The following is a 135,539-nucleotide window of genomic DNA, read 5'->3' on the forward strand; positions in this document are numbered from 1 at the left end:
CTGTGCTATCTCCACACTAGAGAGGACTTGGGGAAACAGCTTAGCAGAGGCTCTGAACTTGATCCCCAGCAATGCAGGGCGGGTAGGGGGCAGAAGGGAAGCTCAAAGGACTTGGAGCAAGCACATGTCTGCATGTGTCTGGACCCCTAGTTTCATCTTGGTACCACATGCTCTCCCATCCAATCTGCTCTGCCTGATGTAGCCCTGGTGGTCCCTATTGTGGGACTTTATCAGCCCCACACTTTCTGTGCAGCACTAGCTGGGGAGTTCCCCTCCACCCACCCCCAAAACAAAGGCTGGAAAGATAATACATGGGTTAAGATGAATTAAGGCACTTGCCTTGCATGTATATGGCCAACCCCAGTGTGACTCCTGGCTGAAATGGTTCTATTCCAATATTGCTGTGATGCAGAACAGGCCACAATCCTAGTATAGAGCAATGCCTGTGGAGTAGCTATTCATTCAACGACCAAACGTCCTATCTGCTTATCTGCTGCCCAACAGAAACAAGTCAATGACAGGGCTAGAGTGATAGTACAGTGAGGAGGGTGTTGGCCTTGCGTACAACTGCTCTGAGCTCTTGTACTCCGTGCAGTCCCTGAGCCCACCAGGACTAATCCATGAGTACAGAGACAGGAATTAAGTTCTGAGCACAGCCAATTGTGCCCCCCACCAAAAAAAAAAAAAAAAACAGGTTATAGCTCAGTTGCTCCAGAGTTAGGCTTGCCAACCCATTAAGTAATCAACATACGCATATTTGGTCAAAATTAGTAAACTTTATTTGAACTTCAAAAAATAAAATAACAGACAAAAGGCAGCATTAGCTTTGTTCTTCTCAAGGACCAGATGAAACAAACCAAAGCAGGATGCTACCTTAAGAAGTTAAAACATCCTTTACCCCCCAAATCAAGACACAGACAAAGGAGAGACTCAATTTGGGGCCAGATCTGGGGTGAGAGGGGCAGGAAGGAGACCCCAAAGTCACTTTCTGACACAGCACAACGGGAAAACAAGGAAAGAGTCTTAATGGAAATGGGACCAGGACTTCAACGGGGAGCTTTGTCACAAAGAACTATGTACAAGGGGGCTGGGCTGGGCGACTGTACCCCTAGAAGGCAGTGAGAGGGGAGGCGTGAGGACTGCAGTACCACTGAAGCTGCCCATCACCCTAGCCAGCTGCTGCTGCCCCCTGCTCAGCCTCAGTTCTCCTCATCACTGTCATCCGGGCTGATGGCCGGGCTGGTGAGACTGTACGTGGGGCTGGTGGGCGAGTAGCCAGGCGAAGTAGGTGAGTAAGTGGAACCTTTGGGGGAGGTGGGAGAATAGGTGGGGCTAGTAGGCGAGTACTTGGGCGAGGTGGGTGAGTAAGTGGGGCTAGTAGGTGAGTATTTGGGGGATGTTGGGGTGTAAACTGGAGAGGTTGGTGAGTATGTAGGAGAGGTTGGTGAGTATTTTGGGGTGGTGGGTGAGTAAGTGGGGCTGGTAGGGGAGTACTTGGGAGAAGTGGGAGAGTACTTTGGGCTGGTCGGTGAGTATTTGGGAGAAGTTGGGGTATACTCTGGTGAGCTGGGACTGTAGGAAGGACTTGTTGGAGTATATTTCGGTGAGGTAGGACTGTAGCTGGGAGAGCTGGGGCTGTAGCTGGGAGAGCTCGGGGTATAGGTTGGAGACTGAGGTGTGTATCGTGGGCTTGAAGGGGAGTAGCTTGGTGAAGTGGGCGAGTAGCTTGGTGAGGTGGGCGAGTAGCTTGGAGAAGTTGGGCTGTAGTTCGGACTTGTCGGTGTATAGTTGGGGCTTGTGGGCGAGTAGCTAGGTGATGTTGGACTATAGCTGGGAGATGTTGGGGTGTAATTGGGACTGGTCGGTGAATAGTTAGGACTCGTGGGTGAGTAACTTGGAGAAGTTGGTGAGTAGCTCGGAGACGTTGGTGAATAGCTCGGAGATGTTGGAGAGTAGCTCGGTGATGTTGGGGAATAGCTTGGAGAGGTTGGGGAGTAGCTGGGAGAAGTTGGGGAGTAACTTGGAGAAGTCGGGGAGTAGCTGGGAGAAGTTGGAGAGTAGCTGGGTGATGTGGGGGAGTAGCTCGGGGAAGTTGGAGAGTAGCTGGGAGAGGTAGGAGAGTAACTTGGAGAAGTCGGGGAGTAGCTGGGAGAGGTCGGCGAGTAGCTGGGAGAGGTCGGCGAGTAGCTCGGAGATGTGGGGCTGTAGTTGGGGCTGGTTGGAGAATAGGATGGAGATGTAGGGGAATAAGAAGGTGAAGTAGGGGAGTACGAGGGACTCTGGGGTGTATAGCCCCCAGGCGAACGAGGTTCGTAGGCAGGTGATGTTGGTGAGTAGCTGGGAGACATCGCACCACCTGTGGGAAAGAATCAAAAGGAGTTAAGTGATGGAGAGACTCATGTACAAGGAATGACTCTGGTCCAGAGAAAGGGAGCTCACCTGGTGATGGGATGTAGGGGCTGGAGGGCCCTGGGGAGCCTGGGGAGCCTGGGGTAGGAGACCAGGCAGGAGAATAGCCTGGACTGAAACCACTGGCATCGGAAGCAGCGCTGGGGGAGAAGCCAGCTGCACCTGGGGTCATTCCGCTTCCTGCAGAGAGCAACATGTGTTCAAGTAAGTGCCGGAACCCAATCTAACACCTTGTCCGGAGCCCCAGTGACTCCAGTTCCAATGACTCTCCTTCCTGAGCCCTGCTCACAAACCTCACTCACTCACCTACACTGGGCGACCAGGAACAATAGGCTGGAGTTGCACCCTGGTTCCAGGGTGTCATGGCTGGAGAAATTCCTCCCATGGGACTGGGTGCTGAGCCAAAGAACATGCCAGTGGCTGCAAAGGGAACAATAACACATAAGGACCAGCACTTAAGGACGGAGCCTCCTCCCACCCACAGGCTAAGTCCCTGCAAAGCCAGCTGAGGCCCCTCATACTTACGTCCAGCAGCCCCCAAGCCAGGGATATTGGTGGGGATTTCCATGCCATATTTGCACTTCTCGGCATCAAGCAGGAGGTCAAAACAGCCAGTGCCAGCTGGAGCTAGCTGGCCCAGCATGATATTCTCAGACACTCCCTTCATGGGGTCACTCTCCCCGTGTGCAGCTGCTTCCATAAGCACATCCACCTGAAGAACCAGAGAGCAAGATAGGTGCTCTAAACACAGTGCTCCGGCACGGTTTCCCTCATATCACTCACCCCACAGAGGGAAGCACCAAACCAATGTCCCAAAGCATTCACTCTGGCAATGCCTCTGCTTCTTTTCTCTTCTTCCACCCAAGTGATGCTATTACCGTTTCCTCAAAGGAGCATTTCATGAGAGGGCCAGTGTCCTGGCGGTTAACTCCATGTCTGGTGATAGCCATCAAGTGGCCGCGACAGGTCATGGTATCACACAAGAGTGCCAAATGTCGGTAATTGACATAGGAACCATCAAAGGAGATGACATGGTACAGCTCCCGCTCCAATGCCTTTCGCACAGCTTCAATGCCCAGCACCTGGCAGGGGAAGAAGGGATAAAGGGTCACTCCCAGTTTCCGCTACCACCATCCAGATCCACAGAGGACGGCTAGGTGCCACTGAAGCCCAGTATTAAAAGCAGATTCAGGCATAAAAAAATCTGGCAGAAAGCAAGTTCAGGGGATAAGGTGCTTGCCATGCATGCAGCCAAGCACAGTTCAATCCCTGGCACCATACACAGTCCCTCAGGTCCTCCAAACACCGCCAGGAGGAACCCATGGGCAGAGACAGGAGCAGCACTGGGTATGGCCCAAAAGTCAAAATTAACATCTGGCCAATGAATACCTGAGTGGACAGTTCAGAATGCACCCATGGATCAGAGTGCTCAGGGATCAGGGTGCTGGGCTCAAGCTAGAAGGATGCAGGGAAGAGGACAGTGGGGGATCTGGGTACACACCGTAAATATCTCCACAATGTCATTGGACGTGGTTCGAACGGGGTCCACGTCCTTCTCACTCAGCACCCGCATCAAGCTCACACCATCCGTCTCCAGGATCCACTCCTGCAGGGCCTTGAACTCCCCATCCTCTGTGATGATGATCTTCTTCTTGTTGTCTGTTTGTGGCAAGTGCATGTACACCTGAGAGGGAACAGAGATATGCATAAGTGGGCTCCAGGGGGAGGAGAAGAAGGGCAACTAGTGTGGGTGTGGAAGGGAAAGGGTGGCTGACCTTACTGATCTGCTCGATGCCCTGCAGGGTCATATCTGTCAGCATGTTGGACTCAATGCAGCGCAAGAAAACATCATCATCCATCTTGTCCACCACTTCTTCCTCCTGCCAACAAGAGTAAAGTGAGCATCTTGAAGTCATTCTAATGACTTTTGTTTTGTTCTTTTTTTTTTTGGCTTTTCTAGAGGCTGAGGGGCTATACCCAGACTCAGAGCTCCTTGAGCTAGCCCTGGACCCCAGAATCTGCCTTTTCCCTGGTTCTCATTTAGGTGCCCAGACTCTACCCTTTTGAGTTCTATCTAGTGTGATTTACTTTTGGTAGGGGGGGAGGGGGAAGAGGAGGCAGAGAGAGAGGGAGGAAGAGAGTGAGTGTATATGGTATTTGGGAGACTCCAAATGTCCTCACGGATGAATCTGGCTCTGTGCTCAAGGACCATTCCTGCTGGTACTCAGGGGAATATATGAAGTGCTAGGGATCAAACTGGGGCCAGCCACGTACAAGTCAAGTACTTAACCACAGTACTCTCTCTCCAGCCCCCTAAACAACTTAATTTTTAGAAACCAAGCTCAGCAATGGATAATTGGGACAGTATTTTGTTCAATTGTGTACCCACTGTCACCTACGTTCCTTAGGACATAAGAACTCCTACTAAATAATCTCCCCCAATTCTGCCCCTTGCAGGGGGATGAGAGAACCAAGTGACAAAGCTATGAGAATACACCTGAATTTTAGTCTGTTGTATCTATTACATAATAGCTATTACTTCAGATTTTGAAAGATTTCTGCTGTTTAACTGTCTTGAAAACCAATGTATGGTAAGATTGGCACCTCAACACTGCTTTTATTTTAACTCTTTTGGTCATGAACAGAATTTTGTTTCTGGACCACCCCAGGGGTTGCTTGGCATTTAAGAATTATTCCTGGCAGTGCTTGGGGGACCATATGGGATGCTGGAGATTGAACCCAGGTCAGCTATGTGTAAGGCAAACACGCTACCCAATGTACTATCGCTCTGGCCCCTCATGAATTTAATCATTTAATGATTTTCTATATCTGACTTAATTTCTCTCCGGGTCCCCTTTACCTCTTGCATCTTGTTTTCATCACTATTCATGATGCGGATTCGGAGCACCAATTTCTCTGCATTGTCGTCGTTAAAGATACAATTCAAATCATCACCAAAACCTGGTAGGGAGGAGGCATGAGAAAGTTTACACCTATGATAATGGTTCTTTAGCCACTGGTCCAAGGACTGGTGTTCAAAGAGGTACCACCAGTCCTCAGATAAGAAAAGATTTTAAAAACTGATCTTTAACTCCCATCAATATTCCCTGCAATTCTTCCCTTTTATAGGGTGCTCTTTTGGATTCTCATGAAATTCTTTCTATGAGTGGGAAAGGAAACACAGAAGAAAAAACAACAGGAGGAGAACTAGAGAGATGCTCTGAAGGAGAACTAGAACAAGGATGATGGCGAGGGGTGGGCCGCCCACAGGACACTAGGTACAGTGCAGACAGGGGCCCCAGGGCTTCTAAGCTAAGTCTGCCATCCCCAGCCTCACCAGCATTGATCTTTTCAGCAATCTGCTCCATGGTCAACTTCCGGTCAGTCATGTGCTTCCGGTCCAGCTCCACCCGCAAAAGCCAGGGCGAGATTCGAGCCACATCAAAGTCAGGCATCTCATAGTAGACATTCACCCATTCCTGATCCTCTGCGACCACTGTGCTCTGAGGGTTGGGGTCATAGTAGATGGCTGTGTTGGCAGTCACCTTCCTCAATGTCGTATGTTCCAGGCGGCAGAGAATGTCCTATGAAGAAAGGAATCTTTTAACACAAGTAAGGGGGTGGGCTTTAAAGATCTCTTGGAATTCCTGTACAAGGATCACTGTCACTGTCACTGTCAATTATTCCATTGCTCATCAATTTGTTCGAGTGGCGACCAGTACTGTCTCTCAGTGTGAGACTTATTGTTACTGTTTTTGGCTTATCGATTACACCACAGGTAGCTGCTTGCCAGGCTCTGCCGTGCGGGCACGATACTCTTAGTAGCTTGCCAGAGTCTCCAAGAGGGGTGGAAGAGTACAAGGTTCCTAATTTAATTTTTGTTTTGGGCTCTTCCTAATGCTAACTGGGAACTACAACTGGCTTGGTGCTTCGAAGTAGTTCTGGGCATTGCTTGAGAGACTATGTCATGAATACGACCCACTAAGCAATCACTGGCCTGGAATATTTTCAAGTTCTTACTCAAAGGAAAAGTTTCCTTTCCTTTTCCTTCCCCTCCTAATACCCCAATAACCCAATCACCCCAATCTGTACCTTAGCTCTCTCAGCATCTCGAGCAGACTGGCCCAGCAGAAAGACGGTAAGGGAGGGGGTCTTCGGTTTCTTAGAAATATTAATGAGCTCCTTAAGCCGGGGTACTCCCAGTGTCACATTCTTGGCAGATACACCAGCATAGTGGAAGGTGTTCAAGGTCATCTGGGTGGCAGGTTCTCCAAGGGACTGTGCAGCCAGAGCTCCCACCATTTCCCCAGGATGGGCCTATGGAATAAAAGTCAGCATCAGAAAAAGCCAAGCTGGGGCCAGAGATAGCACAGCAGTAACACTCTTGCGTTGCACGTGGCTAACCTGGATTTGATCCCCTGCATCCCCTCTGATCCTCCAGGAGTAAATCCTGAGTACAGACCCAGCAGGAACAACTAAGCATAGCCAGGTGTGGCCCCAAACCCCAAAAATAAATGTATCTAAGTTATAGGTTAATAATTTATTTCATAACAGTTTAACAAAAGGTATCTTTCCAAAGCATTATTTCTTGTTGCTGCGTGGGTTTTGGAACCACACCCTGTGATGCCAAGAGACTATTCCTAACTCTGTGCTCTGTTCATTTCTGGTGGTGCTAGGAACCACTGGGTGCCAGAGAACCTAACCAGGGTTGGTGAGATGCATGGAAAACACCTTAGTACCTATATATCTTCCCAGCCCTGTAACTTATACATACTGAAGTGTACTATCTTTCCGGCTCTCAAAGCATTATTTCGACACACAGCCCCATAGCATAAAACTTAACTTTTTATTTGGAATCATATTGTATGTGGCCTTTCAAACTGGTTCCTTTGACTTAAACTATATTAAGATTCATAACTGTCTTTTGCTTTGTTGTCACTTCCCTTCTTTGTACAGACTGATGGTTCATTACTTTTTTTGGGGGGAGGGGCCACACCCAGCAATGTACATGGGTTACTCCTGGCTCTGCATTCAGGAATCACTCCTGGCAGTGCTTAGTGGACCATATGGGATGATGGAAATCAAACCCGAGTCAGCCGCATGCAAAGCAAACGCCCTACCCTCTGTGCTATCGCTCCAGCCCCACTTTTTTTTTTTTTTGCTTTTTTTTGGGTCACACCCAGCAATGCACAGGGGTCACTCCTGGCTCATGCACTCAGGAATCACCAATGGCGGTGCTCAGGGGACCATATGGGATGCCGGGATTTGAACCCGGGTCGGCCGTGTTAAAGGCAAACGCCCTACCCGCTGTGCTATCACTCCAGCCCCCCAGCCCCCACTTTTACTCATTGAATAGACCCTTGTATGCATAACTGGCTGTTTATTCATCCATCAATAAATGGACACTTAGATAATTTTCACTGCTTAGCTATCGTAAATAATGCTGCTGTGAACAAGTGTGCAGAATTTCTGTGCAGTGTGAGGTGCTCAGGCAACTATCTGGTACCAAGGAAAGCACGCAGGGGCTTGGGCACACAAGATATGCACTCCACTCCCCACTTAGAGCTCTCTCCCAAGCCCCAGAAATATCTAATTTTGATATAACATGATTCATTTTTTGTGCCATATCTAAGAGTCCACTCCCTAATTCAATGTTATGAAGATTTACCTTGTGTTTTCTTTTTTTTTTTTTCTTCGGTTTTTGGGTCACACCCGGCGATGCACAGGGGTTACTCCTGGCTCTTTCACTCAGGAATTACCCCTGGCGGTGCTCAGGGGACCATATGGGATACTGGGATTAGAACCTGGGTCGGCCGCGTGCAAGGCAAACGCCCTACCCGCTGTGCTATCGCTCCAGCCCCTGTTTTCTTTTGTTTTACAATTTTATAATTTTGGTTTGGTTTTTGGTGGTGGAGGGGCACCTCTGGAGGTGCTCATGTGGAGAAGTAATCAAACTGGGGCTGGCCCCATGCCAGGTGAGCAACTTAACCTCTGGACTAGCTCTCCAGCCCCATAACTATAGGCATTTTAAGGAAATAGAGAACAAAAAAAGAAAGGAGGAAGGAAGGAATTATATGCGGATGGACACTCCAATTTCATACCCCAGCCAGCCACTAATTTCCTGTGTCACTGTCATAGAACAGTCATAGCATTTCCTGAAGGCCACTTTTGTTTGTTTTTTTTTTTTGCTTTTTGGGTCACACCCAGCGATGCTCAGGGGTTACTCCTGGCTTTGCACTCAGGAATTACTCCTGGCGGTGCTTGGGGGACCATATAGGATGCCGGGGATCGAACCCGGGTCGGCCGCGTGCAAGGCAAACGCCCTACCCGCTGTGCTATCGCTCCGGCCCCTGAAGGCCACTTTTTTAATGTGTAACGTAGATTAACAATTCATCTGCAGTTGGTCCTAAGAAAACCCCCAAACACAGAAGTTGGTACACAGCCTCTGACTCTGGTAAGAGCTACTACTGCAAGACAACTGTAGACAGAGGTGGGCTGTTGTCAGTACTAGAGAAGTGACAGGAAACAAATTGAGGTGAATAATACTCACAATGGCTTGGTTGAACTTGGACTCGATCTCACCAAGCAACCAGTCGAAGGCCTCTCCACTGAGCCGAAACTCCTCAGCCATACGGCGGGAGCAGAGTGTGGACCGCAGGTGGATGTTGAAGAGCAGTGTGGCATTCTCCTGGGCCTGCCGGCTCAGCGGATCATCCCCATTCACAATCACCAGTTTCTTGCTCAGTTCTTTGACTCCTACAAGCCAGAGGAGTGAAGAAATTGAAACACCATGGCCCAACAAACTCCTATCCCCAGCCTGGTCCCGAGGCCTCAAAGCAAGCACTCACCTTCTACCACCTTGATGGGGTGTAGGTCAGAGGGGAGTCGAGGGTTGATGTGAAAGATTTTCTGAGCGTTCCAGATCATGCGCAGCAGGTTACAGGGGAGGACGACCTAGGAAAGAGGAAGGCAGGATCACCAGCCTGGCGACAGCAGCAGCAGCAGCCTTCTCCAGCCCAGCCACCCCATCTGCACACACCTTGCTGTCACCAGTTGGGAAGATGACCCTGAGCACCTCCCGATCCTCGCGCATCCGTTCAAATTCTCTTTCCAGCTCATTCTGAATGTGTGCATTGCTTAGCACATCCTTGACCAGATCCTCCTGCAGAGTGCGGCGGAGAGCTCTCTCATTGGTGTAATCAAAGCGGAACCTGCAGATGAAAGGGATGGAATCACAAGGCAAGTTATGGGACCTGATTCCCACAAGAATGGATCTTGACACAGCCCAAGGCATGAAGCCCACAGGAATGGGGCTGTGGAGGCAAGAATTCTAGGTAGGGAAGTGTAACAGGGAGGTTCAGTGAGGTTCAGTAAGCTTGCACCAGCTGGGCTGCTTTATGCCACCACCAGGAACAAAGTAGGGGTGGATGTCCAATCTTTCTCTTCATGCAGAGGCTTCAGTCATGGAGAAAGATATGGTTCATTGCAAGACAACATCCCAAATTGTCTTGGGTGAAAGGGTAGAGGACAGGGGTAGGACTCAATTATTTGGGCCCTGACCCCAGGCATGAGAACCTTCCACTTGCCACCTACTCACTTTTTCTCAAAAGCCTTATTGGAAGGCTTCAGGGTAGCCAGATTCTGGAACTCAACACTCTCGCCTGCCAGGCCATCCTCGCCATAGCGTAGCTGCACCACCTGGTTGATGGAGTTGCGCACTGTTGCATCATACTTCACCATCACGGACTCCATAGATTTGATCAACCGCCGCTGGATATAACCTGGGGAAGGTAATGAGCAGTTGGGACCCACGGCCAGAAGAGGAGACAATGCTGCAATAATCCTCCATCTTAGGATAAGCCCCTCGGGCCGCTCAGGAGCCCTATCTACTTGGTCCTCAGCAGAATCAGCAACTAGCTTCTTCATCCTCATCAAGGCCTTTCCATGAGGGCCATGTTCATCTCCAGATAAACTACGGCCCAGCAAAGTCTCAGAACAAGATCACTTGCCTAACTCTTAAATTATCAATCTCCTACTTTCCACCAAAGTCAAAATTACAGCCCTCAACCCCAGGATGTGTCTCAGCAGATCACAGTCCTCACACCTATAAGGTCCTGTTTTAATCCTGAATTCACGAACACAAAATTACGTCCTTAGAAATCTTAAGTACGAGAGCCCTCCTGCTTCCCCCCCTCATTGCCTCCCAGGGCTTCTCAGGCTGAATAACTCCCCAGTACCAGTCTTTATGGTCACTTTATAATGACCTTGAATTTGAAGCCTCACCAGTCTCAGCAGTCTTGACAGCCGTGTCAATGAGCCCCTCACGACCCCCCATGGCATGGAAGAAGAACTCGGTGGGTGTGAGGCCAGCCAAGTAAGAGTTTTCCACAAAGCCACGGCTCTCAGGCCCATAATCATCTTTAATGAAATGAGGCAGAGTCCTGTGCTTGAATCCAAATGGGATCCGCTTGCCCTCTACATTCTGCTGCCCGACAACAGCAATGACCTGGGAAAGTGAAAAATGTGGTATACTCTTAACACTCTGTATTAAGATTAAGAGTTCCTATATTTTTCTCTCTGGAGAATCCCACATTCTCCTCAAAATTAATATTTTCTCTCAATGAAACTACTCTACTTAGAACCAAGGGATAGTTCAATAGGCAAGACCATATATTTTGATGTAGACTGCCTAAGTTCTGTCGCTGGCACTGTGTGCTTCTCAGGGCATTGCTAAGAGTTACACTAAGCACGGAGTCCTCAAGCACCTCCAGGCATGGCCCCCAAACAAAATAAAAAACAAGATTTTACTTCAAAAGGGAAAAGAAAAAGTTGCCAGTATTTTATGCCCAATTGCCACCCAGCTCTGTACCCTGCCACAACCTCTACCTCCTCCCTTCCTTCCCAACCTTCAGTGAGGCCCTACATCTGAAAAGACAAGGCTTCACACCTGAGAGATGTTGATCTTGGATCCTTTGGCACCAGATACCACCATAGATTTAAAGTTGTTGTATTCAGACAGGGATTTCTGAGCAGAGGAACCAGTCTTGTCTCGAGCATCGTTGAGAATGCGATTCACCTGATTCTCAAAAGTCTGCCGTAGAGTGTTCCCTGGAGTAGGCTCCAGCTCATTGTTATGTGCCTTCTCGATGACCTAGGTACAAAGGAGACAGCAGCATTTCAATAAAACATCACTCCTTATTCTATTGTCCTTCCTTCTATATTCCCTTTGCTTTTACGAAGTCTCAGAGATTAACTCAGGATCCAAGTTAGTAATAAACTGCATGAGACCTGGGGAGGAGGGCAGGAGAGAGAGGGTGAGGGTGAGGAAGCTAGAGGAGGAGAGAGGAGAGAGGAAAAAGGGGGAGAGGGGAGGGGAAGAAGGAGAAGGAGACACCCCATTCAGAATAGCACAGCAGATGGCCTGCACTAGGTTCTATCCTCAGCAGCCCATGTGGTCCACCAAGTCCCACTAGGAATGATCTCCGAGCAGAGCCAGGAGTCAGCCCTGAGCTCTGCTGGGTGTGCTACCCACCCCCTCTTAAAAAAAAAAAGAAGGAGAGAGGAAGAAACAAAGGTGGTGGGGAGAGAAAAGGAGAAAAAGAAGACAAGTCCTAGAAAAATCTTTCAATTTTTCCCATTTCCCTTCTCACCTCTATTACATCTTGTTTGGCCTTCTTAATCGTGTTCTGAATGTCCTGGTAAGTCTTAGAATCAGCAATAGAGTCCCCAATACCAATGGTATGACCTAGAGATAAAGAAAAGTGAATTTATCTCTTTGAACATCCAAGAAACAAAGGATAAAAATCACAACCAAGTGAGCTGATAAGGCCCAACACATAGTACAGCTGCTAAAGCCCTTGTCTTGCATGCAGCTTATGTGAATTCATACCTGGCACCCCTGATCATTCCCCAAGCCTGCCAGGAGTGATCCCTAAGAGCAGAGCTAGGTGTAAGCCTTGAGCGCTGCTAGTTGTAGACCAAAAACTAAACCAAAAACAAACAAACAAAAAAGAACACAGAATTGAAAAAGGAACGGAAGAGCAAGAAGTGGGATTTAGAAAGGATATGGCAGAACTATACTTACCTTCAATGAGGAGCCAGTTGTTAATGACAGTTTGAATGTTAGAGTAGAAGAGGCGAGTGATGTCATGACCCATCTCTAGGTAAGAGATGTGGACCAGGGAGCCAGCTGATGTGCCCAGAGACTTTTTACACAGGATGCCCATGATCAACTCCCCATTCTCCACTACTACCTGCAGACAAAGTTAAGGCCCAGTTAAGGCTCCTGGCAGTTCAGGTTCCTCTATTCAAATGCTATCCCCACAGTTCCAAAACCCGAGACCTACTTTGGTGTCCCCAGGAGATATGTGTTTGTAAGGGCCACTGTCCTCATCATCAGGATGGGTGCTGTGGGTGCGGATACAGTTGATGTGGCCCGGTATGATGAGGGAGAAGATCTGTTTGCCGGTCCATAGGGGTCGAGGTTTCAGGATGGCTGGTTGTGGGACCTTCCCATCCCACGTGGACAGGAACATTAGGAGGTTCATGACTTCACCCTGTTGAGAATTAGAATCTGCAAATCTCACCTCCTAGGAAGAGGAGGCTGACCTACAAAATGATGCCAGGAAAAGCACCTACCAATCTGTTGGGAGTGGGGGGGTGACAGGCCACACCCAGTGGTGCTCATGGGTTGCTCCTAGCTCTGCACTCAGGAATTACTCCTGGCGGAGCTTAGGGGACCATATGGGATGCCGGGGTTCAAATCTGAGTTGACCATTTGCAAGGCAGGCAGCCCACCCGCTGTACTATTGCTCCGGCCCTGCCTGCACCTATCTATCAACTTATAAATTTTTCAAAAAGTCACGGTGCAGAGGCTAGAGCAGTAATACAGAGGCTAGGGCACTTGCCTTGTATGTGGTTCGATCCCAGGCACCACCTATAGGTTCCCCACCACCAGCCCTGAGCACTGTCAGGTGTGACCCCGACAAAAACAAACGATAATGAAGTTAAGCTGCAGCCAGATAGCTCAGAAAGCTGGAGTGTGTGCTCTGCATGCAGGAAGTTCAGGTTGATCTCAACACTGCAGGGCTCCCTGAGCACCACCAGATGGGGCCAACTGGAAAAACCACAAACCAAAACCAAACCAAAATTCATTGCCATAGTTAAGAGAACTGAGTTTTGGGGGTGGAGCGATAATATAGCGGGTAGGCCATTTGCCTTGCACGCGGCTAACCCGGGTTCGATCCCCAGCATCCCATATGGTCCTGAGTGCAGAGCCAGGAGTAACCCCTGAGCATCGTTAGGTATGACCCAAAAAGGAAAAAAAAAAGAGAACTGAGTTTTCACCCAAAATATAAGAGATTTTTGACTTTTGTAACTATCTTCAAATTATGCTCACTCTTCAAGCTCACGCTCTCCCTTGAACACATCTCACTGGCTTATCTCAATGCTTCTTTGCTGGGCTTTTCCACTCTAGAAAAGCCCATGTTCTCTCTTGAACAGTATTCCTCTTTTACTCTAAACATCCCTAAGTGAATTCCATTCACTAAAAACTACCTTTCATCATAGACAACCACCACCACCACCAAGGAAATCTTCCAAATTACTTTTATCTAAATTACTTTTAAGAATTAGGAAATAACATGCAGGTATAAAATGAGACAAAACTGTGACAGGTCACTCCCTGTTCCCTGCTTCCTGTCTAGGACTACGCACCCGCTCCAGGAAGACGTCTCTCTTAGTGAATTTGCGCACAGCGGTGAGTGTGTCCTGCACAATGCCCATGACGGGGCGGTTGCTCTGGGGAGTGACGATCATGCGCGGGACCATGGCAAGTTCCTGGATCTCTGCCCGAGTCTCCAGAGACTGAGGCAGGTGCAAATTCATTTCATCCCCATCAAAATCAGCATTGTATGGAGTCGTCACACTGTAGTGAGAGCGAAAGCAGTTGGGAGAATGCCTTTTATGAAAGCTCTGGGAACTGCTAGTCCCAGCACCTTCTTCCCTTGATCCAGACTGACCTCAGGTTCAAACGAAAAGTAGACCACGGTAAGATGCGAACCCGATGGCCCATCATGGACATTTTGTGCAAAGTTGGCTGGCGATTAAAGATAACAATGTCCCCGTCGCACATATGTCGTTCCACCTAAGGGAGTGAGGTATGTAAAGTCTCAGTGGTGGGGCAAAGGAATGAGTACGTACAAAATACCTCATAGATGAAAAAAGATGACCTTATAAGGCTATTTTATTTGTAATGTTCACTAATCATCCCCTCTCTTGAGCCAGTCCCAAGACTAAATACCAAGTTATGATTAAAACACAGCACCCACAAACCTCAGATCTCAGTCATGGAGAAAATCAAGAGGTTGAATATGAAATGCTGTTCTCTGCTCACCCCTGGATCCCTCTTCCTGGCTTTGTCCCTTCATGCCCCTGGGTTAGTAACTGTGCCCCAAATGCCAATGTCTGTCCAGCAAAAGCACTTCTAGGGCACTAAGGGGAGGTAATTCACAGGGGTCACTGGCACACACCTTCAATCCTCAGCACCACTGAGCCCAAACATCAAACCAAGGATCACTCAAATGGCACTAGGACGCCTCAAGCACTGGCTGGGAATCCCCCTTTATTCCCCCCAAGAAAACAGTCTCTTAAGTACCAATAAGCATGGGAAGAGATAGCATATGTGCTAACTGAATGAGGTCTGGCTTTGATCGCCAGTACCACACGGTTTCCCAACGTTGGGCATGGGGCAGCTCTGAGCTCCACAAGGCATGGCCCAAAACTTCCCTGCCCCTCCAGGAAGTCAACAAATCTGAATCCCGACCACAGGGCAGTCTCAGATGACTCACTCCTGAGGGCCATAACCCTCCGCCTGTCCCAATTCCACAGAGTGCTGCTCTGGTGAGTCAGAGAGGCCCTGGCTTTGTTACGTGCCTTGTAGCCAGTCTGCAGGTGAAGGTCACTGGGCTTGGGATGGAAACGCAGGTCAATGCGATCACCATTGTCTCGAATGATGTACTTGGCCCCTGGGTACTGGCTGTTACCCCTGCGCACTAGTTCCTGAAGTCTACGAATGAAAGAGATGCAATGAATAAAACACATCCCAAAGAGCCTCCGTCACCAACACCCCGAAGTCCCAAGTGGAAGCCCAAACTTCCACGATTCAATGTTCTTTCCTCACTAATTCCCCTCAAGTTTTTCCCTACCACTCCAGGCAGGACTTTTGAAGCAAAGCACACCTGTCAATGTTGAAGGGGGTGACAATCTCCGCAAAGGTCATGTTGGCGGCAATGGAGCGAGGCACGCCAACCTGGTCAATGGAGAGGTTGGGGTCGGGGGTGATGACGGTGCGGGCAGAAAAATCCACTCGCTTGCCCATCAGGTTCCCTCGCACTCGGCCCTCTTTGCCTTTCAATCGCTGCTTCAGGGACTTGAGGGGACGGCCAGACTTTTGCATGGCCTGTGAGGAAACAGGGAGGCAAACACCCCAGCAGTCAGCACTGGCTTCTCCTCCAGAGACTAAAGCCACAGGCTGTCCTCTCCCCAGGGTCTAGGCAGTGTGCTAACTCACACGGGGGAGGCCAGGCAGTTCATTGTCCACCATGGTGGCCACATGGAACTGGAGGAGCTTCACATCCTCAGCAATGACATGGGCCGCTGCACCATTCTGCTCATTGCGCCGAAGCTGATTGTTGATCTTTACGATGTCAGCCAGTTTGTGAGTCAAGTCATCCTGAGGCACAAAACGGGCAGTCAGTACCCAGCCACACTGAATATGCATATGCCAACATGGCAATCTCTCACCTTCACACTACCCACGCACACTGCACATTATGCCCCACCCCACCTAAAGACTTCCTTCCCTGCAGACACACTGCCACCTAGCTGACAGGCAAGGTACTGCAAAGGGATGTAGCTCAGTATGTCCCGCCAACCCCCAAAGTAATGAAGCCACTACTGACCTGGTTGCGAGCAGAGCCCTGCATCACCACAGCAGGCCGCACAGACAGTGGGGGCACAGGTAGCACTGTGACGATCATCCACTCAGGCCGGGCAAAGCGAGGCTCCATACCCAGTACAAAACACTCCTCATCTGAGATGCGTTTGAAGATTTCATGTACTCGCTCAGGGCTCAGCAAGATCTTCTTCTCTTGAGAGTCCTCGTTGACATGCTTCCACTCTGCATACAGTTCCAGACCAGAGCGCCGGATCCGGGGCTGATAGCGCCCACAGCCACCATGGCCCTTCCAAAGAGAGAGGGGTTCTCAGAGCATAGACACAGTCATCTCTCCCCACACAGGGTTAGCCACAATGGTGTCCTTCAGTTCTGGTTCTTCCTCTTATTCTTCCCTCCCAGTACTCCCTCCCTCCCTCCCTCCCTCCTTCCCTCCCTCTCTCCCAGTCTGACAGCACCAGCTACCTTTTCTTTGGTTAAATCCTCATCGCCTTCAGGCTGCTCCACACCAAACTTGTTATCCATTTCCTCCCCGCCCTCACAGATGTTTTTGCCCTTGCAAAGGTCGTAGACATGTGTAAGTCGCTTCTTGGGCTGTCCCTTAGACTTGGCCAAAATGTCTTTGATCTTCGGGTTATTCTGGGGATAGAGCAGAACAGAATCAGGCTTCTCTGTCCCCTAAGTAGCAGCCCTTCCCACATGGCCATGCTTATCCCCACTTACAGAGTCCACGAGCAATTTAGAGCAGAAGAAGCAGACACAGCGTAAAACTTTCATTGTCTTCACCAAGAAGCCCACATGGAATACAGGTTTGGCCAGCTCAATGTGGCCGAAGTGACCAGGACACTCTGTCATGTTTCCTGTGGGAACACACACACTTGATATTCTTCCCTCAGCTCTTTGAAGTCTACTTCTCTAGGTGTCCACCCTTGGGCCCAGTTTTCTTACCTGGGGAGTTAAGGGGGCGCCATACCCAGGGGTAGCTAGGAACTCTACTCCTGACTCTGTGCCCAGGGATCACCTCCTAGCACTCAGGCAGGCAGGGCTGTCGAACTGGGTTCAGTCACATGCAAGGTAAATGGTTTAACCCAGGCCTCCCTCTGGCCTTTCAGGATCCCACACCAGTACCCACAGCACTCACCTGCACATGTCTGGCAGCGACCAGTTCGCTCAATCACCCCTTGCCTTGGATCCATCAGACCCCCAAGCTTGGGGCGGCCTCCCTCGGTAGTCTCTGGGTATTTGATACCACCCTCTGTCACGGACATTCGCTTCTGCACAAAAGAAAAGATAATACAATTAAATAGAATTTCCAGTTTCCAATCTTCAGGGGAATTCTGTACTGAGGCCTCAAAGAATCCCAAACTACATTCAGAAAAACTAATTAGGATAATTTAGGTTAACAAGGGTGAATGTCAGTATAGCAAACATACTTCTGGAGATGCTAACAATGGGGATAATGTGTCAGAAGCTTGTTCCAGCCCATAAGCAGTCTAGAGGAATACTCTAGAAGGGATATTTTAGAAGAGAGTACAGCAGTGTTGAGGCTCAAGTTCCAGGCATTCTTTTAGGTTGAACTAGTTACAAACCTAGACATAGGTCACTAAAATTTAAGCAGAAAAAAGCTGTTTCTCAAAGATTATTCCTTCTCAAAGTGGAAATCAAGTCTAAAGTCTGAGTCCCCAGCAGGAATCTCTCTGTCACATTATGACAGCTGGAGGTCCTGTCCTAAGACATGCTCTGCCAGTTCTAACTTCAGCTACAAGTCAGGTACTTCCTGCCCCTATCCTTGTCACCTACCTCCTCCTCTCTCCAAATGTTTGGTTAGCCGAACCCTACCATGTTCAGATGGAATGTATGAAAGAGCCATGGTCTACAGAGAGAGCTCAAAAGAACACATATGTCCAGTAATAGTTTCCCAGCGCTGCATGGACCCCTAATTCCAGCACCAAGCTGGAATAGCTACTCAGCATTTCTCTCTGTGGTCCAAAACTTAGAAAACGGGAGTAATCGGGGAGTGAAGGGGAACAGAGTGGAGAGAAGGAAGGGACGAAGCAAGATGGGAGAAATAACCAGATGCTAGAGTGGCCTAGAGTACATTATTTGGAAAAGTAGTGAGTCCTAATAACTCCTAAGGTAAAAGCAGAATCAAGGGTCAGATTTCTGAGAAAGGTAGAACCTGAACTCAACAGGAACAATTCAGTGAAGGAATGGGGGAAAGAGCTCAGAAGCAGGTATGAGTCAGGACAGAGATTTCTGCCTACAGGTTGCCACAGACAATCTTTATTACTTTTTTTTTTTTTTTTTTTTTTTGCTTTTTTGGGTCACACCCAGCGATGCACAGGGGTCACTCCTGGCTCATGCACTCAGGAATTACTCCTGGCGGTGCTCGGGGGACCATATGGGATGCTGGGATTTGAACCCGGGTCGGCCGCGTGCAAGGCAAACGCCCTACCCGCTGTGCTATCACTCCAGCCCCCTCTTTATTACTTTTTAATGCACTAAAAATCAAGAACTTTTAGATTGGACTGGTGAAACAGTACAGTGAGTAGGTGCTTATCTTGTGGTTGACTCAAGTTCAAACCCTGACATATGGTTTCCAAGCACTGCCCCTGAGCACAGAGCCAGGAACAGCCTCTGAGCAGCACAAGGTGTGACCTCCCCAGGTTACAAACGGAGAAGCCCAAGACCAAACAACTAGAAATTACAAAATGAAGAGGTCCAAGATCATACAACTAGAAAGAGAAAGACAGGCCTTGGATTTGTTTGAATTTGCCTGAGCCCCATCTTAACTACACTGTGTTGAAAAAGAGACAGAAGAGCTCAAACCAGCAAAACTCCTTAGCTATACCACATTCCTAAAATCACTGGTAGACCAATGAGTTCGCTCCCCGGCATTCCATATGGTCCCCCGAATACAGCATGGAGTATATTCCTGAGTACAGAACCAGAGTCAGCCTTCAGCACTGCTGAATGTGGTCCAAAAACAAATTAATACATACTAAAATAAAAATATAGGGGCTAGAGCGATAGGCACTCAGGGATCACTCTCGGTGAAGTTTGGGGGACCATATGAGGTGCCAGGGATCTAACCCAGGTGCACCACTGGCAAATGCCTTATCTACTCTAATTCCAGCCCTGAAAATCTGAATTCCAGCAAATCCTCCTGGTGACCCTGGGATGAGGCTGTGGTGGTGTATCCTGCTAGGAAATATAGGTCTGGCAGACTGCAATTAAGTCGGTGACTATTTACAAACAAACTTCATTAGACACATAAGTCCTGTGAGAAACAAAGAGGTCTGCTCATCTTAAAATGAAAGCAGAAGCATAAATTGGGACAAAAGATAAGTCACTATAAACCTAAGGAAAATTAACTCAGAATTTTTCAATTCTATCTACTCAAAAGTTCATCAAAAAGAGCAGAAAAAGCTCACCCAACCACCTTCAGGTAACTCTGCTGTCAGGCATTGAGACAGTGCCAGGGGTTGCCCTGAAATATGCCAGGTGTGAACCAAAAACAACCTGCCCCTAGCTCCCCAAAAGAATTTTCAACTACTAGGAGCCTAAGAGATCATATAGTGGGTAAGGTGCTTGCCATGCATGTGACTGACCTGTGTTCAAGCATTGGCAACCCTGTGGTCATCCCCAGTACTGCTAAGGGGTATCCCAGAGCAAAGCCAGGAGTAAGCCCTGAGTATTGCCATGCCACATGTGGCCCCAACACAAAAAACAATTTAGATTTCCAGTGTGGGAATGAGGGATTTCCTGCCACCCCTCCACTCAAAAGGAGGCAGGAGGGCAAAACAGTTTGGAACCTCTGTGGCTAAATGATCTCTAGTCATTAAGTTCATAAATTGTCATTTTCACCCCCAACTCCTCCAATTCAAACACTAGTTCTTTTTTTTTGGGGGGGGGGAATGCTTTTTGAATCACACCCAGCCATTAGGTGTGATTTACTCAGGAATTACTCCTGCTCAGGACCCATATGTGATGCCGGGGATCGAACCCAGGTGGGCTGTGTGCAAGGCAAATGCCCTACCCGTTCGTTGTACTATCGCTCCAGCCCCCGAACAATGTTCTGTGCTATATGACAAAGCATAGATTCTGAGGGCAGCTAATCCCAGGGGGCACCCCAAAACAAAAACAAAACAAAGGCAACAGAAGCTGAGAACTACTGAGGGGGTGAGGAGGCAGAGTGACCTTCAGAAGGACCCTTATCATGGAATGGGGGTGTGTGGCATGGGGAAGACAGGATTTCGGGAGGACATTGGGACAATGATGGAGGGAAGTGGGCATTCTGATGGAGTGTGGTGATGGAACATTTTATGCATGAAATTCTACCATTAACAGTACTGTAGTCACAGTACCTTAAATTGTACAACAGCAAGTATCATTTGCCTTGCATGTGGTTGACCCAGGTTCAATCTCAAGCATCCCCTATGGTTCCCGAGCACCACCAGAAGTAACTACTGAGTTCAGAGCCAGGAATAACCTCTGAGTATCACTGGGTGTGGTTTATTTTAAATAAAACTGTACAAAGCATATAACTGCTCTAAGTCTTTCTCAAGTAAGTTGAGATATAAGCAAATTAATACTTTCCATAGTAGGCAGATGCTTTTAATGAAGTGGGGTCAACTCTTTCAAAGGTAATCAAGTTGGAAGCTGAAGAAATCATAAAGTGGGTAGGGTGCTTGCCTTGAACGTGGCCTACCTGGGTTCGTTCCCTGGCACCCCATGTTTTCCCCAAACCCCACTAGGAGTAAGCCCTGACCACCAGTGGATGACACAAAAACAGAACAGAACAAAACAAAAACCAGATAATCAGACTAGAAGGATAGCACAGTGGGTAGAGTGCTTGCCTTGCACTCAGACCAGGGTTTGATCCCTGGCACCCACATGGTCCTCCAAGCAATGTTCCCTGAGCAGAGCCAGGAGTTGAATTGAACTGGGTGTGGCCCCCAAAACCAACCAACAAAAAAGTAATCGAGTACCCACTTTCCCCAAGCCTTACATAAAGCTCTAACACCACCCTTTCTTCTTTCCCCCAAATTGCTTTCCTCTATTTCAAATCTCTTATTTCGGGGGAAGGGAGCCCAGCAGTGCTCAGGGCTGACTACGGCTCTCTGGTCAGAGATCACTCCTCGCAAGGCTCAGGAAAGCACAAGAAGAGTTAGGGACTGAACCCAGGTCAGCCACGTGAAGGCAAGTACTAAGCGCCATACCCACTGTACTGTGGCTCTGGCCCCTACAGCTCTATCTTGACTCTTGTTTTATTTGTTTTGCTTTATTTTGGGTGGTGCTCAGTGGTTACTCCTAGCTCTGCAGTCAGAAATCACTCCTGGAGGGCTCAGGAAACTATATGGGACACCAGGGATCAAACCCAGGTTGGCTGCGTGCTAGGCAAGCACTATACCAGCTTCACTATCTCTCCAGCCCCCCTGAGCATTTTCTATACCCGGATACATTCTTTCCTATAAGATGTCTGGAAAATATTTTACCCTTACATACTACCGGATCTACAAGCCCCTTTCCCATTTTCTTCCTATCCAAATTGAACTACCTGCCATTTACTCAAAGTACAAACACACTATGAACTTTTTTTTGCTTTCTGGGTCACACCTGTCGATGCTCAGGAGTCACTCCTGGCGGTGCTCGGGGACCATATGGGATGCTGGGAATCAAACCCAGGTCAGCTGCATGCAAGGCAAATGCCCTACCCAGTGTGCTATCGCTCCAGCCCCAATGAACTTATTTTATAGTGAAAAAGATAAAAAGTTTCTTATAAATGACTGGAGCTTGTTTTGCATGCTGCTAACCCAGGTCTGATCCTCAGTCTCACATGATCCCCTGAGCACCACCAGGAGTGACCCCTAATCAGAGAGCTGCTAGTAGTCCCTGAGTATCGCCAGATGTAGTGCCCTCCCCACTAAAAATGCTTGTTTCACATAATCTATAATCCTTACAAAGACAACCTCTATTGTGAGACCCAAAAGCAGGCTCCTCAGCAGCCATGACAAGCTGTAGCTAACATTAAGTCTCAATTAGGCCTCAGTTTCTGTTTCCCCAGAGCAGGACTTGCAGTTTCTGGTAAACTCCCAGTTGAGTAATTTGCCGAGATAAAGAATTGGGCAGTTGGGTCTGACTGGTCATGAAGGATCACAGTGCCCTCCTTAGAAACTGTTACTAACAACTGCCTAACTGCTGACCACCATTGTAATAGAGCCAATGCTAAAAATAGACCAGTACATAAACTGCTTCTTAATTCTGAACCCTATATATATATATACTGCTTGTGATTTGGAGTCGGGGTCCTCAAGACTCCACTGTGTTGGATGAGACTTGGACCCTAGCTCCAGCTAGCGATGGCTTGGGCTAGTAATAAAAGTTCCTTCGCTTTTGCATTGTTGTGTGTGGACTTGGTCTCTCTGCAACTGGGGATCTGAAACTTGGCACAACACTATAAAGTGTTGTAAAGTCTTATATACTTTGCTAAAAATGCAAATATAATGGAGGACGGAGCAGGTAAGGTTCTTACCTTGTATGCAGCCAACTCAGGTTCAATCCCTGGCACTCCGTATCCTCCACCCCCACCCCCCGAATCCTGCCAGAAGCCTGAGCACTGTAAGCTATGTCTCAAAAACCAAACTAACAAGTAAATATGACACAGGGTAGCTGGCTCAAAGAATTGGTGAGCAAGCTTTGCATGCTGGAGACCTGGGTCCATTTCCATTTTTCTAAATTTATTTATTTATTTATTTATTTATTTATTTTTACCAGTGAGAGAACCATTTGCTGAATTTTTTTTCTTTTTTAATTTTATTGAATCACTGTAAGATAATTACATGCTTTCATGTTTGGGTTACAATCACACAATAATCAAACACCCATCCCTCCACCAGTGCACATTCCCCACCACCAATATCCCTGGTATACCCCCCCTTTTCCCACCCTCCACCTGCCTCCATGGCAGACAACATTCCCCATACTCTCTCTCTATTTTGGGCATTATGGCTTGCAACACAGACACTGAGAGGTCATCATGTTTGGTCCATTATCTACTTTCAGCACACATCTCCCATTCTGATTGATTCCTCTAGCCATCATTTTCTTAGTGATTCCTTCTCTATTCCATCTGCCTTCTCCCCTCTGCTCATGAAGCAGGCTTCCAGCTATGGGGCAATCCTCCTGGCCCTTGTATCTACTGTCCTTGGGTGTCAGGGAGGCCTGGGTTTAATCCTTGGCATCATAATGGCATAAAAGGTGTGACCCAGACCGCACCCCGACACCCACAAATGCAAGTATGTTCCCTTCTTTTACACAGGAAGAGCTTTGTTCTACATAACTGTCCATTAACTTATTTATCCATATTTCTAAATTTAATCCGTTCACAGTGCCCACAGTATCTAAGTAACGTTCACAGCACTTCCTAGGTCAAAAGAGCATTTACTTAGCACTTAGATGAACAAGCATTTGTGTCCTCGCAATATGAGGGGGCAGAGTGATAGTACAGTGGGTAGCATGTTTGCCTACACACAACAAACCTGAGTTAGCTCCCTGGTATTGCCTATGGTAGCGTCCTGCCAGGATTGATCCTTGAACACAGCCAGATGTGGCAGCCTCCCTCCCTCCAAAAAAGCCATATGGAGGCTGGAGCAATAGGACAGCGGATAGGGTGTTTGCCTTGTATGTGGCCAACCCAGGTTCAATTCCCAGCATCCCGTATGGTCCCCTGAGCACTGCCAGGAGTAATTCCTGCGTGCAGAGCCAGGGGTGGCCCCTGAGCATCGCAGGGTGTGACCCAAAAAGTCCCCTCCCTCCTGCCAAAAAAAAGAAAAAGACTCCCGAGTACCGAGATGGGATTGACTCCAAGGACCACCAGAACAAACAAAATACTAAGTTTTTGGTATGTTATGTGGTGTATCAAACCCTGTTCTCTTATAAGACTGCTATGTACACACACATACATGCACACACACACGTGCGCACACATATGAGCATGCAACGCTCAACACATAAAAACGTATTAGTAATCTCTTATAGAAGGGCTTAACGGCCCCTGGCTGAAACACAACAATCTTCACACTCTAAGGAAAGTTTTTTGGAGAATTTTCATGCAAACAACACAGAATAAATTATTTCAGTTCTGCTTTGGGGCAGGGGTTCGGGATGGAAATATCCAAAATATGGTGGTGGAAAGGCTGTAATGGTGGTGGGGTTGGTTTTCAAATATTAAATGTAATCAAATATTGTGAACTACTTTAAAAAATTAAATAATTTAAAAAATAAAGGGGCTGGAGCAATAGCACAGTGGGTAGGGCGTTTGTCTTGCACGCAGCCAAACTGGGTTCAATTCCCAGCATCCCATATGGTTCCCTGAGCACCACCGGGGGTAATTCCTAAGTACAGAGCCAGGAGTGACACCTGTGCATCACCGGGTGTGACCCAAAAAGCAAAAAAATAATAATAATAATGATAATTTAAAAAATAAATAAAAATAAACATAAAAACTGCTACATAAGGCATGTTAGCTACATCCCTTGGTTTGCACAACGATTTTGGTTTTTTTGGGGGGTGAGGGGGGACAATAGATTTATTGGAAAGGAGTGGGTAAAAGGAAAAAACAATTTTTTTTCTTTTTTGCCATACCCAGTAGTGTTGGGAATCAAACCTAGGACTCCCACATGCCAAGCATGAGTTTAGCCTAAAATTTTTACCTAATTTTTATCTAGAATTTAGCAACTGCTAAAAACCCCAATTTCATAAAGACATTATGTCACTGAATGGGATTTGGTGCCATCTACTGTTGAAAGGAAATTACCTAGAATTCAGTTACTGCTAGATCAACAAGCTGTGCTTCCGGTCTTTTAAGAGATTTCCCTCCCTCCCCTCCCCCCCCCCACCCCCCACTTTTTGGGTCACACCCGGCAATGCTCAGGGGCTACCCCTGGCTCTGCACTCAGGAATTACCCCCGATGGTGCTTGGGGGACCATATGGGATGCCGGGTAATGAACCCAGGTCAGTCGCGTGCCAGGAAAATGCTCTCCCCCCTGGACTATTTCACTCTGGCCCTGGAAAACGTGAAACATCTCGATGGGTTTCCTTACCACAGTGCTTCAACACAAATTGGGAATAGGGAACTAAGAAAGCCTTGTTTAACTGTAAGAACAGGGCCTACTGGAGGCACAAACAGATCAACTCAGCTTATGAGCAAAGGTGGGAGGAGCAGAGATAACACAGGGGTTAAGGCACAAGTTTGGTCCCCAGTTCCACAGATCATCCCCTGAGCTCTGCCAAGAGTGATCCCTGTACAAGGAAGGAGCCAAGACTAAGCCGAGTACCACCAGGTGTGGTTCAAAACCCAAAATTAAATTTTTTAAAAAGGAGAAAGGAAGAGTCTGATTGTAAGATTAAGGTAAATAGGAGCCAGATAACACAGAAACTATGTAGGTCAAAGGAGAGTGGAGAGAATTGCATGTAGTGAGACATGATTAAAAAAATCTAACTGCTCTGCAAACTGTAGAACAACTCAGGATTCAGGATAGTTAAGTGGAACATGATCGAGATGAAAACAGACATACACTATAAATGGCTGAATTTCAAATGTTTGTTCGGGGGACACTCACAGTGGTGCCTGGATCAAACCCAAGCTCTTGCAAAACATGTTCACCAGTCTTTTGAACCATTTTCCCAGTCCCTACATTGGAAAGTAGAACCAACTAGTAGACAGTGCAAGTTGTGAGAAAGAAAATAATCAAAGATGGGTGCTTCCCCCCTTCTGCCGTGCCGGGATATGACTTAGTGGTACAATACATGCTTCCCATTTATGAATCCATGGGCTCAACAGCCAGCACAATAGTACAGTGGGTAGGGCATTTGTCTTGCACATGGCCTACCCTGGTTTGATCTCTGGCACCCCTTATGACCAGAGTGATCCCTAAGGGCAGAGCTTCGAGTAACCAAGAATAGCGCGAGGTGTGGCCAAAAATAAAATAAATTTTGTAACTTATAAAAGTGAGAGACACAGAGAGAGATCAAAGATGGGACTGGGGAGATAGTTCAGTGTGCTAGAGCACATGCCTGGCATGTGCATAACCCTAAATCAGATCACTTGGCACTGCAAGCCCCTACCCTACACCACCTGGTATAGCCTGGTGGCCCCCCAGCACCATTAGTCCTAAGTAGTGAACCAGTTGGCAACTATTAACAGGACCAAACCCTACGTCCCATGAGCACTGCTTGGGAAGTCCAAAACCAAAAGATGGCTTTTAGGAATATGGATCTGATGAGTAAACAGCTGAATGATGGAATCATGGCCTGCTTCCTGAACTGGGCAAGACTCATCCAATTTGTTATCCAATGTTGTTAACTTTGAACTCACAGGTCATATTCATTAATTTTCCTACACAATTATATAAACATGCCTAATTTTCAATACTTTTACCAGCAGGTAAAAAACTAGGGGGAAAACATTTTTCTGCAAATTTACTAAGTTGAAATTTGCATGGGAATGGCTTTTTAAGTCACACCTGGTGGTGCTGAGGCAGTATGCTGAGAATCAAACCTAGATCCCCTTGCATGAAAAACATATTCTCAATCCATTCAGCTCTCTGGTCCCTAAGTTGAACATTTTATATTGGTTATTTGTATTACTTCTGTAAAATGTTTATATCATTATGCATTTGTCTATTAGATGTGTGTTTTCCTTGTACTATTCTATGTACATTAAGAAATCTACAGGGGTTGGAGCTATAGTACAGTGGGTAAGGCGTTTGCCTTACATGCAGCTGCCCTTGGCTTGATCCCCAGTATCCCATATGGTCCCCCAAGCACCACCAGGAATAATTCCTGAGTGTAGAGCTTGAAGTAATCCCTGTGCATTGCCGGGTGTGACCCAAAAAGAAAAAAAAAGGAGAAATCTATGGAGTCTTAGTGACAGGGGCTAAGACACTTGCCTTGGAAACTGAAACTGACAGTGGTTCACAACCTGGGACCACATAAGTAATGTCCCCCAAGTAATGCCAGGAGTGATCCTGAGCACAGCACAGAGCCAGGAGTAATCTCTGAGCACCACTGAATATTTGTCCCCTCCTCCCCCCCCAAAAAAAAAAACAAAACCAAAAATGAGATACAGCACAGGGGTGCTTGTCTTGAATCCTGCTGACCCCAACACCTCATATTGTCAAGTGACCTCTGGGCACTCTCGGGTGTGACCCCAACCCTCCAAGGGACTGAAATTTAAAAAAAAAATTTTTCTTTTCAGGAAACATCACCTCAGACTGGCCTTCTCAGATCCTACCACCACCCCATCTAAAGTAACCTGACCTCAATGATTCTCTGTCAAATCACCCCCAACCTGTTGGTAACACTATCTTGTTCATTCCTTTTTTTGTACCCTCACGATGTCTCCCTTGGTCTTCCCAGAGAAAGGGGTCGAGAAAGCAAAATCCTGTTTTATTTTGGTTGCCTTTGACAGGGCAAAACCTGGGGGAGATGTAGTGCCGGAATGGAGCTCGTGCTCCCAAACTGGTCATGTGCTCTACCACTTGAGATTCCTGGCCCGTCCATTTCCATCTTCAACTCCACATCTCCGGATTCAGTTGTTTACCCCGTAGTAGGCGCTCAGTTAATACTTGTGTAAGAGGGAGCTGGGGAGTACAGGAGGTAGCCAAGACCCAGCAGCAAGAATAGTCATGAGCACTGACCGTTGCGGTCCGGGTAACTCCCATCCCACAAAAAAAAAAAAAAAGTTTTAAATAAAAATTGTCTATGAGTGAGTAGGTAAACAACTGGAGGGCCCTGTTTCCTCGTCCAAATTTACAGCGTTCCCTAGGATTCATTCGTGTGATGTCGATCAGTGTTAATTCTGTGATCTGGAACCAGCAGCCCTTTCCGTCCTGTTTCTCTCCAGCCTTAGGTCCCCATCCAAACACAGCACTACGCTAGTGAAACTGAACTTGGGGCCGCTCCCCGCACCACCCGCTCCCCAGGCCCGACACTGGAACGAGCCGAGCAGCACCACATTTCCGCAGACCCGGTCGAGCCCCGCCCCGGGCGGCGGGCGGAGCCGAGCGCTCGAGCGGCTTACCAGTTCGTCCGGACTGAGCACTCCAAACTGCACTCTCTTGATGGTGCGCAGCGGGCATGCGCTGTCCCCGGAGGGGGGGCCTCCTCCGTGCATCGCGGAGGCCGACGCGCTGCGCAGGCGCAAACCTCACTACAAAAAGCCTGCGCCGCCTCCACCTAGGCGCTCAGACCCCGTTGGGGCGGCCACCGGGAAAGACCTCCCAGAGAAGGGAGGAAAAAACCCCGGAGGAGGGAAGGGTGGGGGAGGGAAAGAGGCGGGGAAACGAAAAAGAGCGAAAGGCGCTCTCCTCTCCGGTTCCGGAGATTTTTTTCGCCCCCCAAAAGGAAAAAAAAAAGGGGGAGGGAAAGGAAAGGGTTCTGGGGGAAGGAAGAAGAAAAGGGGTAACGAATAAATAAATAACCGGGTCCTGAACGGCAGAGGTTAAGCAGTTTGTCTCTCCCCCTTCCGGGAGCAGCCTCCTTCTCCAACCGTCCCGGCCGCGCTCTCGGCGCTTCTGAGGAGCGAACCGACCGAATGACGACCTTTATAGACTCGCCCCGGCTTCCCCGCCCCTTCCTTTCCCGCCCTCCCTTGCGCTACGGGGCCGCCTGCCCTGGCCTGCACGGGGCGCGCGCCGGAGTGGTTGGTCCTCCCCAGTTCTCTGGTTGGGCGACCTTTTGAAATGACAGGGGGGGAGGAGAACTTTTCAATACCTCGTCGCCTCCCTTCGCTGCTCCCTCCCGCACTAAAGCTTAAGGCTTGAAGATTCGAGGGTAAATACAGGCCGCTTTTATTCTAGTTTGGAATGTGGTTTCATCTTCAACAAGTCTCTCGGTATTTTTGTTTCCCCCCTCTGGAAAATAGTCTGTTCTGAGAATCCGTAATGGAGAGGCGGGGCCGATCGGGTCATCCCAAGTAGGTTCCGGGAGGGGGGAAGTGCAGGGGCCGTCCTTCATCATGAATATGCAGTAATTCGCTGAATATGCATGAACAGATCAAAATGGCTTGATATTTGTTGAGCGGCCTCCGGGGACAGGTAGGCATCTCCGGGCCTCTAATGGAGCGCTGTACGGAGCTCTGGTCCTGGATCCCCGGTTCTCAGCACTCGCAGAAGCGTCGGCTCGAGACCCTGCTCCGGAAGGAGGCTGGCTACAGTCCGGGAGAGATCACGGGACCGCGACGAACCGGGAAAAGGAGATTAGCCTTGGGGCGGGACATAGGTCCTGAGGGATTCATGGTCGAGGCATTTGAAGATTAAGAAATCCTCCCCCTTCTGGAATATTTCAGAAATAAGATGAGGGTGTGGACGGGGATCCCTAGGGATTCTCCAATAAGAGTGGTGCAGGACTTCCACTCTCCTTCCAAAGCAGAGCTGACTGCACAGGCACTTTCAGAGCTATCCCTGTTTGATGTCAATGTCACGTCACCATCCGAGAGGGGGAGGGGAAGTACAACCACGAGGAAGGGAGGAAAGGAAACCGCTGGTGGGAGGGGAAAAAAAAAAAAAGGCATATTCCCTTCCCCCAGTGCAGCTGCTTGATCTCTGCCTGAAAGTCCCAGTGCTCTCCCTACTGCTTAGGGAAAATCCTTCCCCTGGATCTTAACTGCCCTGCCCGCCTCAGCCCCATATATCTGCTCCTTACCCCTTCTCATTTGCCCTCATCCCCAAACCCGGCCCAGACTTCACATCTCTTGGTTCCCAGGCTTGTTCCAGGTCTTCCAGGCACTCCTCTCCCCACCAGTTCTTTTCTGGTCACTTGTTCTCATGTTTTTATTTCAGACTCTTCCTGTTTTACCCCTGCCCCCCCAACCCCCAGGCTCGCAGATACAGTCTCTCACTCCTCCACCTGCCCTTCCCTCTCACAGCTGAGGTTCTGGGCTGTGATGATGGCAATGCTGCCCAGTACAACCCCTGCGCCCATGATGTCAGAAGGTGCCACGGTCTCATAGAGCACATAATACTGCAGCATCAGAGCTACCACCACTTCCGAGTGCAAGACAGCACACACCAGGGCAGGGTGGGCCTTGGTCACCGCATAGCTTACGCACACAAAGGAGACCAGAGCAAGTATTCCCACAGCCCCGACACAGCTCCAAGTCAGAGGGTCATAGGGCAACACGGGGGTCTGCAACAGAAATAGGCCTGGCACCGAGCCCGCCAGTCCTACCAAGCCAAACAGGAAGGCCACTGTTGGCAGGCAAGAGGGAAAGTTCAGCGAGCGATATACCAAAAGTCCTAGGGACAGTGCCAGGCCACCCAGAAAAGCGAGCACGTAACCCAGGGCAGTGTAGAGGCCCGTGGTCCCCTCCTGTAGTGTCCCTAGTCCAGGTCCCACAATGATGATTAATCCCAGAGTGCTGCCCAATAGGCCACACCAGTCATAGCCGCTGAGCCCCTGGCTCTCCAGGCAGAGAGCAAGAAGAGCAGAGCAGACCGTGGAAGAACCTTTGCGGACGGTGGCAGCGTTGCCAGCAGGTACCACCTGCACCGCGCTGTAGGCACATCCAATGCTGAGGACGTTGAGCAGGGCGTGGACGAAGGCCCGGCCCCGGACTTCGGGAGGTCCCAACAGTGGATCACCACGTAGTTGAAGTATCAGGGCAATGGGAAGGTGGAAGAGGCATCGGCAGATGAGCAGCTCCAGCGAGGGTAAGTGAGAGGCCTGGTAAGCCATACGGGAGAAGGGGCCCACAAAGCCAGCAGGCAGACCCCCACCCAGCAGTGCCACTAGCAGGCCCTTGGTGGCATCAGAGGGCCAGCAGCGCTGGTTCGAGGGCAGGCTGGACGGAGTGGAGGGCGGTGATGGTTGGGTGAAGTCAGGCAGGTTGAAGTAGGGATGGCTGCTAGCCTGTTCGGGAGAAAAGAGCTCAGACATTAGGGCAGCCGTGGCCCGGGGAACCTGGGGTAGAACAAATGCCAGGCTGGGATCTGGAACCGTGTGGAAGAGGGAGGGGGGCAGGTTCTCATTCCCCCCACTCCTCACCCCAGAGACAGACTCTCTTGCTGAGGAAGTACTGGGAATTAGAAAGGGCGTGAAAGCTGATAGCATAGGCCCTAAGCCCCTGAGTCAGGAACAGAGCACAGTCAGGGTTGTGCTGTTCCTGCCAGGAGGTGAAAAGAGGACCCAAGGATGCTATGTTGGTTTGAGCAAAGGGGAGGCAGCCTTAGGTGTTTGTGCGATGTCACAGGTCCCAGGGACATCTGGATACACCAGTATGAATTTCATTGGTGGGTGTCTCAAGGACAGCTGGGAAGTTTCAGGGAAGTAGGGGAAGAGGAGCAGCCACAGGGACAGGGGCCAAAACAATTTGGCCCCACACTCACCATCTCTCCTTGGACTTTCTCCTCTCCTCCTGGCTCAGGGGGCCTGGGCCCTCAGAGCTCCAGCCATTGTGACCTGGCTGGAGGGGAGGAGCGGGTTCTTTTCCTGGAACCTTCCCGGGGCGGGGGTGGGGAGGGCAGCTTTATATATGTCTCCATGACTCCCAAGTTTGCTAATTCTTTTTCTCTTTTCAGGAACATCTCTGTGATGAGACTGCTTGGGCTTTTAACTTGTTTAAGTGTCCTGCCTTATTTCAGAGATCTTTAAAGTGACCACTGAGGGTTGTTACCTTCAAAACTAGTTTTGAATTTTTCAACACCAGGGACTGTCCCTCTGGAGTTTCAGGGTGATCTTCCACCGGTTTTTTGTTGGTAGTGGCACGGCCTAGGTACCCACCGCAGCTTCTGCATTTACATACACGTATATATAGATGTAGATGTTTTTGCCGGTGGGGACCAAAATACCAGGCCCTGTTCATAGGTGCTGGTAGTCATTTGAGTGTGCCTATCTGAAGGGCCAAAACCTTCCTGGCCCATGCCCTAGCTGGGGGTCGCTTTGCATTTCTAAGTAAAGTGCAGGCGCTTGTCCAGGGTGCCCCTGTGAGCACCAGTGTCAAGCGCGAGGCTTTGGGGGCCCCACTGGGCCTGAGTGGGGGGAGCCTGCCATATTGTGTGTGCCGTGAGCGTGCGTGCTCAGCGGCTTGTGTGCACCGCCAAGTGAAGGGCATGCAGGGGGCGGGGAAGGGGGGGTGTTGTCCCTTCCTAGGAAATGGGTGGTCGTACGGTCCTACAGGGGTACTGCACTCAAACCCGCGCCCGGCTCGGTGTCCAAACGGCCGGCGCAGCGCCCCTGGGTTCCCGGGATCCGTCCGCGCGACTGGCTTGGGTCGCGCCTGCCCGAAGCCCGCGCCGGGAGCCCGGTCGGTGGCGGCTGCGCGGCGCCGGCCTCGTCTCGGCGGCGGCGGCGCTGGGGGGGGACTGTTTCCGGGGGTGGGGGTGGGGGTAGGACCGGGGCGGGGGGAGCCGATGATGTCAGCGGCGGCGGCGGCGGCGGCGGGGCCGGGCCGGGGCCGGGCGCTGGGGGGGCCGGGGCCGGAGCCGGAGCCGGAGCTGGAGGCGGGCGAAATCCGAGCGGCCGGGGGCGGCCACAGTGATGAGCCGGGCCTGGCGGACGCGGCGCCATCGCAGTCAGGTGGGCCCCAGGGCGAACCGGGCAGGGCTAGGGCGGACCGGAGCAAACAGCCGGGCCCCCTCCCTGCTGCCCGGCGCCGCGGGGGCCCGGGCCGCGCCCCGCGCCGGGGCCTCTCCACTTTGGAGTTGACCTGGGGGCTCCGGGGTCGAGAATTCAGCCTGGCCCCGCCCCCGGCGCGCTGGGCGCTGGGGGCGACTAAGTGGGCCGGGGTAGCGCGTCCAACTGAGCGGCGGCGCGGGGCTGGGGGGGGCCGGTGAGGGGGGGCGATCGCCTGGGGCCGTGAAGGGGCGGCGCGCACTTTCCCTCGGGTGGGTTAATTCTGCAGCCTAATGACCCCCTCCCCCCCGGGGGGCAGGTTGGGGCTGGGGTGGGGCGGTGTGAGCCCGGGACGGCCGTGCGAAGCTGCTCTGAGGGCGATGGCGTAGGAACCAGACAGAGGGGGGAGGGGCGGGCCGCCGAGTGCCCCAGAGTTGGGGTGTGCAGGGTGCGCAGGGCTAGCCGGGACCCTGGAGCTGCGCGCCGTCGGGGTTGGGTTGTGGCCGAGTTCTGGAGCCTCTGTGTCGCCTGCTGTTAGGGGCAAGGTAAACCTCTCCCGGGCACCCTGTTGGCTGCTCTGGCAGCCAGAGGTACTAGTAGGGCTTTCCCTGGCCTTGGGGATAGAAAACCAGATGGAGGGGTGCTGAGCGCCGTGGGCAGAATAACGAGATACGACCCTGTGACAGGTCCTAGTTCAAAGCAAGGAATATACTCGGAGTTTGTGAGATGAGAGGGTTTACGTGTTTTTATTCCAGCATGTGTACATGTATGTGTCTTGGGTTGCACGCATGAACTATTTAGGAACTTGTTTTCTGCGTAGCTGGTCTGCTTGTTGTGTTGTGGAGGCACCAGAATGCAGGGGCCCAGTTGTGTCCCCGTATGAGTCAAAAAGGGCTGTGTTTGAGTCCCATTTCTGTAGCCCAGCTGAGGTGTGGTTTACTCCTGGGGTGGATAGGCGACCGGATGGATTTGAGTGTGAGAAGCGAGTCACCCAGCGGGGGTGGGGTTGCGTGTCTAGAACTCAGGTCTGCGGATCATGTGGGAACCGGAAGGAAACCCCAAGGGGTCGCAGGCACTTGAGGGGCAGCCAGGGGCTTCCGGTGGAATGCACAGCAACCTGTACATTCATGGGATCCTGGGCAGCGGACAGAGGGGGAAGGTTATGTGTTTGTAACATTCTCCACCGGATTCTTCGGTGGCGTTGTTTGTGGGAGCCTGTTCGCACGGCTGGGCTGGGAGGCAAGCCGGGCAGAAAGCACTTGTAGGGCGGGAGGTGGCATGACAAGGGCAATGTGGGCCTCAGACTCCACAGATCAGCCACAAGCTGCGTGTGCATGCCTGCCTCCTGTGTTTGAGTGGCCCTGTGGGGCTGTGGGGGAGGAGAGGACGTGCTACGAAGAAGGCAGGGAAGAGAAAAATGGGGCAGAGCAAGCGAGGGTTGTACCCACTGGGTGCTGTCGTGCTGCCCAGTTCATGTTTGTGCAGGGGCTCTGTGCTCGCCCCTGTTGGCCCTCCCAGCATGTCAGGGTCACTGGGAAGAGAGGCCTGGCAGCTGGAAGGGAACTAAGCTGGGACAGAGTGACTCCATGGCCATGTTTACGTAAAGGACGGGTGAGATTCTTGTCGCTGCAATGAAAAAAAGAAACGAAGTTTTTAGTCTCCTCTTGCTGCTTCACCCTCTTTAGCCCCCTTGTGCGTGACTCTGCTCTCCTGCCTCTTCTGTGACGCTCGCACACTGGGCCACCCCCACACTGAGAAGGGTCTAGAAAGGGAAAGGAATTCGCTCATAAGGCAGATTCCTCAGAACAGGTTTTCCTCACCTCTGGGGCCTGGTGTGTGTGTCTGCGTGTCATTGTGTGTGTGTGTGTGTGTGTGTGTGTGTGTGGTGTTTTCCAGGTGTAGCTGAGACTGTGGGGGAACTGTGCATATGCATGTGTGCGTTCAGGTGTGCACATAGCTGAGACAGGGTGGATATGCATGGGGGTCAAGGGTGAGGGTGCTGGCTGCTGTGTGAGGCCCAACAGGTGCACCACATGGCTTAGTAGAAAGTAAAAAGTTCTAGGCTAGAACTGAGCAATTATGGCTCACTTCCTTCTGGCATTTTCCCTACTAAGCCTTAGTTTTCATTTGTAAGATGGGGCCAGTTTCCTGCCAGGCCTACCTACTAGCAGGGTTGTAAATAAGTGAAAGTATGTAAATAAGTAAATAAGTAGGCGGGGCGATAGCACAGCGGGTAGGGCGTTTGCCTTGCATGCAGCCGACCTGGGTTCGATTCCTCCATTCCTCTCAGAGAGCCCGGCAAGCTACTGAGAGTATTCTGCAGGGCAGAGCCTGGCAAGCTACCCGTGGCGTAGTTGATATGCCAAAAACAGTAACAAGTCTCACAATGGAGACGTTACTGGTGCCGGCTTGAGCAAATCAATGAACAACTGGATGACAGTGCTACAGTAAATAAGTAGCTTATGGGAAATGTACCAGGAAAGTAGCAGTAGGTCTGGTTTGTTTTGATTTGGCTTTGGGGGGTTACTCTTTCTTTGTGTTTGTTTTGTTTTGGGCAATATCCAGCAATGTTTAAGGGTTACTCCTGGCTCTGTACTCAGGAGTCATTCACTCCTGGTGGTACTCATATAGACCATATAGAATGTTGGGGATCAAACCCGTGTCAGCCATGTGTAAGGCAAGAGCCCTGCCTGCTGTAATATTGTTTTGGCGCTTTAGGATTACTCTTGGCTATATGCTAAGGGATCAACCCTGGCAGTGCTCTGTGTTATATGCAGTGCTAGGGATTGAAATGAGGTTGACTATGTGCAAGGCACGTGTTGTAACCTCTGTACTCTCCTTCCAGCACTGCAGTTTGGAGGTTATGCCTGTGTCTGCCACTGTCAGCCTTCTGCCACTGAGCCTCTTACTGGGATTTGGCTAATAATAATAGCAGTAAACAATTTAGCACTTACTGTGTATCAGGCACTATTGTATACATGGTCAGTCATTCAGCCTTTGCAAGACCTCATGGAAGTGAATGTTCCTATTCCGTCTCTTTTTCAATGAGATAACTAAGGCTCATAGGAGAATTCGCCCAAAGTCACTTAGCTAGTTAGAAGTAAAACCTAATTTGAACCCCAGAAGTCAGATCCCAATTCCGTGCTCCTTAAACTATATTTTGATGCTTTCTGTGGACCTCTGTGCTACACACACACACACACACACACACACACACACACACACACACACACACACCACTTTTCCCCAGTTTCTGCATAATTTAGAACCTGTAGAAATCCATTTTAGAAAACTAGTGTGGTTGGACAGTGACTCAGAGCTTCCCAGCCTAGGGACAGAGAACTTAATATCTTTCTCTAGATACTGGCTGAACGGTTGCAGAATGTTAATGAGCCAGGGAAAGGAGAGCTTGTCCTTGTCCTTTAGATCAGGGAGGGCCAAGAAGAAGGTAGCATGTGTATTAGATTGGAGTAGGAGAATAAGCATGCATATGTTGCAATTGGAGGACACAATGGCTGCTTGGACAAAAACTAAACACAGACAAGATTAGAGAGGAAGGCTGTACTAGGCCAAAGCCCTTGAATGCCAGTCTGAGGAATCTGAACTTTATTCTGGAATAAGTGAGGACCTGTGAAGGTTTTATAGCCCAGGAATGATCCTACTAAGGAAGGTAAACCAAAGACAGGGGAATAAGCTGGGAGGTCATTGTCAGGAGCCATGAAAGTGTTAACCGTGGCCTGAGCTAATTTGGAGGCCAGAGGCAGGTCCAAGCCAGACCTCTTAAGGGCCAGATTTGTGACCACTGGATGTTGGGAGTGAAACATAGACAAGACACAGCATTCAGCACATGAGACTTGTGTCATCATTTCTGTAACATGCGGGATGGCCATAGACCCCTTCAGAACAGTATATATGGGGAAAAAAATAACATATATTCTTTGTTATTAATAATAACATAATTCTGGCTTCACATTTGATTTTTTTTGTGGGGGGGGGAGATGGGGTGGGCTACTCCCTGCAGTGATAAGGGCTTACTCCCTGCTCTGTGCTCAGGGAACACTCCTTGTAGTGCTCAGGAGACAATATTGTGGTACCAGGGATCAAATTGGGTCAGCCACACGCAAGGTAATTGTGTTAACCCTGCACTTTCTCTTCAGTTCCCGCATTTGAATTTTGAGGAAGGGTGGGCCAGGGGCAGGTACAGTGCACTCCAGGCAGTGCTCAGGAGACCATATTTAGTGGGGGATGGAACTCAGGTTGGCCACTTGCAGGGCAAGTCGGCAAGTCTCTTACCCATTGCCCATTGTACTGTCTCTTTAGTCCCTGTATTTGAATTTTTTTTTTTTTTTTTTTTTTTTTTTTTTTTTGCTTTTTGGGTCACACCCGGCGATGCACAGGGGTTACTCCTAGCTCTGCACTCAGGAATTACCCCTTGCGGTGCTCAGAGGACCATATGAGATGCTGGGAATCGAACCCGGGTTGACCACGTGCAAGGCAAATGCCCTACCCACTGTGCTATTGCTCCAACCCCTGTATTTGAATTTTGACTGCGCTGTTCATAAGCTTTGTGACCATGAGCAAAGGATATCCCTCTGTGAGCCTCAGTTTCATCAACTATATAATTGTGCTAATAGAAGTACTTTGGGTGGCTACTTTCAGGAAATTTTTAAGTGAGGTAGTGTACATAAAGCCTTTGAAAGTGTTCAGATAATATATGGGTATCCCAGAAGTGGCTGTTATCCCCAAATATATATTTGCAGTTCCTAACCAGCTCAGTACAACACCCAAGATGATTTCCTTCCTGAGCTGGGACAGTTTTCAGGTAGGTTGGTTTAGTTTTGTTTGTGTGGTGGACTGGAGTGATAGCACAGTGGGTAAGGCATTTGCCTTGCATGCGGCCGACCCGGGTTCGATTCCTCCATCCCTCTCAGAGAGCACAGCAAGCTACCAAGAGTATCCTGCCCACACAGCAGAGCCTGGCAAGCTACCCGTGATGTATTCGATATGCCAAAAACAGTAACAAAAAGTCTCACAATGGAGATGTTACTGGTGCCCGCTCGAGCAAATCGATGAACAACAGGACTACAGTGCTATAGTGTGTGATGCCAGGAATTGAATCCAGGGCCTTATACATACCAGGTGGGTACTCTACCACTGACCTACCCTTCTGGCCCCAAACTGATCCTGAGAAACCCAACAGGCCTTTCCAAGAGTTACGGTTGTCCACACACAGCCACAAGTCCCTAGGTTGTGCGGGTGAGTAAACCTGCCAAGGGGGTGAGTGGCACTGGATTCAAACTTGCTTTGTTCACCTATGAGGGCTGCCACTTTCTCAAGGAGGGGAGGGCGGGTTGTAGTTACTCTTTTTTTTTTTTTTTTTTTAACCAGACCCAGTGGTACTCAGGATCTGCTCATGACTCTGTGCTTGGGATAAAGCCAGGTCGTACGATGACTTCTGCTGGTGCTTTGTGGCAGTGGGGGGTGGGGGGGGCAGAGAGGGAGGAAGACCACATGCAGAGGTAGCTCAGCCCAATAGCTCAACCTATTGAGCTGTCTGTCTCTCTGACCCTCTCTTTATTTTTACCAAAGTTCCAGATGGTCTAGTGCAGGCCATAATGAATACTATTGTAAGAAAATGACTTTTCTCTGCACTACTCTCAACATTTTGGCATCAAATATATAGTTTCTTCACATGAATTCTCTGACACTACCTGAGTATCATACAATTTGACTCAATCCTGTTACAGTCTCCCTGGATATAGAGTCACATCTATCTCAGTCCCACAGACTTCCCTCAGGCACAGTCACCTGTCCAGCTATAAACTGGGGAATCCTAGGGAATCCTACCATCTCCTCCTCAGATTCAAAAATTTTGCTTGGCTGACTTAAGGATTCTGGAAAACACCTAGGTTTACTGAGTTAAATATAATAAGGATATGACTGTTTTAAAAATACAAGTGGCCTACAGGGGATAAGGCTCCTTGCATGCAGCTGACCCATTTTATTTTTTGGTTTTTGGTTTTTGAGCCACACCCAGTGGTGGTCAGGAGTTACTCCTGGCTCTGCGCTCAGGGATCATTCCTGGCTTCTGTTGGAACTCAGGGGACCTGTAGGGTCCTGAGAACTGAATCTGGTTGGCGACATACAAGGCAAGTGCCTTAGCTCCTCTAGCCCCCCTCACCCCAGTTTGATCCCTGACATCATATATGATCCCCAAGCAGGACAGAGTGACCCCTGAGCACAGACAAGGAAAGTAAGTAAGGACCCAAAACAAAATAACATAAGTGAACCGGGACAGAGCTATTATTATACAGGAGGTAATGTTGCCTCGTATGCAGCCGACCCCAGTTTAAATCCCTGGCAGCACATATGGTCCCCTGAGCACTGGTAGGAGTCAGGTAGTGCCCAAGCACTGCCTAAGCACAGAACAAAGAGTAGCCCCTGACCAATGCCCCACCAGAATATACAAGTGAATAATAACCCAGATGAAGAGGTGTGTAAGGTGAACTATGAAGGACCCTGAGCACAAGAGCTTCTGTCCCTTGAATTGGGGTGCACCACCCTTTTGACATGGATGTGTCACAAACCCGGAATCTCTCTAAACCTTTAGTATAAGAAATTTTTGTTTTGTTTTATTTTTTGTTTTCTTATTTTTGGGTCATACCCGAGGATGCACAAGGGTTACTCCTGGCTCGTGCACTCAGGAATTACTCCTGGCGGTGCTCGGGGGACCTTATGGGATGCTGGGAATCAAACCCAGGTCGGCCGCATACAAGGCAAACACCCTACCCACTGTGTTGTCACTCCAGCCTCTATAGGAATTTTTAATTGTTTTGTTGGGGTTGGAAAGATAATACAGCAAGTAGGGCACTTTCCTTGCATAGGGCCGACCTGGGTTCGACCATAAGGTCCTTCAAACATTTCCAGGAGTAATCCCTGAGCATTACCGAGTGTTACCCAAAACCCTTCCCCCCGAAATAAAAGATAATTTGTTCTTTTTTGTTTTGGGACCACACTCAGCAGTGCGCAGGAGCTTTTTCCACCTCAGTGCTTAGGGGATACTCCCAGCAGTGCTTGGGAACACGCAGTGCCAGGGATTGAAACTGCAAAGCATATATTTAGCCTGCCCAATTGTGCTTGCCCCAAAATAAACAATTTTTATTTTGTAAGCATAATTTTTTGGGGGGCCACACTCAGCAATGTCCAGGGGTTATTCCTGGCTCTGCACTCAGGAATCACTCCTGGCAGTGCTTGGGGGACCACACAGGGTGCTAGGGATTGAACCTGGGCTGGCCACATGCAAGGTAAGTAAGCACCCTACCTTCTATATTGTTGCTTTGGCCCCCGGGCATAATCAATTATTAACTCGATCTCTAGTCCCTATGCCCCCACTGAAGCTGAAAAATTTCAAGCTTCTAGTCATGGCTCAGTTTTCTGTTGACAAGCCCCCCTCCTAAAGCTATTTGAGAACCCTCTGGAACAAAAGACATACCTAACATCCATGAATCCCAAAGTTTGTAGGAATGCTGTATCAGAACAGAGGTAAAAGACAAACTAATAGAATGAAGATGCTTCTTGAACCACTATTATTTGAGATCTTAAAATTTTAGGAACTTTGTCATGATTGGGACAAATATACAGATTTATGATGTAAAATCACCAGGAGCTTGGGCTTTGGAGCCAAAATTCCCAGACTCAAATCTTGCTAACTTGTCGTATACTCTTGGAAAAGCAGTTTAGCATCAAATCCTTGGTTCATTGTTTTATTTTATTTGGGTGGGAGAGAGTCTAGGGTCACAAACAGTGGCTTTTCCTACCTCTGCTCAAGAATGACCTCAGTGATACTTGGGAGACCATATGCAGTGCTGGACATCGAACCAAGGCTAGCAGCGTGCAGAGCAAACACCTTATACTGATTCTTGTACTGATTCTTTGGCTCCCTCATTCTTTTTGTTTGGTTTGTATTTGTTTGGGGCCACACCCACCTGTGTTCAGGGCTTACTCCTGGATCTGCGCTCAGGCATCACTTCTGGGAGGCTCAGAAGACCATATGTTGTGCCAAGGATCCAACCTAGGTCTTCCACATGCAAGGGCAAGTGCCCTACCTGCTGTATGCCTGTCCGTTGTACTATCTCTCTGCCACCCCTATTGTTCTTTTTTAAATATTATTATTATTTGGTCACATCTGGTGGTACTCAGACGAGATTGGGGGCGTTCAGGGTGGTATGGCCATAGACACATCTGATGGTACTCAGGAGTCTCTCTTGGCAGTGTTTGGGGCACCCATTGGTGGAACCAGACCTCCTGCCTGCAAAGTACATGATCCAGTCTGTTGTGCTTTTGTGCTGTCTCCCTGGACCTTAGTCTCTGATTTTGTTTTGGGTTTTTAAGAATGGGGGGACCACACCTGAGGATGTGCAGGGGTTAGTCCTGGCTCTGTGTTCAAGGATCACTTCTGGCAGGCTCAGGGGACCACATTGGATGCTGAGGATTGAACCCAGGTTGTCCATGCGCAAGGCAAGCACCCTACCCACTGTACTATCTCTCCAGCCCCTAGTCTTGTTTTAAATGGGGAAGTTACCTTTTAGAGTAGTGGGGAGCAGGTGAGGTAATGCAAGTAAAGAACAGGCTTTCAGGGCCCAGGGGACCAATCGAACTCATGCCAGGGACTAAGAAGCCTACCTTGGGGGCTGGAGTGATAGCACAGCAGGTAGGGCATTTGCCTTGCACTCAGCCAACCTGGGTTCGATTCCCAGCATCCCATATGGTCCCCTGAGCACTGCCAGGGGTAATTCCTGAGTGCAGAGCCAGGAGTGACACCTGTGCATCGCCGGGTGTGACCTAAAAAGCAAAAAAAAAAAAAAGCCTGCCTTGCTGTGTTTCTTCCGTTTACAACATTTAATCAACACCAGCCCCTCTGCCAGGGTTTCTAACCCATCCAGCAACTTATGGGATTATATTTCTGGTTTGTGTTGGGTAGTTGAAAATGATTAAACATTTTCTCCCACTGCCAGAGATTAAATCCAGGGCCTCACACATGTGAAGCATGTACTCTACTACCTCAGTATATTCTGAGCCATGTTTGAACTTTTGAGTATTATCCATGTATATGCCTTTCTTTGTCCTCCAGGAGGACCCAGAGCAGTCTTCTAGGAAAATGAAATGGACTATGGAGGAGAGGCCTTTTTAGGCCATAGTAACAACTAGGAAAAGTGTTTTTGGTGGGGTGCAAACTGTGAGAAGAACTGATGGACATGACTGACCCTAGGCACTTGGAAGGAGAGCACTCTCAGGCTCAGAGCGTGAATGTGAGGCCCTGGTGGCCTTCATTTGTCTCTCAGACCTCGCTCTGTGAACTGGCTGCACCTGTTGTTCACAGCTTCCTAACCTGTCCTATACCCTTGGAAAAGCAGTTTAGCATCAAAGCCTTGGTTCATTGTTTTATTTTATTTGGGTGGGAGAGGGTCTTGAATCACAAACAGTGCTCAGGGGCTCTTCCTGCCTCTGCTCAGGAATGACCTCGGTGATACTTGGGAGACCATATGCAGTGCTGCTTGACTTAGTCACAGAATAATCTCAGAACTTAAATCTTCAACTGCAAAATGGGGATTCTTTAGCTTTCCTTGTGTCTTTTGGAGAGGCAGCTGTGAAGTGTTTTTAGTGGAATAACCATCACAGCTTGATTTGGGGTTGCCTGCTTTAACTTATGGATAAGACTTGATGCAGAAGTTGAGGTTGGGTTGCATTTCTCCTTCACTCACCCCCTTTTTTAAAATTTTGTTGGGGGGTGGTAGAGAAGGGGTTTAGGCCACACCCAGGAGTATTCAGGGTCTATTCCTGCCTTGAGATCATATGTAGTCAGCCACATGCAAGGCAAGTGCCTTGTACTTGCTTTAGCTATCAACTTCCCTTTTTATTCTTTTTGTATTGTTTTTGTTTTTTGGGCCATACACAGTGGTGCGGTGGTGTTCTGGGCTTACTTCTAGCTCTGCTCTCAGGGATCACTCCTGATGGTGCTTGGGGACTGTATGTTTTGCTGAGGATCAAACCCAGGACAGTGCCTTACCCACTGTGCTATCTCTAAGGCTCATAGTTCACTTTTTTAAAATTTTTGTTTGGTTTGTTTTGGGGGCCATATTCAGCGATGCTCAGGGGTTACTCTTGGCTCTGCATTCAGGTATTATTCCTGGTGGAGCTCGGGGGACCTGGGGTTGCTGGGGATTAAAAACCTACAAGCCTTACTCTAATATCTCTGCAGCTCCCTTTAAATTTTTTTTTTGTTTGGGGGCCACACCCCATGGTGCTAGCTCTTCACTCAGGGACCACTCTGACGGACTTGGTAGAGTGGATCACATGGGCTGCCAGGGATTGAACCCCGGCCAGCCATATGCAAGACACTGTACCACCTACTGTACTATCTCTCTGGCTCCATAATTCCCTTTTTAAAATCCAAGCCCCAAAGCAACCAGCTCTCAGAGTAAAGAGTGGAACTCACTCCTGGGATGTCCATCTTTTCGGTGACTGGGACCCGTCTTTAATGGTGGTCTGGCGCCTTGGCTACAAGCTATTCCTGCCTAAGATATGGGGCTGGGGTGGGTGTGTGTGAGGAGGGCACCTCTGAATATGATGTATTATCTCCTCATATCTCAGAACTTGCCCAATAAAAAAGGTTCAGCAATCTATTTTGATATGTAATAAAGATACCAAATCTTTGGCTTCCTTTGAGCTGAGAAGATTGGGACTTGGGGGTGGTGGGGGACCACACCCTGTGGTGCTCAGGGATCACTTCTGGTGGTGCTTGGAGAACATTGTGTGGTGCTGGGGATCAAACCCTGGTTGACCTTGTGCAAGAAAACCACCCTGGGGCTGGAGCGATAGCACAGCGGGTAGGGAGTTTGCCTTCCACGCAGCCGACCCAGGTTCAATTCCCAGCATTCCACATGGTCCCCCGAGCCAGGAGTTATTCCTGAGTGCAGAGTCAGGAGTTGACCCCTGTGCATCACCGGGTGTGGCCCAAAAAAAAAAAAAAACAAAGAAAACCACTTTACCCTCTATACTATCTTTCCAGCCCTCAGAGGGACTTTGAGGGTGATTCAACAGGCTTCCCAGAACCAGGAATTGGCATACATTGCCAGATTGTTTGGAGGTGAATTAGAGATATGCAAATTACTTTGTTCCCATACATCTGGGACCAGCAGACCTAGCTTTGCCATAATTTTTGTGACCTTCTAGGTCTAAGTGTATGTGGCCTACAGGATCAGTCGTGCTATCCTCTTTGACACCCCTACCCCCTGGAACTCTTTCCTTCCCTGTTCCCTCCCTGAGGACATGCTTTCTTTTTCTCCACAGAACGAAGAGGTCCAGCAGAAGGGACTTGCTGAGCCACCCCCACCCCGCTCCATGTTGACTGTATTCTCAGGTGAGAGAGGGTACGACAGGTTTGCAGCTAGGAAAAGTTGGGCCTGAGGCAGCAGGCCAGCCAAGCCAGCCATTTGGTCTAGCCTAGGGAGTTCTGTGAAACAGTCAGCAGTGCTTGTGGGAGCTTCTTCCCCCCGAGTCTGTGATTTGGGAGGGTGTGACCCCTAACATTCACCATGACCTGAGGTATCCCTGGCTTCTTTCAGCCTAAGGTTTGACAGACGAGTGTTGGATGCTGGCTAGAGGTGGGTGGCTGAATAGGGTTAAACCCTTGACTCCTGTGACCGGAACTTGGCTGGCTTCCCACAACCTCTAATTCCCTCCTAGTTCACCCCTGACTTTAGAGACTTCTACCTTCTGCTCAGTCTCTGAGACCCTCCCCTGGCCTCTTCTTTTCCCTCTAGGCTGGCACCATGCCCCCCCCTGCAGAGGTGACGGACCCATCCCATGCCCCAGCCGTCCTGCGCCAGCTCAATGAGCAGCGGCTCCGTGGCCTCTTCTGTGATGTCACCCTCATAGCTGGAGACACCAAGTTCCCTGCTCATCGAAGTGTCCTAGCTGCTTCTAGTCCCTTCTTCAGAGAGGCCCTGCTTGCTTCAGCCCCATTGTCCCTCCCACCAGTCACAGGGGTCACGACCTCCAACCCTGCCACCACCACAACTGCCTCCTCCTCCACCTCCACTTCCACCTCCACTTCCTCCTCCTCCTCCCCGCCTCCAGCTTCACCCCCCACTTCATCCCCACCCCGGGTCCTGGAACTGCCAGGGGTCCCGGCAGCTGCCTTCTCTGATGTCCTCAACTTCATCTATAGTGCCCGGCTTGCCCTCCCCGATGGAGGAGGTGACGGGGCAGCTGTGGCTGAGATCGGAGCACTGGGGCGCCGTCTGGGCATATCTCGCCTGCAGGGCCTGGGGGAGGGAGGTGATGCCTGGGTGCCTCCTGTTCCAAACCCCATGGCCACCTCGCAGCCTGAAGATGACAGCTTTGGGCCCAGGCCGGCTGGGGAGTGGGAAGATAATAGGGCTGAGGCCCAAGCCCCTGATTCACAGCCCCTGCTACCCCGGCGACCCCTCCCCTGCCCTCGATGTGGGAAAAGCTTCATTCATCCCAAGCGACTGCAGACTCATGAGGCACAGTGCCGGCGGGGAGTGAGCACACGGGGCTCTGCAGGGCTGGGAGGAGGGGGCTCTGGCCCGAGTGGTCCTGCAGGAGTGGATGCTTCGGCCCTGCCTCCAGTGGCCTTCCGAGGTGGCCCTGAGCACGTGGTGAAGGTGGTGGGCGGCCACGTGCTGTATGTGTGCGCGGCCTGTGAGCGATCCTACGTGACCCTGTCCAGCCTGAAGAGGCACAGCAATGTGCACTCATGGCGGAGAAAGTACCCCTGCCGCTACTGTGAGAAGGTGTTCGCCCTGGCCGAGTACCGCACTAAGCATGAGGTGTGGCACACCGGGGAGCGCAGGTGAGTGGCCTGGACGGCTGGGGGCTGGGGTTCCAACCAAGCCAGGCAGCAGGGTCAAAGGTCAGCACTCAGAAACTACATGCACCAGGGAAGGAATGGCAGAGTGATGGGTGGGGCCCTTGTGGAGGTGCCTGACTCCACTTCCTCCTGATGACACACATACCTGTAGGTGCCACATCCTGGCTTGGGACTGTGAGGAAGACTTGAGAAGGAAAGAGGAAGTTCCCCTCAGGAAGGACTGTGGGAGCACAGGCATACCCAACACTTAAAAAGGTCTTTCTGTATGTGTCCTTGTTCATGAGACATTCTCCTGTTCTTCTGGGTTTTAAAGGAAAGCTTTGTGAAGAAATTGGGGTGCGTGATTATTCCTAGTTCACAGATGGACTAGCTGAAGCCTAGTCGTGTCTCACAGTCAGCATGGGCCACTGAGCTTAGACTTGTGTCCCGCCGAAGGCTGGTAGAGCGAGAGAAGCAACATAAGAAGGGGGCGAGCCAATGGCTGGGGGGTTGAGGTCCAAGTGGAAGACAGCGGAGGATATGGGAGGCCCTGGTCTTTTAGCTCCTGACTCAAATGGCTCTGTCCCTGTCCTGTTCCCTGCTGTCCGGCCCAGGTACCAGTGCATCTTCTGCTGGGAGACCTTTGTCACTTACTATAATCTGAAGACCCACCAGCGAGCCTTCCATGGCATTAGCCCCGGCCTGCTGGCCAGTGAGAAGACACCCAATGGCGGCTACAAGCCCAAGCTCAATACTCTCAAGCTCTATCGCCTGCTCCCCATGCGGGCAGCCAAGCGACCCTACAAGACCTACAGCCAGGGAGCCCCCGAGGCCCCGCTTTCTCCAAGCCTCACCACACCAGCCCCTGCAGCAATGCCAGCCACCCCACCGCCTGGACCCCCACCTGCCCCTGAGCCTGGCCCCCCACCCTCTGTCATCACTTTTGCCCGCCCAGCCCCTTCTGTTATTGTACACGGGGGCAGCGGAAGTAGCGGAGTAATGGGTAGGCCGGCCAGCACAGGGGGAGCCCAAGCTGCCTCAGTCATCACTTACACAGCTCCCCCAAGACCCCCCAAAAAACGTGAATACCCCCCGCCTCCTCCCGAGCCTGCAGCCATACCAGCCAGTCCAGCCAGCATGGGCAGCCCGGCAGCTGCAGCAGTGCCCACCACTGGCACAGAAGAGGGCAAGGGCCGAAACCCACGGGCTGGAAGGACTCTGACTTACACAGCCAAGCCAGTCGGTGGGCTCAGCGGGGCTGGGGGTCCCTCTGCAGGCTCTGGCCGGGGCCCCTCTCAGCTCCAGGCTCCACCTCCCCTATGTCAGATCACTGTGCGCATAGGCGAGGAAGCCATTGTCAAGCGCCGCATCTCAGAAACTGACTTGCGTCCTGGGGAGCTGAGCGGAGAGGAGGAAGAGGAGGAGGAGGACGAAGAGAACGAAGAGGAGGAGGAGGAGGAGGAAGAGGAGGAGGAATCAAAGGCGGGTGGGGAGGACCAGCTCTGGCGGCCCTACTACTCCTACAAGCCCAAGCGCAAGGCTGGAGCGGCAGGCACGGGTAGCAGCGGGGGCGGGGGGATGCCCAGGGGCCGCCGGCCACCCCGCTGGAGACAGAAGCTGGAGCGAAAGAGCTGGGAAGAGACCCCAGGAGCTGAAGGCCCTTCAGCACGTGCCCGCAGCGAGCGGAGACACCGCTGCGCCATCTGTGCCCAGACGTTCGCCACCCTGAGGAAGCTGCACAAGCACCAGGAGGCTCACAGCGGGGGCTCCCATGGCTCCCGGGCCGGTCGGAGGCCTTCCACCCGCTTCGCCTGCCCTCACTGCGCCAAAGTGTGTAAGACGGCAGCTGCCCTGAGCCGCCATGGGCAGAGACATGCTGCTGAGCGGCCCGGGGGTACCCCCACGCCCGTCATAGCGTACTCCAAGGGCAGTACCACCAACACCAGCCCTGGAGATGTCAAGGAGGAGGCCCCCCAAGAGATGCAAGTGTCCTCATCCAGTGGGGAGGCAGGTGGTGGGAATGCTGCTGCCGAAGCTTCTGAGACTTCCTCACTACAGGACCCTATCATCTCAGGGGGTGAGGAGCCCCCTGCACTGCCAGGCGGGGGGGCCTATGTATACCCACCCGTGCAGGAATTTCCACTGGCTCTGATTGGGAGTGGCCGGGAAGCTGGAGGTGGCCGGGGAAAACCTGGGAGTGAGGGGCCTGTGGGGGCTGGTGAGGGGGACCGGATGGAGGGGATGGAGACTGCCAAAGTCACCTTCTACCCTGAGCCCTACCCGCTTGTCTATGGGCCCCAGCTCCTCGCCGCCTACCCTTACAATTTCAGCAACCTGGCTGCTCTCCCAGTTGCTCTTAACATGGTCCTACCTGATGAGAAGGGCGGGGGGGCCCTTCCCTTCCTACCAGGGGTCTTTGGCTATGCGGTCAATCCTCAAGCTGCACCGCCTACTCCCCCAACTCCACCCCCTCCATCTCTTCCTCCAGCAGTGCCCCCTAAAGCGGAAGGGGAAAGGGAAGGGGTTGAGAGAACCCAGAAGGGAGATGTGGGGTGAACTCTCAGCCTAGGTCTTCCCCTTCTACCAGATTCTACCCTCCCTGAACCCCCTCGTCACTACTAGCTCCCTGGCTTCCCTGTCCCTCGGGAGCACCTCCCCCCCTCCACACTCTTGTGCAGGGATTTGGAGCCCCTGTAACTCAGGGGTCAGGCTGCTTTGTGTGAGATTGTAGTTTTCCCATCTCCTGGGAAGGGATCTTGGTAGTTCCCCTCTCAGCTCTCCTCCAGGGAATGGCCTCCATGAGGGGCAGGGCCACTCCCATTCCTTCTCTAGCCCTTGGGGCAACAGCAATATACTTAGATGAATCTCTACTCACAGCCCCCACCAGCTCTGAATGTCTAACACCCCCCCGCCATCCATAAACCTAGGGGGAAACCATCTCTCTCACCTAATGACCTTCCTTATTCTGAAGCTTTCTCTAAGCTCTTCCCCAGATGCTTTCTAGCACATTCCAGTCTTCATGGCCCAGGGCCCGGACCAGACCATTGTGATACCTGGCACCCACCAAGTATGACTCTGGATTCCATTCTTCCCAAGGGTGGGTTCCTGTGTCACCGTCTCCTTCACAGTAAGATGCCATGCCTTCTTCGACTTCAATGCCTTCCAATCTTCCATTATGGCCTCTCCCAGTCCAGATCAAGGCCATGTTGTGGGGGAGAACTATCCATTTGTCCCACCACAGAGCACTTTCCCAGTCCAGGGCAGCACCAGTCTTGACCCTATCTTTGCCCCCAAATCCACTAGCCCCAGATTCTCTCAAGGCAAAAGAGGTGAGCAGATAATACCTCTTCCTGCCTCTACAAATGGCCACTTCGGGGCTAGACCAGATTTGGGGGGTCAGGAAGAAGGAGCCCCATATGGGATGGGGAAGGAAATCCACTTTCTCCCTTTTTGTTTTGTTTTTGGTTGGGGGTTGGGGGAGGGTGGGTTGCTGATGGTTTCTCCCAGACTAGACCAAATAGCCAGAAAAATTATGGGGTTGAATGGGTGGGTAAACCCAAGATTTGCACATGACCTCCCATCCTTACCTTAACCCTATCTTCCCCACTGTCACTCTCCTCACCAGTCACTCCAGATGGTTTTTCGGGAACCATTCTACTCCCTTGGTGGGTCCCAGGGTATTCCCACCAACATTCCCTCCAAAATAGCACCTTACACACTATCTTTGACTCAGTTTCCCACACCCAAAGATCCCAGTCTAGGGATGGAGTACAGGGACCTTGAATAGTCCCTAAACCTTAATTTGCACTAGTTAACCCTGGTCAGGGGTCCCTACTGTTTTCCTTCCATTGGGGGAGACAGAAATGCTTGCTCCTATTACGTATAACTGGGCTTCCCCACTCTAATTGAATGAACACTTCCCATCCCTCCCACCTCCTAAACTCAAAAAACGAAAACCAGTCACAAAAAAGGGGGAGCCGTTTGGGGGAAGCAAATTTGAAAAAAAAAACACGGGAATTTAGAGGAGTGCAGTTTTTAAAAGGGGAAATGTTGCTAAAATAAAAATGGCAACTTTTTCCCTCAGCTATTGTTTTCTGGGGCCAAGACGGCTACCCTCTGGGCAGATGCTGAGAGAAGGAGATCACAGCTTTCGGAGGGGAGGAGTTAGGGGGAGACAGAGGAGCGTCTTCCTAGCTCTTACCCTCCCGGCCTATAGAAAGGAGTGGGTTTTCTATAGGCCCCCTGAATGTTAACCATGGAGGAGTGTTGCTCCTTCATTCCTCCTCTGCCTCTTTGCACTTTTCTTGGTCTTGGCCACAGTCTGAGTGAAGAGTTTCCTACTGAATGTACCAAGTTCCAATTTTTAAGGGGGAGGGGAGGGAGTTTAAAATGGGGAAATGAAAAAAAAATCACTAAAAAAAAAATCCCACAAATCTTGTCTCTGGCACTTTAGAAAAACTGCGAAAAATACATAATAAAGAATACATATATATCTACACACAACATATATATGTGTATATATGATTATATATACACAGCGGAACCATTTGAGAGAATGAGGAAGGCCTTGGAGGTGGGGTCAGAGGGCAGATGGGATGATATAATCCCCTTAATTCTTTACCCTGCACTTCTCTAAAATTGTGCAGAAGATGGAAGGGGGGTGAACATGGACCAGGGAATTTGAATATCAAAACAGGTCCAAATTCCAAAACCATCGGACATTTTGGGAGAGCTGAGATGGTAGAAATGAACTTCTTTGAAAATATAGGATAATAGTTTCTGAAATTTGGTGGTTCTGAGTGGCAAAATGGAAATTTTAATATGTATGTGATCTGAGGGATTGGATATTGTAAATTTCAGATGTTAGACATTTGGGATTTTGCGATTTCTTTTGAAAAGTATCCAGCCTTGTTAGTTAATGCCTTCTTTCCCCACGTCCCCTGGGAAGAAGGGTGATAGTAGAGAGGGAAGGTCACTGGTTCTGTGCCACAGCACACAAGATTTAGAATCCTACAGACTAGCTCTATTCGTAGTGAGGACCCAGATTTAGAGAAACTGACAAATATTTATCTCCGCATTTGTGTGTGTGTCCAACTCTCTAGGCCAATAAACCAACAAGACAAACAAACTGTGCTCTGCTGTGGGATGCCAGGTGCAATTATTTGTGTGGCTGGTGGGTTTGACTGGACAGGGTAATGCTTACCTGGGAGTTACTACCCCATTCTCCCTCACAGGACAACCTCCAACAATGAATAGGTGGAAGTTGTCCACCTATTCAACAATGAAGATTTCTGTTGACCCCGAGTACTTTAAATGTGCTGACAGCTATTAAATGCTCAAGCTGTCTTTCGTCTGATATCCAGGAAGAAAATGAACTCAATCAGGGCCAGAGTGATAGTATAGTGGGTGGGGTGCTTTGCCTTGCATGTGGCCAACTTGGGTTGGAACCATGGATCCATGGCATCCCATAAGGTTCCCCGGGCCTCACCAGGAGCAATCCATGTGTGCAAAACCAGGAGTAAGCCCTGAGCAATGTCAGCTATGCCCTGCCCCCACCAAAAATAAAAGAACTTTACACAGCCTGCTGGACACAAGATCTAATTGCAGAAGATCTAACTGCTTTAAGTCAGGTCCAAGGCTGGAAGGATAATACAGTGAGCAACAGGCTTGCTGTGGTGGCTGATCCCCAGCACCACATATGGACTCCCAAGCATTATTAGGAGTCATCCCTGAGCATATTGGGCCAGCTAGATAGTACAGTGAGGAAGGTGCTTGCCTTGCATGTAGCCAACCCAGATTCGATCCCAGGAACCCCAAATAGACCACCAAGCCTGCTGAGTGATCCCTGATACAGAGCCAGGGGTAAACCTAAGCAGAGCCTGTGCGCCCCCACCTCCAAATAGGGATCTGGAGAGAAAGCACAGCAGATTAGGCTCTTGCCTTGCATGTGGCCAACATGGTTTCCATCTTCAACACCCCATGTGGTCCCCCAAGTCCCACCAGAATTGTATTTTGAGCACAGAGTTAGGAGTAAGCCCCAAGGACTGTAGGGTATGGCCCAGAAACAAAAAAAAATGTATCAAATCAAACCTTTCTCCAAATTGGAAGAAATAGGCATAAAATATGTGATGAGGGGCCAGAAAGATAATACAGCAGGTAGGGCACTTGCTTTGCACATGGCTGACCCAGGTTCGATCCCAGCATCCCATATACTCCCCCATACTAAGTGCAGAGCCAAGAGTAAATCCTAAGTAATGCTGGTGTGATACCCTCAAAATTTATATAAACAAATTTATATATGTATATATGTTTTTTTTTATATATTTTGGGCTAAAAAGAAAAGTGGGGATGGGGGACAGACATGCAATCTTTTAATAAAAGGGGACCTATGAGTTAACCGGAACAATAGTACAGTACAGGTATGGTGCTTGCCTTGCATGTGGCCTACCCTGGCATCTCATATAGTCCCCCAAGTCCGCCAGTAGTGATCCCTGAGCAGAGACCCAAGAGTAAGCCCTGAGCACCAATGGGTGTGGGCCAAAAAGAAAAGGGTGTGTGTGGGGGGCAGACACATGATCTTTCAAAAATTTTGGGGGCGGTTAACAGATTGAACCCAGAATCTTGCCAGAGTAAGACATATCTATTCGATCACTGAGCTACGCCCCTGGCCCCTCACAATCATATTTTCTACTTCCATTCTCCTTGTTGGCTCCAACTCCTGGCACCTAGCCCTTCCTCATATCAAGTGTTATGGAGAAATAGGTAAAATGAGGGGCCTGAGTGATAGAACAGTGGGTAGGGTGATTGCTTTGCACACACCCAACTCAGGTTCAATCCCTGACATTCCATATGGCCCCCTGAGCACTATCAGGAGTAATTTCTGAGTGTAGAACCAGGAGTAATCAGTAATCCCTGAGCATTGAAAGGGAGTGGCAAAAAAAAAAAAAAAAGAATGGAGCTTGTCAGGTGAGTGCTCATACTGAGAAATTCTAGCACAGATACTATTACCTGAAGGAGCAGCTCTCATAGGTTGCTGCTAACAGGGAATCAAACAGGTGTCAATCTTTTTCAGCTGGTTGCTTGGTTTACATAAGAAACCAGAAATCCAGACTTCTCTGAAATATCCAAAATGTAAAAGTAGTAAACATTCAAATTAAGAACTTCACAAGCCAACAACATGGAAGAAACCAAATATCAGTTGCAACCTCTGATACTGTCAAGTGCTTGTGTTTTCATCTCGATATTTTCACATAATGTGCAGACTTAGGTGCACATACTATCATTAGCTTTGTTTTACAGACAGGGAAACTCAGAGCAGTTTTTTTTTTCTTTTTGGGTCACACCTGGCGATGCTCAGGGGTTACTCCTGGCTCTGCACTCAGGAATTACTCCTGGAGGTGCTCGGGGGACCATATGGGATGCTGGGAATCAACCCGGGTCGGCCGAGTGCAAGGCAAACGCCCTGCCTGCTGTGCTATTGCTCCAGCCTCATAACTCAGAGCAGTTTTGTGCCCTGTCAAAAGTTTGAAGAGCAGGCTAGAAATAGTACAGAGGCTAAGGTGCTTGCCTTGTATCAGGCTGAGTCCGGTTCAAGTCAGTCCTATATCCCATAAGGTCCCTAAAGCTCTGCCATGACTGACTCAAGCACAGAGCCAGGAGTAGTCCCTGAGCACCACCAGGTATGGCTCAACATCCCCATTCCCCCCAAAAGTTTGAGTTCCAAAGCTAGAACTTGAATGAAAATGTGTTTTCTGGGATTTTTTTGAGGGGTGGGTAGGGTAGAATTCCTTTTTGAGTGGGAGGATTATTCCCAGCAGTGCTCAGGGAACCATGCAGGGGTTAGGATTAAATCTGGGGCTCTAGCATGGACCATGCTCCTGCACCATGGTCTAGCCTTTTGAGCCATTTCCCTGGCCCTCAAATGAAGGTTTTCAAGTAGGTTTTTTTTGTTTGTTTGTTTGTTTGTTTTTTGCTTTTTGGGTCACACCAGGCGATGCACAGGGCTTACTCCTGGCTCTGCACTCAGGAATTGCTCAGGAGACCATATGGGATGCTGGGAATCGAACCCTGGTAGGCCGCGTGCAAGGCAAACGCCCTACCCACTGTGCTATTGCTCCAGGCCCTCAAGTAGTTTTTTTCCCTCGTTATAAGTACATCCTTTTAGAAATAACTGTTTTTTTTATCCTAAAGATAGTTAGCACAAAAAAAGACTATAGAAACAGAAAAGTGAAACAAAACTGTCACAAGTCCAAAATAAGCACTACTAATAGGTATATTTTCTTTTAGGAAAAAATTCACTTTCAACAATGTTATGTACCTACGTCTTACAAGACACAGTTCCTACCTTCAGAAAATTCCCAGTGTAGGGGGAAGAGAGGGATCTAAGCAGACTGAGCACATACTTTGCATGCTGGAAGCGCGGATCTGATCTTGAGCACTGCTGTAAGGGGCCCCCTATCTTTGTTCCATTTTATTGGGGGCTCGGGTGTTGATACATAAAGGAGTTTCTTAAAGAAGCCAAATAATGAATAAACTGATAGAACATTTTACATGGACCCAAGGCCTCAGTGCTCAGGCCCACTGACCTTCTCCCCCAGAAATGGGAGGACTGGATTCCTCCTAAATTATTAAGAGACAGAGATGATAGGACTTGAGAATGCCGCTTCACTCTCAAATCAACTGAGTGAGCCTCAGGTCTCCCGAGGTTAAGGAAAGGGGTCTTCCGGGGGCAAATGGTATGTGGCATCCAGGAAAATGACCAGGGTCCCGACGCTTGTGAAGATGATGAAGATCCACAGGAAGAGGCGGTCCACTACCATGGCCACAAATTGCCAGTCCTCCTTCAGCTGTGGGTAGGCAGAGGGCACCGGTTCAGAACTTCCAGAGCCCTGTACCCACCCTGGTCCTCCTTTGGTGAGGATGAGTTTCAGAACAGACCCTATCTGAACCATGGCAAGGAATAGAATGTAAACAACGTCTGAAAGCAGAGGGTAGGGCCAATTAAAGCAAACTTCCAATTAGAAATAGAGTGCTATGAGTGGGACTTGAGTTTGCAGGTTCTTGGGTCCATCCTCATCGAACTTACCGCATCCTGATCCTCCTGTTCCTGAAGTTGTCTAGCGATGAAGCTGATTGAAGAGATGACTTCCCGCAGCTCAGGAGGTAGGCCTACAGCCCGGTTAGGGGTATCAATAAATGACCGCAGATCGGGGGCAGACAATTCAGGTTGGAACCTGAAAGAGGTTAGCTGTTTGGTTGCATCCTGGTACTTAAACACAAGCTATATCAGTGTTCTATACCCGATCCAGGGCCTCCCTCCATCACCCTGCCAGTTTTCAAAACCTAAGTGATCTTTTATGGTTCTCAGTACCAGTGACCTCTCCAATTTTCTGAAATTCCTTACATCCTTCTGAACATAGTTCCCACCTTTCTGCAAAGTGATCAGCAGAATAATTACAATGCCCATGATGCTCAAGAACAGCATCTTGCAGATTAGCTCGCTGGCCTGTGCACAGTATTCTGGGAATTGTAGTTCCCCCTCTCCCTCTCAGCATGATGAGGAATAAGTACTACCTATTGGGTTTCGTGAAGAGAAAATCATTTAGCGGCTTCCTTATGAAATATTCATCTGTACCCCGACCCCAGCCACTTCCTAGAGAATCCTTGAGAGCAGGAAGAGGTGGCTCTGTCATCTGGTCCCTCTCAGGTTTGGGCCTCTTCAGACCCAGGTACTGAGGAAGTTTTTGGATGAAGATCTAAAAAATAGAAGAGGCATGTTGGATAGGAGTCCAATGCTCTTCGACTTAAAAGCGAAGCAGTTAACACCCCCCACTCCTCACTCCCTTTGTACTAGCTGTATCTGTACAGAGCAATATAAACAATGAAATACAATCCTTGTTATAAGAGCCCTTAAATGGGTGAATGGGCTAGAAAGATAGTGCAGGGGTTAAGGTGCTTGTCTTGTTAACAGGTTGGGAACAGGTTGACCCTGTTTCAGATCTCAAACATTGCATAGGGTCCCCCCAATACTACCAAGAGAAAGCCCTGAGCACAGCCTGATATGGTGAAAGCAAACAAAAATAAGTCAACCTAACTGAAAACAGATCTCTGGGAACTTCTATATTGATATACCTAAGGCCCTGAGACTCATGATGGGCAGGACTGGTGATAGTATGGGGATCTAGGAAATTATTATGATGGGAAATAAACTTGTGCAAAATTTCAATACCCATCCGGTTCTGGTACTTCAATACTCTACCAGCAATTGTAGGTCTTCTTGAGGTGTGTGAAACAGAAGGTTGACATTGTCTGAAGGGAAGAACAATACCTGGACAAAAAGCCAACTACTAAGACAGAGTAATACAATTTGGAAATCTTACCTGATGAATCCAAAAGGGCATTTGGTGAGTGTGGGGTGAACGGTGATGCAGATTGAGCACTAAGACACTAAGGATGACTGAGAAGGTAACAAGGACCATAGTAAACATGAGGTACTTAATAATGATAGGGACAGACAGGGAGGTCTCAGGCACTTTGTCTGCCAGCAGCAACAGGAACACAGTCAGGGTCAGCAGGGCGAAGATGGAGAGGCCCATCTTCTCTCCTAAGGGGCCAGGAACAAAGGGAAAGGCAAAAGGGTTAGATTTTTACCAAAAGGCAACCTTAGTATTTGGTTCTCCTGGGTTCAGTTCCCAGTATCCCATATGGTCCCCAGAGCACTGCTAGGAGTAATTCCTGAGCTCGGAGCCAGGAGTAACTCCTGATACTGCCCGTTGTCTTCCCTATTTTATAAATGATAACTCCATCTTTCTTGTTGTCTTAGGCCAAAGTCCCTTGAGTTATTCTCAGCAGCCACTCTCTCTTTCATGTCATATTCAATCCATAGCAAATTGTACGGACTCTATTTTCAAAATATATTTGAATCTTGTGACTTAATACATTAACCACTGTCACGCTGGTCTAAACCACCATTAACTCAGGTCTAATTTATAAAGAATCTATTTCAGAGCTGGAGCAATAGTACATGGGTAGGGTGCTTGCCTTGCATATGGCCAAGCTAGGTTTGATCTCCGGTATTTCAAGCACCACCAGAAGTGATTCCTGAGTGCAGAGCCAGTAGTAAGCCCTGAATATTTCTGGGTGTAGTTCCAAAACAAACAAAAAATGTAAAGCATGGACTGAAACAATAGTACTGTGGGTAGGGCACTCTTCTTGCACATAGCCAACCAGGGTTTGATCCCTGGCACCACATAATGATCTGCCAAGCCTGCCAAAAGGGATCGCTGGTGCAGAGCCAAGTTAAACCCTGAGCACTGTCCAGTGTGGCCCAAAATCCAATAAACTAATTAATTAATTAAAATGTAAAGCAGGAGAATGGAGAGAGAGTACAGTGAATAGGTGCCTGCCTTGTATGCAGTCAACCCAGGTTCAATCCCCATCACCCCATATGGTCCACCAAGTCCTCTAAGAGCGATTCCTGAGTGCAGAACCAAGAGTAGGAATAAGCACGGAACACAAGATAGATGTGGCCCCCTCCCCCTCAAAAAATGTAAAGCAGGGAACTCGAAAGATAATACAAGGAGTAAGGAGCTTATCTTGCATAAGGTGGACTGAGGTTCAATCTCCAGCAACCTATGTGATCCCCTGAGCCCCTCCAGAAATGATCCCTGAGCACAGAGCCAGGAGTATGCCCTGAACACTGCTGGGTATGGTCCAAAAATAGCACTGTAGCACTATAGCACTGTCATCCTGTTCAACAATTTGCTCACAATTTGTGAGACTTGTTACTGGTTTTGGCACATTGAATATACCACGAGTAGCTTGCCAGGCTCTGCCATGCGGGTGGGATACTCTCGGTAGCTTGCCAGGCTCTCCGAGAGAGATGGAAGAATTGAACCCAGATTGGCCGGGTGCAAGGCAGATGCCCTGCCTGCTGTGCTATTGCTCTTTTACACCAGATTTCTCAACCAGGGTGAAATCACGTGAATAGGGAGATCACAGCACAAGACTGGGTAGCCAACCAGTAGGATGGGGGTGGGGGTGGAAGTGGGGGTAGGTGTGTAGCACAGGAAGAAAACAAGTTTGGAGTGTTTCATCTCTTCATTTCCTGTTTTTCTCTCTTATTTCATTCAATTAAATTAGTTATTTCTTTTTGGTTTTGGTTTTTGGGTCACACCTGGAGGTGCTCAGGGCTTACTCCTGGCTATGCGCTCAGGGATCACTCCTCACAGGCTTGGGGAACTGTATGTGGTGCAGGAAATCTAACCCAGGTCAGTTGCAGGCAGGGCAAGCACCTACCTCTCAGGCCCTACCTTGACCATTTCTTACATATACAAGGCACAGTCCCTCTGGGTTTTTGCATTTACTGTTTTGTTGTCGTCCCAAGGATGAACCCTAGATTTGACCTTCACAGTAGGAAGTGAGGCATGGTCTAACAACTGACCCACATTCCCAGCCCTGCATATCTCTTTATTCTTCCTGGTACATTTTGCCCCTAGATATCTGCCACGGTTATTCTTACTTTTTCTTTCTTGCTCAAATATTGACCAGGGGCTGGAGAGAAAACTCAAAGGGCTTTGAGCACAGCTTTGAGTGCAGGCTTTAATCCCAGGCTGCTCAGGGGACCATGTGGGGTTCCAGGGATGGAATCTTGAACCCAAGTCTGGCAAACACTCTATCTGCCATACTATTGCTCAGGCCCCTGATAGGATTTTTTTTTTTTAATTTCTTTTGGGATCACACCTGGTGATTACTTCGGTCCCTCCCTGATAGTAGTTTTAAAGGAAAAAACTGATAAGGAGGAAAATTAATTCAGAAAATGGAATGGGAGGGTGAGAATGGTGGAAGGGGTTACAATTTACAAACAGGGTGGGGGTGCTGGAGCGATAGTACAGCAAGCAGGGTGCTTGTCTTGCATGCAGCAGAACTTGGTTTGAGGTTCAATCCCTGGCAGCTCATATGGTCCTTTGAGCACCACCAGGAGTAATCCCCTGAGGTCAGAGCCAGGAGTTAAGTCCTTGCAGGCTCAGGAGACCATATGGGGAGCTGGGGATCAAACCTCAGTTGGCAACCTGCAAAGTAAGCATTCCACCAGCTGTACTACCTTTCCGGCCCCATGAAGGATTTTTTGTGGGTTTTTTTTTTTTTTTTTTTGCTTTTTGGGTCACACCCAGCAATGCACAAGGGTCACTCCTGGCTCATGCACTCAGGAATCACCCCGGCGGTGCTCAGGGGACCATATGGGATGCTGGGATTTGAACCCGGGTCAGCCGCGTGCAAGGCAAAGCCCTACCCGCTGTGCTATCACTCCAGCCCCCCCATGAAGGATTTTTTTAGAGGTGTATAAGATGGTGGATTTTATTTTCATTATTGGGAGGAGGGTTGGAAGGCTGGGTCATACCTAGTGATTCTCAGGGCTTACTCTTCGCTCTGTGGAAATCAACTCTCTGTTACACTGATTGATACTAACTGGGTTTGGAATAGCAATTTAGTATTTGCGTATGTTAGCCAAATAATTTAAAATCTCAGTCAGGGTGGCAAGAGAATATGTATAGGAGTTAAGGAGTTAAGTTGCTTTTGGATGGGGTTGACCCCTGTCAATCCCTAGCACCAGGTACCCAGAGTACCCAGAGTACCCAGGTACCCTGAGTACCCCTGGGAGTGACACATCTACTTCAGCAAGAGCTGGGAATAGCCTCCAGGCACCACCCAGTGTGGCTCAAAAACAAAACAAAAACTGTCCTTAGCCTCTTATTCTCCTCTATAACAAGTCCATATTAATCTCACAGTAGTTCAGGGACTCAAAGGTATCTGTAAAGTGAAGAAAGAAGTACGTAATTAAAAGGGGAATTAGAAAGGCAGAGTTGTTTACGTTCAGGAGTTTGTTGTTCAGAAGACCAGAGGTGCCAAAGATGAGAGAGTAGAATTCTTTTTTTCGGTGGCGGGAGGCAGGCCACACTTGAGATGTCAGGGCCTACTCCTGACTGTGTGTATAAGGATCACTCCTGGAGGTACTCGGGGGGAACATATACAGTGCCAGGAATCCAGTTGGATCAGCAGAAGGCAAAGCAAATGCTTTAACCCTTGTACTATTCCTCTGGCCTGTAAGAAGCTAGGAATCTAAAGAGAAGAGTTCTGAAATTAAAAGGTGAAGAGAGGGAAAAGAAAAGTAGGTAACCAGGAGAGGCAGAACCAGAGATAAGAGGGAAAACTTGTATCTAGATGGAAAGACGGGGTTAAAGGGAAAACATTTCTTTTCTCTTTTTTTTCTTTTCTTCTCTCTCTCTTTTGTTTTTGTTTTGGGGGCATACCCAGTAATATTCAGAGGACCATATGGATGCCAGTGATCAAATTCCGGTTCGTGTGCAAGGCAAATGTCCTACCCGCTATATCCTGCTCTGGTCCTGAAAACATGTTATCTGAAACACATTGCTTAAGCACAATAGCTTTGGTTAGCAGGAAAACCTTGTCTGGATTAAAGAAGAGGAAGAATGAAGATGAGGTGGGGGTGGAAAGAAGACTTCTCCCCTTACCTGCATCTGGTGGCAGGTAGAAGACAATGATGGCCAGGAGCGTGATGAGGATGCATGGGGCAATGACATTGACGAGGTAGAAGAGAGGCTTCCGGCGAATAATGAGGTAGAAGATGACTTCTTGATGCTTGCCTTTGCCCCCTCCCCTGGGATCCACCAGATGCTGGATTAGCCGAGAAGGTTTGTGGATAATCTCCCATTGGCCATTTTCTGTAAATAAAAGGGGAAAGCAAAAGGAGAGGACACAGACGTGGAACCTATCCTTGTGGTGCAAGAATGACTTGTTCTGGGGCTGGAGCAATAGCACAGTGGGTAGGGCGTTTGCCTTGCATGCGGCTGACCCGAGTTTGATTCCCAGCATCCCATATGGTCCCCTGAGCACTGCCAGGGGTAATTCCTGAGTGAAGAGCCAGGAGTAACCCCTGTGCATCGCCGGTGTGACCCAAAAACAAAACAAAAAAAAGAATGACTTGTTCTGGGGCTGGAGCGATAGCACAGTGGGTAGGGCATTTGCCTTGCACTCGACCAACCTGGGTTCAAATCCCAGCATCCCATATGGTCCCCTGAGCACCGCCAGGAGTAATTCCTGAGTTTAGAGCCAGGAATAACCCCTGTGCATTGCCGGGTGTGACCCAAAAAGCAAGAAAAAAAAAAAAGCTTGTTCTGTCGCATCCTAGAATAGGGAGGACTGATGTGATAAGAAACTGTGGACAGTAGGCTATAAATCTATCTCTAATAAACTTGAATACACCTCAATTTCCGTATCTAATAAAAACAGTCATACCTAGCTTGCTGACACCATAGGTTGTATTTGATATATCAGTCTGTTAGGAGAGAGGTTAGGGGGCTGGAGCGAGAGCACAGAGGATACAGCTTTTGCCTTGCACGCGGCCGACCCCGGGTTCAATTCCCAGCATCCCATATGGCCCCCTGAACACTGCCAGGAGTAATTCCTGAGTGAATGAGCCAGAAGTAACTCCTGTGCATTGCTGGGTATGACCCAAAAAGAAAAAAAAAAAAAAGGAGAGAGGGAGAGAGGTTAGGAGGGATGGTTATGAGAGCCTTGCCTACTCACCAATGAAGGTACCTTCATGAAGGTGTATTTCCTGCTGCTCTTGCCCATCAGGACCAAAGCCAGTCTGCAGGCTGATTTCTGAACTATCATAGCTGTAGGAGCTGAACACCATGGTACAGTTCTGCCAGTCGAAGGGGAAGTAGGTGACCTGCATGGATAGGGAAATCACTGGAGCTGCCAGACAACTGGCCAGGCCTGGAGAGTTTGGCAGTTATTGGGAAGGTCACATAGCAGACAGGAATCAGAGGAAACGGGGACACCAGGGAGTTAGGGATCAGCAAAAGAAAGGTTACAGGGATAGAGGAATAGGAAGAGTAGGGGAGGCTAAAAATGTTAAAAGGTTAAAAAATGAAGAGGAACCATTGAGGAGGGTTGCAAAAAAAGCGTACAGAGGAGATGGAACTCCAGGAAAAATTAGAAGGGCAAAAGAGATGTGAGAGTAATGAGCTAAGAGAGGTGGGATGGGAAGCCTGAGTCAGGTTGTCAGAGGAAAAAGGAAGTTTCTAAGAGAGCCATTAGTTTCCTAGGAGACGGTAGGAGACCTGGATGCTGCAGCTGCTGCGGTAGACGCCTGGGGGCTGCCAGCGCACGGACCCATCAGGGGACACCACGACGTTAATGTCCAGAGCAACGTCAAAATTGCCGTCATTGCTGCAGGAAAAGAATCTTCGCTCATCTGGGACCAGGCGCGGTCCTGGAGGCCCCGCCCTACATGAGTCCCCGCCTCACATGAGTCCCCGCCTCATTCCCGGGTTTTGAGAAAATCCTACTTGTTTAGGAGCACGATGTCTGGAAGCCACACGGCACTGGCTGGAAGGCGGAGTGAATCAATACCCTCGTGTTGCGCAGGGTCCCAGCTAAGTCTGTAGTCTTTCCACTCCTAGGGAAGCAGAGACCGAGGAGCCGTCTGGGAGGAGGATATTTGAGAAGGGATAGCAAGGGGGAAGCAGTACAGTCGGGTGTGTGTGTGTAGGTCTGGGGGTGTTTCTCATTCCGGTTTCACCCGCACTAGCTGGGATCTCGTAAACTAAATTCCTCTTCCCTCTTTATGGTACCCATTTTTTTTTTAATGTCTAAAATAAAATTGCGTTAGCTGTTGTCTAAAACAGTGTTTTCAAATTGCCATCTGAATCAAATTTGAGACCTCAAATCAGTGTTAAAACATATTTTAAGCACTGCCGGGTGTGGCCCCAGAACCAAAAAAACAAAACATTTTAAAGGCCAGAGAGCAGCCACACCTGGCTGTACTCAGTAGTTACTACTGGCTACTGGCTCTGTGATCAGAGATCACTGCTGACAGTGCTCGGGGAACCATGTGTGCTGCCACGATTGAACTCGGGTTAGCTACCCACTGTACTATTGCTCCAGCTCAAAAAAAAAAAAAGAAAGAATTTTTTTTTTTAAATGGGGACCTGGAGAGATAATACAGGGGTCATGGCACTTGACCTGTGCACTTGTCATGTGGCAGATCCCCCACTCTGGAGCAACGCCCTCCAAGCACAGGACCTGGAGTAGTCACCAAGCATTGTCCAGAGTGGCCCAAAACTCTCTCCCAAATAAAAAAAAATAAAAATTTTATTTTATTCAAGTATAGGGCTGGAGAGCCTTGCCGCTGAGTAGGAGGAGTCAGAGAGAACACAGAGATGCATGAAGTTCAATTCCGTTAGTAGAAATGTTAATTGCTTTCCGAAGCTTCTATTCAGTTGTTTTTGTTTTATTGTTTGGTTGGTTTGGGGGTTGTTTGTATGTTTTGTTTTGGGGGCCAAACCCAGCAGTGCTTATTCCTTCTTCCTGACTCTAGCCCAAGGGACTGAAATGGGGTCCCGGGATTGAAACTGGGTAGGCCGCGTGCAAGGCAAGCGCCCTAACTTACTGTACTATCGCTCCAGCCCCCGTTTCTGTTTTAAAGACTATTTTCTGAGGTCTCGATGCAAAAAAAATAGTCTTACTGCGCAAGACATTCAAGAAACTTGTCGGAAAGGGGCAGCAGATCGCCTTCCACCCCCGCGGGGTCTCCGTACCAGATCTAAGTACACCTTTGTGCTCATCTCCTCATCTTTCTCGTTCTAAAAGGGAAAAATTTAAAGGGTAAAGATGATGTGAGTGGAGAGAAATAAGCGGGCTGGACAGTCTATTGCTCTCTAGAAAAAAACATACTTTGACAGCCACCCTCTTAGGTCCAAGCCCCGCCCCCTCGAAGTTATCTTTATTTAAGCACCGCCTCCATTTCAGAAACTTTCAAGTAGACTTTACTAAATTGAAGATTCAAACCACCAGTCTCGCCTCTGTACGATCTTCCCCTAATTCTACCCGGAACCTTTTGCACAATTCGTGATTCACCCAACCCTGAATCTCTGCCGGACGTAGTTTACTGACCCGCTCAGCGACCAAGCTCCGCCCACCCCCTGACCGGGCCTTTAATGCCCTTCTATTCAAGTCCATCTGCAAAAGCTCTACTTTAGGCTCCGCCCACAGACCTTCGGCACCCTATCTGATTTTTCTTTGACCTGTCCTCTAGCCACGCCCCCACCTCTCATTGGTCTGTTAACAGCCTGGTCCCGCCCTCTCGCTCTTGCCCCGCCTAAAGCCACGCACCGGGGCTGTTCTGTAGGCCTGACCTCAATTCCCCGCATGGAACCTCACCAGGCTGATTAGTTGCGACAGGCTAAGACCAATGCTGACCCCGACGCGGTCTCCCACCTCCCGCGCTGGTCGCACCGAGCTATCATAACCCGAGAAGAGATTTTCTCGGAGTCGACCCTCCGCCTCCGGACCGATGATGCCTGGAGGGCGAGAGCACTGAGTGAAATCATGGTGGCCAGCCACAAATACTGGCCCTGTCATTGTCTCTTTGAGGTCCAGACTTACCCTGGGCGAGTGGCACCCCTAATGCCCCCAGCAACAGAAGCAGCACCCCTGGGGTCATAGTCTGGCCGCGCAGCTCAGCGGAGTTCTCTCAGTGAGCCGCCAGGACAGCCAGCTCAGGGGAAGTGACGAGCCTTTGAGGAATGTGCACCTGTTGTGAAGGGGGATGGGGGGGAGAGAGGGAGCCCCTGGGGCTTGGTACCGCCCGGAGCAACTGCCAATGCCCGCCACCCACTGATGACAGACAGCACGTGGGTTGTAAAAATTGTCTTTAATTGAGAAAGCAAGGAGTGGAAATCCAGTCCCCTAGGGCAGTGCCCGGAGATGGGTGGGGCAGGGGAGGAGTTGGGGGGATCGGTGTGGATGAGGGGAGCATTTACCCCTCTTGCATTAAGCCAGAAATAGAGCCTGAAGAAAATGACCTCCTTCCTGACCCTTTTTAGGGCCTCTCAGTCTACCTTGCCTAAGTCTGAGACTCAGAGCCTCCTAAAGCATTAGTGAGTTCCTTTTATCAGGCCTACCTCTAGCTCTCCGCATTTTTTTTTTTTTTTTTTAGAAAAACCTAGGCAGACCCTTTCTGGGTAGTAAAAACCCAGCTGAGGTTATAAGCTGTAAGGTGAAGCAGGATCTACTTAATTAGAAGCTCTGGAGGTATAATGAGGTCTAGAGATCAATTGGCCTTCACCCTTCTTGACCTGATCTGTACTGGAGAAGGGCGGTGGAGCTTACGGATAGATAGGACTCTGGGCTCTCCTTACTGGGATGGCCAAGGCTATCTCCTGTTTGTCCTTTTTGTTCTAGACCCATTACCCTAAAAACCTCAACTTTAAAGGGGACCTGGAAGGAATTCCTGCTGAGGTAGCTAAGTGTTCATATCCCCCCAACCCAGGCACAGATTCAATCAGGTCATGGTTATGTGGTCTCTTCCTCATCCCAACTTCCCTACTATGAGCCAGAATTCCTTTCAAAACTTCTCTGCCCTTCCTCACATTCTGTTTCCCTGGCAGATGCCTTCTGAGTTGCAAGAGCTAAAAAACTGCATGTGAAAATAAGGTTAGTAGTCTATAGGAAGAATAAGATTTCTTTTTAATTATTGAAAAGCAAGAATTGGTTCTTGATTTATCCTGAACTTACTTCCTTACGAATTATAACTGGATTTTTTTCCATAGCTCATCCTTTAAAAAATATCATTAGAGAATGTAGGAGATAGGGTCTAGAATTTACTCTAGAGCAATAATATGGCTATATTGGCTCCAGTCCAATCCTGGAGGGAAGGGCAAAGGATTGTGGTCTATATACTAGAGTTGAGATTCAGAAGGAAGTTTGGCTCCTGGCATCTCTTAGAACACCATACTCTGGAATTGGGTGTCTCTGGGATAAGAAGGTTAGATTTGGAATAGAGAGATAGTTCAGTGTGTGGGAGCACATGCTTTGCATGCAGGAGGTCCAGGTTTAATACTCGGCACCACATGGTTCCCCGAGCACCGCCGGGAGCGACCCCCAAGCACCCAGCCAGGAGTAGCCCCTGACCACCGGGTGTGGCCCAATTTTTTTTTTTTTAGTTAAAAAAAGAGAAAGAAAGTCAAACTTGTGGTCATCTGAGACTGGTCCTAGTTCAGGCCAAAGCCAATAGCTGGACAGGATTCAAATATAGCTTCTCTCTACTTGAAAACTAGGGGTCCGTTTGGGTCAAGGACAGAAGCCTGATGGATCCAGAACAGAGCCTAGCAGAATATCAGAATATCTGCATTCCAGTACAGAGCCCTAGTACAGAAATGGTCCTGACTGGTATGCACGGTATCTAGAACCTGTCCAGAACAAGGCAGAAGGTGGAGTCGGGAAAGAAGGAAACTAATCCTGAGCTCAAGTGGACCTATAAATCTATGGCTCAGTGGCAATGAAAAGGGCATAAGACTCCAGAACCTGGCGGAGCCTGTGCTGAGGAGTATTTATACCTTGGTTCTGTCAGTTTGGGAACCCTCCAGTGCCACCTCAGGAAAAGGCTTGGAGGGTATGTGCGTATGAAAGGAAAAAAGTGATCGGTCAAAGCTATGTTCGGTCATCCCTGCTCCAAAGGATCTACAGGTCTCGGCAGCCCCGGAAGTCACAGCCAGTCTCTAGGTTCTGTCAGAGTAGAGCACCTGGAGGGACCTGGCTACTGACGACATGAGTGTGGCAGGGGGGTAAGAGCAGGGCCAGGAAGAGGGCTGGAAGTCAGGCTGTGGTGATGGCTGGCTCAGTGCAGCTGCAGGGAGCCTTCGGTCCGGGGACTACACTTCAGGGCGCAGGGGGACTGGAAGGAGAGGTCTCAGGGACACTGTGGAGAGAAGGCTCCCGGTACATGGCCACTGTGAAAGGGAAAGAAAGAAATAAGGAAGGAGAATTAGTCAAAGAGAAACCCAGGCAGAACCAGAGCTCTGAAAGGGTGCCCTTCCCTTCCATCCCAGGATTTCTCCCCAAAACTCCAAGGACCAAAGACTTCCTGGTTTCACCTGACATTACAAGTATTCACTTAACACTTGTTGCTCCTGAGCTGTGTGTCACTAAATGTCAAGCTCTGCCTTTTAGGCAGCCCACCTTTTCTTGGATCCACACTCACCTTCCAGGAGTTTGGGCACAAAGTGGGCGGCTGCCTTGGTCTTCTTGACTCGGTTTCCCTTCATAACTCGGCCCTCCTTATCCAGGCCCAGGTACCAGGCCCGGCCAGAACGACGCTGGCGGTAGAGAGCAGAGGCATACAGGACATAGTAATTCTCAAAGACGCACTCCTTAAAGCGACACTCAGCTGTGAAATGTGGCTGAGGAGACAAAGACCCAGAAAGACACACACAGACAGAGAGACAAAAGACATCACTGGGCAGAAGTAAGCGCTGGGAAGAATAAGAAAGGATACAAGCCAGGCATTCGGGCTTGGAAGGCCAACTGCTAAGTCCATGCAGGAACAAGGAGAAAGAGAAGATGAGTCTAGCAGGCCCCTTAGGGCAAGAAACTAGATTTGGGGGTGAGGGTGGGGCTGGGAGAAGATACATTCTCTTCACTCATCTCCCCACCTCTCACCATTCCCTATCCCTAATTACTCTGAAAGTCCAGAGGAGGTAGGGTAAGAGACAGGGACCCTAAAAAGCAGGAAAAATTAGATATTCAATGAGACTGGAATGGTCAGAGATGTAGCTCTGTGGTTAGGTCACATGATGCACATATATGAAGCCTGGGTTGGATTCTCCACTTCAAAAAGAAAGAAAATGCAAACAAAAAGCAAAGAACCTAGGACTATTGGGGGTGGGGGGTGGGGATGGGGGAGGGTGCTGTTTGAGGTGAAAGCATCTGAGGGAACCCTGCAGGATGTATCCTGGTGTGGGCAGTGAGAACAGGACACCAACAGGCGTTGGAGGGAAAGGAAGTCCTGAGCTGTGATATCCTGCATCTGTGCTCGAGAAGATTGTAGCTGGGTGGAGTCCCCTTTACCCCAGGCCACTCAGCCTCGTCTCACCGAGCTGTAGAGCAGCCCCTCAGCGTTCATGGCCATGTAGTGACCCAGCTTGGCACTCTGGATGGTGACCACACGGAGCCCCACAGGGATCAGGTTGAAGTGGGCTGGGGGTGGAGAGAAGGGGGCATGAGTACCTCAGGCCTAGAACCCCCATCTGAGTTCCCCCCCAACCCAGTTCCAATGCTTCCCTTGGGAGACCAAAGAACGAACGACAGACCCTGAAGAGAGAGTAGAATGTCATTCTGTTCTGTCCCCGCTCTCCACCTCCCACCCTGGAACCGGCTTCCCCTCTCACTGTAAGAGCTGGTGTCTTCTGGGGTACCCTGGATGCTCCCGTCGGGATTCGCCTGGAGGTAGAAACCCTGGCGGCAGAACAGTTTCGTGACGATGCCTTTGAGCTGAGGCTCTGGAGGGAGAGACAATCATCTTTGAAAATGACATCTCTGTTCCCAGAAACATCCCCACACTTGGTGGAATCTGAGGAAAGGAGAATGGAGAAAGCGAGAGGGTCCCGAGGCTTCCCAGGCTTCAGTTCTCAAACCCTTTACGGCAACTGTCTCCCCAACTGAGACCCCCAGAAAAATTGGGGTGAAGGGTTCTGTCTACTACCTCTGTCAATTCAATCCATTGAAACGGTTTAGGTTTAATTCTTCAGTCAGACGGTTTAATACAGCTCAATCAGAAGGGGGGAGGGGAGGAGAGAAAAGAGGAAGGGGAGAGATCTGTCAAAAGGCAGGGCTGGGGGACACGGGAAGGATGCCAAGGGATAAAAGTGTGCGAATGTACGGGGCGGCAAGGTGACCACAGGGTAGAGGCGCCCCTCGGGAGTGATGGGCGGATTGGACCTGACGCTGACTCAGCACCTGCTGCTGCGGCGGCTGCCGCCGCTTGCTTGGCTCGGCCCTTGTCTTGGCCCAACATCCGCCTGTCTGACACTGACCCATCTGTCAGTCTGTCTGTCAGTCTGTCGGCTCACGGGGGCCCGCCCTCCCGGGGCTGCAGCCTCTCCCCTTCAGCCAGGTAATCTACCTGGGGGAATGGGGTGGGGCATTCGGTCCCAGAGCAAGGAGAAGAGGGTCGGGGAGATGGAGAGACAGGCTGAGTCACGTGGGGGCCGGGTCCCACTCAAAGGGTGGGCTGCGGACCGTACCACTGCAGGGGGGGATGGCACCTGGGGCTTCCGGGCCAGGAGCTGGAGGCAAGCGGGAGTGGGGCTAGCGGGACGCTGTCTGTCGGACCTGGACGGGGATCACGGGGATCACACGCTGACGCTTAAAACTCTCTCCTTCCCGGTCGCTGGGTCTTGGCCGACTTCTTTATAGCCCCTTGTCGGTGGTACGCCACCCCCCTCCCATGACGAACTGTGTATGAGTTCCTCCGGGCAGAGGGTGTTTGGGACCCAATTTTAGAGTCGCGTAAGGAATAATGGGGGCTGCCCGGTTCCGCTGGCCACTGGAGGAGGGCACATAGAGGGGCGTTTTGGCAAGGACACCCGGGGGACAACTGGGGTGGGAAAACTGGAGCCGAGCCAGGCAGATTCGGCCAGGAGGAACCGAGTCAAGGCGAGGAAGAGCGGGAGGAGCAGGCGGGGGCGGGGATGCCGAGGCCGCAGAAACCCTCGGGGTGACCCAGGCGGCCGGAACCCCGGGCCCCTCCACTCGGAATTGAAAGAATCGCGAGAGCCGGCACGTAGGCGGAGGACGGTGGGGGGTGGGGACTCCAGCCATGGGGGTGGGGGCGTGCAGTACTCGGGAGGCCACTTAGCCCCTGAAGCTTTCCCCTTGCCCTCGGAAGCAAGGAGACTCGGGGTGATGGGCAGAGAGGAACCTGGCCGAAACTTGGTCCTGACCCACCCTCTTTCACTTCTGCGGAGCCCCCCTCAGTCGGGCCCTATGATTGAGAATCCCAGAGTCCTTGGCCTCAACCTCCCAGGCAGAGCGACCCCGCGCTAGCCACTCACCCGGGCCGCGGTCAGGCCGCGCGGGCCGCCCCCCGCACAGTCGCACCTTGGACAGCAGGATGAGCAGCTGCTTCTGGCAAAGGGACTTGGTGCCGCGGGGACACACGCGCCGCTGCGCCGACACTGGCCGGCTGCCCCCGGGCTCACGGACCTCCCGCTTCTGCCGGATCAGGCTACTGGCCAGCGCCGCCATGGCTCCCCCGGAGGAGACACCCCCAAACCGGCAGGCGCCCGGAGCGCCCTGGACTCGCCCCCGAAGCCAGCTCACTAGGGCATGCCCTAGACGCCCAAGTCCCAGTTCACCGCCCCACCCACAGGACCTGAAGATAAAGCCCCCTGCCCACCTTCAGACCCAGCAGCCTGTGGACCTCTCAGCGGACCCACCCTCCACTTTGGCTTCCTGCTTAAAACTCCCCCTTCCAGCTGCCCAGGGTCCCTCTCCCCACTACTTCTTATCCCCGAAGCCAAGACCCTCAAAATTTCCAAGATGTGCCAGTACCCCCAGGCATGTTTCACCCTATTTCTTACAATCGGAAAAGTGTGGATTCTTTGCTCATCCACCCCTACTGGGGCGATGCCAATGTCAAGGAGGAACCCAACCTTGGTGACTTTTCCGCTGCCACCCTCTCAGTGGAGAGGATCCCCACTCTCCCCCCCCCAGCCCCCAAACTGTCTTACAATATTCAAACTATCACTCTTCAGTGACAAGGCATGCCCAGATTGAATCTCTGGATACCTTTCTCACCAGTTCACCCCCATGTCTCGTACCACAAACTGCTGAGACCCTTTCCTCACCTTGTCACCCTCCAGATCTTCTTTGAAGTCACCTCCAAATCTGCTTTTTTAGTACATATAGACAGGGATTGTCTGGAGAGCTCTGTCACCTCCAAACAAGGAGCATTTTCTATGACTGCCCCTTAATTTTCTCGGGGACAGCTGGTGCTGCTTAGATCCCACGTCCTCCAATTCAATCAGCCCCCTGAGAGAAGTGCACCCACGTTGTCACCAGTCCCCAAATGTGAACAGACCCCCCCCCCTACAAGTCAGAAACAGGGATTTCTGCAACAGAGCTTCCTCGACCTCCCCAGGATTGCCTACAGCACCCCCTCTTCCCCGACGCCCCTCAACCTGTCCTGTCTTGTTGATCCGGCGACGGGTGTAGCTGGCTCCGGCTTCAGGCTCCTCCCTCCCTGTCTCCCGCAAGGGGAGCTGCCCTCTAAGCCAGGCTAGGGGCCCCGGACCCCCAGGAAGGAATGAAGGTGTCTCCGCAGATCGCCGGCAAAGTCAGAGCACTGGGCCCGGTGGCTGGACCCAGCAGAGCGGTGGCTGCGGCGGCGGCGGCGGCGGCGGCGGCGGCTGCGGGAAGCTCCCGGGAAGCTGAGGCGGCGGCGGCGGCGGCGGCGGCGACAGGAGCTCCCCCTCCTCCGAGAGCCGGCCCGGGGGCGGGGCAGGGGGCGGAGACGCCAGGAAAGTGGGGGTGGTGAGGCTGGGCGGGTGGAACCCCGGGGTTCCTCTGAGGCAGCGAGTGAGGACGGTCTTAGAGGTTGGTGGAGCACGGAAGGGCCGCACGTCTTGGGGTTAAGAGGAGGAACAAGACGCCCGCACTCAACAGAACGCGGGAGACGGAGAGGTTGGGCTTAAGATAGACAGATAGACGGAGTGACTGCAGCTCTGAGAATGGAGATGGGGGTTCTTTTGCCTTGACGGGAGGATAGAGCAAAATGGGGAGAATAAGAGAAACGGGGAGATGGTAGTGACATCTAGCCCGGGGCATAATGGCATAATTCAGCTTCTTTAGTCTCTCGGCTTTGGTACCCTCAGTGAGTCATTTCGTGGTCTCCAAGCCTCTGTTCTTCAAGGCCATGAGGATTGGATAAAGGCGGCCAGAGGCTGCCCCAGGGCGGGAATCGTGCTGGCCAGGGATTTGGAATGAGGCAGGAATAGAAGGGCCAGGGCCAGGGAATGGGCGGAAGGAGGGTGAGGAGTCTGCAACGGGAACTTGGGGTCTGGGACCCAGGAACACACAGCTTGTCTCGGGGGTGAGGGGCCTCGAACAGTTCCCTCCACAGCCCTCTGGCCCAGAGAAGCACTTTTCACGCGCATCGCAGAGGAGCAGCGTCTTTACTGGGCCTCTCCTCCCACACCAGCTAAGCCGCCCCCCTTGCGCGCAGCCTTGGCTTCTTCCACGGCGGCTCTCAGGGCCCCGGAAGGGTCCCGGCGCAGCCGGGCCAACGCTGCAAGCAGCGCCGCGCCGTCTCCCGCGAGGAGCTTTTGACCGCTCAGAAAATAGTGCGGCAGCGTCCCGGCCTCGAGGGCTCGGCCCAGCTCATCCAGCAGCCCCAGGCAGCAGGCGCCGGCATTTTCCGGCCGAGCCAAGTAGAGCGCGGGCAGCCGTTCGCACGCCCAGTAGAGCAGCGTCCGCAGGAGGTAGGGCGCCGAGGCCCGGGTGCCGGCCACCAGCGGGCGCAGCAGCGCCTGGGCAGCAGAGTGCGCCTGCAGCAGCGGGGCCGGGATGCGCGCCTTGAGCGCCAGCTCCTGGCGGGCGAAGCAGAGCTGCCAGGCGGAGGCGTCCGGCCGTTCGATGTGGCCGCCGGGCACCAGGTAAAAGGACGGCGACTCCGAGGGCAGCGGGCCGGCCCATGAGTGGCTCCGAGCCCCCTCGGGCCACCCGGATACAGATACCACGGGTATGAGATCGAAGAGCAGTAGGCGACGTGGGGGCCCAGGCGTTGCGAGAAGGACGGTAGTGAAACCGGCGTAGCGTGCTGCGTGGACCAAACGGGGGGCACCCCGCACCGGGAACAGGGACTCCGCCACAGCGGCCAGCGAGGCAAAGAACCACGCGGCGACTTGGGCAGCACACAATGTGGGCCAGGCCTCCTGAACCTCAGACGGCTGTGGGGCAGAGCTAAGGCCGGATGCTTCGGTGACATCATCATTCAGTGTTTTCAATGGAGCGGGAAAATCCAGATCTGTTTGGTATGGCGGGGTGGACTCTGACCCTGAAACGTTACTAGTTAATTTTTCCACTTGTGGGCCCGGTTCGGAGACATCATCATGGGGCTGATCCATGGAGCTTTGCAGATCCAAAGGATTCCCTTGGCATTTGGTTCTGTGAACACAACCACATCCTTCTGGGACTGGGGGTCCTAGGCAATCCTGCCATGCCTCCCTGACTGCAGTTCCGTCAATCAGCTCTGGGAGGCAGAGCCATGCTGAAGAGGACTGAACTTGCAGCTGCAGTTCTTGCCCAGAGCCCTCTAGTGAAAACACTGGCACCAGGAGTGTGAAGCCTGTGTGGTAGTGGGGTCCCCTGGTGTAGGGACCGAGGCGTGCAGGTCCAAGGTCCAGGGAACCATCGCGAATCCCGCCACGAAGCAGCAAGAGCTCTGTCTGGGGAGGAAAGCGGGGGTCCCTTTGGTGAACAAGACCTGAAGGGGAAGAGAAGGGACAATAAGGGCGGGACCCAGGGGCTGGGCTGGGTGGAGAGCTTCAAGTCCTGGAGGGCGGGAGAGGTTAAGGTTACTTACCTAGCAAAGAGAAGATGAAGTCTTTGGCCTGGAGGAGGTCTGGTCCCGGGTTGGGGCCTTGGCTCCAGCTCTCCTGTACCCCCAGCTCCTGGATCAGCTGGGTTAGCTCCTGCAGTTGCGCCCCAGAACAGAAGTCTATGTCTGTGAGAGGCCGTGCTGGGGCTGGTGGAGGGGGTCCCCACCAGGGTGCAGTCCCCCAGATGGCAGAAGCCATGGGATGCTGGGTATTTATTTGGTTAGGGAAAACTCCCAAGTTGAGGGAACGTAGATACTCCTTTTCTTCTCTGTGGGAAAATCACCCTAGTACTCTGCTCCCACGGCTGAGTGCTCCACACGCCACAAAGGAATCTGCTGATGGGTCCCAAAGGCAGTCTTGAAAAGGCATAAGTATCTCCGTTTGTCCTTTTTCTTTTCTCATGCTGGTCCTGCCCCCGTAGGCTGTTATCTGACTCAGCAGGTGAAAAGTAGCACTTGGACCCCTTGTATGTGTAGAAGGGCGGGTCTCATTTCCCCTTACCTCTTTTCCTAAGACGCTTAAGCTCTGTAACTTCCCTCTTAGGGTCAGCTGCCGGGACTGGGAAGAGAATGGATAGAATATTCTACAGGTAACTTCTTCCTGTTGGCACAAGGTCACGCCCCTAAACTTCCACCACGCCCCTTTCTGTACGCTGTCCGTGTGGTTCCCGCCGGTCCCGCCTCAGAGTGAGATCACAGTGTAGTGCCTCCTGAAGCACTAATGGGAGTTGTAGTTTGTCTTCCGTGTTACCTGGGCAAGGGGGGGAGGGGCACTCCCTCACATCCTTTCCTGTTCCGCTGAAGTAGAGACTGATGGAAGTTGTAGTTTCTATGGAGACAAACGCCTCTATCTTTCTAAGCACAAGCCAGCCATACACAAACATGCTTGGAGTTTGGAGTAGAGGATGGATCTGAATATCAAACAATAATGGAGGCTATACACTAGAGTTTGGAGATAATAGGGATCTGGACATCCCATTGTGGGTAGAGGAGCCCTGGCTTAGACCTGGAAGGGTTCTTCTATGCAATTAAAACTGTTTCAATGAAGCTGGAGAGATAGTACAACAGGTAAGGTGTTTGCCTTGTATGTGGCTGGTCTGGTCAATCCCTAGCATCCCATGTGGTTCCAAGGAATAATTCCTGAGCGCTAAGCCAAGAGTAACTCCTGAGCATCGCTAGCTGTGGTCCACAAACAAACAAAAACCTTTATTTTGTCTTTTGGACCATACCCAATGGTGCTCAGGGCTTACTCCTGGATATGCTCAGGGATCACTCCTGACAGGGCTCAGGGAAACACATACAGTGCCAGGGATGGAGCCTGGGTTGGTGAGGTGCCAAGACAAGCACCCTATCTGATGTACTATCTATACAACCCCAAGGACAATTTTGTTTTGTTTTGGAGCCATACCAATGATGCTCAGGAGTTTCTCCTGACTCTGTACTCAGGAATTACTTATAGTGGTGCTCAGGGGACCATATGGGATGCCAGGGATCAAACCTGGGGAAGCTGTGTTCAAGGGAAGCACCCTCCCGGCTGTACTATTTCTCCAGTCCCCAAGACCTCTTTTTTTCTTCCTTCATCCTTCCATTGTTGTAGTATCTGTGGGCTCACCAAAGAGCTGCATTTCAGGTTGGGTGAACACAGGTATCAGCAGTGCTCTTCATGAGTGGTTTGCATTCCCTTAGTAGAGGTGCTTGCACACTTGTACTCTTGAGGTACTTAAATCATGGTTGTAGTGCTTGCCTGGGGCCGTGGTGGTGCTCACACACAGGCTCACTAGAGGTCCCATTACCTGGTTGTGAAGCACACTCATCTTTATAGTTGCAGTACCTGAGCTCAATTTGGAAAGCCCCTATCACTGTGGTACCAAGTCACTGACAAAGAGAGCTCTTCTCCTCAACCACTGAGAGCCCCAAAACACAACACATAATTTGGGAAATAGATTTCCATACAGCTGGTTGTGATTCAAGGAACCAGATTGGGAAAATATGGTGCTGAGTGAGGTCTTTCTCACTATCTGACTGTCTGAGATCTATCTCCATCTTGCCTTCCTCCCCAATGATGGCCGCTGAGCCACCCTTAAGGTTTTGGGGGCTAGAACGATAGCACAGCGGGTAGGGTATTTGTTTTGCATGCAGCCGACCCAGGTTTGATTCCCAGCATCCCATATGGTCCCCCGAGCACCGCCAGAAGTAATTCCTGAGTGCATGAGCCAGGAGTAACCCCTGTGCATCGCCGGGTGTGACCCAAAAACCAAAAAAAAAAAAAGTTTTGGAGTGGGGGAGGTGTGGAGAGAGTATAGTGGGTAAGACACTTGCCTTACCTGCAAACCAGGGTTTGATCTGCAGTATTCCATATAATCCCCCAAGCACCATCAGTAGGGATCCTGAGTGCAGGGCTAGGAGTAAGTCCTGAGCATAGCCATGTGGTTCAAAACAAAAACAAAAAAAGGAAACAAGTTCTCAGAGATAACACAGAGATTAAGGCACTTGACCCTGGTTCCTTCTTTAGCACTGCATATGATCTCCAAATCTCCACCAGGAATGATCCCTGGGCATAAAGTCAAGAATAAGCCTTGATATTTTGTCCCCCCAAAATAAAACCAAACAAACAAAAAACAACTTCTCTATGCTTTCTGGGAGTAACTTTTCTTTTTGATATATAATTTTTCTTTTTCCCCAGGGCCACACAAACAGTGCTTAGGGGCCATGTTCTGCTGGGGTTTGAACTCAGGGCCTACATTTGCAAAGCATGTACTCTGCCATTCAAGTTGTCTCACAAGGGTGAGTTTTGAAGATGCTGTGGATGGCAGCAAGAGAAAGTTTGGATCTTTAAAATCTAAAACATTGCTTTGGGTCAGAAGATAGTACAATGGGTATGGTGTTTGCACATGGCCGACCTAGGTTCTATCCGTGGCATCCCTTATGATCCCTGAGCACTGCCTGGAGTAATCCTGAGTGCAGAGCTGGGAGTAACCCCTGAGCACTGCTGCGTGTGGCCCCAAAACAAAACAAGCATTGCTTTATCTCCTTGGGATCAAGTTGGCAGTATCAGGAAGAAGGAAGTGATCTGACTTGGGGAAGGGATATGCATATTAGTGATGATGGAATTCCTCTAAATCAGTGCTGTCCAGTCCAGTAGCCACACAGGCTACCTGAGCACTAAAAATGAGACAGGAACAGAATTTTAAAATTGTATTCAATTTACATTCTACAATATTTTTGGGGGTGCATGGGGGCAGACACCAAATGTGGTGTTCAGGGGCTACTCCTGGGTGCAGTGCTCACTTTGGGACCACACCCAGCAGTGCTAGGGGTACCATGCAGGACTCCAGAGATATGAACTACCATCGTTTGCAAAGCAGGAACTCTAAATCTTCCACAGGGCCCTAATTTACATTATTGTAGTTTTTTGTTAATGGCTACTGCATTTGATGATGTAATTCTTGGGGCTCAGGATTTAGTTATGCAAACATGAAGGAAAAGCAGGAACAGGGATAGTTCATCAGCCGGTCTTGTAGATGACCAGCATTAAGAATGAGGCTGCAGGGCTGGAGCAATAGTACAGTGGGTAGAGTGTATGCCTTGCACGTGGCCAATCCAGGTTTGATTCCCAGCATCCCATCTGGTCACCTGAGCACTGCCAGGGGTAATTCCTGAGTGCAGAGCCAGGAGTGACCCCTGTGCATTGCCAGGTGTGACCCAAAAAGATAAAAAAAAAAATGAGGCTGGGTGTATGTGCAGGGTAGGGATTCAGAATGGGGCTGGGTGTGGGGGAGAGGGGATGGTTTCCAGACATTTAAGGGCTAAGGGTTAAGGCCCTTGCCTTATATATTACCACCCTAGCTCTATCCCAAGAATACCTGAACATAGAGCCAGGAACAGACCCTGAGCACTGCCAGTATAGCCCTAAACCTCCCTCCCCAGCTCCTCAAATGGGACTGAGGACCAAGGATGTGGCTCAGCAATAGAACCCTTGCCTTGCATGCGTTGAGTCACAGGGCTCTATCCCTGGATTTAAAAAAAAAAAAAGGGACTTGACGGGCTGGAGCGACAGTACAGTGGGTACGGCGTTTGCTACCAGGTTCAATTCCCAGCATCCCGTATGGTCCCCTGAGCACCACCAGGAGTGATTCCTGAGTGCAAAGCCAGGAGTAACCTCTGTGCATCACCAGGTATGAGCCAAAAAAGCAAAAAAAAGAAAAAAAGAAAGGAAGGAAGGGAGGGGGAGGGAGGGGAGGAGGAAGGAAGGAAGGAAGGAAGGAAGGAAGGAGTTGAGTGGGGGGCAGAAGTGATAGCACAGTGGGTAGGGCGTTTGCCTTGCACGCAGGAGACCTGGATTCGATTCCCAGCATCCCATATGGTCCCCTGAGCACTGTCAGGAGTAATTCCTGAGTGGAGAGCCAGGAGTGACCCCTGTGCATCGCCGGGTGTGACCCAAAAAGCAAAAAAAGAAAAGGAAAAGAACTTGGGTGGATGTTCTCAAACAACCACAGAACACTTTTCTCTCCTCTTTCTTTATTCCTGATGCATTTTTGTCCCCTCTTTGTCCAAGTTCCTCATAACACACTGATATTCCCACTCTGCTGAGTTACTGGGTATGTCTTGACGAAAGCGCCTGGGAAATAAAGCTTCACACTTGTCCCTGCCCACTCCAAACTGTCTCTGACGAGCATCAAAGACCACATGACCTAGTCGAGTGCCTGGCCCAGGATAGTAGGGCTTCCAGTTGGGTTTGGGAGGCACAGACATCTGGCGATAATTCTGGCAGACTGAAGGAGCTATATTCACAGGGTGGTATACCCAATCCTGGCTTGCTGTTTGCTTGGTGGTTGGCTGCAACTCAACTAGCACAGGTACCTCTGAGTAGGTGTGCAGGTCATTGTGTACCATGTGGGACTTGGAAGAGCAGGAATTCTGATTGGGTGGAATAGACATCCATGACACATGCGGCTCCGCATTCTCCTTCTGAAAACCCTCCTTAGATACAAATGATTTCATCGAGGACTCTGTTGATTTGGGGGCCTGAGGTGGACCCGAGACTTGGACAGAGCCATTAATACCTTGAGCAAGGTCATTTGGGTTGTGGTCATGATTTGGAGTGGATTCCTGGGAAACACCTAAATGCTTGAGCTGGTCAGAGTCTTGAGTAAAGACTTGTTTCTTACTGGGATCACAGTTTTGATGAACTCCTGGGTACTTGTGGAAATTGGAATCTTGGCTATTTTCTGGATTCCTGCAAATTCCAACAACATGGGCAAACCCAAATCTCTGTTTAACTTCAGTTGTTAGGCTAAGATTCTTGTGAGGGTCAGAATCTTGAGTAAGACATAGGCTCTTGTAGTCTCCTGATTCCTTGTGGAGATGAGAGGTTTGGTCAAAGTCTGGATTCTTATGGTTACCAGATTCTTGGGAAAGATCTGAGCTTTTGATTGCTCCAGAGTCCTGGGAAACATATTTCTGTGGATCAGAATCTGCATTCCTAGAAACTACTGGCATTTGAATACTACCTGTACTCCCGAAACTTCTAGAATCTTGAGAAGGGCCTGGGTGGTCATGGAGGCCACTGTTTTGGGAGACATCTTGATTTTTATAGATGATAGTCTTTTGGTTTTGTTCTAGATTTATATAGACTCTTGAATCTTGCGTAAAATCTGGGCCGTTCTGAATGTTAGATTGTTTTGGAAATGGTATGTTCTCATGGAGGTCGGATGGTTGGGTGAGGCTTGGATTCCTAAACATATCAGCCTCTTTTGTAAGATCCGAATTCTTTGGGGGGCCCAAAGCTTCATTAATGATTGGGTTCTTGTGAAGTTCAGAGTCTTGAGAAATAACCAGGCCTTTGCAAAGACTTGCATTTCTATGGAAGCCTACGTTTTGACTAAGGCATGATTTCCTGGGAACTATAGACTCTTTTGAAGGGTCTGGGGTCTTGTGGTGTCCAGAGTCTTGGGTGAAATATAGACTTTCATGAAGTTTGGGAGGCTGATCTTGGGAAATAGTGGAAAGCTGGGGAGGGTTGGGGCACTGGGGAGCAGAATTGGACGTAGGAGACTTGGAAGCTGTGAGAATGACAGAAGTATTTAGGGTAGGCATCAAGTGGTTGCTGGGATGATCAAAAACAAAGGATCGAGGGGAAGCAAGTGGTAGAGAAAGAGTGCATGGTGGTGGTATGCACTGTGAGTTACAAGTGCTGGTTGGAGAATGAAAGCAAGGCTGGGAGGGCGCTGCATCCTTCGAATAGACCAGGAATTTGGGACAGACTGAAGCCTGGGGGTCTGTATTTTTTCCTTCAGAACTGCAAGGATGGAAGCTGCAGTAAGGAAATGATTTGGACTGTGAGAACCTGTCTTCAACATCATTTGAGAGCTTCCATTCCATATTTCCCAGCTCCAGGTAACCCAGTATGGATCCCACAGAAGTCTTGGCACTCTCTCCATCACTTGACTTTGAGGCTTGCCCAGGTGTATCAGAGTTCAACAGGCGCTGCCCCTCCTGGGACATGATGAGGGCTCCTAGGTCTTTTCTGGGGAAACCAGAGTGCTGGGGGGGATAAACCTGGAATAAGTTTTGCTTGATCCTTCGGGCATCATAAACCACATGACCAGTGGAGAGGCCATGGTTGAAGGTTGCAGGGTTAGGAGCTGAGATGGGGCCGGGGGTGGGCACAGGGATAGAAGCAGAGACTGAAGTGGCAGGGGTTGTGGTGGGGACTGGGACAGGGGCTGGTGTAGGGGCTGGGGCAACAGTAGCAACTGGAACAAAAGTTAGGGGAGTGACTGGGGCAAAATTCGGGGCAGGGACCTGGACATGGGTGTGGGCATGAGTTGCGTGAGCAGCACCCACCACGGGGGCGGGGTCACTGGATGTCATGTTCTCAGGAGTGTGGTCCAGGGCAGGGACTGAGGTATCTGAGGGGGCAGGAGCTGGGGCCTCGGCCAATCTCTGAACCGAGGGGAGTTCATGGCCCTGGGCCTGGGTGGGAAGATGCTCCAGGGTGGAGGAGTGGACCTGGGCCTGGGGGGTGCTGTGATCAGAAATAGAGACTGGGGGGCCGATCTGGGCTTGCGAGGAGCTATCCTGAGGGGTCTGAGTTGGGGGGCTTGTCTTGGGGACCTGCTCAGCAGTGGGGGGTGAAGACGGGGCATTGGCTTGCGCAGGGCCAGAGTCTGGGGTCTTGGTCTTGATCTCTTGGGGCAGGTGGAGCGGAGCCGTATCCAACTTGCTCATTCTGGTGGGTTGGGAAGACGTGTCTTGTTTGGAGAGAAGGTTGGTGTGGGTCTTTAAGTTCTGGGCCTGTGGGGCCTCCCCTGCTCCTGCCATCCCCTCCTTGCTCAGTCCCCATGGAAGTTCCATGGGAGCCCCACCATGTCCACACTGAGAGGGCTTCCAACAGCACTTAAAAGCCTTCTCGTCATTCACGTCTGGCATCCAGGAGTCAAGGTGGGTAGGGTGCCCAAGCGGGTAGCTTGGGTGACGGTAGAAGCGGGAGGGGACTCTCGAGCACAGATTCTTGGGACTCGGGGAGCACCGCATACACAAGGGATGGCCTCCCGGACAGCTGTGTTGCTTGTCTGGAGAGAAACAGAAGATGGGACAAGACAGAGGGTCTGAGAAGGGAAACAGGAGATCAGGAAGGGAGAAGGCCCACATTTCCGAGAGCCAGTGCTCCACGGAACTACTCACCTTTGGGGAAAAAGTAACGGAAAATAATCCGCAAGGAGCTCTTCAGATGCCTCCAGAGCTGAGGGAAGCAGAAGGAGGGCAGAATCCAAAAGTTGGGTGAGCGCAGAAATGTAACCTTTGTCTGGTCACATCCCAGCAACCCTCCCACCTCAGCCCCTTGGAGACCCCAGGTCTCCCCCAACCTTGCTGCCCAGGTCCAGCCCTGACCAGAGTCACCACATTGATCCCCACGTTGAGCAAGATGAAGCTGCCCAGAAGCAGAAGAATCGAGTCTCCTAGGTCCTGGCACTTCCTGGGGTTGGTGCTGGAGCACACTTGGGCGCCATGGTAAGCTTGCTCACCCATGGCCGGGGGCCCCAGGACTACCTGGGCCCCCTGCCCCCCACATACTCACTAGGAGCCCAGGCTCCTCTAGTGGAGGGGTGGGAGGACTGGGTCATAATGGGGCCGTGGTTGGGGTCACAATTGAGGGAAGGGGTAGAAACGGAGGGCCCAGAGTTGAGTCTCCCTGGTAACAGGGTTTAGGTAAGCTAAGCCTGGATAGTAGGACCCTCTTATCCTCTTGTCCTCAATCGTTCCCTCACTACCTACTACTCAGTTGTTCAAACACTCCATTTCCACCATCGTGACCAGCACGGAAAAGTCTTTGGCCTCAGAAACCTGGGGAAGGTCTAGCTAGAATATGGGAGCTTTGACCTCTCTACTGAGCCTGGGTCACAATCTGGATCTTTCAGATGTAGATTCCCACTTCCAGAATCTGAGCTGCCTGTGGAGGTAGGGAAATCTGAGACGCAGAGTAGGCATCCAGAGACCAGTGATTTGGAACTTCTGGCTGCAACATCCAGTGCATTGCATGATGCTGGATGAGGAGAGACTGTGGCCAAGTCAAAGGGAGCCTCACAGCAAGAAGGGGACAAGGGTTTCAAATTTCAGAAAGGTCGGGGTTAAGATACAGACTGGCTGAGGGACTGGTGCGTCCAAGCCACAGACCACCACAGTGTTTTCTGGACTCTGTTTTTTATTGTCCTCTCCATGCCTGTCCACCCCATGGTTGCCCTTAATTGAGTTTCATGTTCCGGCTCCGTTGCAGAGAGGGTCTGGAGGCCAAAGAGGAGGGTGATGGCAGTGAGTTGGCCCGTGCTCTGCTCTCCTGCACCTGCCGCTTCAATTCCAGGCTGTCATACACCTGGTGGTTGACTTTATCCCCTGGGCTCCGGCTGAGTGGCGTGAAGGTAGGTGCAGGTGTGGGAGGCTCAGCAGTCTGGGCTTCGGGCAAGGGCTGGGAAGATTGGGGGGGCACGACTGAACTGGGGATCGAGCCCCTTGGGCTTGAGAGCTCATTCAACATGTTGAGGGAGGTGGAGGTGGTCAGAGAGTGCCGAGCAGGCAGCGCCTCAGCCCATTCCGATGTCCGCCGCCGGATGTCATGGGGTTCCCGGGTGTTGTGGCTCAAGTGTGCCATGGAGGAGTGGGGGCTGCGGTGGGGCTGACAGTAAGTCGAGCTGGGGAGGCTCCTCCGGTGGGAATGTGGGGAGTGGTGCTCCCGGGTCTCAGGCCGGGACCCCCGGGGTACCAGGGCAGAGGGAACCTCAGAGCTTTGCTGACAATGCCTCCGCTGATGCCAGGAATCATGCAGAACCTCGCCTCTTGAGGGGTATGGGCTGTGTGTTCCAGGGGCACAGGAAGGGTTAAGGGACAGCCGCCGGGGAGGTGGTGGTGGAGATGGGGTGCAATGCTCAGCCTCCACATTGTCCCAGATGTGAGACTGAGAGGAGTGGGGCCTGTAAGCCTGCATCCTCAGCTCAGACTTGGCCTCCACACGCTTGGGCATGAGGCGCAACTCAGGAGACAGGTAAAGAGAGGGTGGTGGCAGGCTGGCCAGGATCCCCCCGCTACGGCCCCACAGTTCCATGTTAGAGGCCAGGTCTAATCGCTTGCAGAGGCCCCCCCAGGGTCTCTGTGGCTTCTTGGGACGTGGGTATGCCAAGTCATCCTCCAGGTAGAACTCCAGGTCTTCCCCATTAGAGGAGGGTGCATGCAACTTCCTGTAACAGTGTTGTTTACTATGGAAAACGGAGCCATTCTGGGGAAAATGCTTTGGCTGGTGGCTGCAGGGACGGTGGTGGGGACAGGTGTGTCGGGGGTAGCGACGGTGTGGGCGGTGGTGGTCTTGGCGGTGGTGGTCTTGGCGGTGGTGGTGGTCTTGGCGGTGATGGTGGTCTTGGCGGTGGTGGTGGTGGTGGCGGCGGCGAGGGGGTCGGCAGTGGCGTTCGAAGGAGAGATTTTGGAGTTGGTGGGATGAGGAAGAAGAAGAAGTAGACTGAGCCATCTTCACTTCTACAGGGTCCAGGGTGCAGTGGATGTGGAGGTCTTGGGCCTTGGCTGGTTGGTCTTTAGGGCAACTTTCAGGAGGCTTGGTGGTTTCACCTGGGGGAGGCAAGAGTCCCCGAGTTCAGGGCAATTGTCAGAATTAAGATGGCCTAGGGGCAAATGGTAGTACAGTAGGTTTGCCTTGTACGCAGCAGGTCTGGATTCAATCCCCAGCATCCCATATGGTCTCCTGAGCACTGCCAGGAGTAATTCCTGAGTACAGAGCCTAAGCATCATCGGGTGTAGCCCAAAAACAAACAATAGGAGGAAGATCATGATGGTGGCTGTGGGGAGGGGCACACCCAACCTCAAGTTGCCATACTTACTTTTCGGATTAATCCAGGAGAGCATCTTATCTAGGACATTCTGGAGCCTGTGCCACATCTGGAGATGGGGTGGAGTGGGAGTGAAGGACAGACTCTCACCCCACGCCCCACCCCGTCCCCAGCCAGACGTAGTCCACCTGCAGGCTCCCACCCTCAGCCCTCTTCACCCCTAAGGGCCATCCCCAACCATCACAAACCATAGTTGTCAGGTTGATCCCAATGTTGACAAACAGGATGAGGCCCAATATCAGGAGGAGGGTGGCCTCAGCATCTAGGGTACTCTCTTGGTACTGATTGCAATTTCCCAGGCTGTTATACCGAAGTTGGGATTCCATGGTGGGGGGGGTGTTTCTAGGGCCACCTGGGCCACCCCCCCACCAGCCCAGACCCACTCTGCACCCATTCCAGGCCCTAGAGACACCTAAGAGCTGATAAGGGAGTTGGGTCACAATGAGGCACATGGCAGGAAAGGGGGTGCGGGGAGTCACAATCCAGAAGTGGCACCTCTTATATGCTCAGATAGCCCTTTGTCCTGCTTCTACCTGCAGCTCTCAATCGATGGATTCCAATCCTGGGATGTTTTGCTTTTTTTTTTTTCCTTTTTGGGTCACACCTAGCAATGCACAGGGGTCATTCCTGGCTCTGCACTCAGGAATTACCCCTGGCAGTGCTCAGGGGATCATATGGGATGCTAGGAATCAAACCAGGTCGGCCGCATGCAAAGCAAATTCCTTACCCGCTGTGCTATCACTCCAGCCCAGTCCTGGGATGTTTTGGTCTTGGCCCTCTGACTCCAGGGTGGGCTTGCCTAACTTTACACTTAATTCCTGATCTGAAAACAGCTATAGTCCTTAGACAGCCTTCATAGGTATGGAATCATGCATGAATAATTTCATTTCCTTCTCCTTTGAGACTTTTTTGTTTGTTTTTTGGGTCCCACCCGGCAATGCACAGGGGTTACTCCTGGCTCTGCACTCAGGAATTAACCCTGGCGGTGCTCAGGGGACCATATGGGATGCTGGGAATCGAACCTGGTTCAGCCGCATGCAAGGCAAACGGCCTACCTGCTGTGCTATAGCTCCAGCCCCTCCTTTGAGACTTTGGAGATTTAGGTAGCCTGTGGATATACCCATTCATGTCTACTTGGGACCAAGGAGTGGCAGAGTCACTAGATAGTATGTGCCTTCTCAGGGTCACCCCACTGTACCTTTGTGTTCTATTTCCCTGCAAAAATGTTCTCTTGCACCCACCCTACACAACCCTTTCCTTTTCCTATGAGGGATTGCATCCCTAACTCAGTAGTTCCTGAGCCCACTCACACCTCTAAAGACTAACTTTTGAGCAAGACCTTGGAGTTGCAGCTCTAACAAATCAGCTTCAACCACCCTTTTTCTAACTGCTCTCTCCATCCAAATTGAAAATTGTTAATTTTTACTTAAAATAAAAACACACACGTGAAGGGCCTGAGCAAAAAGCACAGTGAGTAGGGCATTTTCCTTGCATGTGGCCAACCTGGGTTTGATCCCTTGAGTTCTCCCAGGAGTGATCCTTGAGTGCAGAGTGAGGAGTAGACCCTGAGCACAACCAAAAAGCTAGAGACAAATCAAACCAACCAAACAAAAAACCCACATGAGAACCAGGAATATGACTCAAAGGGTTGGAACACATGCTTTTGCAGAAGGAGGCCTGAGTTGGATTCCCATCACTATCCAAAGCCAGTAGTAGTCCCCTAAGCACCATTAGATAGGGTCCAAAGGAAAAAAAATAGAAAAAATTTTCACAAAGCACAAAATAGATATGGTATAGGAATCTGTGATTTGAACCAGGGTTATCACAGGAGTCAATTAACATGGTGTTCTGAGGAAATCATTTGTTTACACAAATAGAAAAAGGGTAAGCCAATAAACATTTCCCACCAAGCTTTCAAATGTTATGTGTGCTTCAACACATACTCACCTGGCATCAACCGAAAATGATCAATGTTGTTAGTTGAACAAAAATGAACGGAGAAGCAGAGCCATTCCCATAAAATCCTATCTGCTCAAATTCCAGGAACAAAGTTGTTGTGAAAAACGAGGCTGGCTTCCTTCATTCCTATATGTACTCACATGGCTCTTTGTTCTCAAGTTGTGTGTGCACATGCATGTGATACCAACCATAAGAATGGATGAAATATGACTAAATTTACATGACAAACTGAGGAAGGTGGGGCTGGAGCAATAGCACAGCGGGTAGGGTGTTTGCCTTGCATGTGGCCGACTCGGGTTCGATTCCCAGCATCCCATATGGTCCCCTGAGCACCACAGAAGTAATTCCTGAGTGCATGATCCAGGAGTGACCCCTGTGCATCGCCGGGTGGGACCCGAAAGAGGGAAAAAAAACACTGAGGAAGGTGGGAGAGGTCGCCTCAATGGCAGATGGGAATTCTCGCCCTTGTGGGGAGGGGGGGAGAGCATCTGAGGCTATGAATTATGAATGCGATCCCTGGTGTTCATGGGTCCAAGGAGATTCCTCAATCTGCTCATTTATGATGTGAATATATGCTAAGCAGGCAGGGGAGTCAGGTCAAAGCAAGCTGTGATTTGGTGGTCATGCTGGCCCAAATTACCTCCTCTGCCCCAAGATCACTTAAGGGGGCAGGGATTTCAGGTTTTGACTAGGGAAACAAGAAGGACTAGATGCCCTCATTCTCAGCCACCTATGCCCAAAGAAACCAAGTCTGAGGAAGGAACTCATCTCACCTGTAGGAACTAGGCCTCCGAGGAACTAGGGCCAAGGAGTGAGGGTTTTTTTCTCTTCAGTGCCTAGGGATCTGAGGTGAGAGTTTGTGGGGTCTCTGTGCTTAAAAAAAAAAAAGACTGCCAGCAAGATAGCCCGAATGTTTAGAGAGGCTGAAGAGATAATACAATAGGGAATGGTGCTCAGTCTGCATGTAGCTGACCTGGGTTCAATCCCTGGCACCACATATGGTGTCCTGAGCACTGCAGCAGTAAGCTCTGACCACTGCTGTATGTGCATGCCATACCCCCCAAAAAAAACCAAAAAGGCTGGAGCACATGCTTTGGCGTACAGGAAGCTGGGATACATCTCTGAGCAACTCCTGAGCACCAAACCGAAAGTATTGTTGGGTGTGGCCAAACTGTTCCCTTCAAACACACACACACACACACACACACACACACACACACACACACACACACAGAGGGGCCGGAGTAGTCGTACAGTGGGTAAGGTGCTAACCTTGCACATGGCTGACCTCAGTTCAATCCCTGGCTCCCCATGTGCTTCCCCAAGTTTGCCAGGGGTAGTACAGAGTAGTGCAGGAGTAACCCTTGAGCACTTGCCAGTGTAGCCCAAAAACAACAACAACAACAACAAGACAGACAGACCTGGGAAGATGCTCAGGATAAGACCTGGTGAGACTCAAAGGTCAGTAAGTTTCCTAAGGGCTCTAGATCCTGTTGTCAGCGAGATAGGTCGTTCAGTAACCCTGCCTTCTGAGTGCTATGTGGCTCTACCCCCAGCCAATGCTCCCCACATCACCACAGATCACCTCCTCTCTTCTTTTTTATTCCTCTCCCAGTCATCTCTCAGGGAGTGGTATGCCCAGTCTTTGCTGTGCTGGACTTGGAGGCCAGAGGGTAACAGTGGGTGATGGCCTCCACTTCCCGGGTCAGCTCCCGAAGCCGCCGCCTCACATCTCGGGCATCATACTCTATTCGGGCTGCAGAGTGGCATCGTGAAATTTCGGGGACATATGCTGGGCCCTGGTTGGGTGGCGGAGCAGGTGGGTCCTGCGAGCTGGGTTCCTGCTCTGGCTCAGCACCCTCTCCTGCCCCTTCCTTTGGTCCCTCTCCACAGTTACTGTGGCTCAGGACCCTGGGACTGGGAGGTGGGGGATTCACAGGGTATACATAAGCCTCTAGACCCAATTCTGAATGCCTATCTATGTGGGGGGACCTCTCCACTACGGTCTCCTGGAAGTGAATAGTCTGGGGATGTGTAGCATCTGGGTCCCAGGGAACCCAGAACCCCTTAGTGGTTGGGCAGCATCCCCAGGGCTGGGGACCATTCCAGTTGTGGGAACAGATTGCTGGGTGCAGGTGTGAGGGTTTTTCTTCCTCCTCCTCCTCTTCCTCTTCTTCTTCCTCCTCCTCCTCCTCCTCCTCCTCCTCCTCCTCCTCCTCGGCCTCTTCCTCGTCCTCCTCAGTGTCAGGGACCTGAGTTTTGGAGTGGTGGGTGTGATGGTGATGATGGTGTCGAGTAGGTGGGGGGGTCAAAGTCATTTTCACAGGGTCCAGGGTACACCGAAGGTGGACTTCCGTGGGGCTCTTCTCCGGGGGCGGCTCCTTTTTCTCAGGTGTGGAAGTCGGAACCTCTGCGGATGGGGAGAGGTGAGAAGCTGTGTCCTCCGGGGATGGAGGGCAGGGTGTGAGGAGAGACGCTGCAGGGCTCTTGTGTTTGGGGGGAGATTAGGGAGTGGGGAGGGGCCAGCGTAGAGCCAGGGCTAGAATACTGGGTTTCTACCCCTCATACACCCTAACCCTCAGTCACTACTTACCTTTCTCACAAATAATATGGAATATTTGGTTTAAGATGCCACGAAGTCTGTGCCAGAGCTAGATAAGGGAGGACACAGTGACCCTAGGTAGGCCCTGGCCATGAGGCGTGGCCCTCCAAGCCCTCCTGCAGACACCCTCCCACCTGGTCCCCCCCTGACCAGCGTCACCATATTGATGCTGATGTTAATGCAGATGATGAGGCCCAGCAGCAGCAGGATGGAGTTGCCTACGTCCTGGCAGTTGTTGGGGTAGGTGTTGTGATAAGAGGTCCATTGGGGCCGGGGCCACTCAGCCATGGTAATGGGGGTTTCTAGGGCCGCTGGGGCCCCTAGGCCCACTGAGCATACAGTACCCTACCTATCCCAGAGGCTCCTGTGGGTCAGCGGGTCATAATGATCTTAGATTTTTCCCTCACAATGTGCTAAGAGGGAAAGTCCAGGCCCACGGTGGACCTTCCAGCCTGGGCCCAGGCATCAGCAGAGGTCAGCCCTGCCCCTTGTGTGCCTTCAGTTGGCCACTCGAACCAGCCCACAAGCTCAGACCTGCCTGGGCTCTGTCCCCATCAGACCTCGCCTGGCCCTTTCCAGTCTCAACTTCCTTAAAAAAGAGGGTCCTAATCAATTTTTTTTCTTTTTGGGTAAGACCCAGCAATGCAAAGGGATGACTCCTGGCTGTGCTCAGGGGAACCACATGGGATGCTGGGAATCGAACCTGGGTCGGCCACGTGCAAGGCAAATGTCGGCCGTGTGCAAGGCAAAAGCCCTACCCACTGTACTATCGCTCCAGCCCCGCAAGGGTCCTAATCTTAACTTCCCATAGAACCCCTTACTCAACATCCACCTCCCATCTCAGATAATGCTGCCACTGGCCGCAGTGGCCGCAGGCTCCAACCATTCTCCTCCACGGGCAGTCGTTTTCTCCAAGTTGCTGCTGGTGAGCTCCCCATCCGTCTGCTAACATTACAGCAGGCACAAGCAACAGTTAAACTTTTATATTTACAATATTCTCTTCATCTTTTGCCAGGTTTAAAAATGTGTACAGAGCTGTGAAGGGTTGGGGTGGGGACACAGGATGGTCAGGGAATTGTTCTGGTGAGAAGGACTGGGCATTGGAGTCCGTGGCTGAATCATGGGGTCCCCTAATCCCCTCCATGCCCCATTTTTTTAGGGGGCATCTGTCTAACAGGGTTCAGGGCCCAGATCCCTAGCATTTAAAGGGCATGGCTGTTTGGAGAGGAGCTAGGCCAGGCAGGGGGAGGGTCAGAGACAAACTATGTTTCCATGGATGGGGTAGAAGGGAAAACCAGGAGGCAACGTTCTGGGGAGCCAAGGCTGGGAATTCTGGATGTAGGTGTCAGTGGAAGCACCTCACTCCCAATTCAAGTTTGGCACAAACCCACCCAATGCCAGCAGGGCTCTCTCCTTCCCTATTGGTGCCCCTCACACACCTCTCTGATGGCATATAGTTCCCCGGAGGCCCCAGCACTTCCTGCTTGGTCCCAGCTGGGCATCGTCTCCTTGCTCCCTGCGGGTCTTTCCCGAGTCCATACCCCACTACATCTGTTCCTCAGCACAGTGGCCTCCTTGGGTCCACCTGTCCTGCAAAAGCCTTCGCCCCTGCCCTGCCTTCCTTCACCCTCCTTCCCTTCAGCCCTAGTGACTGAGGGCTGGTCCAAGAAGGGGATGGCCCAAGATGGGGATGAGAGGAGCTGGTCTGACACCAGGACACAAAAGCTTCAGAGGAAGAGGGCATGATGGAGAACAGAGGAAGAGAGAAGTGCGACATGAGACGCAGGTGGGATCCCATTAGCTGCCAACTCCCGCCCCGCCTGCCCCCTCATTGATATGCCCTGGCCTGGAATTGGGGGAATCCTTGGCACATTTGGGGATTCTTCCACCCTCAAACCTACCCAGTTTGGCACATATGAGCGGTGGTCCGAGGACTGAGGGGAAGGCTGTCCTCAGACCCCAGTGAGGGCTTTGGTCAAACATGCATGGCCTCTGTGGAGGGCAGGTGCCACATGCCCTCCCCGCAGGGTTTGTATATCCCCCCTCAGCTTCAAGTGTGCTCCCTCATCCTGTGTGAGGAAGAAATTAAGTGCTGGGCGCGAGGTGGGGGGGCGGGGGGTAGGGGACACAGGGAAGTGCTGGAGAGAAAGGGGTCATCTGCATGGGAAAACACACATCCACATGCAAAACCATGTTTCCACTCAGAGAAGTGCGCCCTGGACCCACGGGAAGACGATTCCCAGGCACGACAGGGATGCTCAGATCTTCTCCCTCCCTGCTGCAGGAAATCTGTCTCTCTGGAAAACTTGTTTCCTTGGACTTGTGCCATGGGGGGAGGGGAGGGGGGCAAACATGCTTTGCTGGGGTGGGGGTGGCGGGGCTGTGGGGCAGGGAAAGGGCGGATTTCCTTGCCACTTCCCAGGCACAACCCTATGCTGTCTGGCGGCCCAGGGTCACTGTGTGTACACACACACACCACTTCTGGGGTCTCCAGGGATGGGGAGGAGGAAGAGAGAGGTGAGAAAAGAGAGAAGGGAATAGGATTGTGGGGTACAAATCCCCACAGAAATTTCTTGAGGGGGCCAACATGTGTCCAGGGGGGCAAAAAAAAACCTCACCCTGCACATGGGAAAACATACCCCCTGGTGAGAAAGCGCACCTCCGAGGGGGCAATACTTCCGAGTTTCCGTATACCCAAGACTGGTGTCCCAGAGCGGGGGGAGCAGCCCCCTGTTGTTCAAAGGCCCAGGTCCAGAGAAGAGAAAGGGCCTCTCTGCATGGGAAAATACACGTCCCGGTGAGGAACCCCGTGTCCACCTAATGCTCCTTGACATGTGACAACTCCATGAGAAAAGCCTCTTGCCAAATAGTCCTCCCTGCCTTCCAAGGGGTACTTCCTGCCGGGGGGGCTAGAGGGCCGGGGAGGAGGGCCTCCCCAAGCTGCCCCCTATACCCGAGTGGTGGAATGGGGGTGGGGTAGGGTGTTGTTGTGGCTGGTAGCGGTGGGGGGAGGAGGGGGAAAGGGCCCAAAGGGATGAAGGGAAGGGGGCGGAGGGGGTGGTGGTGGCCCCAGGCCACTGGGCAGCAGGGTCAGGGCCCCCGGGGCCAAGAGAGGCACATCGTCTGGTGCCCGGCGCAGGGCCAGGGTGTAGTCGGGCGGACAGGCAGGGCGCAGGGCCTCGGCAGGGTCCGCCCCCACGCCACCACCCCGCTTCAGCTGCAGAGATACCAGCTCCTCCTCTGGTGGCAGCTCTCGGCCTGCAGCGGGGAGCAGGGGGCCAGCTCCAGGCACGCCAGAGCCTGAGCCCCCTGGAGGGCTGAGTCGCCTGCATCGCAGCTCCTGCCTCCGGTCCCTCTTGTAGTAGAGGGCGGCAAAGGCGAGGATGTTGAGGAAGAGGAGGGAGGCGCCCACGGCCACGGTGACGCTGAGCTCCGTGGAGTAGTCTCGGGAGTCCCCGGGGAAGCGGTCATAAGCCCGGGGGCCCGGCTCGGGCTCAGGCTCGGGAGGCAGGGTGGCAGGCAGCGGGGGCCGGCGGGTGCCCGGGGCGCCTGGGGGCGGGCGAGGTGGCCAGCGGGTGGTGTAGGGGGGCAGGCGCGTGGTGGTGGTGAAGAGCTCCGAGTGCAGGTTGTGCAGGTGGGGCACGAGCTCCAGCCAGAAGGCCACCTTGTTGGCACGGTAGTTGTCCCGCACGCGTGGCTTCAAACCAATGTGCAGGTACTGCTTCTCCTTGCTGTTGAACTTGCTCCACACCACCTCCTCAAAGCGGTTGGGCTTGGTGTGGATGAACTTGGTATCCTGGGGCACCGGCTGGTTGGGATCGCTGTGGGCAGGGAAAGGAGGAGTGAGGGCGAGGCTCCAGTGGGGGTGGGGCTGGGGCTAGGGAGGGAGTTGGAAGAATGACAGAGAGCCAGGAAGCCGGGGAGTTGGAGAAAAGAGACAGTCCCAAGAGGATACGAAGAGACAGCGAAACTGCCAGAGACAGATGAGATGAGAGATAGCCAGCGAGAGTCAAGATGAAATCACAAGGGAACGGGAAACAAATGCATAGGCAAGAGGCTGGAGACACAGCACAGCAGGTAGGGATTCAGCAGGAAGACGGGGGTTCGATCCTGGCGTTCTATATGGTTGCCTGAGGCCCGCCGAAAGTGGTCCCTGAGTGCAGAGTCAGGAGTAAAACCTGAGCACCGTTAGGTGTGTCACATCCCCATCCCCCAAATACGAAAACAGGAGAGACAGGGGGATAAAATCTACAATAAGGAAACAAAAGGGCTGGAGCGATAGCACAGCAGGTAGGGCGTTTGCCTTGCACGTGGCCAGCATGGGTTCAATTCCCAGCATCCCATATGGTCCCCCAAGCACCGCAGGAGTGATTCCTGCATGCAGAGCCAGGAGTAACCCCTGTGCATCGCCAAGGTATGACCCCCCCCAAAAAAAAAGGAAACAAAACAGAGAGGAAAGGAGAGGAACAATGGATGGTAAGAGAAAGCATGACAGCAGCCCTGACAATGGACACACCCCTTCTAGTTCTAGATTCTGCTGGCCAGGAGCATTCAGAGGGACAGAGCTGGGCAGCGAGAGAAGGGACTGACATCAGGGAAGGAGACAGACATGGAGGCAGAGCTAGTAGCGAGGGAGCCCACCCCCAAAAGAACAGAGCTCTGTCTGGTCTGCCAGCTGCCACATCTCCAGCAAGCCCCCCAGGGTCTGGAACGGAGGGGGTGGCCGGCAGGTGTCTGAATCAAGGAAGAGAATGTGAGTGGTGGAAGGAAGGCTGAGTGTGAGTGAGGAAGGGGGGGTGCACGCATCTGTCTGCAGGGTATCCCACCCAGTCCCTCTGGCCCTCACCCAGTCTTGGCGAAGTTGGTCCAGTAGGTCATGACCACAGCGCTGAGCATGACATCATTCTTGGAGAAGTTGCAGGGGAAGAGGTCAGTGGCACCGACCATGGGCACGCCAAAGACATAGGGCAGTTCATCCCCGTGTGCTGCATCTGCCCACTCGGGCCTGCCCTCAGCCTGGCAGTGGTGGTAGAAGGTGTAAAAATAGACAGGGGACTGGTAGTCGGCATGCAGCTTGGCGGTGGCCACAGCTGGTGCCACCCACTGGTGGTCAGTAAAGAGTGCCAGCAGGGTCTTGCGCCGCATCTCACCGTTGTCACGGTCAGCCCAGTCTGTGTACATAAACTTGATGGTCTCACGCAGCACATCTTTGCCCTCGGGGTAGCCATACAGGTTGTCCACAAAGTTGGAGACTGTGAAGTCAAAGGCGCTGGCAGACACGCCGTCCTCACTCTCTGCAGAATCCTCCACGAACTTGAGGCCCTCGCCTTGGTTGACCCCGATGAGCATGTCATAGTTGAGGAATTCTCCCTGCTGCATGAGGATCTCAGGGTCATCGGGGACGACGTCACCGTCCACCACGGGCCCGAAGGCAATGTGGTAGCTGGGGAGAAGGGGTCAGGATTTCATCACCTGCTCATGGGCCCCCTCAGCTCAGAGCCCACACCTGGGCTCTCCCTGGGCTTGGCAAGACCTCTCCCCTAGACCTCTCACCACGTCTCCCCTACGGCAACTCAGGGCGCTTTGCCTACACTTTCTCTGTTTAGGAACCTTTACTTAGAGAAGGTGTTTTCTTTCTTTGGGGGGGAGGGGGGCTTGAGCCATACCCTGCAGTGCCCAGGGCTAATTCCTAGCTGCGCTCAGGGATGCTTAAGAAGCCATATGCAGTTCTGAGAACCAAACCCGGACCAGGTGCATTATAAAGCAAGTTCCCTACCTGTTATACTATCTCTCCAGCCCAGGGAAGAGAAGCGATTGCCGCTATAGGAGCATAAAGCACAGGTTTCCTTGCCACATGGAAAGCTGGCAGGTACCTCTCAACCTCAATCTCTTTGTAATCAACAGTGATAGCCTAGACCTGGTCCTCTCCCACCCCCATACCGGGCAGGTTGCACGTCCTGGTCCACCAGCTCCCGGGAAGGCTTCCTGCGTAGACACTCCACAGCTTCAGCACTGTCCTCTCGGTCACAGCCCACCTTGGCTGCCAGGAGCCGCGTGTATTTGAGTGGCTGGTAGTTGACAGACCAGCTGGAGATAGCAGTGCCACTCTGGGCGATGGCCTTCTGGAACAGCCCTAGTGGGACACGCAGGCTTCAGGCTGGGATGTATCAATCAGCCCAAAGAAGAACAAAGGAGTGGCAGGGTAAGGGGGGTGAGCAAGGAGAAGGGGAGGCAGGTTGAGGAGGTAGCTGGTACCTTCTGAATGGTGGGAGAGGATCAGAAGGTTGACACAGGAGGCCCCTGCCCCAGACCCAAAGATGGTGATGCGCTCCGGATCGCCCCCAAAGTGGGCAATGTTTTCACTGAGCCAGCGCAGGGCCTGAATCTGATCCAGAAGCCCATAGTTGCCTTTTGCAGCCTGGTCCCCAGTGCTGAGAAAACCTGGGGGTAGAGGAAGAAAGGGAGTTCCCTGGGGGTGTCACAGTGCCTGTGCCCCTTATGGAGCATCTCAGTCTAAACGAGAAGTCATTCTACTCTTTCTGAGTTTAGAGGCACCCCCCGGCCAGCCCCACCCCTGCACCCCCCCAGACTCCAGCCCTTTAGAGTTGGCTGCCCACCCTCACCGAGCACCCCAAGTCGGTAGTTGAGCGTGGCTACAATGACGTTGCCATAGGCAGCCAGGACGGAGCCATCGAACATGTTTCCAGTGCCCTCCATGTAGGAGCCGCCGTGCAGAAATAGCATCACGGGCTTCTTCCCAGAGTCCCGGATATCTGCGTGGGGAGGGAGCGGGCAAGTGGGCCGGGTGGGGGGAGGGGTGGAGGACAAGGGCACAGTCAGTCCAGAAGCAGCAGCACCCAGCTCCTAGGCCTGATGAGGACCAGACAGGAGCTCAGGGAACATGTCACTCCCATCCCTGGGGGGGCAAGACCGGATTCCCCTCCCTCCCTCCCCAGCTAGTCCTGGCAGCAGGTCCCTCCCCACTTCCTGCCAGCCTGCCCCACAGAACTTCTCCAAAAGCCCAGGAGAACTTCCATGAAACCTAAAAGAGGAGGGAGGTGGGGGTGGTCCTCCCCAGAGCATCTGCCAGATTTACCCCTTCCCATACATATAACAAATGTCCTTTCTGCTCACAGGAAGGGTGAGCCCCCAAGTCTGGAACTCAAGCGAGAGATGCTGGGAAGGCCCTGGCATTTCCTCAGCCTTAGGTTTCACCTCCATGTAGGAGCCTGTCCTGTGGCTGAGGGGGTGCCAGGCCCTAGGGTCCCTGGGGGCTTTGGCTTGGTCTTCTCCCCGTCCTAATTCCTTTCTAGGTCACCTCCCCAGTTACCATGGCAACCCCCAGCCTAATTACGGTGTCAGGAGGAGGCAGGGTGGGAAAGAACCTGCAGGATGAAGTCAGGGTACAGTTTCCTAGTCTCAGACCTCCCTCGAACTGGCTGGAGTTCTGGATTTTGCCATGGACCCGTCTCTGGCCATGTTTCCAAAGAACCCCATAATCATTGACACATGTGTCACTTCTAGGCTGGATTAAGGGGTGAGGTGCTTAATTCCAGAAGAGACTGAGAGTCAGAGAGGGCTTTCCAGGGCCCCCAAGACTATACTAAGTTCCCTCTTGCAGCCCCTTCATGATTCAGCTACTGTGCCAGGGCTGGGGTCACCTCTGGCCCACAGGCCCTCCTCTTAACACTACTTCTCTTGCTGGGGTACTTGGCAAACAGTCAAGCAGGATCTGGCCTCAACTGTTGGGCCTCTGCTTGCCTCTCGTCCTGCTAGAACTTTCCTCCTGCTACAACATCAGAGAAGTCACTAAGATACTTCTTGCCTCCAGTCTCTGCTCTAGCTTGCCTCTCACCAGGAGCTCCTCCACGGGACAGTCCCCATGTCCTCCCTAAATCTTGTTCTTCTTCCAACAATTCCCTCCCTTTAAGGCCCTGTTCTAAAAGTCCTCAATTCTCACATCCTCCCCACCCAGAACCTCCATTCCCAGTGGGGTGGGGGGGAGGGGCAGGGAGGGGAAGTCAGAAAGGGAAGGAGCCGGAAGGGGGCCAGGGACAACAAGAATTCAAAACCAACAACAAAAAAAAACAGGATCAAGAAAGAAGAAAGAAAAAACAACAACCAAAAAGCAAGAAGCTCTCGGGGCAGAGTCAACAAGAAAAGAAAAAAAAAAAGAAAAAAGAAAAAAAAAAGAAGATCCAGTTTTGGAAAAAAAGAAAAAAAGAAAAAAATCTTTGCATATTTTTTCCCAAAGTTTTGAGATAAAACTTCAAGATATTGGGCCCTCTTTTCAAAAATTTCCAAATTCCTTAATTTGCTTCAAATGCTTGCCTTTTCTATGTCTCTCAGGCTTTTGGAAATGCAGCAGACTTCGGATGTTTCAATTGTAGTCAATTTGCCAACTGAAAATTTTTTTCTCAAATGTAGTTTTGCTCCAAATTAAAATTGCTTTTTCAAATGTTACATTTCATGGTTCAAAATAATCCAAATTTCATTCAGGCCCTAAACATTTTATCCAATTCTTTTGGTTTTTGACAATCCAATTTCTTTTTTTTTTTTTCCACTTTATTTTCGCCATGTTTGGCTTTTCTTGCCGATTTTCTAGTGGGTCCAACATTGTTCAAATTTTGTTTGAAGTTTTCATAATTCTTTTTTCCAATTATTAAAATTTTTTCTTTTCTTTTCTTTTTCGTTTTTAGTTGGGGGAGTGACTGAGGGGCCTGAAGGGCTGGGGGCTTAGTTAGGGGCGTCCTCTTTCAGCAACCACATGCAGCAGCGGGGTTTTAAAATCTACCTGTGTCTGGCGGATTGAGCGTCGCCTCGTCACGTTTTTTTGTGAGCGGACCTAAGACCGGGAACACAAAACAGAGAAAAAAGGACAATTTTGTGGGGATAGACGGGGGGGTCAGGGGAGGTAGTGGATGGGGAGGGGAGGAGAGAGAGCAGAAAAGGGGAGGGTGAGAGGGGGGCAGAAAAAATAAGCCAAAAAAAGCAAAATTGTTTGCAAGAAAAAGAAACCAAGAAAAGAGAAAAACGTTTCTACAACCCAATTTTGTTCCCCTCCCCGGAAAAAGTCATGCCCCAAAGAAAAGGCTGATTTGGGGGGGTGGGGTGCCTGAGTGGGCTGAGGCCTGTCTTAAGACATATTGACTGGGCTGGAAAGGATTTGGTTGTCCAAGTGTTTGCTAATTGCTGGAAATGAAACAGTGTTAGAGGTGGGGGTGGGTGGGAAGTGGGGAGACTGCTGGGAGCCCCAGGCCAGCTGAGCCTCCAGGACCAAGCACCTGCCTGCTCCCCCAGGCTCTAGGGTGGAAGGGCTAGGACTCTGCTTCCCTCTGGACAAATCTGGAGGGCAGAGGGCAGGAAGGGGCTCAGGAAGCAGCCCCACTCCCGATCCCTCTCCCAGCTCCTGCAAGCACTCAGCTCCTCACTGGAGGGCTGTAGGTAGATCTGCCCAGGTTTGTCTGCCTGACTCCCCGGCCTCTCACCCCACCTGCACTTCCAGTTTACCACATTCATAGGCCTGGCTTCTCATCTCTGCTCCCCAATGTGGGTCAAAGCAGGGAAAGGGGTCATCAGGTCTTGCCCTCCGCTCCACCTCTTTCCTCTGCACCCACCCCTGCCTCACCACCCCCCACTTACCCAGGACTGCTTTCCTCCCCGCCTCCACCCCCGCAAATGGTAAATTTCCCACCAGGGATACCAGCACCCCCCCAACTCTTCTGAAAGCCCGCAAAGTCCCCTCCCCTATTGTGGTTTCAGTCCACAAATAAGGAAGAGGGAACATAGTGGCCTGAATCATTTTGACACCTAAGGAGGTATTAGGAGGCACAAGGTGTCCCCACTTTCCGGGATAATACCCCCCTCCCCACCCCACACTGGGCCCCAAGTTTGATTAGAGGCTTCATTCAGATTGGGTGCTGATCAGAGGAGAGCTGGAAGCCTAAGGAGGTATCTCCAGGCTGATTGGTTTCTCCTCAAGAGCATTTGAGACCAGCCTGGGGAAGAACGGACCAGGAAGGCCCATTCTCCACACTGGCAATGAGGGCCCCATGGAGACCTACTGCACTGGAGCTTGCTTGCTATGGCAGGAAGGGAACAGGGATCATCAGCAGGGCATGGGGACACGTGAGACTATGAAATGTAGGTGTGTGTCGGTTGTGGGTGGAGCGAACCTCTCCCACCCAGAGCTGCTGTGAAGATTCAGTGAGATCACTTAACTGTGCCAGGCTGGCCCTGGGCATCAGGAAGGTATGGAAAAGGTGGTACGGGGGTAAGGTAGACAATTTACTTGGAAGTAGTGGGGTGGGCTATCCACTGGTGGGAAAACGTTTAGCAGATGTTTTGGGAGCGGGAATGAGAGAGAGCCCACTGAGGGGCACATTGAGGTGAATAGTCTATGTGGAAGAACTGGGTTCTCTGAGTCACAGCAAGAGGGCACTGTAGCGGGTGGCTCAGAGAAAGGCAGGGGATGTGGAGTAGATGGTTCTCGGGCAGAGGGGGCTTCCAAGGGAAGGACATATGGGCTGTGTTGGGGCAAGTAGTCTGTTAGGGTACTTGGAAGCTGGGTGGGATTAGAGTAGACGATGCTTCTGTGACTAGTGTGTGGGATTTCGGGAGGCATAGCTTACAAATGGGAGTGGTAGTACAGGTGTTAGGGTACACTGCTGAAGTGGCTAGTCTGTAACAGAGTGTGTGGGACGGGACACGAGTGGGTGTAGTTATTCTGTGATAGGCATGAAAGGATTCTGAGTGCAGCAATGGAGGAACAAGATCTGTAAGTGGGGTGGAAGGTTGCTACATGTGCGACACACATACCTAAAGGGATATACCTGAGGGATGTACAGACGATCTCTAAGCAGATCTTAGGGAAAGCGAAAGTGTTTGAGAAGTGTTGAGGGTGGAGCTGAGAATATAGCTAAGGGGCAGAGTCCTGCCATATGTGAAGCCCTGGATTAGAGTCTAGGGGAGGGGGAAGACAGATACAGTTATGTACAAGAACAAATGATGAGAAACATCAGGGTGCTGGGGCAGGGATAGTCTTGCTGAACACAGTCCAGGCGCAGTGACTAAGGTGTACATTCAGTTTTGGAGGAAGGGGCTTGTGGGCTACACCTTGCAGTGCCCACAACTCACTCCTGGCTCTGTACTCAGGGATCATTACTGATGGGACCAGAGACATCGTATGTAGTTCTAGGGATAAACCCACATGGGCCACATGCAAGGCAAGTCCCCTACCCACTGTACAATCTCTCCAGCTACATCCTATGTTATTAGTGTTCCGGTGGACATGATCTATACCGGGGATATTGGAGAATATGGATATGTGCGTGATACAATATAATTTCAGAGACATGTAGGATATACGCTATATAAAGGTACCGGGAGTTGTGGTATGTGGGGTGTCAGAGCACATGGTCACTATATCCTATTAGTTGGGTACATGACCTAAGTGTTGAATAGCTGAGATTTTTGCTGTTAGAGGATGTGACCACATGACGTGCGGGTACTAGGGGTGTAGAGTGTATCTACAGAAGACCTGGCTCTGTGTGTAACGTTGTTGGAAAATGGCCTGTGGGGGGATACTGCAGGAGTGTCCGGCCTCTGAAGAGGTGTTCGGAGGTTTTGTAGTGATATGGGATGTTAAAAGGCGATAGGGCCTGTTGGGTGCTAGAGGTTGGCTGGTTTCCTACCTGTAGTTAGGTGGAGTGTTCTGATTAATCCTCATATGCAGAAGGTTGGCAACAGAGACTGACCAGGAGGAGCACGCTGGAGTCTGTGAGCCAACTACAGTGACCCAGAAGGTTCACTGATGGGCTCAGGGTTCCAGGGAAGTGCTGACAGGGAAGCAGGAGCTGTGCTATGAATGGTGAATGGAGGGGCCCCTGGGGAGGATGCTTCAGGTGCATGGGGGGAGGGGCCTGCATATGATGACAGAAGGAAGTTTGTGCACCCTGGGCTGGGGCAAAGAAAGAGTCTGTTGTCCCTGAGGTGTAGCTGTGGTGAATGTGGGTCCTTGGCCACAGACAAGCACAGGCCTGGGGTGTGAGCAGGGACGGAGCTGGAGTGGGGGCAGGGGCAGGTTGTGGATGTAGCCACACCACATTACTCCCAGGGGCCACTCAGTGTGCCTGGTACCTGCTGCTCTGACTGCCAGAAGAGTTCTCTGTGGGCACAAGGAATGTCTGTGGGGTTCACATCTGGCAGGCACCTCTAGCGCCCACAGCGGGGATACAGAGCCTGCAGGCACACGCTACCTCGCTGCCCCCACTGGAGCCCCACTCCCAGCCACGGGGCCCCACCAGTGCTTGGGAGTGTATGTGGGCATATGTGGGCTGCGTCCACGGGGTACCCGACCTGGTGCCCACGCCCTTACCGTCCTCGGTGGGCACGTAGAGATTGAGGTACAGGCAGTCCTCGCTTTGGTTCTGCACGTAGGTGGCGGCCGCCTCCAAGTTGTCGGTGAACCACACGGGCAGCATGATGGCGGGCAGCGCCCCGTGCAGGTTCTGCGGGCAGGCGGGCGGCAGGGTGGTGGCGTTGCGCACGCCGGGCCACGAGGCAGGGGCCTCAGGCGGCTGGAAGCGGCGGGCGCCCAAGGGTGGCGTGGCGTAGGGCACGCCCAAGAACTGCACAACTGGGCCCAGGATCTCGTTGTTGAGCTCGCGCCGCACGCCGCGCACGCGCCCATAGGCCGTGTTCACCACTGGGAAGCGCTCCTCCCCGAGACCCAGGTTCGGGCCGCCTGGGGGGGCACCGACACTGCCGGGACCCCCTCCTCCCCGTTGAGCCCCCACCAGCCCCATCAGACACAGCACCAGGAGCCACATGCTGATCCGGGGACCCCCCCTCCCTCCCCGGGACCCCCCCCCTCGGAGAGAGAGAGAAGGGGGGGGAGAGGGAGGGAGGCCCCCCTCGCCCCAGGTGGGAGGAGGGGGCGGGGAAAGGAGGGAGGAGGGAGGGCGGGGAGGGACCTGGGTTAGACTGGACGGAGCAGTGGTCTGTTCCTCTCCATGGAGGGGACAAGGGGTAGGGAAAGGGAAGGGAGTGGGAGGAGGTGAAGGTCAACCCGACCTGCGGGGCCCGGGTATGCAAGAGACAGACAAGACAGACAGACGGGCAGAAAAATACAGAGAGGTGAGGAAAGGGAAGGGAAATTGGAGGATGGAGCAGACAGAAAGGAATGGGAAAACATAAGAGACAAGTGGTTAGTGACTTGGAATTCAGATCAAATTATCCCTTTCTTCCACCCACAGGACCCCTGGCACCTTCCTCCACCCTAGCAATCTCCCAGCCTCAGCAGGAACCCAGAGGAAAAAGGATGAGGCTGAGATTGAGGGTGGGGTGAAGATGTAGTAAAAGTTTAGGGCAGAACCAGAGTGGAAGCAATCAGCCCCCCCTCCCCCGCAACCCCCAAACATGCTCCCTTCCATCTGCTTTATCCTTTCCAGGGACTCAGGAGTCCCAGTTCCCACTCCCTGGGAGGGATGAGATAGTCAAGGAAGAGAAAATAAAAATACCAGCTCATTAATTAGCAGGAAGTGGTAGATTTGTTTATACGTGTTAATTACTCCTGAGCTGTAATTTCATGCCACTGAACCCTCAGCCCAGGCCAGACTTGGTCTTTTTCATTTGGGACTGAACAAACCCAGCATCTTTTTCTCCCTTCAACCTCCTGTTCCCTAACGGTTTGTGAAGATAGGGGACCTTTTCCCCCCCAGGCTCACTTAATGTCTTCCCTCAGAAGTTAAGGTGCCTTGAGACAGGGACTAGAGTAGGGAGGGGATATTGGAGGGGCAAATCCGGGGGACATATGCATGATCCTGCAGTCGGTTGCCGGGCGACGGGATGCTGCCCGCAATGTTACCTCGGTAACGGGCTGCAGCTTTAACCCTGGAAGGGGGTGTCTGGAGAAAAGAGGGTAAGGGGCTCGCTTGGTTATGAGGACCATTTAGGGCACGAGGGGGTATAGAGCAGAAGCACAGATCAGAAGGCTAGAGTTTTCCCTAACATTAGCAGGAGGGACAAGTATATATGTTGAGGGGAATGAGAGATTGGGGCTAAAGAGACCCCCAATAGACCCACAAATCACATACTGCAGGCCAGTCAGTCTAGTTCTAGTGACCAGACCTCTGGCTGGGGAGAAGAGATGCTGAGGTAGATTTGAGGGGCATTAGATGCACCCACTGATGACTACTCCTTCCCACACTCGGAAACAGCCATGGACTCCAGGCACCTCCTATTCTGTGCCAGGCATCTGGACCCGTGTCGGGGGCAAACCCTGGCTTTCTTCTCATCTTGAGTCCCCTCCCCTTCCCCTTGCCAGCCCTTCCACAGTTTTGCTTGGATGCTGGGTGCTTAGGGCAGCAGGGGCAGGACAAGGGAAGAGATGGATCCAAAGAAGCAGACACCCAGGTCATTTCAGCAAGCCCCCACTTGTCCTGTCCCCCCCCCCCCCGCCCCCAGCCGCCAGAGCTGTTTGCTGACGCGGGGTTTTCAGAGCCAGGCGCCAGCCCGCCGGTGGCTCTCTGCAGGTGTCAATTTATTCCAGAGCTGAGGACACAGGAGTCCTTACCACACACACACCCAGTCATGCCCTCCCTCTCTTCGGGTCCTCTTGAGCTCCTGTTCCCCCATCACCTCAGAGGGCTTGGGACTGGCTCCCTCAGGATCTGCTCTGTCCATGCCAGGCTGGGCTCTGCCTACAGGGTGTCAGCCTCCTCCTCCCACTAACACGGTCTGCCTCTGTCAGCCCCCAGCCCTGCCTTTAAGGTACTCTGGGTCCCTGGCCTCCTCCTAGTCATCTTCTCTCTTCTTCACTCCCACTGGAGCCTTCCCCCTCCATCTCGCTCCTCTCACACTCCCTCAGAGCCTGGCCTCTTCCAGCCTTCAGTCTTCCACCTCTCAGTCCTTTCCATCCTTCTTCTAGATCTCTCCTTGGTGTCCTCATCTCTTCAGAACCCTTCCCCAAATTTCTCCCTCCATCCCCTTCTTTTTCTCTCCTTCCCTCCCTCTCTTCTCTTTCCCTGTCTCCCCCATTTTCTCTCCCTGCTCTCCTCATGTCTGTCTGCCACATCTTGCTCCCCGTTTCTTCTCCCTATCCCTCTGCTTTGCTCTCTCTCCATTACTGTCCAGCCCTGATTCCCCTAGTCAGGGAGAGTTGAGGGACGGGGGCTCTGGCCGCAGGCGCCCCCCCCTTCCTGCAGTGGGGAAAATGGCTTGGCCGGGAAGGGGAGGAGGGGGAGGGGGAGATGGGAACACACGGGGTCTGTAGGCCCATTCAAAGGATCATTCATGGGCTGAAGAGAAGCAGAGACAAAGAGACCGAGACGCAGAGACACGGCAAGAGCATCCCTAGGCGGAGACACGCAGACAGAGCAGGCTGGGGGAAACTAGGCGCAGGGAGAGCAATGGGGAGAGGGAGACCCCAGCGGACCGCCACGCAGCCCCCTCCACCCTACCCAGCTTAGCTCCTACCTGGCTCAGCCCCGGGGCCGTGGTGCCTCCATCCAGGGCTCCGAGTAGGGGGCGGGTTGGCTTAGGGAGGGGGGCGGCGGCCTCTGAGCCCCCGCGGTCCCGCAGGCGCAGCCCCCGCCCGCAGCGCCTCACCCGGCGGGGGAGGGGGGATCGCCCCAGCCCCGGGGGGCGGGGCCGGGATCCAGTCGATCCCCGGGCGAAGGAGAGGTAGCGGATGGGGTCAGGAGGAGCCCCAGAACAGGGATCCCCGCAGTGGGGACGGTGGAGAGAGGAGGGGGAGACGGGACAGAACGGAATTGAGATCCACTGGCTCCGTGGGCCGGCTCCGAGGGATCAGAAGGCGTTACAGGCGGAGGATCCTATGGGATCGGGTGCGGGAGGAGGAGTTCACGGCAATCTCCAGGGGCCTGGAACCTGGGAACGCAGGACCCGCGGTGCAGGGGCAGGGATCCAGCCGGAATCCTCGGGGAGGGGGGAGGGATCTAGTCGATCCCGAGGGCGGCGGGAGGGGAAGGTCCGGGGACTCAGAGGAGGGCGGGAGCCGGGTCTGGAGCCCCGGGGCTGGGGTCGGAAGGGCTCTAGAAAGAAAGTGGCTGTAGGAGGCGGCTTCGGGGGTTGCTCAGCAGCCGGGAGGCCCGGACTCCAGGAACCGCGCGCCAGGGCCCGCCCGCCTCGCGTCCATCCCAGCCCGAGAGTGATGATCCGCCGGCGGAGCAGCCGCAGCAGCCCCGCGCGTCACCGCGCGGCCGCCTCCCCCGCCCCCTGCCGAGAGAGCAGCGCACACCCCTCGCTCCCACCAGTCAGCCCGCCCGCCCTCCAGAGTGTGGGGGGACTGGAGATGGGGAAAGGGAGCTAGAGGGGACAGATGGACGGACCAGGTAGGTCGGGACAGGGTGGAGTCATCCCCCACGATCTCCCACCTTCCTGGCTCCCGAGGTAGGATGGGGGTGAGGGGCCCGAGAGGACTGAACTGTAGGGGGCGAGGCATCATGTGAAGAAGGAGGAGCCGTCGAACTGCGGGCGGCGTTTCTTGGCCATGGGTGGAGCTTGGCGATTGGAGCCGCCTCTTTTGGGGAGTGGGTTCGGTTCAAACCTGAAAAGGAGGAGACTGTGAGGAAAGGGGCGGGCCTAAGCGTGGGGACCCGGTTCTTTGGAAATTGGTCAGAGGTAGGAGGGGGTGTTAAGAAGCGATCAACTTGGAAAGTGGGCCAATCCGTGACGCAATTCACGGCCCCGCCTCCCGCTCCGACACTGCTTCTTTCTTCTGCTCCTTATTGGTCCCAGGTTCTCCGCCCGCCAGATGTCTTCGCCACTCATCGGAGGTTTTACAAAGGCGCAAGTACGCGATGAGGGCTGAACGCTGGAATGAACACGGCCTGGATTGGGCACCTGTGGAGCTTATTTGCATTGGAGGTCGTGATTGGCTGACTTCCCAAGATAGACTGGGCGGTGTCTGAACGGCGCGTGACCACCTACGGTGATGGCCTCTCTGGGGACTGCCTTCCGCCGCCTGGGCGCCGTGTCCGGAGCTGGGGCCGTAGGCTTGGCCGCCTACGGGGCGCACGGTGGGGACAGAGGACGGATCTAGGATTGTGCTGGGGGCGACCTCTGGGGTCTGGCTTAAGGGTGGAGTCTGGGAAGTGCCCTGCCTATTATCGACCGGACAGTCCGCAAAGACCCAAACCTTTGTAAATTCCTCATCCTGGTCCAGTTGGTTCTCAAGCTGCCGAACGCTTGCTTATTTCAGTCGATCAGAAAATTCCCTGGGGGCTCCCTTTTTCGATTGCGCCCCCTTGGGTCACCCCAAGAATAGGGGCGGTGGAATTTATGTGAAAATTGATAATTTTTACCTTTTCTTTCTACAGGCGCCCAGTTCCCAGATGCCTACCGGAAGGAGGTGAAGTAACTGCTCTGGGGCTTCCGAGCGACTTCAGGGTCTTGACAGTGTCGAGGGGAGGTGTTGCGGTTCTTCAGAGCTGCTGGCATTGCCTGAGGTGTACCGGGGTGCCTGAGAGAGTGGCAGAGTGGAACTTAATGGGGCATTAGGAGAACTCAAGATCCAGTTTCCTGCAGTGCTTAGGAAGTCTCTCTTTTTTTTTTTTTCTTACAGCTCTATGTCAAGGCCAACCAATACCACTTCTTACACAGTCTGGCCCTGTTAGGGGTACCCAATTGCAGAAAACCCCTCTGGGTAACCTTCCCTCTTTGCCTAAACCTGATCAAGCCCTACCAGCCCCTTTTAGCCTCCCCTGTTCTTATTAACCTTGTAATTTTGCCTTGCATTTCCTTTAGGCCGGATTACTACTAGCCTCTGGAACCACTTTATTCTGTGCCAGTTTCTACTGCTACGGCCTGACTGGAAACCCTACCGTCCAGAGTTTGGCCCCTGTGGGGGGAAGCCTGCTAATCTTGGGCTGGCTTGCCTTGGCATTTTGAACTTTCTTGTTTTTTATTTCTGGGTGATTTTTTGGGAACTGGAATAGGAGGGAATTAAAAGTGAAAGGCAAAATAAAAACACTGCAGTCTTTATTTATCTAACCTCCTGGAGGAAGGATAGGGATTGTCAACTTCTGAACTCCCTCCCTTACCTAAGACTGAATCAGTCAGCCTTGGGCCTGGGGATTGCCTTCACATCACATTAACTTGTTGGAGGCCTAGGAGAGGTTCAAGTGGTAGGATTGTGTGAGGCCCTGAGTTTTATCTAACACACACACACCCCACAGTACATCACCCCCGTAGTACTATGTGGTTAAGTCTATTCTTTAGTGGTGTGGGGAGAGGAGAGCTGAAAGATAGTTCAGTGGAATTTTTTTTTTCTGCATATAGGGGTTTGACCCCAGCACTGCATGATTAAAAGAACAAGTTAATTTAGGGGCTGGATTACAGGAGTTAAAGGGTTAAGGTCTACCCTCCACCCCCCACACACTTGTGGTTGATTCTAACCATTGATCGGAGGGTAGGTAAGATAGAGAAGGAACCAGTATGACAATAATAGCAGGCATATAGGCAGGCTGGCGGGTGGGGGCTGATGGAAGGGAAACTGGGGACACTGGTGTTGGGAAATGTACACTGGTGGATGGGTGTTGGAACACTGTATGATTGAAACTTAATCACAAACAACTTTGTATCTCACATAGTTTAATTTAAAAATTTTTTTTAATTAAGTTAAGAAAAAAAAGGGTTAAGGCCTTGCCAACCCTAGTTTGATCACCACTGTGTATAGTCCTCTGAGCACCTCCAGGAACGTAATGAGGATACGGAGTGAACATCTCCAGTAAGCCTGAAAAATCTGTGCTCTCATAAGAATTGTCTTGTGTTTCTCAGAGCCAGAGTGATAAAGTACCATAGATAAAGCTGTTTTCCTCGCACAGCTGACCAGGGTTTGATCCCCATCACCCCAAATGATCCCCTAAGCACCGCCAAGCGTGATCCCTGAGCACAGAGCAAGGAGTAAGCCTTGAGCATATCCCGGTTTGGGCCCCAAACCAAAGTAAAGGTCTTGAGTTTCTAATGCTCATTAGAATTGAAGATTCACTGTATCCCTGTCATCCCATTATTCATCGATTTGCTTGAGCGGGCACCAGTAATGTCTCTATTTGTCCCTGTCACATGCTAGTGTAGCCCAATGACGTCTGCTCGCTCCAGGAACATGAAGAGCCTGAGATTTTAGCAGCCTCTCCTTACTCGTCCTTCTCAACGCTGCTGTATTGGAGGCTCTTTCAGGGTCAGGGGAATGAGGCCCGTTATTGTTACTGTTTTTGGCATATCAAATACGTCATGGGTAGCTTGCTAGGCTCTGGTGTGCAGGTGAGATACTAGCTTGCCAGGCTCTCTGAGAGGAAAAACTGCATTGCCTTCTTCCAGGAGCTTTGTTTTAGAGTCTCTGGATCTTGGCCGTTGATGAGATTACATGACCCCCGGGGGCAGTTTGTGGGTGTGACTGCCAAGCTACTGGAAAAATGGGGATTTGGATGGAGGAGGCCCAGTCCTGATCCGAGCAGGCTTGGAGATCTCAGCCACGAGTCCTGCATACCTGGTTTCCTCTGTTGGTTCCCTCATGGGTAAGGTTCGTCCAAGTGTGTGGAGAGTGGCCTCAAGTATGGCTGTGGCTGGGTTCTGAAGGTTTTCAGCTGCTCAGGCTCAGCTTGGGGTAGGGAGGGAAACTCAACCTACCCCCCTCAAAAGGGGCCCACTGGTGAAGATAGCTTGGCACGGGGGAAGGAGATTCTGCCAGAATTGAATTGATTAGGGCCTGGAAAATAGCTGAAAGCGCTTCTGGGATGCATGCTTTGTATGTGAGAGCCCTGGGTTCAATCCCCAGAATCCCGGCATAGCACAGCCACTGCACATCCATCAGGGAGTAACACCTAAGCACCTCGGTGTATCCCTAAGACCAAAAAATAAAATAATAAAAATAATTGTTGAAGATTACCCTAGGGTAGTGATTTTCATCTTTGTTCCATAACTTTATTAAACAACTCTCTAGAAGTCAAGGTTAAAACAATACAGAATAGGAGAAATGCCATTAGACACAAAATTTAGGAATTCAAAGCAGGGGGGGAAGTCGTGTGTTGGATATTAGAAAAAATGCTACAGTGGATCAGAGTAATAATACAGCAGGTAGGGTGTTTGCCTTGCATATGTCAGACCCAGGTTCAATCCCAGGCACCACATATGGTCCCTTGAGACTCAGTAGGAGTGAGTTGGATGTGGGCCAAAAACCAAAAAGAAAATAAAAATGCTACAGTGTTTGTGCTTGAAAGAATCCTTTAAATAAAAGAACTGTTGTGGAATTCTAGGGATAGTTCAGTGGAAGAACACATATGAAACCTTAAGTTTGAGCCTGAGGTTTTTTTTTTTTTCTTTAGAGATTCAACTCTGCGTCGCTCACTTGCCCCCTTGCCTGGCTGTCTTCACCGGGGGACCCTCGGAGGGGGTGGGCTTCAGTTCCCTCCCCACTCTGAGCAGAGCCCCCGCAGCCAAAGACTTGGAGCCCAGTCACAGCCATGCTCAAGGCCCCTCTCCACACGTTCGGATGGGCCTCATGCATGAAGGAACCGGCAGAGGAACCCAGGTGTGTGGGATCCGGGGCTGAGATCTCCAAGCCTGCTCGGATCGGGACTGGGCCTCCTCCGCCCAGATCCCCCATTTTCCAGTAGCTAGGCGGTCACAACCAGGGACTGCCCCCGGTGCTGTGTAATCCCACCAATGGCCAACATCCAGAGACTATAAAACCAAACTCCCGGGAGCGACATCTTATAGCCTACTTCACCCTCTTGGAGAAACTGGCAAGCTACTGAGAGTTTCCTGCCCACATGGGAGAGCCTCGAAGTCTCCCCATGGCGTATTCATATGCCAAAACCAGTAACAACAATGGGTCTCATTCCCCTGACCCTGAAAGAGCCTCCAATGCGGCACCATTAGAAAGGACAAGTGAAGGGGTTGGAGTGATAGCACAGTGGGTAGGGTGTTTTCCTTGCACGCAGCTGATCCAGGTTCAATTCCCAGCATCCCGTATGGTCCCCCAGCACTGCCAGGAGTAACTCCTGTGCATCGCCGGTTGTGACCCAAAAAGAAAAAAAAAAAAAAAAAAAGAAAGGACAAGTGAAGAGAGGCTTCAGGGCTAGGACGAATGTAGATGTTACTGAGACCACTCAAGAAATTCGATGATCAACGGGATGATGATGATGATGATGATGATGAGCGATTCAACACTATTTTATTTGCCCTATTTTTATTTTTTTAAATGTTGGATATTTTATTATTTTTTAATTTTTTTGGTGATGGATCCCTGTGAGGTGCAGTTACAGACTTACAAACTTTTGTGGTTACGTTTCAGTCATACAATGCTCAGCATCTGAGCCTGAGTTTTGATCCTTGGCACTGCCCCACCTGCTGAATAAAATCTTGGTGTCACAACAGACAGTAAGGGGTTGACTCCTCATCATTACAACCATGAAGGGAAAGGGGAAATAAAAAGAACTGTTGTATGAAGGGAGCACAATGAACAAAAAAGACAGTGGAGTTTGGGAGGGATGTAGGGCCATAGGACTTGTCAGTGTGGACTGAATATCTGATTTAACTACAAAGGAATGAGAAATGGTATCAGATAGTCCAGCATTTAAGATGCTTGCTTTGCTTAAGACCGGCCCTGATTTGATCCCCAGCACCACATGATCTCCCAAGTATTGCTGGACGCAGTCCTGGAGACCCTGAGTGCCACTGGAGTAGCTTGGACTCTTCCATCAAACTGAGAGCCCAGCTGGTTGAGAATTGCTAGGAGGGACCCCTGAGTTTGGTCTCTTGAACACTGCTTGGGAGACACTTCCTACCCGCTTCCCTGAGAAAGAAAGTGAGAAAAGGTGACAAGGAAGTCTGACTTAGCACCTGGAGATAAAAATAGATGTCTTAGGGGCAGCACTTACCGCTGCTCGCTAAGATTTTTCTGGGGAGCCACAGCTGTCCTCGTGGGGCCGGTTAGTTCAGCTGGTCAGAGCCTGGTGCTGACAACCAGCAGTGCTCATTGCTCTGGGGCTGCTCCTGTTAGTACTTGGGAAGACCTCGTGGTGCTGGGGATCCACATCAGGCCTTTTATGCAAAGCATGTATTCCTGACCTTCCTGCTATCTGACTTTTATTAAATCTTTACTATTGGGCAAGAAAGATAGTACAGCAGGTAGGGCACTTGCCTTGCAATGTGGTCAATCAGGGGTTCAATCCCCAATACCACATATGGTCTTCTGAGCCCCTCCAGGAGTGACTGAGAGCAGAGCCTGGAGTAGGCTCTGAGCATCAGTGGGTGTGGCCCCCAAACAATCTTTATCACATGTCAAACACACATAAGTAAATTAGGATTATGACACCACTGTTATATAAATTTATTTATTGAATCACCACGAGAGCAGTTATAAAACTTTCGGGTTTAAGTCTTGGTCATACAATGATGAAACACCCGTCCTTTCACCAGTGCACATTTTCCACCACCCAAAACCCCAGTATACCCACATCCCACCACTCCCCCTACCTGTGTGGCAGATTATTTCCACATTACTCTCTCTCTGCTTTGATTACATTCAATATTTTGACACCAGACCCACCATTATAATTTGAGATTTTACCCCAACACTCAGATCTGCCAAAAAGGCAACATTAGACAGTTTGCTTTCTATTGCTGATTATGAATAGCATGTGATGTCGTGCAGCCATTGGAATTCTGAAATTTTAGTAATTAAATCTGGAGGGATTTATGCCAGAAGCCACTGGGTTCCGAGGTTTCTGAGTCTCTGGGATCATGGGCATTCAGTGACTTGATTAGGAGCCAGAAAGGCCATTCCTGGGTGGCAACTTGGGGTCTCCTTGGGCCAGGGGTGGAAGGGGCCGGCTCCACCCCCATCCCTGTGAGGCCCCACATATGACACCATTCTTTCCCTTGTGAAATTTCCCATCTAGTAGTTGATCAGGCCCTAAAACAACGAAGCATAGGCCTGGAAGAACAGTACAGTGACTTAGAATACCTGTCTTGCATTTGTATGGCCACAACTTCAAACCTGTGGTGTTCCCTATGTGTCCAGTGCAATTTTGTCAAATCTCCTACATTGTATTGCATTGTTTTACTTGGCTTATACCCAGCAGTGCTTGGGGGACCATGTGTTGCCAGAGATCATATGCAGGGCTTCTGTATACAAATCATGCACTCACTCCAGCCCTTCGGGCCATTTCCCTCACCACAGTGCTACTATTTGAGCCTGGCAGCTCTATTGTCGGTGATGCGCAATACTGCAAGTGATTTCTGACTTACACAAACTAGCCATGTTTGTATGAGTGTCAGTGCCAGGATAGGCGGTCCAGGGTGAACATCATAGCCAGGCATTTGTGTGACCAGCAGCCATTATAATAGCATCAGCAATAGCAATGGACATAGTATAGAAGGAGGAGATATAAATAAAGGGCTAGAGATATAGTATAGTGTGTTAGGTACTTACCTTGTACATGGTCTATCTGGGTTCAATCCTCAGCACCCTGAGCACCAGCAGGAGTGATCTGAGCACAGAGCCAGGAGCAAGCTGGTTGTTACCCCCAAACAAATATATAATTTTATTTATTTATTTTTGCTTTTTGGGTCACACCTGGTAATGCACAGGGGTCACTCCTGGCTCTGCACTCAGGAATTACCCCTGGCAGTGCTCAGGGAACCATATGGGATGCTGAGAATGGAACCCAGGTCAGCCGTGTGCAAGGCAAATGCCCAACCCACTGTGCTATCGCTCCAGCCCCGACAAATACATAATTTTAAATGCTCAGTGAATCCCATTAAGAAAAGATAAGGCTGGGGGCTGGAGTGATAGCACAGCGGGTAGGGCGTTTGCCTTGCATGCGGCCGACCCGGGTTCAAATCCCAGCATCCCATATGGTCCCCTGCGCACCGCCAAGGGTGATTCCTGAGTGCATGAGCCAGGAGTGACCCCTGTGCATTGCTGGGTGTGACCCAAAAAGCAAAAAAAAAAAAAAAGAAAAAGAAAAGATAAGGCTGGAGGCCAGAGTGATAGTACAGTGGGCAGGGGTCTTGCCTTGCATGCAGCCAACCTGGGTTCAGTTCCTGGCATCCCATATGGTCCCCCAAGCATTACCAGAAGTAATTCCTGAGTACAGGTCTAGGAATTCCCTAAGCATTGCTGGGTGTGGCAAAAAAAGAAAGAAGGAAGAAAAGAAAAGATAAGGCTGGCGAAACAGTAGAGTGGTTTAAGGTGCTTGCCTTGTCCCCTGGTTTCAATCCCTGGCACCACATATGATCTCCAAGCCCCACCAAGAGATCTTGAATACAACCAAATGGTCTAAAAACCAAAGGAAAAAAAAGAAACTCAAATACATCATTGTGAGTTGTGCTTTGTACCCGAGGGTCAAAGAACAGGCAGCAATGGTGTGGGCGGAGTTGAGGCCAGGAGCAGCCCAGTTGGGAAGATGTCACTGAGGAAATACCACTGAAGCTGCTGAAAGAGCACCTAGCCATGCTCAAAGTGGGGGGAAAGTGCATTTTAGGCACAAAGAATAATGGCTCAAAGAAGCAATTCAAAATCTCTGGAACAGGAGTACAGGGCTTGTAGACATGTAGACAGTGCTAAACCAAGGTACTCATAATTTGTTTGCAGTGCAACACTACGTCACCAAAAGGTTAAAGTAAGGACTGGAGCAACAGTACTGCCAGTAAGGCCCTTGTCTTGCATGTGACCAACCCAGATAAGATCCTTGGCACCCCATATGACCCCCTGGCCCTTCCAGAAGTGATCCCCGAGTACAGAGCCAGGAATAAGCCTCTGAGCACTGCCAGGTGTGCCACCCTTCCCCCTCGCCGCCCAAAGAGGTTAAAATGAGATATTAGGAAGATATTTCAAAGGGCTGGAGCTCTTGCCTGGCACACGAAGGCCTCAAGTTTGATTCCTGGCACTGTATGGTTCCTTGAGCACAGCTGGAATTATTCCCTGCACTGCTGAGTCCAGGCGACATCAGGATGAATATTACCAGAAGTGTCTCCCACACCTGCTGATTCCTGCTTGGAAGACTTAACAAATACAGGAAGGTTAATATGAGAGTACTAGGATCTGATTTCAGGAAAGCAATCCAGAAAGTAAGGATGACAAGAAGCAGATCAGGGATGAGGGATAGAGGAAGACCACTGAAGATGTGAGAGGTGATGACGGATTAAAGTAGAGAAGGCAAAAACTGGAACATTTTGAAGATAGTGCGGACAAGACTTGCTTATAGATTGGATATAAAGGGTGAGCAAGAGGAAATCCTGATTTACACATCCTGTTGTATGAAGGTGCTACTACTCACGAGAAAAAACTGAAGGAGGGACAGGTTAGAAGATAGATCAAAGATCAGTTTGGGGAAAGTTCCTTCAGAAGTACCTGAGAGACATTCAAGTTGAGGGAACTCTGTTTGAGTTCAGGGAGTTGTCTGAACTCAGAAGCAAGATCTAGGCCAAAACAATAGTACAGCGAGCAGGCCGTTGGTTGATTCCTACCACCCCAAATGCTCCTCCGAGCACTGGCAGGAGTGATTTCTGAGAACTGGGTGTGACCAAGATAAAAAGAAAGAAAGACCAAAAAAAAAAAAAAGAAAGAAAAGTGAGATCTGGACTTGTTTATTCTGTAACCCACTAGAGTGAGTCTTCTATTTCATCTCTTCCCCACTAAATACCTTTGGAAAGATCCCTTGAATCACTGTGACCTGGCTGCCTGATTGCCGACCAGAGGATGATTTTTGAAATCGGATTTGATGTCACACCTGGTAGTTCTTAGGGCTTATTCCTGGCTCTGCACCCAGGGATCACTCCTTGGTGGAGTTCAGCAGTAGATTATTTTCATTCTCGTCTTCCTCAGTCTCTGCAACATTTGACCTGGTTAGCTACACATTATCCTCACAATACATGGTGTTGCTCCTGCGACAGTGCCCAGTGGGCCTCCTCTCTTTGGCTGCTTGGCTTTCTGTTCCTCTACTCAGTTGAAAGAGTGGTTTCCAAATCTTAATGAAAAATAAATTAGAGGGGCTGGAGAGATAGTACAGCAGGTAGAGTGCTTACCTTGCACATGGACGACCAGAGTTCAATTCCCAGCGTCCCATATGGTCTCTTAAGCACCACCAGAAGTAATTCCTGTGTGCAGAGCCAGGAGCAACCCCTGAGCATCGCCAGGTGTGGCCCAACAAGCAACAACAACAACAAAGAATTTAGAGGGGCCAGTGAGATAGTTCAAGGGTTAAGATGGGCCACTTTGCATGCAGCTGACCTCAGACTTGATCCCCAGCACAGTATACGGTCCCCTAAGCACCAAGTGATCCTTGAGCAGTATCAGGAATAAACCCTGAGCACTGCCAGGCTGTACGCAAAATCCCCAAAATAAATAACTAAGAATAAAGTAGAGAGACCAGAGTAACCCCCAGGGCACAGAGGTCAAGGTGATTCCTTGCATGTTGCCTGACCCTGATTAAATCCCTCACTGTGGGGAGCAAATCCTAAGCACTGCGGGTGTGGTGTAAAACCTCCTCCCCCTGACTAATCAGAACTCCTATGTTTATTTAATCAAAACCCTTTTAGGTTCTAATTTTTGTGTATATCTGAAAAATATATATCTATCTAATATGCTGAGGATGCATACATAAGTTTTCTGAAGGTATGTATTCAAAAAGTATCCATTTATTTCTCTAGGTCACCTCATTAGCCCTATATATATAATTTTTCTTACACTGGCCATTCCCAGTGCAGCTCAATAGCAGTGTAGTAGTACTCAGACCCAGCAGTGCTCAGGGCTCCTTGGTCCATACTTAGGAGAGGGGCGGGATGTGGTTCCAGGATTAAGGGCAGGATCTTGTGTTTGCAAGGTATGTGCACTGCCCCCTTGAGCTATCTCCCAGAATTTCTGTCTCCCACTGAACTGCAGACTCCTGCAGCAGCTGCAGTGTAGTAGAGCTTTCAGGGGAGATTGGCAGGAGTGTCCTGAAGAGTTTCTGAGGAGGCCCTGAGCCAAAGGAGTCGACTGATACAACACCTGGAAGAATTCCTGGCTGCTGGTTTGAAGATCACCACAGGGTCATGGTGGAAGAAGAGGGTATCAGGGCACAAAGGGTGGGAGCCTAATATTGAGAGGTTGGACACTTCAGAGGGCAAAGGGGAGCTTTTGGTATGGGCTTCAGTAAAAACGGAAGCCATTTATGTAGTAGGAAATCTTAATAGTTCATTGTAATATTATATATATATGTATATATATATTTATTTTTTAATTGAGTCACCATGAGAACAGTTACAGGGCTTTTAGGATTGAGTCTCAGTCAAACAATGATCAAATACCCATCCCTTCACCACTGCACATGTTCCACCACCAATAACCCCAGTATACCCCCTCTCCCAGTACCCCTCTGCCTGTGTGGCAGATGATTTTCACTTTACTCTTTCCTTACTTTGATTACATTCAATTTTCTTTTTTTATATATAGGTTTTTTTTTTTCTTTTTGGGTCACACCAGGCAATGCACAGGGGTTACTCCTGGCCCATGTACTCAGGAATTACTCCTGGCGGTGCTCAGGGAACCATATGGGATGCTGGGAATTGAACCCGGGTCGGCTGCATGCAAGGCAAACGCCCTACCCGCTGTGCTATTGCTCCAGCCCCTTGATTACATTCAATTTTCGACAGGAAACTCACTACCGTTATTTGGAGTTTTTCCCCCAACAGTCAGACCTGTCAGAATGGCATCATTAGACTGTATGTTTTCTATTGTTGGTAACAAAGAGCATATGATGTTGCACGGTCTCGAAAGCAGCCGCTCAGATTTGGAATTCTGGTATTAAGTCCAGAGGTATTTCTGTCAGCAGCCGCTGCATTCCAAGATTGGTTTCTGTGGCGCTGGGATCATGGCTGTTCGGGAGCGGAGGAGCTGTACATGGGCGACCGCTCGGGGTCTCATTTGGGCAGTAGGCAGGGCCGGTTCTGCCTCCCCCATTGCAAGATTCCCCATGCATCCCATCCCATCAATGCAAACTCCTACCTTTCTGTCCAATTGTTTCTGAACGGTGGTGGTCACCATGCTGTCCAGCGGGGAAAAGGCCAAGGAACTGAAACCCTTCCCCTCCCAGGGCTGCACGGGGCCGTCGCTTAGTTCCAAGTACAGGAGTATATCTGCCAGCAGCCGCTGTGTTCTGAGATTAGTTTCTGTTCCTCTGGGATAATGGACGCTCAGGGGTGGCGGAGCCATTCCTGAGCATGTATTTTGAGGTCGCACGGCTGCATAAGCTGGAGATGTCCCAGTCCTGCATACCGGAGCCATGTTAGTAGAAGCTCAGTGTCGCTGGGGCTCCATCTGGGGAAGGCGTGCCAGCTGTACCTTCCCCGTCTGGCACCCCGATGTTGTTGGCCCAGCCTGGGGTCCGGAGCAATCTCTGGCTTGCAGTGCCTTCCAGAACGGCCCGATTCTTCACTGCTGGTTGTGGCCTGTAGTATTATATGTTAAAATATTGTTTAATACATACATAATAGTAAACATTTTTTTTCTTTTTGGGGTCACACTTGGCAATGCTCAGGGGTCACTCCTGGGTTTGCACTCAGGAATTACTCCTGGCGGTGCTCAGTGGACCATGTGGGATGCTGGGAATCGAACCCGGGCTGGCCATGTGCAAGGTAAATGCCCTACCCGCTGTACTATTGCTCCAGCCCCCAAACTTAATATTTTATAATATTTCATTAAAAGGTGAGTGCAAGCTGCAGAGGGGCCCTCCACAGCAGTCAGAGTGCCACTGGTGGTGCCCATTACTGCTTCCAAAGGCTCCTCTCTCCTGTCCAGTGCTCTTGCTACATTTCCACCCTCATTTCAGTTATAGTCCATGTAATATGATCTCTGATGCCCTAGTTTGGGGGCTCTCTCTGGGCCATAGTATTGGGAAACCAAGGTAGGCGAGACCTATTTGATCTATTTGATCACTGGTTCCTGTTTTTACTATTCTTTTGTGGGGACCATACCTGGCCAGTGCTCAGGGTCTATTACTGGCTCTGAGCTCAGAAGTGTTCTCTTGCAGTGCTTAAAGGCAAGATGTGGTGCTGGAGATTCTTTTTTTTTATTTTTGGGCTCCACTCGGAGTGGTGGTGCTCAGAGCTTACTCCTAGCTCTGTACTCAAGGCGGGTTCAGGGGACCATATAGGGTAGGTAGAATTGAGCCTGGGTCAGCTGCGAGCCAGGTAAGCACCTTACCTGCTGTACTATCACTCTGGCCCAGAGCTGGAGATACAAACTGGAGTCAACTGCATGCAAGACAAATGCCTTACCCCTGTACTGCATCACTGGCTCAAAATTTTTTTTTTTTTGAGAGTGGAGTATATCTGGGTCACACCTAGCTGTTCTCAGGGCTTACTTCTTGGCTCTAGGGTCAGGGATCATTTTTGGCTATGCTTGAGGGACCATGTGTGGTGCCAGGGATTGAACTGTGGTTGACTGCATGCAAGGCAAGCAGCTTACCATCTTCAGTATCTCTTCAACCCACCGATCACCCCCCTCCCCAGTTTTACTTTGCATTACGTCTTTCCCACAGTCCTGCATATCACTGGAAAGTAAAGCTAAGAAACTTGTTCTGTATCATAGAGTTAGAACATGGGTAAGCTGGGATTGAGATTCTTTTCTGTTCAATTTATAAAGCTAAGGGCTGGAGTGATAGCACAGTGGGTGGGGCATTTGCCTTGTAATCAGTCAACCTGTGTTCGATTCCCAGCATCCCATATGGTCCTCCAAGCACCGCCAGGAGTGATTCCTGAGTGCATGAGCCAGGATTAATCCCTGTGCATCGCCGGGTGTGACCCAAAAAGCAAAAAAATATATATATATAGAGAGAGAGCTAAATTCTTTCTTCTTTGGGCTGGAGAGGTAGCACAGTGAGTAGGATGCTTGCCTTACATGCAGCTGACCTGGATTTGATCCCTGGCACCCATTTGGTCCCCTAAATTTTTCTAGGAGTGATCCCAGAGCACACAGCCAGGAGTAGGCCTGAACATTGCTGGTTGTAGCTCAAAAACCAGATAAATTTTGTCCCTGAACATACCAAGAAACTCAGGTTTCAATGTAACAGATTTCTGGGGTCATCAGGGCGACACCAAGGGGCATTCAAGGGACCCTGAGGTGGCAAAGGATCAAACTGGGCTTGGAACATGAAAGGCATGCACTCTACCACTTGAGCCACATCCTGGCCCTTAAACACACACACACACTCACACACAAACTCACACAAAATTTGGGCCAGAAAAACTACAATGGGTAAGGCACTTGCCTTGCATGTAGCAGATCTGGGATTCGATTTCAGGTACCACATATGTTCCTTTAAGTCCTACCATGAGTAATTCCTAAGCACCACTGGATGTGACTGCAAAACAAGACTAAAAAATAAAAAACTGGGACTGGATCAATAGTACAATGGGGGGCTGGAGCAATAGCACAGCGGGTAGGGCATTTATTTGTCTTGCACGTGGCTGACCCGGATTCAATTCCCACCATCCCACATGGTCCCCTGAGAACCACCAGGAGTAATTCCTAAGTGCATGAGCCAGGAATAACCCCTGTGCATCACCGGGTCTGACCCAAAAAGAAAAAAACAAAAAGCAAAAAAAACCCCAAAAAACACCCAAAGAAAAAGGGGCTGGAGAGATAGCACAGCGGGTAGGGCGTTTGCCTTGCACGCGGCCAACCCGGGTTCAAAATCCCAGGATCCCATATGGTCCCCTGAGCATGGCCAGGGGTAATTCCTGAGTGCAGAGCCAGGAGTAACCCCTGTGCATTGCCAGGTATGACCCAAAAAGCAAAAAAAAAAAAAAATAGTACATGGGTAAAACACTTGCCTTGCATGTGGCTGACCTTGATTTGATCTCCAGCACCACATATGATTCCCTGAGCCCCACCAGGATTCACCCGAGTAGAGAGCCAGGAGTAAGCCCTGAGCACTGCTTGTTGACTGCATGTGGCCCAAACCCAGACAAAATTAAAAATAAAAAAACACAATTTGATTCAATGTATTCAGTCCATTTGTTGGATTTTCAGCATGGAAAAGGAGACAGATCATTCTGGTAAGTCAAGAGAGTAATGGAAGGCCTAGAGCTCAGGAAGGAAACGGCAGAGAGGAAATGTAAATGGGTGGAGCTGCACTCTGAAGTGTCACCTGGCCAAGTCAACATCAACTTTGACACCTCTTTCCCTCATATCCTATATCTAAACCTTCAAGTCCTGTTTGCTCAAACACAAATGGAATCTGACCATTTATTTCCTGTTATTTTTTGGTTTTTGTGCCACAACTGCCTAACTGTGCTCATGGCTTACTTCTGGCTCTGTGCTCGGGGATCACTTCTAAAGGTGTGTGAGGGGTGGTCATGTGTGGTGGTTGGGATCAAACATAGGTCAGCGATCAAACATGGGTCAGGCAGTCCCTACCCACTGTACTATCTCTCTGGTCATCTCACCATTTCTTTGCTAGAGAGCTGGGTAGGGAGAAGAGAGGAAGAGGAACTGTAACATACCCCTCATCCCCCCAAAAAAGTATTGGTTTGAAACACACCCAGCATGTTTTGGCTACTCCAGCTCTGTGCTCTTGGGTTGCTCCCGGTGGTGCTCAGGGGACTATGCAGTAGTACTGAAAATTGAACCCTGCTCCCCAAAGTATATACAGTCCACTGAGCTATCTTTCCGGTCCCTCAAAAAGCATTTTTTTCAGAGAGGGGGACACACTCAGCTGTGCTAAGGGGTTACTCTTATTATGCTCAAGGATCATTCCTGGTGGGACTCAGGGACCATATAGGGTTTCAGGGATCACACCCCCAGCAGTGTGCAAGACAAGTTTCTTATCCATTGTACCAGCTCTCCAGTTCCCTTTAAAAACCTTTTTTTTTTTTTCTGCTTCCTGCCCAAATGAGACCCCGAGCGGTCACCCATGTACAGCTCCTCCGCTCCTGAACAGCCATGATCCCAGCGCCACAGAAACCAATCTTGGAATGCAGGGGCTGCTCGAAGAAATACCTCTGGACTTAATACCAGAATTCCAAATCTGGGTGGCTGCTTTTGCGACCGTGCAACATCATATGCTCTTTATTACCAACAATAAAAAACATACAATCTAATGATGCCATTCTGACAGGTCTGACTGTTGGGGGAAAAACTCCAAATAATGGTAGTGAGTTTCCTGTCGAAAATTGAATGTAATCAAAGTAAGGAAAGAGTAAAGGGAAAATCATCTGCCACACAGGCAGAGGGGGAGTGGGAGGGAGGGTATGCTGGGGTTATTGGTAGTGGAACATGTGCACTGGTGAAGGGATGGGTGTTTGAGCATAGTATGACTGGACTCGATCCTAAAAGCCCTGTAACTGTTCCCACGGTGACTCAATTAAAAAATTAATAAAATTAAAAATAAATAAATAAAAAATTTTAAAAATGTAAATTGAAAAATAAAAAATCAAGAATTAAAAGAAAACCTTTTAATTTTTTGGGGTCACACCCGGCAATGCAGAGGGGTTACTCCTGGCTTATGCACTCAGGAATTAACTCCTGGAGGTGTTCAGGGGACCATATAGAATTCTGGGAATCGAACCCGGGTGGGCCCGTGCAAGGCAAACGCCCTACCCACAGTGCTATCACTTCAGCCCCTCCCTTTAAAAAACTTTTTTGAGGGCTGGAGCAATAGCACAACGGGTAGGGTGTTTGCCTTGAATGCGGCCGACCCGGGGTTCGATTCCCAGCATCCCATATGGTCCCCTGAGCACCACCAGGGGTGATTCCTGAGTGCAGAGCCAGGAGTAACCCTGTGCACCGCCAGGTGTGACCCAAAAAGCAAAATAAATAAATAAATAAATAAATAACGTTTTCTTTTCCTTCTCTCTGTTTTTGTTGTTTTAGGTTTTTGGGCCATACCTGGTTGTGCTGAGGTCTCAAGCAAGCACACAGGATGTTGGGAATCAAACTCAAGTTGGTTGAGTCGTTGGCAAGCACCCTACCCACTGCATTTCATATCCCCTGAGCCTACCAGGAGTGATTATCAAAGCCAGGAATAATCCCTGAGCACTGCCAGGTGCAACCCACAAACAAAAAAAGGATCTATCTTCACAAACAAAAAAGGGATCTATCTTTAAATCATAACCACTGCTTGCTACCCACTATCCTATTTACTTTGTCACATAATACATATCATTTTCTTCTGATGTATTTTCTGTACATTATTGCTCTCTTTTCTCTTTTCCATCAGGATATAAACGAACTCCATATCAGGAAGTTTTATTATTTATTTATTTGTTTTTTTTTTTTGGAGTGAAGCCACACCCAGGGGTGCTCAGGGGTTACTCTTAACTCTGCACTCAGGAATTACTCCCAGCAGTGGCAGTGCTCTGGGGACTGTATGGGATACCAGGGATTGACCCCAAGTAGGCCGCAAGCAAGGTGAATGCCCTACTTTCTGTACTATCACTCCTGTCACTGTCACTATTCCTGTTGCTCATCGATTTGTTCAAGCAGGCACCAGTAACGTCTCTCATTGAGAGACTTATTGTTACTGTTTTTGGCATATCCAATACTCCACGGGTAGCTTGCCAGGCTCTGCCGTGCAGGCAAGATACTCTCGGTAGCTTGCTGGGCTCTCCGAGAGGGGCAGAGGAACCGAACACAGGTCGGCCTCGTGAAAGGCGGACGCCCTACCGCTGTGCTATCACTCCAGCCCACTATCACTCCTGCCTTTTGTTAATTTTTTGATGTCGGTTTGGGCTAACACCTGACAGTGCTCAAGGTCTCTACTTCTGCTTAGTGTTCAGAGTTGCTCCTGGTGCTCTCAGGGACCACTCAGTGCCAGGAATAAAACCCAGATCCCCCACGTGAGGAATATGCTTCAGCATGTAGTTATCTTTCCAGCCCTGCCTCCCCCTTTTTTTGAATCACTGTGAGATACAGTTACAAAGTTGTTCATGATTGGGCTTCAGTCATAGGGTGCTCTAATACACATCCCTTCAACAGTGCCAATTTTTTTTTTTTTTTTTTGCTTTTTGGGTCATACCTGGCGATGCACAGGGGTTACTCCTGGCTCAGGCACTCAGGAATTACCCCTGGCGGTGCTCAGGGGACCATATATGGGATGCTGGGATTCAAACCCGGGTTGGTCACGTGCAAGGCAATGCCCTACCCTCTGTGCTATTGCTCCAGCCCCAACAGTGCCAAATTTTTTTTTTTTTTTTGCTTTTTGGGTCACACCTGGCGATGCACAGGGGTTACTCCTGGCTCTGCACTCAGGAATTACCCCTGGCTGTGCTCAGGGGACCATATGGGATGCTGGGATTTGAACCCGGGTTGGCCACGTGCAAGGCAAACGCCCTACCCGCTGTGCTATCGTTCCAGCCCCAACAGTGCCAAATTTAAAAAAAAAAAAAAAAATTGGGTTTTGGGCCACAACTGGTGGTGCTCAAGGCTTGTTCCTGGCGTTGTTTAGGGATCATTCCATTAGGTGGCCATATGGGATGCCAGGGACCAAACCTGGGTTTGCAGCACCTTACCTGCTATACTATCTTTCTGAAAACCCAATTTTTAAAATACTGTTATATATTTATGTATAGTGTGGTATAGATAAAGGTACTCACTAAATCTTTGCTGAGAGACTGAATTTCTATTTTGGTGTGTTTTGTTTTTTGGGCCATGTCTGCCAGTGATTAGGTCTTGCTCCTGGCTCTGTGCTCAGGGCTCACTGTTGTCAATGCTCTGTATACAGTGAGGGGGTACTCAAACCAGGGTTAGATGCATGCAAGACAAGTGCTTTAATCCCTGTAGTATGTCCCAGGCCCCTATTTTGGTGGATACTGGCTTGTGATTTGAGCCATGCAGCATCTGCGGCACTGAGAGTTATCAGGGGAAAGGCTGGGCACTTGAGTCTGCAACGATGCAGCTGTGGTAGCATTTGAAAAGTCCAGAGAAGCACAGGGTCAAAGGAACCCCCAAATCTCATCAAGCTCATATTGATTGGTGGCACCTTCATTTGCCTAGACCATCTTGGACCATCTCCACACTGCCCCAGCAGATTCTGCAGTATCTTTTAAGTAGCTCCACAATCTGCCACTACTGTCTATCTGCACAACAGCTATCTTGTCCCCAACAACTCAGTCTGGGAAAGTCTTTATAGTTCTCCATGTTGCAGGGTTTCTGCTCTTTTTATTTTTTTGCTTTTTGGGTCATACCTGGCTCTGCACTCAGGAATCACCCCTGGCAATGCTCAGGGGACCATATGGGGTGCTGGGAATCGAACCCGGGTCGGCCGCGTGCAAGGCAAACGCCCTACCGGCCGTGCTATTGCTCAGCCCCTGCTCTTTTTAATTTTTAACAATGAATTTTACTTTTGCATTTTACTCTACCACTCCAGTCCTCTCTGCTGTTTTTTTGTTTTGTTTGCCACACCTGGAAGTGGTCAAGGCTACTTTTCAGACTCTGCTTAGGGTTTGCTCCTGGCTGTGATCAGGAGACCATGCCATACCCAAGATGGGATGGCCAGGATGAAATCAGTGCCTGCAGCTCGCAAAGCATGTTCCCCAACCCTTTATGCCATCCCCAGCGGTGGCCCTTTCAGGTTGCAATTTGACCTCCTTCATTCTTAAAATCTTTCGTTGGACTCCTAGCTACGTTTGGAACCAAGTCTCAGCTCCCACAAATCTCTTTGTGCACTGGGCCAGTCTCCCTCTCTCAACTCAACTCCTATCCCTCAGCCTATAGCCCCCACCCGCACATGACTTCCTCACACCTGCGGGCCTTCACTCAAGACGCGGAGTTCAGTGACTCCTGTGGAAGACGCCTTTCCCGCCGACCTGACTACCTCCTTTGCTCCAGCCCCTTCCCCGCCCCCCACCCCAGCTTCAACTCGCGCAGACGCATCGCGGTCACCGGCGATCTGTTTCCCTCGCGTCTGGGAACAACTGACGGAGGTACTGTGATTGTGAGGTGTCGGTGTGTAGGTTATTCCTGTAACAGAGGAAGAGGCAGGAGCCGGTCCTGGAAGGTAATGCAACCGCGAGGATCCAACCGCTCTCGGGAGGAACCTGGGGCCCGGCGCCGCGCTAGCGGCCCTCGTTCCCCACCGCGGGGCCCTGAGCGACCAGCGTCCGCACCCCATCACCCGACCGAACCGCCGGCCCAGTGTTTGCGGGCTCCCTTCCCACCGCGGCTTTCCTACCCTGGCGTCAGCACCTGAGCGGAAGGGGCGGGCACGACACTGGGGCCCCGGACCGAGTTTGCGTTCTTCCTCTGCGCAGGCGCACTGCCAGGGCAGGGGGCGGAGTCTTGGCGGGCCGAGGGGGCGGGGCGAGATCCGGACCCACCTCCCTTAGCTCCCGGGCGCTGCAGTGTGCTGGGTACCCGAGCTATAAGGGGTTCCAGGTGAGCAACGGGAGTGGGGCGTCGTGGGGCCCGCAGACCTCCTTGGAGGCCAGGCAGTAGGTCTGACCGCAGGTGCATCCGCCCTGCCCTCTCTCTGCCAATAGCCACCTCCGCGGAGAATGGTAAAACAAAGGGAGGGGGCGGTTCGGGGGCCCCAGAGGGAATCCTGGGCCCTGGATACTTTACCGAGACCGCTCACGCTTTCGGTTTCTCCCCGAGTCAGAGGCGCCGCCCAAGAGACCCTGGGTTGGCGCCGGACGCAGCTGCCTCTCGGCGTTTGCCTCTTGGTCTTTGTGTGTGTATCTGTGTTTGTCTGGCTGTGTCCGAGCCTGCCTCCACTTCTAGAACTAAGTTTCCTGGACACCGACCCCTCGCAATCTCAAGCACCTTTCCCATGGCAGGTAAGTGTGCTCACGGCTGAGGGTCTCCGTTATGCCCCCCAAGTATTGGCAAGCCGGCGTGTAACACATCCTCCGGGAATGTGCTCGGACTGGCTGTGTGCGGCCCCTCCCTTCCTCCCCCAGCCGCCGCCCTTCTCCCGGGTCCCATCTTTCTCAGTTTCTTCTCACCACAATTCTCTGGCTCCTTGACAAAGGGGCAGGGGATGAGGCCCTGGGCCCCGTAATGATTTACTTCTGTCCCGCCACAGGCTATGTGCCCCCCAAAGGCTACGCCCCTTCGCCCCCACCTCCCTACCCTGTGACCGCCGGGTATCCCGAACCAGCTCCTCATCCGGGGTCTGATCCGGCACTCGGGCAGATACCGGTGCCCGCCCCAGCTCCCGGCTTTGCTCTCTACCCCTCACCGGGCCCTGGAGCCCACGGATCTGCTGCTGCTCTCTTGCCTCTGCCAGGGGTGCCTCCTGGCCTGGAATTCCTGGTTCAGGTGAGTTGGGAGGGAAGGGGGATAGGAAGGGTGACAAGGAAGTGCCCTCAGTGGTCCAAGTCGGCTAACTGATATCTGCTTGGTCCCTACTCTTTTCAGATGGATCATATCTTGATTCACCAGAAGACTGAGCGAGTGGAAAGTGAGTGAGACTTTGGGTGTGGTAGACACAGATAGTGGGCTCCGCACAGCTCTGAGCCTCGGTGTATCATCCCTCAACAGTGTTTCTAGGCTGGGAGACATGTAATCGCTATGAACTGCGCTCAGGGTCTGGACAACCCCTGGGTCAGGCTGCCGAGGAGAGCACCTTCTGTGCCCGGCTGTGCTGCGGCTCCCAGCGGCCTCTGCGTGTTCGCATAGTGGATTCTGGGGACCGAGAGGTGCTCCGTCTGCTCCGTCCTCTCCATTGTGGATGCGGCTGCTGCCCATGTGATCTCCAGGAGGTGGGTGAGATGGCTGGGGTCATGAGGGCTGGTACCGTGACCCCAGATCCAAGTTGCAGCTTGGGTGGGAACGGGCAGAGAGAACGAGAAATACTGAGCGGAGATGGGCGATAGAATAGTACTGATGAGTGCTTGGGCCAGAGTGCCTTTGGCAGTGACTGTCTGCCTCTCATTCCAGATGGAAGTTCAGGCTCCCCCGGGGACCACCATCGGCCATATTCTACAGACCTGGCATCCCTTCCTTCCCAAGTTCTCTATCCAGGACGTGGATCGCCAGACTATCCTACGAGTAGTGGGTCCCTGCTGGACCTGTGGCTGTGGCACAGACACCAACTTTGAGGTATCAGGAATAAAGGAAGTTTCCTGGGGCCTTTAGAAACAATGATGGTCTGTGAGGCAGGATGGTCAACACAAGAGATCAAAAGCCTCAGCTCATCACTCTTAAGCCAGTGTAACCTTCCCACATATTCACTGTGCAGATACATAACATAGCCCCAATCTGATCTAAGCGGGGCAAAGGGTTTCTTCTTGTTTTGGGGCCACACCTGTCTGTGCTCAGGGCTTACTCCTGGCTCTGCACTCAGGGACCACTCCTGGTGGTCTTGAGGGACCATATGGGGTGCCAGGGACCAAACCTGGGTCCATGCAAGGCAAGCACCTACTATCACAACTGCCCCAAGAGGATTTCTTTTTAAAGGCCAATTCTGATTGTTACTGCAGCCCTATGTTGAGGGTCATCCTGGATTTTGGGTGGATGGTTGTTGCTTCTGCAGGCTGGGCCTGTGTGGCTGCTATACATAAGTTTCTGAAACAAGCACTAATTTAGCTCCTCAATATTCTGTGAATTTCTCTGCTAACTCCATGACCCCTCTGCCCTGAAATCCTGGTGCTGTCCTCACTGTGTATTCCTACCACCAACTTGAGCCTTGGAGAATTGAAGTGGTTCAGGTGTCAAGTGAGGGGTGGGAAGCATCTTGATTTCTAAAAATTAATCACCTCGTTGAGTTATTTCAGGGTAGTTATTTGTATAAGTAAGGGAGAGACAGGTATGATTCAGTAGACTTTCCCAGGCTTCGGTTGCCCTGTGTGTAGTTACTTTTAAAAACTGAGTCACCTTTGTAGCTGGAGGGAGCTGCATCACCTTTGTTCTCTAATGGGAACTTGTTGGGAAAGAGCTAATTGGGTGATAATGTGTAGACTCTGGGCCAGGCTCTCTCTTTAGATTTATGAATAATCCATAATTGGGATGTACTCTTGGTCCCACAGGCTGGGAGAAACCTGTTTAGCTTGGTAGAAAAGTCCTGTAGGACCATGGGGGAAGGAATGGGATGGACATCAGAGGAAACTAGTCTTGTCTTAGCGACTGTGGAATGACAGGGAAAGACAGGCATTACTGTGAATTACCATGCACATTACCAAGGGCTATTGGTGCTGGGCCCAGAGTGCCCTATCGCCTGTACAGACCACTGTTGCTACCCTCAGCCCCCACTCTATGACATGGGGTCACACTACCTCCAGATGTGGCTCGTATTCACATAGTGCCCACCAGGACTATTGCAACTTAGCTCTGTAGAGGAAATGTAGCCCTTTGGGCAGATAAAGCCTTTTAGGACCCTGGCTGGCTGCAGTCAGGCTTCTAACAGCTTCCCCTGCCAAGCTTTGTTTTCTGTTCTTCTTGTCGATGTTGGCTTTTGTTTTTTTGGGCCACACTTTGGTGCTGAGGGTTTACTTTTGGCTCTGCGCTCCGGGATCTTTCCTGTTGGTGCTTCAGGGTCCATATGGGGTGCCAGAGATTGAACTCGGTTCAGTGGGTAGAACATCTGCCCTACCTGTTGTACTATCGCTCTGATGTCTATTGGGAACAACCTGCACCCACTGTGGGTGGCAGGGACTCGGGTAACCAAAACAAATCTAGACTGTCCTCTTCCAGTTCTTCCACCGCTGACATTCAGTTGTCACATAGTCTTTTGGGAACAGATCTGAGAGGCAGGAGTGATGTACAGGAGGTAGAGCACTTGTCTCACGGGTGTCTGTGGCAGCTGAAACACTCATCTGTTCCTTGAGCACTTCCAGGAGTCATTCCTGAGCACAGAACCATGAATAGTCCCAAAGCACTGCCAAGTGGCCCCTCCCCTCCAAAAAAAGGAGATCCGAGTCCTGATTTTTGCTGCGTACTCACAGTGTGGCCTCTGTTTCCCTGGATAACACATGGAAACCCAAGACTTTTAGGAGGGAAGTCTGCTCAGTTCATACATGAGGACTCTAGGACTGAGCCTGGAAGTAGGCGGCAAAAGTCACATCCTCCCGAAGTCGAGTCCTTTCTTTTCTTTTCTCTCCCCGCCACCCTGCCAGGTGAAGACTCCAGATGAATCCCGCAGCGTGGGCCGAATCAGCAAGCAGTGGGGCGGGCTGCTCCGAGAAGCCCTCACAGACGCTGACGACTTTGGCCTGCAGTTCCCGTTGGATCTGGACGTGAGGATGAAGGCTGTGCTGCTGGGCGCCACCTTCCTCATTGTGAGTCGGTGTCTCCACCCCATCCTCCTGCTCGTGAGGGACAGGGCCATGTCCCATGTGGAGAAGCGGTGGGGCGGGGGGGAGGGTGGTTCAAGCTTGGCCAGCCGGCTCTTCTATTAACAATATTCTTCCTCATAGGACTACATGTTTTTCGAGAAGCGAGGCGGCAACGGGCCCTCTGCCATTACGAGTTAGACCCACCACCCGAGGGTGAGGACACCATCACCTCAACTAGAGTTCAAGATGGTTGCTTGCCACAGCCAGACACCCTCTTCAGAGGAGCCCCTTCCCGCCATGTACACCAGGGAACAGACAGGGATGCCTGAGGAAGTGGGGGTCCTGGTGCCCCATCTCTCCCCTCCTCCTGACCTCTTTTGCCTGTGGTCTGCATAGAAGGGCGTGCATGGGAGCCCTTCCCCTGCCACCTCCACCTCTGGCTCTGGCGGTCCCCCAGCACACAAGTATATCAAAGCTTCTAAACTCTGCCAATCCACTTCCTCCCACTCCTTTTCAGGGCCTCTGCTCCAGAGAAGACCCTTTGGAACCCAGGACGAGGGTTCCACAACAGAGCAGGGGGTGGGGGAGGGTAAGTGCACCAAAGATGGCAGATGGTTATCCTTGCCCTTGCATCAGCTTGGGCAATTCAGCTTCTGACCACGCTGAGGGGACCACCCCCTCCCCTCAACAGCAGCTGTAGGCTTTAGGCTGAAGCCCCAGTGCCAATCTACTACCCCCTCGGGGCCAGCCCACAGCTAGTGCTTGCTTTAACTTCTGTGCCTTAACCATCCCTTCCTTCCCTTGCCCTAGGAAGGGGCCTGTATCTTTGTATGTTGTATTCATATAAACTTTGTAACTTTTTTTTTGACACTGGAAGAAATATACAAAGGGAGAGAGGAGACAAAAGAGCTGGTGTAGGAAGAAATAAAGGGAAATATGATAGTGGCGCTAAGAAGGGACCGGCCCATCTCATAATCCATGCCACCAGGTGTCCTTGAGTCCAAGAAAGTTACTTTCATCATTCATGATGGCCCAGGCCCACCAAGGCAGGTTAGCCATGGGTTCCAAGCCATCATCCGAGACAGCTGCTCCGTGGGGCAGCTGAGGGCAGTTCAGCATGGCTACTCTTATGGTCCAGTATTGCTGCTTGGGCCTCAGTAGGAGATTCTTGTGAGTTTGATGTGAAGGGGCTCTATCCTCCCAGTCTTCCTCTTGGGAATGTGGTAGGTAGAGAGAACTAATCCTTCTGTGACCCAGCCGGGGGTCTCGGGCCCTCAGAGACGAAGGTTCATCAGTGCCCGATGCTCCTGTACCTGACTACAGTAAGTTTTCCCCCGGTGAGAAGATCTGCCTTGTCAGGACCTTGCTGTGGTTCTGCTTAGTCCCTTGCAGGTTCTGCAAGGCCATGATTTCCTTTTCGAGTGTTCACGTCCAAGAGAGCAGAGTTCAGGGCCGAGCCAGGACATAGCGACTGGCAGCGGAGAGGTCCCAGTGGTAATGCTCCAGGATGCGCCAGCAGTCGGCTTTCGACCGGGTACTCAGGTGGAAGAGCTGGTCCACCTGCAGGGGCAGGAGGATGGTGGCCAGGGGGTAGCGGGCGGGGAGGGGCAGGGGGAACTAAGGAGAAGGGTCTGGCTTTACCTTGAGGTTCTGAATGGCAGACACCACGTCTCCCCTGGTGGCCCTGAGTGCTGACACGCACTCCTGGTGGGTGACTCCATGCACGCTCAGCTCCACCTGAGGGAGACAAAGCCTCATGTCTGTCCCTGTCCCTGTCCGGAGCCCCTCAAGACACCAGACCTCTTACCTCTGCAATTCTCCTCTGCATCTCAGAGTCAGACGAGGGGCCTCCAGAGGGGACAGTGGCCTTGCTGGCTCTTGGTGCTCTCTTGGGATGACTGTGTGCAAGTTCTCTTTTGAAGCCGGGAGGTCGTTCCCTGCTGGGCTGGTGAGAAGAGTTGGCAGCAGCAAAGGTAGGGCAGGGTGGCAGGCCTGACGGCTTCTGGGGCACAGCCCTGGGATGTCGAAGTTCAGGGGGACTTGAACCACCCCCTGTGGGGCGGGGACCCAGGGACAGAACTGATTCCAGACTCTTAGACATGCCTGCAGTTGAGAAAGAAACAACTTGAGAGGAAGCCAGATGTGAGGCCTTGCCTTCTTGGGCTGAGCCTTGTGCCGGGTAGGACATGAGACACATGTGTGGGCAGATGCCAAGGACCGGGACCAGAGGGCTGCCTGGGAGCTGCTGTTCGTTTGAATTGCAGATCTTTCATTTGTTTATAGTTTGGGGTTTTGGGCCACACACCTTGAGGTGCTTGGGGTTTACTCCTGGCTCAATCCTCAGGGATCACTCCGGGCAGGACTTGGGGATGCCATATGGGGTGCCAGGGAAACCCAGGTTGGCCGCACACAAGGCAAGTGTCAGATGTCAGCAGACAGTGAGGGGCGGGACTCATGCCAAGATGTGGAGTCAGGATGGAGGGGCAGATTCAGAGGTGGTTCTTGCCCTCCATGGAGACCCAGGGGGATGTCCCTGCCACCATACAGACCTTTCATCCCCTTCAGGGCCATATTCCTTCTCTGGCCCTGGGTCTGAGGTGCTTCCTGAAGCTTTGCCTTCGCTCGGTCCCCCCTATTGGAAAGCGATCCAGTTCATTCTTCGTACCCCCTGCCCACGTCCACCCCTACCTAACATAGCCATTTCCCCTCCCCCAAAAAATCTCTCTGGGCTTCCCAGGTAGACTGAGACCCCAAGTGTGTAGCTCCAGCTGGTGGGGGGAAGTTCATCCCCCTCTCCTCCAATGTCACCCCAGGCCCCTCTCCCCCCCATCCAGTGAAGTTGTTGCACTTAGTGGGACCCTCCAGGTGCACTTCATGCCCACTCTTCAGGGCCTCACCTGTCTGTGCTTCCCCGGTGCTGCTCTCCCTGGCCGGGGCTGCTTCTGGGGGTTGGGCGACTGGCCGGGAAGTCCCTGGACTCTGCCAGCGTCACTGCCGAGGCTGGGAAACTGCCCACTTTGAGGGTGCGACCATTCTGGCCCTTCCAGGTTGTGGCGTCAGCACTGTGAAGAGGGGTGCTTGGTGAAAGAGGGGGAGTTGGAGGGGGTGGGGCTTCTGACTGGAGAAGGGAAGGCTTTTCCACATGCTGAGGCTACAGGAGGAGCCAGCGGAGGCTCTGGCTGGGAGGCCAGTCTTCTATGGGAAGTCGTGGCAGGGGGTGCGGGGGGCGTGTAAAGCTGAGGCAGAAAATCAGCATTGGAGGAATTGAAGAGGGAACCAGGGCCAGGTGGAGTGGGAGGGAGTCCCCTCCCGAGGGTATGTATGTGGCAGGCACAAGGCTCTCACCTGCCCTCAATGATGGTGATAGGATCACCGGGCTCCATTCTCAGGGCACCTGGCTCTGTGACATCTTTGACACAGCGTCCCTCAGGAGGCCAGGCCTGCAGAGATGGGATTAAGAGGGGACCAGCCCTGTGGTGTGAATCAGAAGGGCACTGTCACAAGAGCAGGAAAGACTAGGCACCCCTCCTTCAAACCCATACCTGGTAAGGCCTCTGTCTTGGGCCCAGGATGGGAACTGTCCCTGTCCCCAAGTTGTAATCCAGTGGGGGAGAGAGACCTAGATTTCATACCGAGCTAGATCCAGTCAGAGGTAAGGCAGCAACCAAGATGGGGGTGTTGTCTCTACCGAAGGTGCGACGGGACCCTTTCTCTCTACTCAAGCCTGCCAGACCAGAGACTGACATTCTCTACTCAACCCCACTACCTTAACACTTCTCCAGGTCTCTTCATCTCAGTTTTGCTTCTCGCCACTGTTGCCTGCCCAGCCTAACTTCCATCGCTTTCTGATCTTCTGTATCACACATGATAAATAAGGAGCAAGTTGGTTTGTAACATCCTTGCTGAAAACCCTTTCTATAGCTCCCAGACCCCTTTTGAGTAAAGACTGAATTTCTTTTGAGTAGCTTGGAGCTTGGGCTGGAGCGAGAGCACAGTGGTAGGGCGTCTGCCTTGCACGCAGCTGACCCAGGTTTGGTTCCTCCGCCCCTCTCCGAGAGGCTGGCAAGCTACCGAGAGTATCTCGCCCACACGGCAGAGCCTGGCAAGCTACCCGTGGCGTATCCAATATGCCAAACACAGTAACAACAAATCTCACAATGGAGACATTACTGGTGCCCGCTCGAGCAAATCAATGAGCAACGGGATGACAGTGATAGTGACAGCTTTGGAGCTTAGGGGTCACTCCTGGCAGTGTGGTGCCAGGGATCCAACCCAGGCCACCTGCTTGCAAAACAACACTCAGCCCACTAAGTTATCATCTCTCCGATCCAAGATTAAACTCTTAGGCAATAGTAAGGGAAAGAGTACAAAGGTTAAGTAAGGCACTTGCCTGGGATGTGGCTGTAGCCCTGAGCCTGGCTTGAGGCCAGATATATACGAGGTCCCCTCAGCAGCTCCAGGCATGGCATCTGAGCGTATTGCCAGTTGTATGCCTTGAGCTTGAGCACCATGGGTGTGACACACCCCCCCAAAAAAATAGGCTATAGTGATTTAGAGGACAGCTCTAAAATGAGATTGACTGTCAAACTTTTACACACTTGGGGACGGGTACCAGTCCATTTGTTGAAAATTATTCCTTTAAATGGTTTTAACTGTCCCTCAGTGTAAAAATAAAAATGACCTCATTTCATTGTTGGTGGATTAAATCAATGAATTCGCATAAGAATATATAAGGGACTAAGGGGCCAGAGATAAGAATACAGGGGGGTCGAGGCTTGCCTTGCATGCAGCCAACTTAGATCGGTCCCTGGCATGCATATGGTCCCCTGAGGATCACCAGCAGTGATCTCTAAGTGCAAAGTCAGGATAAGTCCTGAGCACAGTTGGGTGGGTTCAGAAACTGAAACCAAAACCAAATAATATATGGAGGCCAAAGCAACCTTCCTGTAGGCAGGGCACTTTCCCTTCATGCAGCTGACCAAGGCTCAAGTCCCAGAACCCCAGATGGTTCCTGAGCCATTTGGAGTGGCTTAGGGGGTCACTGGAGCTTAGGGGTCTTTGAGCACAGAGTCAGAAATAAGCTGTGTCTGAGTATAGGCAGGTTACAGGGGTAAAGGTGCATGCCTTGCATTCCACTGACCCTGGGTCCATTCTCAGCACCACAAGGTCTCAGCATTGCTGGGCATAGCCCCGGAGGCCCTGAGCCCCAAGGGCCAGGTAACCCCCAGTACTGCAGGGCTCAATAGATACCACAAACTTAGGCCCTTACACTGAACTGCCTGCTTGGTTGAGAATTCCAGGTTGGGGTCTAAGCCCCCTGAGCACCTCTCAAGAGCCCCCACCTCCGACCCCCCCACAAAAAGAGTATGAAATTCTTCTTTCGTTGTTCTCATGTTTAGACCACACCTGGTGATGCTCAGGAGTTCCTCCTGATTCTACACTCTGGAATTATTCCAGGCTCAGAGGACCACATGGGATGCCTGGGAACAAACCTGAGTCAACCACACACAGGGCAAGTGCCTTACCCTCTGTACTATTCTCCAGCTCCTGCATTATTGTACACAGACCCAGTGATCTGGACCGGAGAGAGCCCAGAGGACTGAAGTCAGGAGCAGCCCCGAACACTGGACTAGCATGGCCAGATGAGGTCCCAAACCAAAAACATATGGTGGTATATGTTAGCGCTAGTTCTTCATCCTGCCACTACACCCCTGCATGGAGCAGCGTTGTACACCTCTGCCACCGAAGTTACTTGTACTTCCCCCTTTCATTCTGAAGTTTCTCGTATGTCCACTGTAACCTAATGCTCTCTGCTCCAAGCTCCCCCTTCTCTAAGCCCAGCTCTAGCCCCAGGTCTGCGTCTCTGTGGCATGAAACAGGTTCCTTGGTGCTCTGCCTCTGCTGCTAGAACTGAATCTGTTCCAGTTAAATCCAGGCCCTGTAGGGCCAGAGCAATAGTATAGCAGGTAAGGCACTTGCCTTGCACATGGCCAACCTGGTGCTTCCTGGTACCACATATGGTTAGTCACCCAAGTCCCAACAGAAGTGATCATTGAGCACAGAGTCAGGAGTAAGCCCTGAGCACCCTTGGGTGTGCCCCATCCTCCCCAACTCCTCCTCCCAGGGCAAAAAGAAAAAAAAAAATCCAGGTCCCAGATCAGTATGTCAGTCTTCGCATGAAACCCTGGGAGACAGAATGGAGGGAAGAATTGAACGTGGCTGGGGAGACGGGTTTCCTACCTCTTGGAGCAACTCCTCCAGGTAGGAAAAGCTAGGCCGGTCAGAAGGATGGAGGGCCCAACAACGCCGTGCGAGGGCGTAGAGGGCCCTGGAGCACAGGGGAGGCCTGGGGAGCCGAGCTCGATCCTTTTCCAGTCGCTGCAGGATGAGATATGGTGGGACCCCAGCCCAGGGCTCCTCACCCCCGGAGAACATCTCCCATAGCGTCACCCCAAACATCCACACATCTGAAGCAGTGGAGAAAGCTCCGTGGCGCAGGCTTTCCGGAGCACACCTGCAAGAGTCAAGGGGGGCAGCATGAGGCCTCCAGCGCACACACCTGCCACTGAGCATCACCCCTTTACACCGGCAGGCCATCCTTCCGTGTCTTTCCAGACCCCCTGCTTCTGTTCCAGCTTCCCTCACAAGACCATCCCTCAGCTACCCATCTCCAGCGCCAGCCGGCCTCAGCCCTCACCAGGCAAAGGGGATCCGGCGAGGCCCGCCCATGATGTAGCGTCCCTGTGCGCCGCCCAGTGGCCGCACCAATCCAAAATCGGCCACCTTGATCGTGTGTGGTGAAGCCAGCAACAGGTTTCGCGTTGCAAGATCTCGATGCACCAGCCCACGGGCCCCAAGGTACACCATGGCCCCCGCCAGCTGCCGCAGGTAGAGACACAGCAGGGCCACTGGCACCGGGGGTGCAGAGGCCGGCGCGGTCAGGCGTGCGTGGAGGGAGCCCAGTGGAGCCAGCTCCATCACCTGCAGGAGCATGGGGCACCAACACATGAGCAAGGTCCAGCCCCCACCTTCCTGTCACACATGG

The 135,539-nt window shown here is 51.3% G+C and overlaps 13 protein-coding genes across 22 annotated transcripts in view; 3 read left to right on the forward strand and 10 right to left on the reverse strand.

Moving 5' to 3' along the window:
- Nucleotides 1-756: 756 nt before the first annotated feature.
- On the reverse strand, nt 757-28,943 carry POLR2A (RNA polymerase II subunit A). Its single transcript, XM_055132012.1, has 29 exons — nt 28,450-28,943; nt 17,505-17,637; nt 17,087-17,223; nt 16,829-17,002; nt 16,371-16,652; nt 15,980-16,141; nt 15,648-15,868; nt 15,343-15,475; nt 14,430-14,554; nt 14,125-14,335; nt 12,752-12,965; nt 12,494-12,658; nt 12,060-12,154; nt 11,357-11,560; nt 10,693-10,915; nt 10,007-10,190; nt 9,449-9,620; nt 9,258-9,363; nt 8,960-9,165; nt 6,502-6,726; nt 5,747-5,993; nt 5,270-5,370; nt 4,185-4,289; nt 3,911-4,093; nt 3,288-3,491; nt 2,935-3,121; nt 2,716-2,829; nt 2,440-2,589; nt 757-2,356 (listed from the first exon to the last, which is right to left on the reverse strand). Exons 1-29 carry the CDS (start codon nt 28,540-28,542, stop codon nt 1,200-1,202), a joined length of 5,913 nt encoding a protein of 1,970 aa, XP_054987987.1. The 5' UTR covers nt 28,543-28,943; the 3' UTR covers nt 757-1,199.
- Nucleotides 28,944-29,109: 166 nt separating this feature from the next.
- SLC35G6 (solute carrier family 35 member G6) lies at nt 29,110-31,304 on the reverse strand. Its single transcript, XM_055132204.1, has one exon. The coding sequence runs from the start codon at nt 31,302-31,304 to the stop codon at nt 30,264-30,266; it is 1,041 nt and encodes a 346-aa protein (XP_054988179.1). The 3' UTR covers nt 29,110-30,263.
- On the forward strand, nt 30,943-50,985 carry ZBTB4 (zinc finger and BTB domain containing 4). 2 transcript variants are annotated; one of them, XM_055130309.1, is made up of 4 exons: nt 30,943-31,078; nt 44,328-44,397; nt 44,801-45,855; nt 46,467-50,985. In XM_055130309.1, exons 3-4 carry the CDS (start codon nt 44,810-44,812, stop codon nt 48,406-48,408), a joined length of 2,988 nt encoding a protein of 995 aa, XP_054986284.1. In that variant the 5' UTR covers nt 30,943-31,078; nt 44,328-44,397; nt 44,801-44,809; the 3' UTR covers nt 48,409-50,985. The 2 variants fall into 2 exon arrangements, with proteins under 2 accessions (XP_054986284.1, XP_054986283.1); XM_055130308.1 differs by lacking the exon at nt 30,943-31,078 and adding an exon at nt 32,781-32,942.
- Nucleotides 50,986-52,802: 1,817 nt separating this feature from the next.
- On the reverse strand, nt 52,803-64,384 carry CHRNB1 (cholinergic receptor nicotinic beta 1 subunit). Its single transcript, XM_004604875.2, has 11 exons — nt 64,327-64,384; nt 64,102-64,241; nt 63,480-63,524; nt 62,229-62,338; nt 62,001-62,109; nt 61,459-61,606; nt 60,384-60,593; nt 56,232-56,455; nt 55,426-55,607; nt 54,938-55,085; nt 52,803-54,698 (listed from the first exon to the last, which is right to left on the reverse strand). The coding sequence occupies exons 1-11, from the start codon at nt 64,382-64,384 to the stop codon at nt 54,558-54,560; spliced, it is 1,515 nt and encodes a 504-aa protein (XP_004604932.1). The 3' UTR covers nt 52,803-54,557.
- A 198-nt stretch (nt 64,385-64,582) lies between these two features.
- Nucleotides 64,583-71,231, reverse strand: FGF11 (fibroblast growth factor 11). Of its 2 annotated transcripts, none has more exons than XM_055133040.1 (5): nt 69,774-71,231; nt 68,109-68,219; nt 67,814-67,917; nt 66,923-67,037; nt 64,583-66,671 (listed from the first exon to the last, which is right to left on the reverse strand). In XM_055133040.1, exons 1-5 carry the CDS (start codon nt 69,964-69,966, stop codon nt 66,601-66,603), a joined length of 594 nt encoding a protein of 197 aa, XP_054989015.1. In that variant the 5' UTR covers nt 69,967-71,231; the 3' UTR covers nt 64,583-66,600. The 2 variants fall into 2 exon arrangements, with proteins under 2 accessions (XP_054989015.1, XP_004604933.1); XM_004604876.2 differs by having other exon boundaries at nt 66,923-67,121; nt 69,774-71,223.
- A 306-nt stretch (nt 71,232-71,537) lies between these two features.
- Nucleotides 71,538-73,941, reverse strand: TMEM102 (transmembrane protein 102). The gene is made up of 2 exons (XM_004605201.2): nt 73,304-73,941; nt 71,538-73,204 (listed from the first exon to the last, which is right to left on the reverse strand). Exons 1-2 carry the CDS (start codon nt 73,515-73,517, stop codon nt 71,895-71,897), a joined length of 1,524 nt encoding a protein of 507 aa, XP_004605258.1. The 5' UTR covers nt 73,518-73,941; the 3' UTR covers nt 71,538-71,894.
- A 3,851-nt stretch (nt 73,942-77,792) lies between these two features.
- SPEM3 (SPEM family member 3) lies at nt 77,793-81,349 on the reverse strand. The gene is made up of 3 exons (XM_055132205.1): nt 81,212-81,349; nt 81,005-81,062; nt 77,793-80,892 (listed from the first exon to the last, which is right to left on the reverse strand). The coding sequence occupies exons 1-3, from the start codon at nt 81,347-81,349 to the stop codon at nt 77,837-77,839; spliced, it is 3,252 nt and encodes a 1,083-aa protein (XP_054988180.1). The 3' UTR covers nt 77,793-77,836.
- A 712-nt stretch (nt 81,350-82,061) lies between these two features.
- On the reverse strand, nt 82,062-84,035 carry SPEM2 (SPEM family member 2). The gene is made up of 3 exons (XM_004605202.2): nt 83,898-84,035; nt 83,701-83,758; nt 82,062-83,431 (listed from the first exon to the last, which is right to left on the reverse strand). Exons 1-3 carry the CDS (start codon nt 84,033-84,035, stop codon nt 82,062-82,064), a joined length of 1,566 nt encoding a protein of 521 aa, XP_004605259.1.
- A 1,478-nt stretch (nt 84,036-85,513) lies between these two features.
- SPEM1 (spermatid maturation 1) lies at nt 85,514-89,772 on the reverse strand. Its single transcript, XM_055132206.1, has 4 exons — nt 89,710-89,772; nt 88,421-88,615; nt 88,262-88,319; nt 85,514-88,078 (listed from the first exon to the last, which is right to left on the reverse strand). The coding sequence occupies exons 1-4, from the start codon at nt 89,770-89,772 to the stop codon at nt 87,291-87,293; spliced, it is 1,104 nt and encodes a 367-aa protein (XP_054988181.1). The 3' UTR covers nt 85,514-87,290.
- Nucleotides 89,239-104,453, reverse strand: NLGN2 (neuroligin 2). Of its 2 annotated transcripts, XM_004604877.2 has the most exons (8): nt 103,748-104,452; nt 100,647-101,344; nt 97,065-97,115; nt 94,894-95,043; nt 94,526-94,711; nt 94,211-94,403; nt 93,117-93,713; nt 89,239-92,091 (listed from the first exon to the last, which is right to left on the reverse strand). In XM_004604877.2, exons 2-8 carry the CDS (start codon nt 101,098-101,100, stop codon nt 91,218-91,220), a joined length of 2,505 nt encoding a protein of 834 aa, XP_004604934.1. In that variant the 5' UTR covers nt 101,101-101,344; nt 103,748-104,452; the 3' UTR covers nt 89,239-91,217. The 2 variants fall into 2 exon arrangements, with proteins under 2 accessions (XP_004604934.1, XP_012787389.2); XM_012931935.2 differs by lacking the exon at nt 97,065-97,115 and having other exon boundaries at nt 103,748-104,453.
- Nucleotides 104,454-104,838: 385 nt separating this feature from the next.
- TMEM256 (transmembrane protein 256) lies at nt 104,839-106,262 on the forward strand. The gene is made up of 4 exons (XM_004605204.2): nt 104,839-105,312; nt 105,613-105,644; nt 105,858-105,938; nt 106,040-106,262. The coding sequence occupies exons 1-4, from the start codon at nt 105,228-105,230 to the stop codon at nt 106,181-106,183; spliced, it is 342 nt and encodes a 113-aa protein (XP_004605261.1). The 5' UTR covers nt 104,839-105,227; the 3' UTR covers nt 106,184-106,262.
- A 17,890-nt stretch (nt 106,263-124,152) lies between these two features.
- On the forward strand, nt 124,153-129,362 carry PLSCR3 (phospholipid scramblase 3). 7 transcript variants are annotated; one of them, XM_055133131.1, is made up of 8 exons: nt 124,153-124,278; nt 124,879-125,056; nt 125,305-125,540; nt 125,640-125,682; nt 125,763-125,983; nt 126,162-126,323; nt 128,336-128,497; nt 128,636-129,362. In XM_055133131.1, exons 2-8 carry the CDS (start codon nt 125,050-125,052, stop codon nt 128,690-128,692), a joined length of 888 nt encoding a protein of 295 aa, XP_054989106.1. In that variant the 5' UTR covers nt 124,153-124,278; nt 124,879-125,049; the 3' UTR covers nt 128,693-129,362. The 7 variants fall into 7 exon arrangements, with proteins under 7 accessions (XP_054989106.1, XP_054989112.1, XP_054989108.1 ...); XM_055133137.1 differs by having other exon boundaries at nt 124,185-124,278; nt 124,875-125,056; XM_055133133.1 differs by lacking the exon at nt 124,153-124,278 and adding an exon at nt 124,541-124,655.
- Nucleotides 129,363-129,500: 138 nt separating this feature from the next.
- TNK1 (tyrosine kinase non receptor 1) overlaps nt 129,501-135,539 on the reverse strand; it is an 8,995-nt gene continuing 2,956 nt past the window's right edge. Inside the window, exons 6-13 of the mRNA XM_004604879.2 lie at nt 135,192-135,475; nt 134,735-135,008; nt 131,840-131,934; nt 131,392-131,556; nt 131,044-131,126; nt 130,302-130,597; nt 130,136-130,231; nt 129,501-130,054 (exon numbers count right to left, since the gene is read on the reverse strand). Coding sequence (XP_004604936.2) covers nt 129,941-130,054; nt 130,136-130,231; nt 130,302-130,597; nt 131,044-131,126; nt 131,392-131,556; nt 131,840-131,934; nt 134,735-135,008; nt 135,192-135,475 — 1,407 coding nt within the window. The 3' untranslated portion in view covers nt 129,501-129,940. The remainder of the gene's footprint in view (nt 130,055-130,135; nt 130,232-130,301; nt 130,598-131,043; nt 131,127-131,391; nt 131,557-131,839; nt 131,935-134,734; nt 135,009-135,191; nt 135,476-135,539) is intronic.

The sequence above is a fragment of the Sorex araneus genome, chromosome 3 (assembly GCF_027595985.1).
Source record: "Sorex araneus isolate mSorAra2 chromosome 3, mSorAra2.pri, whole genome shotgun sequence".
In the NCBI taxonomy this organism is placed as follows: domain Eukaryota; kingdom Metazoa; phylum Chordata; class Mammalia; order Eulipotyphla; family Soricidae; genus Sorex; species Sorex araneus.

Bases quoted from the DNA above. Each gene is read 5' to 3' on its own strand.
- SLC35G6 (XM_055132204.1), bottom strand. From the start codon at position 31,304: ATGTCTGAGCTCTTTTCTCCCGAACAGGCTAGCAGCCATCCCTACTTC.
- POLR2A (XM_055132012.1), bottom strand. From the start codon at position 28,542: ATGCACGGAGGAGGCCCCCCCTCCGGGGACAGCGCATGCCCGCTGCGC. The intron at 17,638-28,449 runs GTAAGCCGCTCG...TCTTTTGTGCAG, and splicing joins TGCTCAGTCCGGACGAACTG to AAGCGAATGTCCGTGACAGA. The intron at 3,122-3,287 runs GTAATAGCATCA...CTGGTTCTTCAG, and splicing joins AATGCTCCTTTGAGGAAACG to GTGGATGTGCTTATGGAAGC.
- CHRNB1 (XM_004604875.2), bottom strand. From the start codon at position 64,384: ATGACCCCAGGGGTGCTGCTTCTGTTGCTGGGGGCATTAGGGGTGCCA. The intron at 63,525-64,101 runs GTGAGGTTCCAT...TTTCCCTTTTAG, and splicing joins TGTCGCAACTAATCAGCCTG to AACGAGAAAGATGAGGAGAT. The intron at 56,456-60,383 runs GTAAGGGGAGAA...CTGGCCCCTTAG, and splicing joins CTACCTGCCACCAGATGCAG to GAGAGAAGATGGGCCTCTCC.
- FGF11 (XM_004604876.2), bottom strand. From the start codon at position 69,966: ATGGCGGCGCTGGCCAGTAGCCTGATCCGGCAGAAGCGGGAGGTCCGT. The intron at 68,220-69,773 runs GTGAGTGGCTAG...CTCTCCCTCCAG, and splicing joins GCGGCCTGACCGCGGCCCGG to AGCCTCAGCTCAAAGGCATC. The intron at 66,672-66,922 runs GTGAGTGTGGAT...TCCCTTTCACAG, and splicing joins TGTGCCCAAACTCCTGGAAG to TGGCCATGTACCGGGAGCCT.
- SPEM1 (XM_055132206.1), bottom strand. From the start codon at position 89,772: ATGCCCAGCTGGGACCAAGCAGGAAGTGCTGGGGCCTCCGGGGAACTA. The intron at 88,616-89,709 runs GTGTGTGAGGGG...TGGGATAGGTAG, and splicing joins AACTATATGCCATCAGAGAG to GGTACTGTATGCTCAGTGGG. The intron at 88,079-88,261 runs GTAAGTAGTGAC...CCCCATCCGCAG, and splicing joins CCATATTATTTGTGAGAAAG to AGGTTCCGACTTCCACACCT.
- TMEM256 (XM_004605204.2), top strand. From the start codon at position 105,228: ATGGCCTCTCTGGGGACTGCCTTCCGCCGCCTGGGCGCCGTGTCCGGA. The intron at 105,645-105,857 runs GTGAAGTAACTG...TTTTTCTTACAG, and splicing joins CAGATGCCTACCGGAAGGAG to CTCTATGTCAAGGCCAACCA. The intron at 105,939-106,039 runs GTAACCTTCCCT...CATTTCCTTTAG, and splicing joins ATTGCAGAAAACCCCTCTGG to GCCGGATTACTACTAGCCTC.
- ZBTB4 (XM_055130309.1), top strand. From the start codon at position 44,810: ATGCCCCCCCCTGCAGAGGTGACGGACCCATCCCATGCCCCAGCCGTC. The intron at 45,856-46,466 runs GTGAGTGGCCTG...TGTCCGGCCCAG, and splicing joins TGGCACACCGGGGAGCGCAG to GTACCAGTGCATCTTCTGCT.
- PLSCR3 (XM_055133132.1), top strand. The intron at 125,683-125,762 runs GTGAGTGAGACT...ATCCCTCAACAG, and splicing joins GAAGACTGAGCGAGTGGAAA to TGTTTCTAGGCTGGGAGACA. The intron at 126,324-128,335 runs GTATCAGGAATA...CCACCCTGCCAG, and splicing joins GCACAGACACCAACTTTGAG to GTGAAGACTCCAGATGAATC.
- SPEM2 (XM_004605202.2), bottom strand. From the start codon at position 84,035: ATGGAATCCCAACTTCGGTATAACAGCCTGGGAAATTGCAATCAGTAC. The intron at 83,759-83,897 runs GTTTGTGATGGT...CCCCATCTCCAG, and splicing joins GGATCAACCTGACAACTATG to ATGTGGCACAGGCTCCAGAA. The intron at 83,432-83,700 runs GTAAGTATGGCA...TGCCTCCCCCAG, and splicing joins CTCCTGGATTAATCCGAAAA to GTGAAACCACCAAGCCTCCT.
- NLGN2 (XM_004604877.2), bottom strand. From the start codon at position 101,100: ATGTGGCTCCTGGTGCTGTGTCTGATGGGGCTGGTGGGGGCTCAACGG. The intron at 97,116-100,646 runs GTAAGGGCGTGG...TCCCGGTCTTAG, and splicing joins CTACGTGCCCACCGAGGACG to GTCCGCTCACAAAAAAACGT. The intron at 92,092-93,116 runs GTGAGGGCCAGA...CCCTGCCCACAG, and splicing joins ACCAACTTCGCCAAGACTGG to CGATCCCAACCAGCCGGTGC.
- TMEM102 (XM_004605201.2), bottom strand. From the start codon at position 73,517: ATGGCTTCTGCCATCTGGGGGACTGCACCCTGGTGGGGACCCCCTCCA. The intron at 73,205-73,303 runs GTAAGTAACCTT...CTTCCCCTTCAG, and splicing joins CTTCATCTTCTCTTTGCTAG to GTCTTGTTCACCAAAGGGAC.
- SPEM3 (XM_055132205.1), bottom strand. From the start codon at position 81,349: ATGGGTGAGCAAGCTTACCATGGCGCCCAAGTGTGCTCCAGCACCAAC. The intron at 81,063-81,211 runs GTCAGGGCTGGA...TGCTTCCCTCAG, and splicing joins GGATCAATGTGGTGACTCTG to CTCTGGAGGCATCTGAAGAG. The intron at 80,893-81,004 runs GTGAGTAGTTCC...GTTTCTCTCCAG, and splicing joins CCGTTACTTTTTCCCCAAAG to ACAAGCAACACAGCTGTCCG.